Below are 144,179 nucleotides of genomic sequence, written 5' to 3' on the forward strand. Positions count from 1 at the left end.
TGAATTCCTCTCAATTGATAAATTGGAGACTGTAGGAGATCAGTGACATCAAACATCATTTGTTCAAGACGAGTGAGTAAATGTCATTGACCCCGGACCTGATACAAAGTCTAACAGCACCATACTTCATTTGAGAGCTTCAGTGGAGGAAATAATTAAGATACAATGCATTGGCTGTGTGTTGTAGAATCATTTGTAATATGCAATAGCACAGCAACACCTATGAAACATCTTAAGCAAGCTCATAAACATCTATCAAATTATAGGAGGAGGAATTAAATGGGATACTGACATAAAACGGTCCAGCGGCTGGATGTTAATCCTGTGTTAGGGTTAATGACTCACACTGAGTGGAGGAGGAAATGTCTGAATAATAAAAAAAAAAAATATTGGTCTTTGTTAATTTTCATGATTGGAGAAGAGGAACATAAGGAGATTACACTCATTTAATCTGCTTAGTCATGCAATTCAATGTTTAAGAGACTGCAGGACAACAGTGAATCATTAAAAGCCAAATCACGCTGTCATTACATTCCTCCAGCTCTTGTCTTATCATCATGTCAGTGTTTGAAATCTCTAGTCATAGTTTTCTTGTAATTTAGTGGAAAGAAGGTGAGACATTCATGATCATTGTGTAAATTATGTATAAAATGAAATGAGATCAGAATGAGAGTCCAAACAGCTAATAAAAACATCCTAATAATCCACACGACTCCTATGTTTTTAAGAAGCAAATCCATCAAGATGTTTTTAACTTCAAATTGTTCCTTGCTAAAATAGAAGACATATGCATGGATCAAGCACCGTTTACACACAAAATACTACACAAATATACTGGTGGAATTTGATGTTTGACGACAACAGGTAATGGACTTCTTCACTGGAGGAATCCATTGTCACGGTTGGTAAACCGTGATCTCTGGGTTTTGCACTTTTTGGGTTAAGTCTGTGTGTTATGCATCAGGACTGATTAGTTTGTGGGCGTCTCCGTTAATTGTCATCAGCAACAGCTGTCACTCATTACTCATCCCTATATATATTGGCTTGTCTAGCGTCTTGTGTTCGTGAGCATTGTTTCATGTTTGGGACCTATGCTTTGCATTCTTGTTAGTTTTTGCGTTGGATGTCTGTGTCTCCCAGGAACCCCGTCCACTCTACGCAACCCACCACCAAGCAACACCACTTCCCTTCGGCTCGCTTCCCTGCAGTTCCTGTGTCACCCTCTCCTGCTGCCAACTCACCTCCACCTTCCGGATTCATCATTCATCACCACCATCTTGGACTGTGCATTCCTCCCAGCGTTATTTGTGTCTCAGTATTGTATTGTTTCATTGTCATGCATTATTAATGCATCAGACCTAGTCCCACAGAGTCATAAACAACAGCATGAGATCAGTGGTTTGGGAATGAGATCCCAACAGTGCTTTGAGTAAAAAAAAAACAATCAAAACTGTCATCAGAAATTTGACAAATGGACATGATTTGAGTAATCTTGTGTATTTCCTATTACATAAAAGGACTGGAGCGCTTCAGTCATTTTGTTTTTTTGTAGGCAAACCCAGAAGTAACTTTTGCATCACCCTGCTTCCCTCAGCAAAACTTCATTAAATCTCATTAATCTTGCACTTGCTTCCTGCCACTCCTCCACCCAGTCGTTACAGAACGCTCTCACCAAACATGGAAGCAGCGAGCACCAATTCACTATCTGAATTCATTCACCACAGCGTCAACTGCATGGATCAGCAGCAGGAGCGCATCATGAACACCGGATGCGCGATCCAAGTGCTGGTGACACAGGTGTCCGAGCTCTCCCAGCAGATTCATCAATTCACCTCTCCCACTATGCCCACCGCACTGCCTGCACCGCCCATCCCCTGGGAGACCTCCCAGGGCTACTTCTGGCCAGAGCCGCGACTTCCGGCGCCAGAGAGTTACTCCGGTCAGCCAAACTTTTGCAAGACTTTGCTTAACAAATGTTCCATGCATTTTGCATTGCAGCCCCGCACCTTCGCCACAGAGGAGTCCAAGGTTGCATTTGCTCTTACTCTACTCTCTGGCAGGGCCGCCTTATGGGGGACGGTGGTGTGGCGTCTACGATCACGAACCATTGCAGGTGGTTAGAGCTTGGCTTTCCCGGAGGGAGAGAGAGTGGCGGAGGTCCCAAGGACTTTGTTTATTGCGGTGGCTGAGCATTTCATCCATTCATGCCCGGTAAAAGAGCCAGCCCGGTAGTAAGTTTGAGGCTACTATCGGGTGGGATCTCCGCTGGGAAGTCCTCAACCACATCATCGACTCTCCTTCTGGTGAAACTGTGGTGGGAAAATCACACTCACGACTGTCACGCCCTTCTGGACTCTGGGGCCGAAGGTAATTTCATTGACTCTTTCCTTGCACGTCAGTTGAACCTTCCTGTCCTTCCTGTGTCTCATCCCATCCAGGTCACCGCACTCAATGGCCAGGAACTGCCACACATCACCCACTACACTGAACCCATCACTCTGCTCACCTCAGGCAACCACAGTGAAACCACATCCTTTTACCTCATGGACTCCCCTGTAGCTCCCGTTGTTTTAGGTCACCCCTGTTTAATCAAACATAATCCACGAGTGGATTGGGGTTCCAACACAGTCACCTTGTGGAGTGAAAATTATCATGAGTCTTGTCTGGTTTCTGCTTGTCCTGTTGTGCCTGTTTCTGTCTTTCAGAAAGAGACCATGGTGTTATCAAACATGCCCGCAGAGTACTTGGACCTGGAGGAGTTGTTCAGTAGGTCCCGTGCTGCTTCTCTTCCTCCGCATCGTCCCTACGACTGTGCTATAGATTTAGTGCCAGGTAAGTGACCGCCTAAAGGCAAGCTTTACTCTATTTCTATTCGGGAGAGGAAAGCCATAGAGAAATACATTTTCTGATTCCTTGGCATCAAGGTTCATCTGCCCTTCCTCTTCTCCAGCGGGGGCGGGATTCTTTTTTGTGGGTAAGAAGGATGGTTCTCTGCGACCTTGAATTGTCTATCGAGAGCTGAACAACATCACGATAAAGAACACCTATCTGTTACCATTGATGTCTTCAGCTTTCGAGAGGTTACAGGGAGCATCCGTATTCACAAAATTGGATTTACGTAACGCTTATCATTTTTGGTCTGCATCAGGAAGGGGGATGATTGGAAAACCGCCTTTAACACCCCTAAAGGGCACTTTGAATATTTGGGCTCTCCAACTCACCTTGGGTTTTCCAAGCACTTGTTAATGACATGTTGAGAGACATGGTAGATCAGTGTATATATGTTTACCTGGATGACCTACTGATTTTTTTTTTTTTTTCTTCATCTCTCCAGGAACATGTTCAACACGTCAGATGAATGCTCCAGAGATTACTCGAGAATGGGCTTTTTGTCAAGGCGGAGAAATGCATATTTCATTCACAGTCTGTCCCCTTCCAAGGGTATATCATCTCGTCCGAGGGAATGCGTATGGGTCCTGACAAAGTCTAGGCTTTGATAGATTGGCCAGCTCCAGATTCCCATAAGGCCCTCAGCGGTTTCTGGGGTTCGCCAATTTCTATCGAGGTTTCATTCGTAATTTCAGCCAACTAGTCTCACCTCTGACGGCCTTGACCTCCCCCAGTACTCCGTTCAGGTGGTCAGATGCAGCCGTAACTGCATTTACCAACCTCAAGAGCCGCTTCCTTTTGGCTCCCATCCTTGTAGCCCCTGATCCCACATGGCAGTTCGTGGTGGAGGTCGATGCATCAGAGGTGGGGGCAGGAGCCATTTTTTCCCAACGTGCTGCCTCGGACGATAAGATGCATCCCTGCGCGTTTTTCTATCATCGGTTATCTCCTGCTGAACTCCATTATGACATTGGTAACAGAGAATTGTTGGCTGTCAAATTAGCTTTAGAGGAGTGGTGTCACTGGTTGGCAGGTTCAGGGGTACCTTTCATTGTTTGGACAGATCACAAGAATTTAGAGTACATTAGAACTGCCAAAAGACTCAATTCCATGCAGGCTCGGTGGGCACTTTTTCGGTCGTTCTGATTTCACTCTGAAGGTTAAGACGGCCTTAGAAGGGGTAACGCCTCCACCCGGTTGCCCACCAAATCGTTTATTTGTGCCGGAAGAGTTATGGTCCGAAGTTATTCAGTGGGGTCACTGCTCTAATGTTGCTTGTCATCCAGGGATAAGCCGAACTAAGGGGTTAGTTAAACAATGATTCTGGTGGCCACTTATGGCTCGTGATGTCCACGGTTTTGTTTTGTTTTGCTCAGTTTGCGCCAGTGGTAAGTCATCTGACCGGCCTCCTGATGGGTTTCTTCAACCGCTGTCTGTCCCTTCGAGACCCTGGTCACATATCGCACTAGATTTTGCTACCACCCTCCCACCGTCGTTTTGGTCGTAGTGGCCCGGTTCTCGAAGGCGGCACATTTCATTCCCTTGCCCAAATTACCTACAGCCAAGGAGACATCGGTCACTGTCCTAGATCACGTCTTTCGGTTACATGGCCTCCCGGTAGACGTGGTTTCTGACAGGGGATCCCAATTCCTATCCAAATTTTGGAAGGAATTTTGTAAATTGCTAGGAGCAACGGTTAGTCTGTCTTTGGGTTATCATCCCCAGAGTAACGGGCAGTCTGAGCGAGCCAACCAAGATTTAGAGAGAACGTTGCGATGTTTGGTCTCCAAGAATCCTTCTTCCTGGAGCCAACAACTCTCCATGGGGGAGTACGCTCACAATTCATTACCAGTGTCAGCCACTGGCCTCTCTCCGTTTCAGTGCAGCTTAGGTTACCAGCCACCGATAATTATTCTTTTTTTTTTTTTTTTTTTTTTCTAGTCTGAAGTCGCGGTCCCCTCCACTCACGCATTTGTCCAAGACTCTGCTCCGGGTGAGGATGCACACTAAGGCCAAGGCCGATCGTGACCGGTCAAAGCCTCCCATTTAGGTCGTAGGTCAAAAAGTGTGGCTTTATATGAACAATATTCCTCTCCGTACCATTTCTAACGAAGTAGCTCCCAAATTCTTTGGCCCGTTTACTGTCACCAAGATCATTAGTCGAGTGACCGTCCGCCTCAAACTACCTCCCAGCATACAGGAGAATACATCCTGCCTTCCATGTGTCCAAAATTAAACCCGTGTTTTATTCGCATATTAATCCGCCTACTCCGGTTCCCCCGCTGCGTTTCGTAGATGGGGAACTAACCTATTCGGTTAATCGTATTCTGTTACTACACAGAGCCGTTGTTAACTGAGAAGATGGGCCAATAAACGCTGAAAATTAACGTGATTTGCGCATCTTCTCTATTAACAGCTCTGTGTAGTAACAGCTGCTCTATGTGAAATCACGCACCTGATGGAATTAACCGCTGATTAGAAAACCGGCTTTACTGACTAGATGCGCATAACGATCGGCCGATCGTGATCGGAGCAACCCTATTTGTGACCTATGCTTTGCTTTTTTTGTTTGTTTCTGCGTTGGATGTCTGTCTCCCCGGAACCCTGTCCACTCTACGCAACCCACCACCAAGCAACACCACTTACCTTCGGCTCGCTTCCCCGCAGTTCCTGTGTCACCCTCACCTCCGCCTTTCGGATTCGTCATTCATCACCACCATCTTGGACTGTGCATTCCTTCCAGCATTATTGGTGTCTCAGTATTGTATAGTTTCATTGTCTTCATTAAATCTCATTAATCTCACACTTGCTTCCTGCCACTCCTTCACCCAGTCGTTACATCCATATAGTATAATGGATTATGGATGGGTATTTTCAGAGGTGTCAAGTAACGAAGTACAAATACTTCGTTACTGTACTTAAGTAGAAATTTGGGGTATCTATACTTTACTTGAGTAATTATTTTTCAGCCGACTTTTTACTTCTACTCCTTACATTTTCACGCAAGTATCTGTACTTTCTACTCCTTACATTTAAAAAATAGCTTCGTTACTGCTGTTTTATTTCGGCTTGTTTTCATTCTGGCTTGTCATAATTGAGAAAAAAAAATATCCAGATAAATCGCGCCATCCGGATGGAGTGAATTTGATTGTGGTTGGATGAGAAGTATAAACATATACCATTCCGACACCCACCCTATTGGTCTGTAGGCGATCCATCCATCGCACCTGCACATGACACAAATCACATCACACTCCAGCAAGGACATAGCCGGTTTTGGGTTCGTTTATCAAAAATTATATTTCTTAAAAGTAGGGTGGAACTGGCTTCCGATCGCCTCAGAGTCAGTCCCCTTAAATTTCATATGAAACCGGCGTCAGACCGCGGTCTCCTCTCTGTCTTTCAGCGCGCTTTGCAATCCGAGCTCAGTGATCAGCCGTGAAACAGTGATTCAATGCGAGCTCAAACAGAGACAGAGGACACAATGTGTGTGTTTCTCGATAGATTGTTATAATATCCGTATCTGTGCAGTTCTTTGTCATAAAGGTCACGAGTGAGCAGTCGGTTTCTCATGATGAGAATCTCATCTAGTATAAAGTTTTCGCTTGTCACCGCGCGCTCATCACAGCCGTTTCCTCCAGCGAAAATCTTGCCCTTAACACATATGAACGAACGCATACTTTAATTACTCTTATTTAAATATACTTAATACACTACTGTGCAAAAGTCTTAGGCACGTTAGTATTTTCACTTAAAAGAATGGTGTTCGTCATGATGGTGTGTCAGTATTAAATATCAGTTTATATTTCCAAACATCCATTTTGCCGTCGTCAAACTGCTTGTGCATTCAAAATCGCACTAGATTATTATTAAAATTAATGGCAAACTGATTTTTCCTAAGGACACACTACAGCAAAATATATAAATAACTGACTTAAAACACTCTTTTTGGGGTGAAAATACTATATTTTCTTTTCCATAAAACTTTTGCACAGTACTGTATTTTAAAAACGACATTGTTGCTACTTTATAAAGAATGAGCATACAGTCATACACAGAACTGATTAAAGACAGTGACAGACAGCACTCATCTTAACTAAATATCAGAGTGAGTGACAGAGATACAGTATAAACATTATGTGTGCTTTTGTATTAAATAATGACCCAGATTGTGAAATACATTTATTAGCCTTATTAAGGGAAGCACAACTTGGGAAATGAGAGCATCCAAGGTGAAAGCTATGGATTTATTTTAAATATTTATAATATTCTCTAATGTTATCCATAGTTTTTTTAGGTTATTTTTTTTTAGGTATCGTTTAAGGCACCGTTTAGGCACCGGTACTGTTTTAAAAGTATCAAAAAAGGCACTGGACCCTTCTTAAAAGTTATTATTTCTCACTGGCTCATTTACCAAATGGGGGCTTTCTCTTCATCCTCCACAAATTAAGCTGTAGCTAGTTCGGTAGCGAGACGTTTTAATAAATTATCGTTTGCGAATGACGACGCGATTGACAATTTTGTGATAACTAGGCTTTACCAACTTTGTAACCGCGAACACTGGACATAGCAGACATATGTACCGAATACAGGAAGCTATCGATCAAGAAGGTATCAGGATTATGAGTTATTTTTAGTTTTTGATTAACAATGTGGATTAATCATTCATTTTGACAGCACTATAATATTTATTGTAAATAGTCAACCACACAAGAGTAATTGTTTCTTAGCCTGCACCAATGTTCTTGTCCATTCCCCTCGCAGATTCATGCAGCTAAGCTTGGATGTACATTTACATTCCATTAAAGCTTATTGATGACATGCCTCTGAAGTTTGACTTTTTGCACCATAACAATAGTTATTGGCAACTAGTCATCATATCTCTAGCTCTTTAATGTATTTGCATTGTACTAAAGTGCTTTCATTTTCAGTGGGCATATATGCGGCTGAAAAAAGGTAGCCTAGCCCTAGTGCATCACAAATTTTTCAACATGAACATTTTAATATAACATTATAGTCATTATGGCCTTTAGAAAATTTTTTTTTTTTTTTTTTGAGAGGTGGGGTAGTGCACAATAGGCCCCTCTGGCACGGCCCAAGCTTTTGTTCTTAATGGCATTTTTTCTTACATTACTTTTACTTTTATACTTTAAGTAGTTTTTTAAACCAGTACTTTTACACTTTTACTTGAGTAACAAGCTTGAGTTGATACTTCAACTTCTACAAAAGTCTTTTTAAACCCTAGTATCTATACTTCTACTTGAGTAATGAATGCCAATACTTTTGACACCACTGGGTATTTTGGTCAGAAGTGACTGTTTAAATCAAACATCTTAATGATGGATGTGATTTCTGATGGCACCCATTCACTGCAGAAGATTTATTGGTGAGCAACTGATGTTATATAAAATTTCAATAAATCTTTCGTAATAAAAAAAAAAAAACTCATCCTCATCTTGGAAGGCCTGAAGTTCATTTTTAGCAAATGTTATTTTTTGGGTGAACTACTCATTTAACTAAAGTTAACACATGTATGTAACCAAAAAAACATCGGTGTTATTGCAGTGGCACAAATGGCGCGCACACACAAAAATATAACTAGAAAATGACAAAGAAAAACAGCCACGCTTGAGTTTGCAGTCCTCTTAAAGTGCAATAATGCTGCTCACAATAGCACCTTCATTGACCACAATGCTTTATTTGTATTTGCAATATAGCTGCCATCTCTCAAAATAATCAATGTTCACAGCGTACAATTGTATTGATATTTAGACTATGTTGCGTCATATAAAAGCCATGGCATGTTAGGAATGACAATCTTAGAGGCAGTGAAATGATTTATTGATTGAGGTGCAAATGCATCTGTTTTACAGCAGAACAAACAACTCATTAAAAATGTTTAGAAAAGTTGTGCTTAAAAATTTAAGAATAAAACCAGTTGCAATGTGTTAGCAACTTGCTTGATCTCTTGCTACCTGACAAGCATCTCAGCATATGTACAGACAATAATACAGACACATAATAAAGACAATTAAAAATGTCTGTTACAAAAACTTAAAAGAATAAAAAACTGAAATCTCTCACGAGCAGATGAGAAAATATGTCCTCCGTAATCATGACATCCAATAATAATCTCAATACATTGCTTTTTAAGTATTACATAAGCACAGCTCTTCAGGTTGTGTGTGCACTAGCAATAACACAGGGAGTCTAATTTCAGGTGAACAGTTCACATAAACCATTATCATATTCAGACTGAGCAGTGATACTGGAGCACATCACTCCAGAGATCAGGAAAGTGCACTGGGATTATAATTTAATGAATTGTTTAATGTGAGTGGCGGAACAGAGTTCAGTAATATTACACGTATCGCTTGCCAATTAGACTCTGTCACATGGCAATGACTTCTGTTACAGTGACTGAATGATATTCATATTTAAAACTTACAAAATAAAATAAAACAAACATTAGCTAACTCAAAAACATAATTAGCTAACTGTGGCTGCTAGCTGAGTTGTTACCAACATAGTTCAATACTTTGGTTTCCTGAAAACATTTTATGATGGATTGATGCAGCTCATTGGACTTCAATTGGACTAATGAATATCATCAGCCATTCACTGCTATTATAAAGTTTGGGAGGGCCAGGACATTTTTTAATATAACTCCAATTGTATTAGTTTGAAAGAAGTCATATTCACCTGGGATGGCCTGAGGGTGAGTAAATTATGGGGTAATTTTCACTTTTGGGTGAAATTTTCGATTGAGAATGAGGAGTTACGTCACAATGTTTTCACTCTATGGTGCGTTTTGGGAAGGCATCGCCATATTAGTAGGATAAACTATTGTTGGATACTTCGACAGTGAGACCAAGAGAAAGAGCAACATAGAGTGAGAGCAACTTAATATTGGTTTGCTTATTCGTGATATGTCACAGTTTCTTGGGAAGAAATGGAAAAGGAGAGCATGAAAGGAAAGGGGCTCAAGCAGCATTTAGAGAAACTGCTTAACATCAACAACATTGACCTGCATGACCTGACAGCTACAGAATGGATGAAAGACCCAGAAGCACTACCACCTCTCTTATGGATTAGGATAATGATACTGAAAGTTCAATTTTGGGCTCATTTTTGGGGTCTGTTTTTCTGCACATAGCATGCTTTATTAGTAAGGTGTGTATAGAATGTGGTCTTTTAATATCACTGTCTCTGTGCATTATGCATATTCTTTTTGAGAGGAAAACATTTTGCATTCATATTTTGGGATTATATGCTTATCTGCACATGATATACATTATAGTTTTGTCTTTATCACTTTAAGCCACATTAAGCATTATTCATGTTCAGCATTTCAGACAGTCTCTGTTCAAGTTCTGCTAATTCACAAGATGACTGCGAGTGTGCGGATACACAAAGAAGTTTCCCAGAACTCAACGCGGCGTGACGTCATATTCATTTTCTGTTGGTAGTGAGCATTTTGCGTGCCATTTATGAGCCCAGACATGTTTTTTTCCCACTGTCCAATTGAATGAATGGAGAGACAGGCCTTCAAGGGAAGTCATGGCCTAATGGTTAGAGCGTTGGACTCCCAATCGAAGTATTGTGAGTACGAGTCTCGGGCCGGCAGGAATTGTGGGTGGGGGTAGTGCACGAACAGCTCTCTCTCCACCTTCAGTATCACGACTTAGGTGCCTTTGAGCAAGGCATTGAACCCCCATCTGCTCCCCGGGCGCTGCAGCATAAATGGCTGCCCACTGCTCCGGGTGTGTGTTCACAGTGTGTGTGTGTGTGTTCACTGATCTGTGTGTGTGCATTTCGGATGGGTTAAATGGAGAGCACGAATTCTGAGTATGGGTCACCATACTTGGCTGAATGTCACTTTCACTTCACTCTATTGTGGTGACAGAAGTATACAGTTGTATACAGAAGTATACAGTTGTTGGTCGCGGTTTACCCGGGACTATATATATATTTTAAGTTTCACTAATATGAGAGTTTAATCAACAGCAAACCAAAGATTTTAAGACACTTGTGCTATAATCCTTGATTAGATTTACAGGAAAACTGATTCAGTAGTTGCCTAGGAGCATAAAAAAATGCAGTGCACTCATAAATTAAAAATAGTCAGGCAGTGTGGTGTGCCTGATCGGGGCCTGAATGAATCTGCGGCAGTACAGTGGTCACGTGGTACAAGTCTTAAGCTGCGTTCACCCCATCTTGTAATTACTGTAATTCTGAGATGACAACAAGTGACATTCCACTCGGAGCTGAATTATGTCTTTCTATGGCAATACTATCAACACCAAACCCTTCACATGCTTCAGAACTCGTGATGACAACTTGCTCGGAATGTTCTGAGAGTTACAAATTGGACCATGTGAGAGTTTTATCACCTGAGTTGTCAGAATAGTATAGTTTCAGGAAACTATTACTAGTTGGTTAGTTTCTCAAGTGATGCATCATACAATGGTAGTTAATCAGAGAGATTTTTACCTTCACTTTATTGAATATTTCTATATTTATTTATTTGAATATATGTTGACTATATTGCTACATTTCGGCATCAACATCTTGATCCTTTTTGCAGTTATATGCTCAATTTCCATCTGATACTCGAATGTCCTGTTAAAACTCATAATGGGATGGACATGCTCTATTAAATCTGATTGTACTCGCAAAGTTTCCCGTCAAAAAACAAACAGTGAATCTAGCAGTGAAGAAGGTGCACGTTGATGTGAAACATTTAGGGCAGTTTGGGATATTGTGGGAGTGAGATGAATAAATGTTTGTGCGTTCCCTTTCGATACTTCACTCATACTGCGTATGGGGGGAAAAGCTCCTTTTTTACCTCAATACTGAAGCCTTTTTTCAATAACGCAGTGCAACTGCACTGCCATTGGTTTAATCTGTACTTTTAAACTGTACTGTAACTTTTTTGAAACCAATGACAGTGCTGCGTAGCTGCACGAGTCTGTGGCGATGCATCGGGCCAAAGCCCGCCAAAATGGGTGGTGCAAATGGCTATATAACCAGGCAAATCGTTAGAGAAAATCAGATCTTACTCCTTCAGTGACGACTTCACTTCGCTGGATCCTTACTGAACGTCTGGAACGAACTCTCACTGTCGAAGAGGCACAGCAGCGGACCAGCTGAGATCGCCTGATTGCCTGCAGCGCCAGCGCTCTTGCAAACAGCCGCTCTCTAGCACCGTTCCCGAGCTGCCCGCTTCCCACTTCTGGCCACTTCTCAGCGGATCTCCTGCCACTATCCGGCGATTCTAAAAGAGCAATTTCCAGCGGTTTTCACTGCTCTTTTCACTTCGTTTTCACAGCTGTGGCACATGCAGAAATCCTCTGCATGAAGATGACGGCCACGGTGAGTGTGTCTTTTGCCTGGGAAAACCCCATGCTGAGGCGATGCTCACTGAGACTTCTTGCTGCTTTTGTGAAAGCATGAGTCTCACCTCTCTTCTTCCTCCTGCAAGCCGGCCAGGAAAAGACAGCGCGGTAGAGGGGCTCAGCGCATGTATTTGTTTGAGCTCACACCGGCCCAGCACCCGCGTGCCTCACCCTCTCTTATGAGAGAGCCGTCCCCCGTCCTCTTCTCATGCCCAGAGCAGCGTCCCTCGGCTGAAGCGAGTGACCTCGTCTCTTTTGGCGGAGCAGAGGACGACCACTATGATCCCTCAGGTCATCAGATGAGTCAGGGAAGACAAGCACAGAGTCCTCCCAGTGGCCCCACTCTGGAGGAGCCAAGTTTGGTCCTCGGAGCTATTTAGGTTTTCCATAGAAGCCCCATGGCTGATCCCCCTGAGGCGGGACCTTCTCTCTCAGGCCAACAGGACAATCTGGCTTCCACAGCCGGAACTCTGGGCTCTGCACACCTATGGTCCCTCGATGGGAGCCTTCCCGGGGATGTGCTACACACCACTGCTCAGGCGAGAGCCCCTTCTACAACCTCCCTTTGATCCGCTGAGGTCAGCTGATCTTCGACCCCTAATACTCAAAACTACACTGCTACTGCGATCTGCAGGCCCTCTTGGTGAGCCCTGCATGCCTTGAGTTTGGGCCCAATGACTCGAAGGTCATTTAAAAACCCAGGCATGGCTACGTCCCTAAAGTGCTCTCGACCCCATTCAGAGCACAGGTCATTTCCCTCTCGGCCGTTCCGGCTGCACCAAGAGGTCTTCGGTCTCAAAGCAGCACCTCTCGCATTTGATAGTTGATGCTATCACTCTGTGTTAATCCTCTATGGGCCTTGAGTGCCCCATAGGAGTAAGAGCCCACTCCACTAGAGGGATGGCCTCTTCTTGGGCCTGGTCTAGTGGTGTCTCTATCAAGGACATCTGTGAGGCGGCCGACTGGTCCTCGCCGTCCACTTTTCTCAGTTTCTATAACCTGGACATCCCGACCTTGCATGCTTGGGTCCTTTTGGTATGAAGACAACAGCCTCTATCAGACTCCGTCATCATGCTACCTCCAGGGAGCTAGCTCCCTGTTAGCAGTGTAGTGTAAAGGTTTCAACGCCCTCTCACTTGTCCCCTTGACCCCAAGGTATCCAAGGTAAGTCTTGTCATTTCCTACCGTGGCACGGCACAGTTGAATTCGTTCCCCATATGCAGTATGAGTGAAGTAGAGTAAGGGAACGTACTCGGTTATGAACGTAACCTCGGTACCCTGAGATATGGAATGAGTACTGCGTTATATGCCATGCCACGAGGCTGCAGCTTCAGTGTCGTTGCTTCAGTCGTATGACCTGATTTCCTCTGGCGATTTGCCTGCTTATATAGCCATTCGCCCTCCTCTTTTTGGCGGGCTTTGGTGCACTGCATTGCCACAGGTTCGCACAGCTATGCAGTGCTGTCATTGGTTTAAAAAAGTTTACAGATTAAACCAATGGCAGTGCAGTTGCACTGCGTTATTGAAAAAAGGCTATAGTATCGAGGAAAAAAGGAGCTTTTCCCCCCATATGCAGTACTCATTCAGTATCTCAAGGAACTGAGGTTACGTTCATAACCGAGTACATTCTGTAGATTTATTTCATCTGAGGTGAGGTGTGCGCATGTATATTAATAGGTAACGATCTCTCTCCTGAGATCATTACAAAAAGGCACTCGCATAAATATACATGACAGTTCACTAAACACATAAAGCAGACCTCTATTCTGACATTTACCGTATTTTTCGGACTATAAGTCGCACCTGAGTATAAGTCGCATCAGTCCCAAAATAGGTCATGATGAGGAAAAAACATATACAAGTCGCACTGGACTATAAGTCGTATTTATTTAGAACCAAGAACCAAGAGAAAACATTACCATCTACAGCCACGAGAAGGCGCTCTATGTTCTCAGCGTAGGCTACAGGAGCACTGAGCAGCATAGAGCACCCTCTCGCGGCTGTAGACGGTAATGTTTTCTCTTGGTTCACTCTCTTAGTTCTTGCACTTGGATACTTGCACCTGGATACTCAGGAGACAACAGTGTCAGTGGATAGCTTGAGGTGAAATCAGATGTGTTACAAAATAAAGGGGAAGTAGCAAGCTAAACATCACTTGTGAGCAGAGTAACTTTTCTTTTTTTGCCCAATTTAAGATCAAGCTGTAATTTTATCAAATTATCCAAAAAGTGTGAAATATGTTAATGTTTATATATGATACATATAATGCTAGCTAAAAATTTAAACTTAGTAAAACAAAAGAGTCTGAAAATTTATTCCAAATGTCAAACTGTCCTTTTCATTCCAGCAATGTCATTATACATAACATATAATTAGCTTGAAATGACAGTCTGGTGAGACACAGTAAATGGACTAATTAAGTTATTTTCTAAAAGTCTACAGGGTCAAAGGTGCATATAGGCTAGTTAAAGGGGATATTAGAAAACCCATTTTCCACAGGTTGGTATGATTCTTTAGGGTGTTCATGAAACATCTGCAACATACTTTGGTTAAAATTCCTTAATGAATTCCTTACCTTGTCAAAAACAGCTCTGTTCACAGCGAGCCGCTTCGGTACATGTCTCTAAATGATAATGGGCTACAGCTCACCCCTTTCTTCCTTTTTATGTGTATTCAGTGGCGCTTTACCATAAAAACAAAACTAATCCATTTGGTCCTCAATGGCTCTTATGTGGGTAGAAAATGAAGACTCTTACGCCTGTCTTGGATTTGTTCACTGAATTTGATGCAATGCATTATTGGACCGCAATCTCTTTAAAGTCTGCCTGCTGCCTTGAAAACGTGGTGAAAACGTGGCGTTTTAAGCCTTTTGACTAGGCTTTGGAAACGTGCATTAAATGCTTTTCAGTCCTCACTAAGTTTTGCAAAAGAGCAATAGTATGCAGTATTTAAATGCTGTCGTACATAAAACATATTTACAAACACTATTTCCCACAGTGAAGGTGAAACCCATCAGAAGCAGGACTCGGGCACAGGTCTCTGTCTGCCAAGTGAAGTGCTGCTGTATCTGATTCTCTGTAGTGTTGCATAGGAGGATTTATCTACCGCTGGTCCTTTATGGGGGGCCGGCACCAAGGGACCGTTTCTTTGGAGAGACAGTGTCCTTTTCAAAGTCATATCTAGCCTGCTCTGAATACTGGATGAGCTGTGGGCGCGTTTTATATCAGCTGTGCTCAAACAAATCTGGTTTTCTCTGCCGTTAATCACTTTACTGGTGCACTTGTGAGCGGTGCCAGTCTTCCTCACCTCAGTACCCTTTCCATTTAGAGCCCCATTAGATAGAGACAGTTTGGCGAAGCTCTTGCTGGAAAGCGTTTTCACATGACCCACCTCCTTATCCTGCAGTCTGGCGGTGCCATCTTTGCTCCTGCTTTCCCCTGTGGCCATCTGAGTCTGACTGGGATGAGTCCTGCTTGTCGTAGCCACCTTGTTTCGTAGCTGTTTTAAAGTGGAGTCTCTTTCATGAGATGCACTGTTGCTAGTTCCATTGGAAAGCACAGTAGGGGAACTTTGAAGCAACTTATTGGCCTGAGTTCTTTCATGCTCCTGTCTGCTTTTTGAACTGTTTTTGGCCATTGAGCCATTGGACGTGATGCCGTTAAGGTTCGCTGTTGGTCTGCTCTGGCCTTCGGGCAGTCTGGGTGAATCCAGACCTTGATAACTACTTTGCTCCACACTGCTGCCACAGCTAGGGGAACTCAAAGAATTGTCCTTGCAAAGCTGGGCTTTGACCTGTGAAGGACTAGCCACGATACTTACTATGGGCTCCTTGGTACATCGAGGCCGCCGGCCAGACTCAAGGTACTCCACCAGCTCATCATTTCCGATTTGTGGAGCGATGCTGGAGGGCTTTCTGCGGTCCTTAGAAGCAAATGACCAACGCAGTGGAAGAACTTTGCCTGGGCCTGTCTTGGATTTGGAGTGGTAGCGCATACTCATACTGTGGCCCCGGATGCTTCGTACAAATGGTGTCAGCTCAACTTCATCTAAAACCAGAAAACTGAGGACTAGTAATGCATATTTAATGCGTGCATCCCAAAATAAACTGTTTGTAGAGAAATGTTTTACACGTTATTTTTTATTAAATTAATTTAAATGTCTCAGCTTTCAAATTAATTTTATTTCACATTTTATTTGCTACATTTAAACAATAAATGTTGTTTGTTTTAAACAATATAAAATTGTAAATATATTATTAAATATATGTACTATATCATAAATGTGTAACATTTTATGTTAACACTTGTACAATTAATTCCCATTAGTTAACTTTAAAGCATTAACTAACATCAAATAATGAACAATACATTTTTTTTACAGTATTTCCTAATCTTTGTTAATGTAAGTTAATAAAAATGAAGTTTTCCATTAAATGCACAAAACCACTCAAGTCAAAATGACTTAAAATCATTTGAAACCCAGAAGACTAATTTGCTGCTGGCTCCCTCAAGATTTTTCTATAGGCTTTTTTTATAGTTTTTTTCAGTTAATGAGTAAAGCAAGGTCTGTGGTTAATATAAATTAATGATACTTGGATGTTTTTCTTAAGGGAATCTTGAGGCAACCCATGACAAATTGGTCTTCTGGGTTTTGACCTCAAAACTCTATAGAAGTAGTGGTTATACAGCAAGAATATGCTGACCTCTATCTTTAGTTTGAGGCTCATGGATGATAGGAATGTGTGGTGTCTGGGGCTCAGGAGCTGGAGATGAGTTGGGCAGCTTGCTTCTTGAATTTGAAATTTGTTTGTCTGTGTTCAGTTGCATGAGCCAGTGGTCTGATGTAGAGGAGCTGGAGGAACCTGTGGGTAAAAAGTAGCTTACTTAGTCAACTTTGCTCCACTCATGCAAGTCAAAATGCGGTAGCACTTTATTTTACAGTCCTGTTCCCCATGTACATACTATGTACTTATTATAGTAATAACAATTACTATGTAATAACTAGGTACTAACCTACCCCTAAACCTAACCCTACCCCATGTAGTTACCTTGTATTACCAGAACTTTCTTAGATAAATACACTGTAAGTACAATATAAGTACATGTAAGTACACGTACTGTAAAATAAGGTGCAACCCAAAATGCTGCTGGGTTTTTCTGATAACAGACCGAAATGCACATGTAGTTGAATGCTAGCTATTTGGAAATAAGTAAACATACTTATTTCATGCTTTATGATGAAACATTTTGTGCTAAAGTGCATGAAAATAACAGGGACTGGTTCTCACTTTGCTCTAACCTTTGAATCTGGGAGACTTTTCTTCATTTAAAACTCATGAAGATGAGATGGAATGGATCCAGCAAGAATAACCGTATGCATACAAATGATCACAAGATGCTGGCAGGCAGCTGGTGCAACAACCTCACAAAACAGACCTTGAGAAAATTGCAGCAAATGAAATAATGTCTCGTACGAGTTGAAAGAAGAAGTGATGCCCTGAGACATGACCTTTCAGAGTTGCATGTTTATCTAACCTTCATTATTAAAGGTGCAGTATGCAATATTTGAAAATCACTCTTTGACCACAGTGTCAGATCGAATCCCAAAACAAACTTGCAGCCAATCAGCAGTAAGGGGCGTGTCTATTAATGATAGGGAGAAAGAGTGCTCAGTGAGTGCACAGGACAGATATTAGGAGATCGACTATAGATAGCTAGAGATTGCACATTAAAAGAAAAAAAAAGGAAAAAAACATTCAAAAGAAGGGTTACAATCAGGCAACAGGGAGGACCCGGGTTAATATTGGGACAGCTTTCCAGTGGTGGAAAAAGTGAAGGAGCATGTTTGTTTTGGTGATTTCCGTTATTAACATAGATGGACAAAATTCACTTAGTGCACCTTTTATGTGACTGCCACATGTTTTAAGATTGCTTTTTTTTTTGTCTTTTAAGCTCACCATGGCTGCACTTTTTACATCACATATAGTAAACCAGTAAAATTTTGAAATATTACAATTTAAACTGTTTTCTAATATGAGACCTGTTGTTTTTGTATGTCTGAGTCTGGCCCAGAGAACATGCTGTCCCCCTTTTTATGGCTCACTTTAGGGGGTTAGTTTGCCCAAGAAAATGAAAACTCTTTCATGTCATCTCAAAAAGATATGACTTTCTGCAGGACACATAACAAGATACTTTGAAGAAGGCAACATCATCTAAACATCACTGGACTCCAATGACTTTCTTTGTGAGGACTGAGACACTGAAATGTTTCAAAATATATTTTTTTGTGTTCCACAGAAGAAAGTCATGCAGGTTTGAATAAATGATGACAGAATTTCTCTATTTTTGGTCATTTTTTATGCAAGGATGCATAGAATAGAGCAAAAGAGTAAAGGCATTACATGTATAAAAAGATTGCATTCAATTCATTTTAAGAATCCTGAAAAACTAGTGTGGTTAGTATGGTTTCTCCAAAGTATTTAGTAGAACAACACAGTTTTCAACATTGATAATAAGAAATTATTCTTGAACAGCAAATCAACATATTAGAATGATATCTGAAGGATCATGAGACATTGAAGACTGGAGGAATCATGCTGCAAGTAAAAAAAACCATTAACCTATGTGTGGATAAATGTGTCAAAGCACATATCCAACTTCAAAATGAAATAATTAAACGTTTTTGACTTCATGCATAAATACTCTGAGGTGCGTTATCTGGATGTGAATTATGTGACTTTGCTCTAATCACAACAGCGAACACTGAAGGTAATGGTTTAACTCAACTCTCGGGTTCATGTTTGTGGAAACGGTTTTATCTTGAACTGTTGCTTGAAGCTGCTCACTACAGTTCAAAGAGTTTAACTCAGATTTCACAGAACTCGTTTCTACTGTGTGTCTGAGAGAGCTGCTGATAACAGATCCATTTGATTACTACCACACTGGAGAAACCTAAGCACCTTAATTACAGCACCTTTTGATAATATCATTATTAATTATAACAAAAGATTCATATATCATAGAGTCATATATCTTCAAAAAAAAAAGTTTACTGCATTTTAACAGTAAAATGCACAACTTGAAACATTTAAAAAAAAAATCACCATGTCCAAAAATATAGCAGAATATGCAAATAAATTATTGCGCCTTGCTTCAATATGGAAAATATAAATATATCAAAAAACTATTTTGCATTAAAGACATGACTAATGCTATACAAATTTAGTTTTCGAATCTATTCAAAGAAACCTGAATAATGTATCACTTTCCACAAAAATATTAAGCAGCAAAAACTGTTTTCGACATAAAATCAAATCATCATTTCAGACTGATTTCTGAAGGATCATGTGACACTAAAGACTGGAGTCATGATGCTCAAGATTCAACTTTATCATCACAGGAATAAATTACATTTTATATTCAAATAGAAAACAGATATTTTAGATTTGTGAGCATAAGAGATTTCATTCGAAAATATAAAAAAATCTTACAAACCCCAAATTTTTGAATGGTAGTGTTTGTTTCCACTGGTGTGGAAGAAACACTGTAAGACGTGTGTAAAGTTTGCATGTACAAAGCTGCTTTAAAAGTGGTCTACAATTCACACACAACTCAAAGCTACAAAGAAAGTGTGCATAATGCATTGAAATCTGATTTAATCTAGCAAAATGACATTTAAGCACAGAATGGACCAGCACTACAGGCAGATTTTAAAGAGCTCAGACAGACACCACTGCATTCATCTCACATCTATTCACTGGCACACAGCGGTTTTACCTCTCATTTACATAAAGTCGAAAATTGCTCGACTTTTTGATGTGTGGACCTGCTGCTCACCTCACATAGAGAATGAATTGAAAACGCCAGCTCAGTTTGCTTCAGTGGACACATACAGTCATCATAATAACTTCTTTAGACAATAAAACTCCACTCTTTTGACTTGTGATATGAGTGTGTAGATTTGATTTGTTGAAGTCTTATATAATGTAACTTCAGCGGAGAGGGAAAAGGAAGGCAGAGACACTGGAACAGAGAAGCCATGTCTGTGCCTTGTCCTTCCTGGAAATGTTTTGTTCTTGTCCCGGCACCAAGGTCATGTCGTGGCTACACAGTGACCAGGCAGACTTTGGACTAGTGCTGAATACATACAATTGCATTTCTGTGTTTATATTTCGATGTGGTTCTCTAAGAGAAGTAGAAGAGAGCTGTGTGGAAAAGCTCTTGGAGCCACCCAGAGGTTGGATGTGACTTTGCAATTTGAGAATGCACACTAGCATTCAAAAGATTGGGGTTGGTGATATTTTTTTTAGTGTTTTTGATGTCTCTTATGCTCACCAAGGCAACATTCATTTACAGTAAAACATTAATGCCCTATTGCCTACTTTGTTTGCATAAAATACATAGCAAATAAAGTTACTCTACTAACTATTTGCATGTTCTGAGGAGTGGAATTTTAAAAAAAATATATAGTGAAGTAACATGTAAAAATAAAAGCAGTCAATATTGCATTTTGTTTGGTGAACATACTAACAAACTTAATAGCAGATTTTCAAAGTTGAATCTTAAATGTCTTAGTATAAAGTTTATGAAATGACCACACACCTGACAGGCTGAAATGATCCACTAAACAAAACTACATAAGCAGATTCTTGTAAACTTTAGTATGATTTCTGTTTGTTTGCCCTTAGCAGTGTGTGTATACATTAAGGCAGGGATGCAGAGATGAGCATTCACCTTGTAGAGAGCAGCTAGCAGACCAGGATGGGATGGCATCTCGTCTCTGATAGAAGAGGATATAAGCTCCACGTGTGCACACTTCCCCCTCAGGCACCGGCTCAACACTGCTGTCATCGTAGGCATACCACTGACCGTCCACCGAGTTCCTGCAGTACGCTGCTCAAACAGACACTCATTATGTTCACAGTGCTCTAGATTTCATGCTCAAGTATGTAGAAGTATAATTTCACTGGGTTCAAGAATGATTAACATAACACTATTGTTCTCATGCATGCATACAAAAAGTATTTACACTGCAAATATATATATATATATATATAACATGTAATTAAGTTCAGCATTTTTGTCTTGCTTTCAATGAAAATATCTGAACAAGATACATTTTACACAGAAAATTGTCATACGATTAAATTGCATAAGGTGATATTAATGTAATTATTTGGCAAATAATTCTCACATAAAGTATTTAATATTTTGGCTTGTATTTTGAAGTATTAGATCATTCAGCTTCATCAAAATTTCCTTTCCTGACAGCCATTTGGTCAGTTCAGTCCATTCTGTCCATCATCTGGAATATCTACCTCTTTCCTCCTGGGTGAACATAATGAGCTGCCTCGTGTTGCTTGGCCATCACCTTTTAACTGTGTGCTTCGGTTGCCAGTGGACTGAAGTGACCAGAGCATTGCCTTGCACAATCTGATGCAAGCTTCACGTTTGAAATAGCTGCTCGGGACTCTGAGAAATATTTGGCTTCATTATTTCACTGAAATGTGAATCCACTCTGGATCTAGAAGGGATGGCGTATTTCTGAAGGATTTTGAATGTTCTTTCCTTATTATAATCCCATAAATTTGGAGATCCTACCATGTGCAACACTACAAATCATCCTTATCGTACAGGATGCATGTGATCAGTACAGGGGCTCAAACGGATGGTTCTAAGGACGCATAATACTGTATATCAGCACCATTACAGATTTCATTGATATTAGTGATATGAATTTATAAGTATCAGTTGAGATTTGATATTTATTGTACATGCTCTGTTTTACATTTAGATTAATTTTGCAACCTTCTAATGCTCATTTAAAATTGATTTTTAAAAACATTAATAATTTAAGGGCACTGTTAAATAATTAATTTTAGTTGAAAAAAAAATTCAAGCAATTTTTGTTTTATTTGTAACATTTTTGATTATTTTACATTTATTTTAGACAATAGTATAGAATATGAAAATTATTATTGCCTATTTTTTTATCAAGCAAAATTTAAATATCAGTCCATCCCTAATTTTTGTTGCTCAGATGTTTTTTTTTTCTTTTCTTGAGATTTAGTAAGAATTATTATTTATCTTTTAGTTTAATATAATTTTTTCTAATCTGTTTCTCCTAAAAGGCACAAATTAAATCTTGTGAAAATATTTGCATTTACTTATATGCTTTTGGAAGATGCTTTTATCAAAAATAACCTCTACTGCATTACAGATACAGGTAATAATGTTACAAATAATGTTCAGTTTCCTGTACAGGCCAATCATTTTCCTTCATAAGACCTCAGTGTGTCATCAGGAGTCATTGGGTATTCATTTCATCATGCCATATGCTTTTTTGACTCTCAATGTGTAGGGAGCCATTGCTTTGCATCTTATGAATCACCAAGAACCACGGATTCAGCTAAAAATCTTCTTTATTATTCTACTGAAGGAAAAAGTCACCTACATCTTGGTTGGCCTGAGAGTGAGTAAATTAACAGTTTACATTTTTGGGTGAACTATCCCTTTAAGCTACAGGAAGGCTGTTCATAATTTCTAATTTCTCCTTCGCTCACACACCTGTGTAATGTCCTCCATGCATGCCTCCATGATGGTTACACACAGCGTACAGGTCGTACAGGAAGTTCAGCGTCTGTCTGCTGGCTTCAGGCCGGTGATGGGCCTGGTGTTTCCAGCCGGGCGGTGGTCGGGCACAGTTGCTCCTCTTGACCATGTGGCGGCCCATGTCGAGGCCAGTGAGGGGGAATTGTACCAGCGTGGAGAGCTTGTTTCGGTGCTCTCCCACCTGCCGGAAGCGTTTGAGGTGAAGGATGAGGATGTCTGGGAGGGTCCACAAGCTCATCTGCACCATGCCCTGCTGCAACTGCTTACAGTGAGGACACTTCCATGCATCGTCAGGGGCCAGCTAAGTAAACATGGTTGAAAAATTAGGATATACAACTCAAGGAAACTTTATATGAGTGCTTTTCGGTCTAAATAAATGGTCCTGAAAGATTTGAATTGATCACATTGCATTCTTTTTGAACAGCTGGCATTAATTAAATAAAAGGAAATAAACAGAAAAAGAGCTTCATGACTTTCAAAAAGAGAAAAAGTTGGAATGTTTTTTTTTTTTTTGGAATATAAAATATCTAAATGATGACATAATCCACATAGGCATTTATACTACGATTAAAAAAGTCGAATATATTATAATTTATAATAACTCTATTTATATATTGTGTTTTAAAGTGTCATTTATTTTTGTGATGACATGATCCTTCAGAAATCATCCTAATATGCTTATATGGTGCTCAGGAAACATTATCTTATTATGTTCATCACAAACAGTTGTGCTGCTTCATATTTTTGTGAAAAAAAAATTCACATTTCAAAACTTCAAACTTTTTTCACAGTAGTGTTCGTATATTCAAACTTTCTATGTGAAGATGTGACAGGTGTGATGTCAATGGCTTGGCAAACAAATGAGAGCAAATCAAATCTGAAAGCATTATTTTCAGTGAATAATGACTTCATCTTTAGTCAGTTTTTCACACAAAGCTATTGTGTGTTTGTGTGCACAATTTTAAAGGTGCCATATGCAAAAATTGAGGTAAAAATATCCATAACATGACCTACACGCATCAAAAGAATGATAAGAAATAAGGGCGATGATGTCATTAAAAAAATGTCAAGTTATAGTGCTGCAGAGATATCAACCTTAATTAGCATTAGCATTACTAGCCCCGGCCCGACAGGTGTCGTAATACCAGTTTCGGCCATGGGAGGCGGTATGCGGGCAACATAACCACCAGCCAACCTGCAATACACGAATAACTCGCACGACTTGTGGGCCTGAACTTGAACCTGATGTCAATCATGTGGAAAGTACAGCACAGTACTTCATTTCAGTCCAGGGAAGAGAGCGTCACCCGCTACAGGGAAACAACCGCGCTCGGAAACACAAATCAAATCCGATAAGAAAAGGAGCCGAACCAGAGTAAACATCGGCACTGCTTTTAATCGCTCACAAATCCTTCTGCAGCGTCGTGAGCAGAGCGGCAAGAGCGATTTTTGACGCTCTAGACGCCGGCGGTGTGAACGCACAGTTAGGCTTCGGCTATGGCTGTAGTGTTGTTGTGAAAGTAGGGGCGGAGCATAGAGACTATGCCATTTCTCGTTTGTTACTCTAGAGTAGACCAATTCACTTTATTGAGGCATACTGCCCCCATCTGGTATGGAATGTGGAGTATGACTTGATTTTTTTTGCCAAACATTACAGAAGGCACCTTTAATGTTTATATTTCAAAAAATGAATAGGAGTGGAAATATAATTATGTAATTTAAAGTCAAGGTTAGTATTATAACTTTAATATTACAAAAACTTAGAGTATAAGTGTTTGTATACAAATCAGCAAATTTCCAACTTTTTTTTTCCTTGACAAAATTTGCCATGTCCCGTTCCTGATATACATCCAAAATAATCAATACTGAACTGGAATCTAAACAAAATCGATTCGAAGGTTTTGAAGGATGATTGAGTCCGTCTGTGAAATTTGTCAAAACCCAGCCCTATTATATAGCAGTCGGCTCGACGCCTTTTGGCGGGTTGAAGCACCATTTACACAAACGTGAACAAATCAGGCTTCAGTATCATAGAAAACAGGAGTGTACCCCACAAGGGTACAACACAATGCTCATTCCCCTTATCTTAGGGAGCCGAGGTTACAAAAGTAACCAGAGAGATTTGTCCTCTTTCAAATAGAAACGCCTGCTTCACTTGATCAACTGTCACAGAATGAAAGGGGAACATCACAATCATCACAATATTGTATTTCAGAAAATTTCCAGGCCTCAGCTGTTACACGTTTATATGAAAAAATTTAAATTCATTGAAAATCTTTACACACTTAATTTTATGAACAACAAGGAGAAAAATGCTTGTTTTTCTTGAAATGTCACATCATTTTTGTAAAATGCAAAAGGAAAAGGTAATTAAGGCCAAAGCCAATTCTGAAGGAATACGTAAAATAACTAAAGCAAATTAATAAAATTTAGTTCTATAAGCTACAAAAAAATAAAAAAGCTCCTAATTGCTAAATATTTTCATTAATTTCTATCATTTACTTGACTAAAAACTCATAAAATTAAATTTAAAATGTAAAATTTAAATTATTATTAAAATAATGTATTATTAATTATAAAAATGTATCATTAATTATAAAAATGTATTATTATTATAAAAATATATGATTAAAACAATTCAAATTATAATACAATAATATCTTATAATTGACTATAATAAAAACCTTAACCTCAGTAATAAAGGTATCTTATAAATTAGGATACTATTAATATTGTTTAATTTATAATAATACATATCTTAAAATTAATTAACACACATTTCAAAATGTACAATTTACAGAATATAAAAAAGTTATTTTGATATTTCTTATAACTACACATTTTCACTGCAATGTTTTACTATCCAATGGTATTTTTTTATTATATAACATTATATAAATGCAATATCGCCCTCGCACACAGTTTAAGCTGCGTTGTGATTTCCTGTGGCATTCAGCTGCTAATATTCAGCACTACATGTGATTTTGTGTGAGTTACTTGTTCTTCTTTAGTGTAGAGCTCAAAGCACTCATCCAGGGTGCAGCTGTGCTGTTGAACGTGGTGTTGTTGTTGAGCACGAACACTTTCCGAGTCCTTCACCACCTCCTCTTGGATGTTACCAAACAGGCTGCACACAGACACACAGCAACACCAGCTCATTGAACCATCATGCTTGTATTGTTGTCTTGATGTGCTTTAAACTCAAGTGTGGATGGAATGTTCTGTATTTCCACACATAGTCTAGAGGAAGTGAAAGATTGCATTACCAGTCTTTGATTCTGTGCTCCCACTCAACAATGATCTTCACATGCGGCGGCCCACCTGAGCCACACAGCTTCAGAGCTCTGAGGAGATAAAGACCAAAGGGATTGTGTTAAAAGAGCTTCTCACACATACACAGATATACACACAGACATGCACATTTAGAGGTGAATAAAAAATACTCAACACCCAATGCATTCTCAGGAAAAGTAAGAAAGCCACAGCATGACCTATGGTATATTTGATAGTTCATAACTAACCAAGCAAACATAATAAAATAAATAAAAGTTGTGTATATAATATATATTAAAATATGCCGTGTAATGCTATATACTTGCAAATTACATTTGTTACCTGGTGTTTCTTTGTAAGCATTTGTGAGATTTATTTACAAATTTGGGGTTGTTTCAAAGTATATTATACACTATTTGTTTGTTTTTTTCAGTGTAGCATCAGAACATGATCATGTCGGCTTCACGTCAGGGTCCTTATCATCCTGTCAGGGTTTATTCTGTTACAACAACCGGCACAGTGTATATTATCCACTTATTACATGGCTACTTGTATAACTATATAACTATATATAACTATATATAACTATATATATATATATATATATATATATATATATATATATATATATATATATAGTTAATTTAAATAGCTCTCTAAAAGCAAAGCTTCTGCAAAGAAAAACAGTTCCTAGCCAATGGCTTTGCATAAAGTGCTGAGATGATGGACGTGTAAGGCATAATGTACAGGCGTATGACTAATTACACAGCTTTTAACCACAGAAATAATGATGAGGACATGAAATGTTATTTCAGAAGAAAGTTCTTTTACATTTACAGTTTTAGCTGTTTATTATCTTAGATCCATTACAGTGTTCTGACAACAAGACTGTTAATAATACAGTCCCCCAGTCTCATTTTACAGTAAATACAGTCGATAATTGAGGCACAAAATGAGTTTGAATGGAAGCACCCGTCCTAAATACCTGGATAAAGGGTGTGTTAATGACAATGTCACTAATGCAACGGTTGTTCTAAAAAAAACACGGAATGTTGATTCCAGTCAGAATCGAGTATTCCAGAGTGTTGTGTTATTAAGAATATTTAAGAATAAGACGTATTAAGAACAAACCACAATTACTACAAAATGGTGATTTGAAATTTCAAATCTGACATATTACAAAACTTAAGGATGATACTCTCCAACCCTGATCAACCTGTAGCTGCGGCACATCTAGAATATGAACAAGAGAATCATGACGAGAGTGTCAGCAGGAAGATGTGCAAGAAGACGTTAGGATGATTAGGAGATTAGTGTTGTCATGCAGCTGACAACATTTGAAAGTTTGGGGGTTTGAGGACTTCATTTAACCCTGAGTGATTTCAGAGGCTCCTCAAGGGCTGGAGAAATTGTATGAAGGTGATAAATGTTGGCGGCTACTCAGAGGTTTATTCTGATGTTTAGGATAAAATATATAAATAATCATAAAATCAGTAGCTGTCTCTACCTGTAAATACATTATGAATTATTGATGGTTGCTAACTTTGAATAATGAATAAAGTTATATTGTATGTTTGCTTAATTTATAAAAAGTTTAATTAAAAATGGAACTGTTTAATTTAGAGCCTGTTTGGTTGGAAAACATCCTCTGAACTTGATTGCTTTTACTGGCTCCTTATCAAAGATTTATATATAAACCGTATACTCTGTTCTGATCCACACACACACACACACACACACACAATACTACCTGTCCACTGCAGGGTGATAAAGCGGCCGTCCGTCTTGGGGATTTAAGTAGCTATAAGCTGCAGATCCCCCAACAACACGAATCTTGAACAACACCCTGATATTCTGAAATGAAAAACATATGGAGATGTTAGTAGAAAAAAGCCAAAGAAGCATAAGACACTGAGCAGTTACAATTCCACCAATACTTCAGTACTGGTAATGCGATGTTGTTAACTAGAAAAGTCATATGAAATGATATGAGAGGGTGTTTCTTTCAATTATAATTAAAACTGACAACACTAACCAACAATACAATTATAACAGTGATGCTTACATTAGCAAACATTTGCATTTAGTCATTTAGTACATGCCTTTATCCAAAGCGACTTACAAATGAGGACAACAGAAGCAATCAAAACTAACAAAAGAGCAAAAATACGTAAGTGCAAATGACAAGTCTCGGTTAGCCTAAAGCAGTGCACGTAGCAAGGTCATTTTTTATATATATAAACAAACACCACATACATGCATACATACAGTCAAACCAAAATGTATTCAGACACCTTCAACATTTCACACATGATCACAGTTTATTCGCTATAGTTTTGGAAATGTTAATAAAATATGAGAAGAACTCTGAGTTAAACTGTGCCAGAACAAATTCATCTTGATAATGTCAGATGACACTTAAGCAAAACATGGTCAGCTCAAAGTGTTTGGATCATTTTTGTTCCCAAATTTGTATACATTTTACTGGTAGTCCACTATATGAGGAATTTTTGGTATAATATGTCATAGTTTACTTTATTTTGTTATCCTCACTTACACAAACTAACTATTGTGTCCTGAACCCACTAGTAAATAAGTATAAAAAATTATATCTGGTGGCTGAATATTTTTGGGTTTGACACATATATATACATATATATATATATACATATATACAATTTAAAACACTGTTTTCATATCTAATTTATTTCTATGATGCACAGCTGAATTTTCAGCAGCCATTGCTTACTCTTCAATGTCACATGATCCTTCAGAAAACATACTTTTGTGCCAAATACACTTTTCTTTTTATTATCAATGCTGAAAATAGCCATGCCGATATATATATTTGTGGAAATCATGAAACAGGATTCTTTGATGAATAGGAAGTTCAAAAGGTCATTTTTTAAAATCTTTTGTAACAATGTAAACATTGTTATACTGTCACTTTTAATAAATTTAAGTCAACCTCGACGCATAGAAAAAATTATCTTTCCAAATCTTACTGACCCCAAACAGTGGCGCATATCTGGATATCTGTTCGCAGGCCCCCTGTAGTACCTTGATGGACCCACAGGGGTCCACAGACGCCTACTGAAAGGTCCTTTATGGAAACGGACACTGTTTTATTCTGGCTGGTGTGTCTAAAACACACAGCAGGGGGAACCAATCAACTGCTGAAAAGCAACAGGGATGACTACAAGAATGTAAGAGGAAGGAGGAAGATGTTTTAGAGGAAATGATGGAATCTTGTGAGAGACTTTACTTTGAAACCTAAAGATCTTGAATTGTGATTGTGGGCTGTTTTGTATGTTCTTGTATCCGTAGCTTGTGTTTACAGCTAAACTCTCCACTCTCCATCAGCTACATGACCTATGGCTATTAAAAGCTCTGTCAAGTATGCAGTTGATCTTACATGTGCCTGAGATCCATTGATCATTAGATAGTAGAGTTTACTGAGGATGCTCTGCTGTAGCTGGTCCCACGACACTGACCTGTCCTCTCTCATCAGAAATGGAGGACCGAACCTGCAGATAAATCAGATTTCAGATTAGTTGGATTTTTATGATTTGTATATTTATTTGTATATTGTTTTATGCACTGTGTTTCAACGACGGTCTATATAAAACAAACTTTATTATTATTATTATTTAAATACATGTGATACGGGGCTAGTTTCACAATTTTAACTTCAGTGAATCTTGTGGGATAGGTTTATTTTTAACAGACAAGTTTCTATATAGACATATACCTTAACATTTTGATGACAAAAAGCTATTGAACATTTCCATTATTGCCTAAGAAAAAACTGTTCATTGAAGACATGTTAAGGAAAACATTTAATAGAATTTCATATTATTTTAGTTTCATTGAGATTCTATAATAGTTTTAATAGTAGTAGTTTTTATTTTTATTTAATTTTCAATTTAAGTTTTAGTAATTTAAATACATTTTTGCATTTGTTATAGTTTTTTTTTAAATATATCTGTACAGATTTTTATTAATTTTAACTTTAGTTTTTAGTACATCAAGTTAAACTAAATACAAATGAAAAATGTTGCGTGAAATAATGTGATTTTTAATTTTTTTTTTATTATAGGTTATTATGTTCCAGTTAACATTTATTTTTTAGTATTTCAGTTTTAGTTAACTACAGTAACCTTGTACTGAGTAAACCTCAACCAACGTAAAAAATGCTACAGTTCAGCTAAATCTGACATGGTCCCTCCCACATTAAAACATCTAAACTACATAAAACAGCTTTGCAATATTAGCTTCAAAGTATTTAGATACATGTTATGGAACTCCTCTTATTATCGACAAGGATTAAAAAACAACAATCAGTTTTAAATAATAGGAAACGGGTCTTGCACAATCTCTCATTCCACCATGTGGTTCTTGGCCTAAAAAAGATTAAAGATACACTACTGCAAAGACCTACTGCTTAGTCACTACCAGAAATCACATGAGATTCATATGTAAACATTAGGTCACATTTTGATAATTTACTGCCTGTGTCTGGACACTATGTTCCAGTGTCCTCAACAGTGCCCTTGAAATCCTCCCCACCCTTTTCAGTTTAGTGTTTTTTTGTTTTTTGTGGCAGGAAACTAGTGATTAAGTTTCCAGATTTCTGCTACAGGACCTGAACAGCAATGATAAAGGAGACAAAACAAACAAAAGTGAGCTGAGGGAAAGCAAGCCTTTCAGAATGTGATAAACACATAATTGTGCTGGGGTTTCGCCTTAGCCAAAAACAACGTTGGAGATTTCTCTGACAGGACGCAGAGAGAGAACTGAGATCTGAACAAACATGCTCTGATCCTCCTAACGTCACAGCTCGCCCGAGGAGGTTTCACCAAATTATACAGCAATAAAGTGTCTGTCCGTCCATCTAACTATGCTTGACACCACACAGTTTAAACGTATTCTGGACATATAAAAAAATGTATAGAAAATGGCCATAAAACAGCATTTGCAACTTTCACTTCAGGTCAAATTCACCTTTTACTGCATCTTATTGCAATAGTCTCAAATGAATAGTCCTTCTTCAAATCCATTGTTATTAAATGACTAAATAGCTATTTTGCTCTTGGTGAACATTATTGAACCACTTTTGACCTAAGTTAAGTCAGCTGGAAAGGAAAGTAGGATAGAAATCACTTATTGATTAAAGATTACAGAGACTATTTCTTTTTTCCCCAGATATTCTTTGGAATAACATACACTAAAAAATCATGCACAATAAGACCAAAAATGTGTTCAATCAATTTAATAGCGTAAATCTAGATTTTATGTTCACTTTAAAGATAGACATGCTGAAATTGCTACTATAAGCCTACGACTAGCAACAAACAAAATCAATGTGGAAACAGCTGAGAAACTGTTTGCTGATTTTTCCACTATGTTTGATGTTGCACACTCTACACATCAAAAGAATGTTTTCCTGCAATATACCTGCTCCAGTGATGATCCTAAAATGACAGCGATTTCCTCTGGGATAGAAAACTCCACAGGGAACCTGATAGTCTTTCTATAACCCTTTTTTTTAATGTGTTAACTCTGCAGTGCTTTCTGTGTACTTTAAACTTTATTTCCAGACCCAGAGGGATCCATAGTACAATACAAAAACACATACATAGAAGAAAAAAAAAAAAAAAATGCATCAACTAGAAAAAATAGAGCATCCATCCTAATGATAATACTACCTAAAAAGTTATTTTAATATTATTTATATACTATTATAGTATTTATCAGTGATGCGCGGGTTGATCCGAAATGAGCGGGTACCTGCGGTCATCCAAAAATATTTTTAATTATATTCAGGTCGCGGTCGGTCGGGTCGTTTTAAATAAAGATGACAATTAAACCTTTGCAATTTATATAGTACTAGACACAATTTTGAAATACATAGGCCTACACAGGCATGAATAGAGAGACCACCTGTCCCGCTTTACATTGTACAGCAATTTTACCGTTTGTCCCGCCTCACGCAAACTGAGCATCTGTCCCACTTTTTCATTCGACCCTGCCTAATAAATACACGGATACGTCCATAGGCGTAGTGTTAACTTATGTCCAATAGTTCAGAGGAGAGCAATAAAAGCGTTAGTCGATAGGCAGAGTCAAAAGTCAATCAGACAGTTGACTGGTGCGCGAACGCCTCCTCAGCATCGTCAACAATTTCAAATTGGAGAACACTCAGGTTAAGCAGTCATGGCCAGTGTGGCCACGAAAAAGAGAAGATTTAGTTTTAATAGCGAATGAACCGCAACATACTCTTGGTTAAGACCTGTAGATGGCAAAGCAGAGAGAGGTTTTTGCATTCTAGTTTTTTTTAAATTATTTTATGCAAAAGCAGTTTTTCTGTGGGACATGGTGGAGAATACGACGTGAAGCGACATGGTCCATGTGAGTACCACAGATAAACAGCACATCATCAAGAAACATGAAAATCAGTTCAATCGTTTTTCAATAAACCAAATGACCCACAGGCTGACAAAGTTTGGGCAACAGTTACATTTGGGGAGGGAAAGACAAGAATTGAGATTCGGCTTTAAGTGTCGAATAAACTTTAAAAGGCGATGATTTTATTGAAGAAATATGAGCACTGCATGTTTCAAAGTCCGCTGCTGTGCTGCTTTGTTTAGTCAGAGAAACTGCTATATTTCTGCTGCTCCGTAAGCGCCATCTGCTGGCAGAGAATTAATTAGCATTTTCAATAAGTCTGTCTGCTCCTCTTGTCCAGACCAATGCGAACATCCATGTTTTTATGCCGCAAATGTACATTTGTGAACTGGCAAATCAATAAGAAGATAATATTTAATACCAAATTAATATAGTTATATGGTATTTAATTAATATAATAATTGTTTAAATGAGTGCAATATTTGATACTTTTGATTTAATTTCTTACATTTTCTTTGAATCTGAATTCTTTATGCTCTATGTTGAGTATGGTTTCACTAATAAGAAACATACATTTGAAAAGTATTAATTTAAGGTACATTTACAACAGATAAAAATAATTTAATTTGATAAAATTAAAGTTTTTAATTTGAGCTTAATCACGAGTTAACTTATGCTGATCATGCGATTAATCACAATTAAATAGTTTAATCGATTGACAGCCCTAATTTTGTTCACCAAAAAAACAACAACAAAAAAACTGTCCAAAAAAAGTGCAGCATTTTTTTAGGGTACCTCACTGCCTGCTGTCCTGCTCCGGCTGCATTACACACCAACAGCAAGATCTTCACCATCCCATCGGCCTGGTTCAGGAACTCTGAGGACAGCGCTCCGGACGCTGCCAGTCTGTGACCCTCTGGCCCAAACGAGGTGTACGGAGAGGACGGAAGACTATGATGGAACCCTGGGATGAGAGGGAGAGCCAAGAAGTGGTAGAGGTCACCTCCTAAATTGCCTAATCTTTTGTCATATTTATTGTCTGTGGCTCCATATAGCAGAATAATGTAAAAATGTAATTGTATGACAAAACAAGATGCCATATGCATGGATAAAGAGAGGAAGAGAGTGACAGAGAGAGAGAGAGAGAGACAGATGGAGACATGCAAATAGAGTACAGCAGACTGAACAGAGTGGGTGTATAATTTGATGCAAGCCTTCACACACATACATACATGCTAAAGGGACGTCAAGCTTTCAGATGTTGTCTTCCAAATAAAGTTCGACTTGACAAGAAATTTAAGTCCTTGCAAAGCAATTTTAAATATGTGTTCTGAGTATGTCAAACCACAATAAATAAAGCAAAGTAAATAAGTAAATAAGCAGGTAAATAAAATAAGGTTTCAAAAATCTCTCAAACGCTGGGGGAGTGTCCGCTGTCTAGGCTAAAACCACATCCACTCGCGGGAAATCTGCTGTCTTTTTTCACCTGCCTAATAGCACTACATCCTGAATGGATGCTCCCTCTTGCAGATTAATTAAAACAGGGAGACCAAGCTTTTTTGTAAATTATCGCAACCAGGTAATATGCATTTATGTGATGAAGGCATTGCTAACTAGTAAACCGTAGGCTGTAGTAACCAACAGTGATGACAGGAACTTGTGATTGAGCGGTGAACCACTGATGCTAGTGAGCTCTAGTTATTAGACGTGTTCATCTTGAAGCAGCGCTGCATAGACTGATCGTTGTATGACATCTGTGAGACCGATTCGAAAGCGTAAGGAGCATCTGCTCTCTATAGCTCTTACTGTACTTAGATGTCACACAGCGATTGGTCTGCGCAGAGATGCTTCAAGTTAAACACACCTCTTTGTAGTGTAAGGAGAGAGGCCATGCTCAGTGCCTCTAGTGCGTCACCAAGACATGATTTCAGGCCCTGCCAAAAAATCCTAAACACCAAAATGGTGAAAAACAATTTAACGGTGTAACTCCACAATTCAGTCCTGCAAAGTTCACAGTCTTTGTAACGTGTTTCAGCAACACATTACTAACATTTCTAATGTTTTTAGAAACAATTCTCTGAATCGCCTTTACACAGACTTTAAGTACCCAGAACAAACTAACCAAAACGAGCCAAAGACTGGCATTTTATTTATTTTTCGAAAGTCACCCAGTTCAATTTATCAGGGACTGATAAGTCTCATATTTTCAAGGTGACATCATTAAAAGCATAAGTGTGTTATTTCTGCACCTTGAACATCAACCAGCAGAACTGGAACTTTAAAAGGTTTTTAAAGATGCTCCCCACTGGACAAAAAAAAAATTGTCCTGCCTCAGACTCATGCAATTGGTTAAAGGGTTAGTTCACCCAATAATTAAAATTATGTCATTAATAACACACCCTCATGTCGTTCCAAACCCGTGAGACCTCCGTTTATCTTCGGAACACAGTTTAAGATATTTTAGATTTAGTCCCTCCATTGAAGCTGTGTGTATGGTATACAGTATTGTTCAAAATAATAGCAGTACAATGTGACTAACCAGAATAATCAAGGTTTTTAGTATATTTTTTATTGCTACGTGGCAAACAAGTTACCAGTAGGTTCAGTAGATTGTCAGAAAACAAACAAGACCCAGCATTCATGATATGCACGCTCTTAAGGCTGTGCAATTGGGCAATTAGTTGAAAGGGGTGTGTTCAAAAAAATAGCAGTGTCTACCTTTGACTGTACAAACTCAAAACTATTTTGTACAAACATTTTTTTTTTCTGGGATTTAGCAATCCTGTGAATCACTAAACTAATATTTAGTTGTATGACCACAGTTTTTTAAAACTGCTTGACATCTGTGTGGCATGGAGTCAACCAACTTGTGGCACCTCTCAGCTGTTATTCCACTCCATGATTCTTTAACAAAATTCCACAATTCATTCACATTTCTTGGTTTTGCTTCAGAAACAGCATTTTTGATTTCACCCCACAAGTTCTCAATTGGATTAAGGTCTGGAGATTGGGCTGGCCACTCCATAACATTAATTTTGTTGGTTTGGAACCAAGACTTTGCCCGTTTACTAGTGTGTTTTGGGTCATTGTCTTGTTGAAACAACCATTTCAAGGGCATGTCCTCTTCAGCATAGGGCAACATGACCTCTTCAAGTATTTTAACATATGCAAACTGATCCATGATCCCTGGTATGCGATAAATAGGCCCAACACCATAGTAGGAGAAACATGCCCATATCATGATGCTTGCACCTCCATGCTTCACTGTCTTCACTGTGTACTGTGGCTTGAATTCAGAGTTTGGGGGTCGTCTCACAAACTGCCTGTGGCCCTTGGACCCAAAAAGAAAAATTTTACTCTCATCAGTCCACAAAATGTTCCTCCATTTCTCTTTAGGCCAGTTGATGTGTTCTTTGGCAAATTGTAACCTCTTCTGCGCATGCCTTTTTTTTTAACAGAGGGACTTTGCGGGGGATTCTTGAAAATAGATTAGCTTCACACAGACGTCTTCTAACTGTCACAGTACTTACAGGTAACTCCAGACTGTCTTTGATCATCCTGGAGGTGATCATTGGCTGAGCCTTTGCCATTCTGGTTATTCTTCTATCCATTTTGATGGTTGTCTTCCGTTTTCTTCCACGTCTCTCTGGTTTTGCTCTCCATTTTAAGGCATTGGAGATCATTTTAGCTGAACAGCCTATCATTTTTTGCACCTCTTTATAGGTTTTCCCCTCTCTAATCAACTTTTTAATCAAAGTACGCTGTTCTTCTGAACAATGTCTTGAACGCCCATTTTCCTCAGCTTTCAAATGCATGTTCAACAAGTGTTGGCTTCATCCTTAAATAGGGGCCACCTGATTCACACCTGTTTCTTCACAAAATTGATGACCTCAGTGATTGAATGCCACACTGCTATTTTTTTGAACACACCCCTTTCAACAAATTCAACTAATTGCCCAATTGCACAGCCTTAAGAGCGTGCATATCATGAATGCTGGGTCTCGTTTGTTTTCTGAGAATCTACTGAACCTACTGGTAACTTGTTTGCCACGTAGCAATAAAAAAATATACGAAAAACCTTGATTATTCTGGTTAGTCACATTGTACTGCTATTATTTTGAACAATACTGTACTGTCCATGTCCAGAAAGGTAATAAAAACATCATCAAAGTAGTCCATGTGACATCAGAGGGTCAGTTAGAAGTGTAGTGCAGTGTAGTGATATCTTGTTTGCGAACTAATCATTCGCTTTAACCGGTTCTTCTTGAAAACTGATGCAACCGGTTCTTGACTCGTGAACGAGTCATTATCTGGCTCGGCTCGGTGTTAATCCCTCTCTTCACAGCAGTTCAGTCAGTGTACTGTTTGAGTAAATGAATTTCTCCGGGATATTGGTTTGTTTGAACTCAGAGGGAGTGTCAGCCACATAAAAAAAAGTTAACAGCTTAAGATATTTGTGGATTAATGCGTATTGGAGACGCGAACAGGTTAAAACGATTCAGTTTGATTTGGTGAACTGTTTCAAGAAGATCCGGTTACTTTGAATGATTCGTTCGCAAACCGGATATGACAAACTGCTTTGTTTTGAATTGTTGTCTTACAACAGACACGGAAGAGAAGACAATGCTGAATAAAGTCATAGTTTTTGCTATTTTTGTACAAAAAATTTTTTTCGATGCTTCAAAAAATTCTAACTGACCCTCTGATGTCACATGGACAACTTTGATGATGTTTTTCTTACCTTTCTGGACATGGACAGTATACCGTACACACAGTTTCAATGGAGGGACTAAGAGCTCTCGGACTAAATCTAAAATATCTTAAACTGTGTTCTGAAGATGAACGGAGGTCTTACTGGTTTGGAACGACATGAGAGTGAGCTATTAATGACATCAGTTTTATTTTTGGGTGAACTATCCCTTTAAGCCAATGTTGTTCTGTTGGGTCAGTCTGGAAGTGCAAAAAGAAGCATAATGACTAGTTAACTTAACGTTTTCTTGGCAAATTAAACCGAGACTGTTTAAAAACAGTTTTAATCATTTAAATTTAAAGCACTACAAAACCAAAGCATTTACTTATAAAAAGTACCCAAATCTACCATGTATTTGTGTACCACAATGTTGGATATGTACCATGTCTGTGACACTAAAGACTGGAGTCATGATGCTGGAAATGTAGTTCTGCATCACAGGTGTAAATTACATTTTTAAACATTCAAATAAAAAACATTTACTTTAAATTGAAATAATATTTCCAAGTATTACTGTTTTTACTGCATTTTGATCAAATAAATGCAGCCTTAGTTCACATATCGCGTCTTTTGCGCGCACATTTTGGTTATTTCCAATGTAGGCGCGTGGTATGCGCGCTCATAATGGAAGCGACGCGGTTGTTTTTTCCAGGCGCGTCCGCACCGCATCGAGTTAAAAACATCTCAACTTTTCAGAGAGCCGCAAGCGCACTGCGGGTCATGTGAAAAGAACTAACCAATCAGCTTCATCCTTTCCCGTAACAATGTTGACAGCTCAGCTAAGATGAAGGAACTGCTGTTCATAGTTGTATATGGATTGCCATTTTGAAATAAATTTAGTAGCAGAGCTACTGCAAGCGATTTTTAGAGCTGCAAATCCATTTATCCTTTGCTGAAATTTCCGCGTCTTCATGGAGAGAGCACGTCATGGTTGCTTAGCAAAGGCAGATGCCACAGGGGTGCAACTGTCCGAGCGCTTCAGGGAAAGAAGGAGAAAACGGCGCACCTAGTGTTTTCCACGCGTTTTTAGGCGCGATATGTGAACGGCCCCTAAGTGAGCACAAAAGATGTATAAAAAGTGACTTATCAAAAGCATTAAAAAATCTTACTGCAAATCAACTTCATACTTTAAAAACAGTATTGTTTATTTATAAGTCAATTAATTGGAAGCATCAAACTGGCTGCAAAATAGCAAACAAAAACATTATATCTTACTTTTTTTTTTGTGAAGTGCCATTCAGCCAAGTGACCCATACTCAGAATTTGTGCTCTGCATTTAACCCATCCGAAATGCACACACACAGAGCAGTGAACACACACACACTGTGAGCACACACCCGGAGCAGTGGGCAGCCATTTATGCTGCGGCGCCCGGGGAGCAGTTGCGGAGCGGCGTGATTTTGCCTGGAGCTATGAGCAGATTTTTTTAAACTCGGAGCATTAAGGTTTTCTGTTTCTGAAATAACTACCCCCTCGGCTTCACCACAGTGGAGAGAGACGTTCCACAAACAAGAAAACTAAGCGAGTTAAGCAGTCATTTAAAGGGAGACTCCACCCCAAAATGAAACTTTAGTCATTAATCACTTACCCCCGTGTTGTTCCAAGCCCCTAAAAGCTTTGTTCGTCATCGGAAAAACGATTAAAGATATTTTGGATGAAAACCAGGAGGATTGAGACTGTACCATAGACTGCCAAGTAAGCTACGCTTTCATGGTCATGAAAAGTATGAAAAAGAGCGTGGGCAGTTTGAGTGATATGTAAATTGTGTTCTGAAGATGAACAAATCTTTTACGGGTTTGGAACAACATGGGGGGTAAGTGATCAATGACAAAATGTTCATTTTGGGGTGGAGTATCCCTTTAATATGGACTTGGGCTAATTGTAGTGTTCCAATAAACCTTGTTAAAACTATTCAGGGTTTCCCATACATTCATTAATTTGTGGCGGCCCACCACAGTATCAACGCTGACCACCACGGATTTATTTCAGATTTTAAAACTATTTAATATGGGTACAATTGTATTTTATTGTAGAGCTGCACGCTGCTTGCTCCCTCCCTCTCACAAACTGACAACGGAGGCACGCACGACCAGCCCCTCCTCCTGAATCAAAACATTGAGTGTGTGTGTGTGTGTGTCGATCTCCAGGTCCAGGTTTGTGTGTGTGAGCAAAATTTGCAACAAGAAGTCTGTGGAGCAGTCATAGCATAGAAAGTGTAGCAATGGCATAGCAATGTAGCAATAGCAATGTCTTTAAAGGGATAGTTCACCCAAAAATGAAAATTCTATCATCGTTTACTCACCCTCAAGTTGTTTCAAACCTGTATGAGTTTCTTTGTTCTGCTGAACACAAAGGAAGATATTTGGAAGAATGTTTGTAACCAAACAGATCTCGGTCCCCATTGACTACCATAGCATATATTTTTTCCTACTATGGAAGTCAATGGGGGACCGAGATCTGTTTGATTCTGTCATTCTTCCAAATATCTCCAAATATAACCAAATTATCAAGTTATCTGACACTAACTGTTGGCAATGGAAATGTGTACTTGTCACTAAAAATATGATATATATATATATATATATATATATATATATATATATATATATATATATATATATATATATATATATATATATATGATATATATATATGATATATTTAACTTAACCCCCCGGTCACCAGTCCCTAAACACCACACGACCACAAATAGAATCGAATTCTGTGGGAAACACTGCTATTTTTCTAGTATTATGCATTTATTTTTAGATTCAGATAATCAGCTCGTTACAGGTGAGCGCTGTGCATGAACTGTGTCCCAATTGACATGGTCCCTATACAGTGTTCTCTGCTCCCTACTCCTTGAGCAGGGAAAATCGGTTGAAGTTTACCTCACTTCGGAACATTCATTCACGTATTTGGGCTACGCAACGTCTTCACGGATGTACAAGAAAAAAAGAAGCTTGATATACAAAGGTTTATTGTTAGCAAACATTCCTACACTGCTGAGAGCTGTGATGCTACATTGTGCATCACAATGTGTAAATATATGCTGCACACTCTCCTCTCAATAATAAAATAAACATACAACAAACATGACAGCAGTGCGAAAACAGCAATTAAGAAAGCATCAGATCACTGTGTGATGGATACGTCTGCACAAGCTCTGCAATCGGCACTCCAGTAAGTCATGTCACATTATAGCACCTTACACAATAGACTTATTTATAGCACCTTGTGCAATAGACTGCTTTGAAGCAAGCAGCTTTATAATATCAAACGTGAAAAAACTGTGTCAATGTCGGTTTCATTTAGAATTACACCTTGATTTTTTTATATAAAGCAGCTCTGTATGTACAGTTGTGGTCAAAATTATACATACAGTTTGCAGTATCTGTATTATTTTACCAAAATAAGAGAGATCATACAAAATGCATGTTATTTTTTATTTAATACTGACCTGAATAAGATATTTCACATAAAAGATATTTAAACATAATCCACAAGAGAAAATATTTGAATTTATAAAACTTCAACCATTCAAAAGTTTATATTCTTGACTCTTAATATTGTGATGATCCACAGCCATTTTTTCCCCATTATGTTTAATTCAGACCAAATTGTGCAGAGAAAATGTTCTCGCTCATCACTACAGCTTCCGTTTCTTTTAACCCTCTGGAGTTGATTAACGCGTATACACGTTATGAGTCATTTTCTCCTGATAACCCCGAAAAGAGCTTAAATTACACTTTCAGTTTTGATTGTACAGATAAGAGCAATACATCAATCGAATCTGTAAAGGGTCTACTTTTTTTGTATATAGACATAATAACAACAGAACTTTGTGCACTTATAAAATAAAGATAACAAACAATGTGTCCTATCTGCAGCCTTTGTCTGCGCTGATCTTCATTTACAAACACATCTTTAAAATGAACTGTAACTCCGTGAATACTCAACTAAGAAACATGAGACATGAGACTTGTTATAGCACTTGTATATCATTGCTCTTTTTGTTGCTTTTGATTGCTTCCACTGTTCTTATTTGTTAAGTCGCTTTGGATAAAAGCGTCTGCTAAATTACTAAATGTAATGAATAAATGTAAATATGATAGAACCATCACTTCTACCACAAAAGACTACTTTGTAAATAATCTTCTTGACTTGTCTCAATTTCTCAGCAAGTCCAATAGCTCAGAAAAACCTGATGTTGTATCAGAAACTATGGTCTCTTTTTTTAGCACTTTAGATTTGGTTGCTCCTTTGCGCTTAAAGAAGATTAAGGAAAACAGTCTGACACTGCGGTATATCGAGCACGCTCACGTCCTAAAGAGAACAGCATTGAAAATGGAGCACAGCTGGAAAACTAGAGGTGTTTCCTATTGCATGGAGGGAAAGTACTTCCACCTTTAGAATCATCTAAACCAACAACAACCTATTCCATCTAAGCTACTAAAAGAAGTACTTCCAGAAGTCATGTATCCTCTTCTGAATATTCATTGTCACTAGGATATGTCCCCAAAACTTCCAAACTGTCTGTTATTAAGCCTCTTATAAAAAAAGAAAAAAAGACTTGATCCTAGAGACTTAATTATGGACCAATCTCAAATCTCTCTTTTCTGTCAATGATACTAGAGAAGACAGTATCCTCAGAACTATGTTCCTTCCTAGAGAAAAATGGTATCTGTGAGGATTTCGAGTCAGGATTTAGACTGTATAATAATATTGAGACTGCTCCCATCAGAGTTACACATGACCTTCTCTTATCATTCGATCATGGTTATTTCTCTCTATTAGTGCTACTGTATCTTAGGACTGCATTCGACACTACTGACCAAAACATTTTGTGAAATGGCTAGAGAATTATGTTGGCATTAGCGGAATTGCATTGGCTTGGTTCAAATCATTCTTATCTGACTGTGATCAGATAATGTTAACGAATTGTTGACCAATTCATTGCAGTGAATGATCAGGTAGCAAATTGATCACAAGTGCAGTATCCCACAAGACTCATTATCGACACACTACTTTCCTGTGTAATACTGTAAAGTTGCTTTGACACAATCTGTATTGTATAAAGCGCTATATAAATAAAAGAGACTTGACTTGACTTAAATATTATGGCCTATGTTCAGGCTGACCATCAGGGCACACTGGACCAAAAACAAAATCACTGTGGAACTTATACTATAATTTAATCCATCCTAAATCTATACCCCCAATTTCAGTCAGAAACACAACTGTTACATTTAGATATTGGTGATAAAAAAAAAAAAACTAAAAAAAAAACTTAAAAGGTGCCTAAAATCCTCAAAAACAGCCTCGACAGTTGGCTACTTTTACCTGAGATTCGTGCAGATCCACCCCTAATGTAAAGGGGTGGAGCTTGGAAGGCATAGATGATGTCACTCTCTGCAATGCTGGTCAAGTCATCTTCATCAAAGAACGAGCGCTGGAATCCTGTTGTGTAGATCTCTGTCAGTATTACCTAGAAGAACAGATAATTCAACATTTAAATTATTGCAATTATTGGAGTTATATTATCATTAAAGATTAAGATAAAACTTAATACTTATATTTAAAATATATCCAACATTTGATGTATAAATCAATTTACAATTAATGATATCAATCATTTCTATTACATTTAAGATATTAAATAATAACTAACAATAAAATAATATTCTGATAAAGCATATAATTGCATCTAAATTACAAACAAGTACCATGGTATTAATCTGAGTACCATGCAAATACCATAGCACATCATCTTTCGGTATCATGGCATATATAATAGTCCGACACTATTACCACTTGACACAATAACTGTGGCAATGCAGGAGGGAAGGTGGTTTGGTCAGGTGATATTTTTGTGCAGGCATGAGGTCTGTCTGTGTGATGCTGTGGCACCTGTCACCTGATCAGGAGAGATCTTGCCCTCGTCTGCCACCATCCGGCGCAGACATGCCAAAGAGCCAAAGAGAGGCACAGCGAGCCCAACTCTCAGATACCGCTGTCCTTTACTGCTAAACACCAAAGTCACACACACTGGTCTGCAGAGAGAGAAGAAAATGCATACTTTATGATCTAGAAGGAACTTTACATTTAAAACATTACTGATAGCAATAAAGGGCATCTAGAAATCTCAAACAATTTCTGTAAAGGGCTACAAAAGCTAGTGGGTGGGTGTGGCTTCAGCAGGTTGGTGTGGCTAAAGAAGGAATCTGACTGGTCACTAAGTTACACATTTAATCACTGTTGGCATGTGCATACTGTATATTTTGACCGTGAAATATACAGTAACATTCGAAAGTTTGGGGTCTGTAAGATTTAATATGCTGATCTGCTGCTCAAAAAACATTTTTTATTATTATGAATGTTCAAAATAATTGTGCTGTAATTTTGTGGAAACCATGATTCTTTTTTTCTTGACACAAAAGAACAGCATTTATTTGAAATATAAATATTTTGTAAGAATATGAATGTCTTCCCTGTTACTTTTGATTAATTAAAGCCTTTTTGCTGAATAAAAGTACTTATAAAAAAATGAAATAATAATAAATAAAAAAATGTATATATATTACTGACCCCAAATGTTTGAACTCTATATAGCTCTTCCTAAAGCGATGCCATCTTCTCCAAAAATGATCTACTACTGTACCATTATTTATACTGTCATCTAGTTTTCCTCCACTATTATAACCCTGGTGATATATGACCTAAAGCCTGAAAACGCCCTAAGACATAAACTACTGTGAATAAGGGTGGTGTTGTGGTAAATACTAAAGGATTTGCCGGAAGAAATAAGGCAATCGGTCATGTAAAAAGTGCCACACCTCAAATAGGTTACTTTCCTTTTAACTGGTTGTATGTTCTGCCCTGAAGGAATAGTTCAACCAAAAAGGAAGACTGTATCATCATGAAACCTGTATGACTGCTTTTATTTCTTGGAACACAAAAAGATAAATATACAGTAGAATGTCCAAGCTGAAGCTAATTTTCAGTGTAAAAGCCTTTAGTTTCAGTCTGTTCCTTACACAAAGTTATTATATGGCTTTAGACGACTTGGAATGTAGTGCAGAAGTCTTGGTTAATTATTCAGATTTTGGGTAAATTTGTAGATTTCAAACTCCCTTTAAGACCTGTATAAAATTTCATACTGGTATTATCCCTCCTAAACAGCATATCCGGTATAACCATATATCATTGCAAAGCTGGTTCATATAAACATATTCAGAAATATTTTATCTAACATTATGGCCTGTGGGACAACAGTTTCACATTTGTGAACATGAGGGTGGTCCTTTCCTCAAAAAAAGGATTTCCCTGGCAATCCATCTGCTGTTGCTGGTTTGAATGCTTCATTGTTTTTGAGTACAGAGAGGCAAAACTGTTAGAATACAACCACAACAAGGAAAACAATAATGAATCAATGACTTCAAAAGGCTTTCGTTTGGTACAATTGTACTCACTTCGTCTGTCTTAGAGGTATGGGGAGGGAAATGCACAGAAAAGGATCAAACGTGTTGCTCTGCTTAAGACAATGTGGGCATGTCAGAGATGACCTGAAAAAAAAAGGACAAAAAAGATGGTTAAACAACGACCATAGTAGTAGACACATATATACATATATATCAGGGGCATTTCCTCTGAGTAGGCAAGGGAGGCAGTGTCTCCTCAAAATTAAACAATGCCAAAATTAAAAAATATAACGTTAAAAAATGTATAAATCAATAATTTTTCTAAAGAAACAACAGCAACACCAGCAGGCGAAGTTACAGCGGGAGTCCGCGTCTCTCTCGCCTCCCCTAAGCCCACTGAGTTGGCATTAATGGGAAAACTCATTTAAAAAAAGTTCTGTGGGAGTTTTTAGTGAGTAATCAGCTTGGTGAAATTTAAAGGGGTCATTCGATCCAATTTCAAGTTTTCCTTTCTCTTTGGAGTGTTACAAGCTTGTTTATGAAAAGATAAGATACCTAAAAAGTTCCAAAGACTAAAGTCTCAAACCCAAAGAGATATTCTTTATAAAAGTTAACTCGTCCACACCCTCCTAAAATTATATTTATTTGACTCTCAAAGCCGTGATTCCCATTCACTTTCATTATATGAGTGACAGACTGCAATGAATTCAATTTAAAAATCTTTGTTTGTGTTCTACAGAAGAAACAAAGTCACCTACATCTTGGATGCCCTGGGGGTATGCAGATTAACATCAAAAAAAAATATTTTTGGGTGAACTATCCCTTTAACCAAGAACATCTGACTGGGACAGGAATTTATTTTTATTTTTTTTATTTTTTTGGAAAAGGACTAACCCTAACCCTCACAGGAAACTTTGTGCACTTTACTTTCCCAAAAAAAAAAAAAAAAAAAAATCATTCTGTATGGTGTATAAGCGTTTTGAAAAATGGGGACATGGGTTATGTCCTCATAAGTCACTCTCTCATTGTAATACCTGTGTCATACCCCTGTCATTATACAGAGTTGTGTCCTGATATGTCACAAAAGCAAAAGCACACACACACACACAAACGTTATATAATAAACTCACACAAACAATCAAGCTATTAGCCATTGTATTGCTTGAATAAGCCTCAAGGGATGTTCAGAGGAAGTGATGTCATAGGGAAGAGGAAGCACACAATGTCTCTTGGGAAGAATTATTGTTGTAGATATGGAAACAGATCCTCACAACATTACGATTGCAGTTTTTTGCATCATCATTACCACTCATATACAGAATAATTTCAAACTCACTACATATACTTGTTCAGAACCTGTATGGCTTTGATGATGATATCATATATCTATCTCTGTCTGTCTATCTATGTACAGTATCTGTCTATTTTTAATTAAGGGTGTACTCACACTAGGCACGGTTGCCATGAACCGGGCCCGAGTACGATTGTCCCCCCTCCCCACTCCCCCTCTGGCCTGCACTCACATATAGGGTTTCAGCATTCGTGCTGGAGCACGCTTACGTCATTATGGTGCGACGGTTTCGGGATAAACAGGAAGAGCGGCGCTCTATGAACACAATGGAGTGCATCGCTCTGTTTTCTTTGTGGATAATTTTGTGTTGTTTGGTCCACAGCCTGTTGTTAAACAGATGTGTCGCCTTAGTGGCGCGAACATTTTCACGTAATCGTGCTGCTCGTATGAGGATGTTTGCAAGATACCAGCTGAAGTGCAGCAAGGACTTTGCAGTTTTTATTTTTTTTATGCGTTTTGCACCTCTGCCGTAGACCAAAGCGACCCTTTCCCTGCCATGTTGGTTTTGGAGCGTCGCAAAACCGTGATGCAAAGCGTCCTTTTCCGTGCCCCGGCACGGTTATCGCTCACACTGCATGCGAACCGCGCCCGAGTCCAACTGAACCGTGCCCTGGCCCACCTCTTCCAAGCGGGCCAGGGCCGGCTAATCGAGCCGTGCCCGGGCACGATTCGGAGCACTCACACTTGTCAAACGAACCGCGCTTTGGTGGTCAAACGCACTCGGGCACGGTTCAAACTGGCAGTGTGGGTACACCCTAAGGTAAATTTAGCTTTACAGTTTATCTAAAGTTAAATCTATTCTTCTTAGAGTACTCATAAATACTAATGCTTTTTTAATTTAAACAATTAATCTTCTCCAAGCTGGCACTTGCCAGGTCAGTGAGGTGGATACACAGAGACATATCGTTTAAGAGTGTTACAGAAAGCCCTTTTCAGGTCCAGCAGCTGTCAGAGTCTTATGTGAAGACTTCAGCATTTTAACTCTGAGCTCTTTAGGCTGCAGTTCACGCACATAAATCTGACACGGATAAAGTAGCACAGTAAAGATTACATTCATATGAATGCATTAGTGAGAGTGATTGCGCTTTATAAAATAAAAGTTTATTATTATTATATCATTAAGATGAGGTGGGAGAGGGACACTGGGAGGGAACACAGGAGGACTTGAGCTGGGTGGAACCAGCGGAGATGCAGGAGAACTGGGAATAACCTCCCCATACCAGTCTATTACTTCCATTTGAAAAATGCACCAGCTAGACGTCAAAAAGCTGGGTGTAAGGGTGAAACTACAATCAGGCGCAACTACGTGGGAAAAACAAAACTTTGTAAGTCTACTATTCTGTCACAAGTTTGTGTGCAAAAGCAAAGTGCAAAACGAATGTGTATAAACAAATAGTTCTTTTAATTATCCACAGGAGAGAATGGGCACAACCAAACACAAATCCAAACTATAACAGACAAAGCAGCACTGAAAAAACATAGAACTTAAGTACTAGAAACTTAATTGGGAGAATTGAAACTAATGGAGCTAATGAATTAAAAACCATGAAAACAAACTAGGCAGGAGAAAGGAAACACAGGAAACTAAACTAAAACAGATCATACATGCGAAAAATACTTGGTACAATCTGACTTTATGTACAGTATGAAATATTTTGCAGACAATGGATAAATTTGAATTGTATAATTGTACAGCAACTTTTTCTTTAGTCTAGAACTTTTCAATATACTGTACAGTACATTATAATTTTTTTACCTTTATGTCAGTGAACCCAGTATCAAGACCTGGAAGAGAACCAATTAAGGGGTTTATACATCTTTTTATTTTTAATAAGTAAATAGTAGTATTGAGGAAATGATATAAGATTTTAAATATTCTTTTTTTAGACGTATTCATTTAAACATTATGCGATTTAGATAGCATTATGCAACTGCAAAGTTTGTCACATAACCTCATCACATTGTATGCTTAATTTAATAAATGCCATTAATAAATGCGTATCATTATGGAAATATAAAGTGTTATATTTAGTATTTTTAGCTGAAATTTGTGTCAAAAATGTATTTTTTTGTATTGAAAATTAGGAGTTATAATTAGTGCAAATATACCCTTCTGAAATAATGTGTCTCCCTCATATAGTTCAATATTTGCTTGCAACTTGACAACAGAAGGAGTTAGCTAAATATTTGGAAGGCGTTGCTATTAATTACATTCACGCCATGATCTGCATTAGTATGAAGGCCAATTGAGTCGGACTCATTTAAATTCCACACAGGTCCTGTCGCTGTATACAGCGCAATGAATCTGTGGCTTTTTTTAAACTTCACTCCTCCTATGCTGCAGATGAAGTACTTTCAGACATTTCTTCCACAAACTCTCAGAACCCAAAGGCGTACCTCTGGGCTTCGGATAAAGGGACTATGAGATGATATGTATCACCTAACTAGCATCAGAGAGAGTCGGTTTGGCCTGAACTTCCTTGTAATTAAATCTCTTGTACTGTGGATCACATTATGCAATGGTGTCCACACATTCAAGCTTTTTATTCTTTCATTTTTGCTTTTTTAAAAATAGATTTTCCCCATAGAAAATGGTAAAAGTCTGTTTAAGAGAGTTTGTTTAAAAGAGTTCATGGGAATGGGCGGGTGCTAAAACGTCCTTTTGCTGCAATTTACTTACACAATTATTGGTGGGAATTTATTTGCAGAATCATGGGCAATGTACTGTAGTTCTTTCACCATTAATAAGGCTGCTGAACATGTTTTAAAAAACAAGGTGAAGACTTCAACAGAAGCATATATCATCGATTAACAACCTTATGGTGCACAGCAGAGTAAGTAAACACTAAGGTACGAGCAGTGGTGTAATGTAACGAAGTAAAAATACTTTGTTACAGTACTTAAGTATTTTCTGGGCATATTTTATTTTATTTCAGACAGCTTTAACTTTTACTCCACTACATTTCCTAATTAAAAAGTATACTTTTACTCTGATACATCTCCCCTAAGTATATTCATTACTTACTACAAAATAGTCAGAGGTCAGAAGAAATTCTAAATTCCAGGCATTCTAAATTGTAGACGGCAAAATTCTCATGTATGCTTTTTATATTTATATAATTTAATATAGTTAACTTAATCTATATCACGCAAAGAGTGCATTTTTGACAGTACAGCAAAAACATGAGTTACTTCCTTCAGGAGCAGATGGCTAGTATGCTGTAATTTTCAAGACTACTGATTATAGTTCTCATGAATGAGAGGTTCAGTCTGCGTCACACATTTAATCAGTGTTTCATGTCAATGTTGAGTGTTCAGACTTGCTGATGTCTGGACTGCAGACCAGGTGTTTGCACAGAACTTTTTTGTCAGCAGTTGGGTAATGATAAACTTTAATTTTCAACTGTTGTCAGTGATTCATCATAAAATGTATGTAAAATGAACAAATTAACCAGCTAGCAGCAGATGGAGGGTGGGAAAAAAGAAGGATAAAGTAATGTAATGATGTCTTAGAATGACAGTAAGATCTTAGGTAACAGCTTATCGAGGCAGAATGAGTGACAAACTCTTCAGACGCATGTCAGTCAAGAACTGCAGTGAAAGCATGGAGCAAAAGTGCATCTGCTGAAACTGCTTGCAAATGTTTTACTCACTGGAGCGAGAAAGAAGATTTAAAGTGAACATGCGTATGAGGATGAGGTAGTTGATCTGAACTGTCTAGGTTTTAGAATTTGATTCATACACTTACAATATAAAGGGTGTAAAAAAACTAATTTCATGGTGATGTGTTTGTATTTTTAAATGTTAAAATACTTTCTCTTATCTCAGTTAAAAGGATATTTCACATAAAAATGTGAAGTCTGTTCTGCTGAACACAAAGGAAAATATTTTGAAGAAACAGTTGATGGTAACCAGTCAGTTTACAGTAAGGAAAAAAGTTTTTCATATTACTGTCAACTGTTTGGTTACCAACATTCTTCAAAATATTTTTGTTCAACATAAAATCATTCAGGTTTAGGGCGAGTAAATGATAACAATCAATATGTGGAAGCAATATTAAACTGTACTGTTTCACTTCATCAAAAGTAACAATGTTTCAAGCAATGGTGTGGGTGGGACTACCTGTTTGCTGTCCAATTTAAGACTAAAAGTCCATTTGGGGACACTAATGACACAGAAATTGCACATGTGACCTTTTAATTTATGTGTAAAACCTTTCGAAACTAAAAATACTATTGGCATAATTTGCCTGCTGTATATGTGATGTATAAAAATTAAGACTTCAGTCATATCAGTTACCAAATTTTTTTTTCAACATACATGTAAGGTTGGCCACCATGTATAGGTTACAGCTAAATAACTCACAAATACAGTTCAGTCAAGATAGGCTGTATCTTTTCAAATATACAAATTTTTATGTTCTAATTAGGGGTTTAACGATACGCGTATTCGTATTGAACCGTTCGGTATGAGGCTTTCGGTTCGGTACGCGGTACGCACTATGTACCGAACAGTTCGTTGGACTAATTAATTATATTTGGAAAAAACAATTGTGAGATATAATGATATGCATTCAACAAGGTAGCCCAATAACCCAAACGACGTAACAGGCAACGCCTCTGACACTCCCGAAGAAGAAAAAAACACCAACTTATATGATTATGTTAGGCTACTCAGTCAGGCGCTCGCTCACTCAGTACGCGCTGAAGGCTCGTTTCAAAAATGGCCAATGCGTTTAACAGACCAGAAATAGAAAATCCTCCAATAACCAACAGGTCTGGTGTTTGGGTGCACTTTACCAATTGATCGGGGCATCCAAACACACACGGAAATCAAAATGGACTAGTACTGTATAAGTTTTAAGAACATGCTTAATGTAATTGAGCCCCGTTACAATATTCCTTCACGAGCCCATTTCAGCCAGACCGTAATTCCTGCTTTGTTCCAAAAAACAGAAGCCCTATAGAGAACCAATTGAGTAAAAACACACTCAATATAAAGAGTTATAGAGTTCCATATAAAAAGTTACATCTTTGTATTTTTTTTCATAATTACTACAACAATATAACATTTTCACTTTTTTTTTTATAAGGAGCTGTTTTTGTTTATACAGTATGCTGCTAAGAAAAAAACCATAGAATTTGGGTAAAGAATACCTCTATCATTGTTCAATGTATAAAATAAAAAAAACATACTTTGTTAGTTTTAATTAATAAAACATTTTTTAAAAATCAAGGAAATTTATCTGCCAATTTTTTCTTTTTGCTGTTTCTAAAATGTACCGAACCGTACCGAACCGAACCGAACCGTGACACCAGTGAATCGTATCGAACCGAACCGTGAATTTTGTGAACCGTTACACCCCTAGTTCTAATATATAGACTTAAGGTACTAACTAACTTATATGCAACCTTTAGGGCTAAATAGGGTACAGAGGTGTAACTTTTTAAAAAGAATCACCCCAGTGACTGTATTTGTACCTTTTTTTTCTGAGAGTAAAACATAATAACATTACTTTGTGCATTTAAAAGTGAAATATGTTGTTGCTCAATATATTGCATAGTACAACTTCAATATATTGCATAGTACAAAATCCCATAGTTCAGCAGTAGAGCATAGCGCTAGCAACACCAATGTAATGGGTTTGATGCCCAAAGAATGCATGAACTGTACCTTGAATGCAATGTTAGTCAAATTGGATAAAAGCGTCTGCCAAATGTATAGCTGCAAAACTGCCATTTGAGTGGCACTTGGCATTTTGTTGTTAAAGATTTAGAAATCAAAGCTGTATTTATGTTTATTAACATATTGGGTCAAATTCTGCTTCAACATATGATCCTACAGTACATGGTGTCCTATATAGGTTTGGATTTTCGATTAAGTACAGCCTGAGTTGTCTATACACTCAGTCTGAAGGTGAGGTTGGTTTTAGTAAAAATCAACTGGAGGTATTTGTCTCAGAACTTTAAATGGACCACTAAATCAAAGACTTTGCTTCTTTGATGGAGACTTCAAATGGAGATCCCTTGTGGAGAACCAAACCATCTGGCCTGATTGGGGTTGCTTGATGGTGGTGGTTTGCTTGGATCTTCTGACTGAGTAAAGCTTGCTACAGTTGGACTTATGCTGCCTTCTAAGATCTATTGGCTTTATCAATATTCGTTAACACAGATGATTAACTGGACTGGGTGGAAAAGAGGGGACCGTATCCCAGGAGTTAACATAGACTGATTCATCTCATATCATAGCAAGTGGAGTGTCAGATTTGGAAAGTTGGTGCTGGGAAGAAATTTTTTTTTTTTTGTCAATTGCTGGTCGTAAGTCATCATTCTCTCACCAGATTCACTACTGGTGCTAAAAAGAATGATTTTCAGTGCTATTCAAAGCTGGTTTAAGCTAGCTAATGGACCAACACTACTAAGTTAATTGATAAAAAGTGACAGAAAATACATTAATAATGTGTGTGTCTGTGATATGAATAATTATTTATATATATATATATATATATATATATATATATATATATATATATATATATATATATATATATATATATATATATATATATATATATATATATGTGTATATAATTTTATTTATTTTTTTCACAATATTACAGTTTACTGTATTTTGATCAAATAAATGCAGATGGCTAGCATAAAATACTTTTTTCAAAAACATTTAAAGATCTTACAGTGGCCAAATTTTGTGTGTAGTGTGTTCAAAATACACTTACTTATATTGTGCCTGGAAGTGCTCTTGTACAAAGCTGTGATGTACACCAGGCTGTGTCTGTGGTGGGGTCCGGGTATCAGAGACGAGCTTTCCATCACCTCCTTCTTGACCCTGCAACAAAAAGGTCATGCAGACATTTAGATAGATGGGAGGACACTTTAGAGGAAGTGTTAATGAGAATGACCTGGTTTCTGTCTCACACAGCAGCCCAATACACTCTCATTCTTATCCCTTGTTTGAAGTTTTATACTGGCAGTAGTGAACTTGACAACAGCTAACAGAAAGACACGAGGATAAAACCCACAGGGAGAGCTGATACACACTTCTCAAGGTCAAAAAACAAGAAAGATGATAGAGACCGTATGCCTACTACAGCTTAGGATTTAATGTCAGACAAAGAGAGTGAAAGAGGAAGGTGTATTAACTACTACTGATTGAAAAGTTTCAACCGGTTTCATCATGAGATGAAAGCAGAGTGATGGCCACCGAGACCTAAATTAATTAACAATGCTACACACCTTCTATCATCTGTTTTAGAGTATGATAATCTAATATAACCAAGATCTGAGAACTTTTAACCACAGTCAGACAACAATTTGATGTGTTTTTCATACACCCTTTGCAATGCTGACTACAAAAAACAATAACTCTTAATTTAAACTTTTATTCTCCTATATTGGACAATCTAATAAATATATATATTTAATTACACAATGTGGTGATTGTTCTAATTAATTGCAAATTCACACATCAATTGGATATTACAAAAAGTGGCTTTAGAGAGAATTTTCTTTATTTGATTTAGAAGTGATTACTTTAAGATTTATTCAAATATATTTACAGACCGTTTATTGCAGCTCAGAGGTAGCATGAATGCATTTACACTGAAATTATAGTAGCATTATTATAATAACTATACTCTGTCTAAAATACAACACAATATTAACTTATTTATAGTACTATTGCATAAAATCAATAACATTGCTTTTCAGGACAAAAACAGCACTCGTTGCTTCTGTCACATGGTTTATAGTGTATCATATGCTATAAATAAGAGACATAAAACTGAATTCTATAGCTACATCAAACAGCTGTTGCCCTACCGTGTTCGTCATCTGTGTGAAATGTAAGATGATCTACATAGATTTAATATTGTATGTTAGATTTCTTACATTTATATTTACATTCTGTCTTATTCTACTTAGTTTTTATGGCCATATAGGTTTAGCTTTTTAATGATTTAATATACAGTGTATAGAAGTAGGTCAAGGCTATGTCAAACTTAAATCTGTAAATATTCCTTTAAAAGCAGCTTAAGCACAATACTTTGAAGCATATTGTCCTTATCAAAGCTTTGCAGTTCGATTCAGTCGGTTAGCTCTTTTCAAAAGAGTCTGGCAAAGCTTTGTGCTTGAGAAAGACCCTCCCCATGATTCCTTGCTGTCAGCTGAATCACGTCTGCCCCCTCACTGACAATCTGAAAGCCTTGCAAATATATGGTTCGAAAGTTGTTTTACATGCAAGAAAGACACCGCAAAATACTGACTAGAAAGTCAATTTTTACTTTAGTGTATAATGGAAACTTGGAGAGAGTTTATTCACCTCCTTTATTTGCCTCAAGAATGTGCTGTCTTTATCGTCTCCCTTTTCTACATTTCTTAAATAGCCACTCTTGTTTTTAATACCGCTGTTTTTCACTCTTTCACTGTTTTTTAAACACTCTAGTCTACTTAATACTCCTTAAATAATAATTAGAGGCTTGGGTTTTGTACAGAACGGTACTCCAGAGCACAAAGAGGAACAAATCCTCTTTTCTCTTTCTAGAGGCTTGAGATTCAGTGGTGTCACTGGCGTAACTGCACAACTTAAGAGTCTAGTGGTTTTTAGAGTAAAAAAAAAGAGCAGTGTTGGGAAGTAACTAAATAAAAATTTAGCTACACTCTAAAAAACAAATAGCACAAATATATTTTCTGTATTTAATCCCATTTTATTCACTTTGCTGCTGAACTTAGATGGTCAAATTCAACCATACCAATAAGCAAGAATGACTTTAGATAAACGTTTTTGCTTTGTTTACTGCTGAAGAATATTTTACTTTCTTCTCTTGCATCCTATTCTTCATGTAATCTAGAATGTCAGAACAGCTGAAAGGTTTGTTTGAGCTGTGCCCTCTTCTCTACAGACGTGAATTAACATTTCCTTCAGCTTGAGGCTTATTCCTTTCACTTTAGGTGTGAAAGGGCTATTACATTTGCCAAAAATACAAACAAGCATGCCAAGCCCAGATGAGAAAAAGTACTGCAAAAGTAATGTACTGCATTACTTTTCTATAACTAGCCAATTAGTTACTTAGTTTTTGTTGTTTAAATTGGCTTGATTCATGCCAATTTAAATTCAATGATTCATCCTAGTGAAATGGCTCATCCTTAATGCATAATTCATTCATTTTAGTGATTCAGTTCTTCCTAAATTATCAGATTCATTCTATTCTGATTAATTCTATTCTGATTAATTCTGGTGAATCACATCAGCCTAAATGATGTGATTAATTTTAGTCTCATTGATTCTAGTGAATCAGTTTGTCATATAATAAATGATTTGTCATGTATTCATATAATAATTAATCCATTCAAAAACATGTATTTATTTATTTAGGATTCAAATTGAAGATTCTAATTGAATTCTGTATTTTATCTTGTGGTAGCTTTTTTGTTGTTAATATCTTGTATTGTAGTGAGATACTTTTTCAAACAAATAGTTTGATTTTAGTTTACCTCCTTTGAAACTGTAGCTTGCCAAGCTACAAGCTACTCATAAATCACAAGTTAAATCATTATCATTTTTCTGCAGGATGTACAGCAGAGGGTCTCTAATGGAATTTTAATTAATCCCGATTTTGCAAATAATAAATTAGTAGTGCATTGGGAATTTTGCAGCATCAAATTTATGGCTGATGTCTAAGAAGAAGTTTTTTTTTCCCCTAGTAGCCCTGTGATCTACTCTGAGAGCCAATACTAAGTTAAGTCCCACAGGCAACACCGTGAAATGCAGTTCTGTACAGATACACATTCCATTGTTATCTGTGTAGAGCAAAAAGGAGGAAAATACTTCAGGCTATTATTCAACAAGTGGTCTTATCTCTTCACTAAATTCTTCTCCCTGTCCCAGCCAGGTTAATGAGTGTGAAGGACTCAGAAGATAAATGCTCCCATACCCTTAGTAGGGAATGTGTCTTAGTAACTCAACTACCATACCATTCTGCTCCAAAGAGAGAACCTACAGTCCAAGGACGCATGTGTGAATTGATTTAACTGAACTACAACAATTACATGATTAAATTAATTACAAATGATCACAAAATATTACTGATCTTTTACAGATTATTAATGTTACACGGCAGTGTTAAATGAATAATAAAAAAATCACAATAATCCATAAATTATCCACTCTAGTCCATCAATTAAGGTGTTACAAAATGAAAAGCTGTGTTGGTGTTTGTAAGAAATAAATCCTTCACTAAAGGGTTAGTTCACCGAAAAATGAAAATGATGTCATTAGTAATTCAGCCTCATGTTGTTCATAACTCGTAAGACCTCAGTTCAGTTTTTATTACCTTTCTGGACATGGACAGTGAACCGTACACACAGTTTCAATGGAGGGACTGAGAGCTCTCGGACTAAATCTAAAATATCTTAAACTGTGTCCTGCAGATGAATGGAGGTCTCACAGGTTTGGAACGACATGAGGGTAAGTTATTAACGACATAATTTTCATTTTTTCGGTGAACTAACCCTTTATGGTGTTTTCATTTTAAACTATCACTTCTACCAGTCCATAATCCATAATAACACTTCCTCCTGTAAAAAATTTAAAATAATGAAATAAAATAAAAATAGTCATTTTCTTGTTGTCCTGTCACATCAATATCCAACAACATATTTGTTTAGAACTGTTTTGGACTATTTTGGATTTATAAACGGTGCTTGATCTGTGAATATTTCTCTCCTGATTCAGACAAGATGACTTTTTCATTGAAGAAAACAAATGTTTTGAATTGAGGAGTCACATTTAAGCCAGAAACAATGGTTTGAAGTTAAATACTTCTTCATGATGAATTTATTACAAACATGCAGCTGTTCACTTCACAAGAGTTGTGTGGATTAATGTGATGGTTTTTTCAGCTGTTTGGACTCTCGTTCTGACGGCCCCCATTCACTGCAGGGGATTCATTGGTGAGCAAGTGATGTAACGCTACATTTCTCCAAATCTGTTCTGATGAAGAAACCATCTTGGATAGCCTGAAGGTGATAACATTTTCAGTAAATCTGTTTGCATTTAACAAATTAAAAGTTTGCTACATGACCAAATATAAATATAACATCTTTAAAAAGTTTTTTTTTTTTTTCTTAACTTTTACATTTATGGACTCTGACATAGTGTGTAAATCAGTGTGCATTTGAACAAACCTACCACTGAGGTTGCTCTGTGAGTTTATTAAACATACCTGAGAATAATCAGTGCAGACAAACACACTGTGATTAAATTAAAAGGACATTACCTATAAATTAAAAGCCTGGCTGATCTTAATCTTGTCAGTACTGTAGATTTTGTTTATGCTTCAGGCAGAATGAGACAGACATCAAAGTGCTTGTTGACCCCACAATGTGATCCTTGTTTTAAATGGAGGTTGTTGTGGATGAATGAACTGGTCCAATCAAAGGAGGAGAACCAAAGCCGCTTGAAACGTGGTCAAATGTACCCAGTGCCAAAGGTGTTGTTTGAAAATGGCTGGTTGGGCAGCACTTTAATATCCTGCATCTGGAGCCTTTAAGTGTGTGTGTTTACTGACAGCTTCATATTTAACTGTGGCCTGAACAGGGGTCACTTCTCCTGACACCTTAACACTAGATACGTGAGGAGTCATTGTATACCTAAAACCACCAGCAGGTAAAACTTACCCATGCATGTGACTACTGTTTTGACATGGCTAAAGAACATATTATGTTACTGTATTATGCCACTGTATTCACAAAGCAATGTCTAGTCATGAAATTATTATTTTCAGATATCAACTATGTTTTCATCCTGTTGTTGTTTTAGTCGGGTGCATGGGTAAATTTTACCCACTGGTGGTTTCAGGTATGCAAACCACCAGTGACTCCTGGGAGTAATAATGGGGGATTGTAAATAACACAATTGTAGTAAAAGTCAATTAAATGAGAGACTTGGATATTTTATTTGAAATCAGTTACATTTGAAAAACAGCCAATAATAGGGCCTTATGATTTTTTTTTCTGGTTTTCTGATTTAATACAAATGTATTATTAAAAAATGGTGTTAATCAAATAAAGTAATGAAAGATTAACAATTGAATTAATCTTTTATCTTATTTTTTAACTGTGATTCAGAGTTGTTCGTATTGCAAAAATCATAAAGCCCTACTACGTTATTGACAATAGCCAATAGCCTCTTTTTTGTTTACAAAGTTTCACAGCAAATTCTTCAGTTTTCATTTTAGATTCTCTTCAGCAGAATTGGAATAAGTGATATGGAGTACATTCATGGTGCTGTTATGGTGTTTTAGGAGTTTGACAGCCCCATGAAAATTGGCATACATGTTAATATTTGGTTGAAATTTTTCTATAAAGTTGAGTTGCTAACTGAAGTAAGGGCAGTTCTGCAATCAATAGCATATACAGTACAGATCTCATTTTGATTAAAGCACTGCAACATTGAAAATTAATAGGAGAAATTATATTTTAAATGAGCAAATAGGTGAAGCGGACACCTATTTGATTTAATCTGATCATTTGTTCTCACAGTTTGTACTTTCTATCCTCTGTCAGTGTAATTCTGGCTGAGCTTCCTACATCAGCCTGTGTGAGACATTTTCAGTGGTATTTATGTCCAGCCTTTCATCCTTCTGCTGTCTTAAGTGTCAGCAGGCATAACTGTCAAATATATGTAGAAGAAACTGCACTTTGCTGGGAATATATGTTTAAAAACTATCTGAAAAGTCTAGTCAGGCAATACATGCTGTCACAGCAATGGCATTACGATGAATAATTCACTACCCTGATCAGACAGATGGATGCGTACCTTGTGAAGCGATAGTTTCAGTGCATCTGTTGTAGTGGCCGCAACACAGCATGGCCCAGATAAGCAAAAAGAGCCTTTTACAACACTTAAACACTGAAACACGCACATGCTCGCACACCGGAAGCATTAATAAATAATGGAAATCCTAGTTCTTAGAGAAAGACTACCTACTGGGCTCTTAACTATAAATACCCCCCTTTTAAAAGACCTACAGGAGATCTCACTCACAGACTCTAAAGTCGCAATAGAAAGCTTGTAAAATAGTAGTCTATCAACTCTACAAGGAGTAACTAGTAACATGGAGTAAATTACTGCAGTGTTGCCAAAAACTGCTTGGAGAATGAAGATAGCACAAATACACATTACAAGCTAAGCATTTGACAACTATAACTACAAAAAGTTAGGTTTGGTTTTAAATTCTAAAAGCAACGTATTGGTTATACTGTTGCATGATAGCAAATGTAATATTAATTTTTAATTTAATATTGATACTGATTTTTAATAAAAAAATAAAATAAAATAAAAAATAGTAAAGATTTGAAAACATTTATTTTCTTGTTGCTACCAGCCAGAACTGTGCAGATAAAAATAGTTTTAGAAAATTGTTTTAACTAATGCATGATAGCTTCTTTCTTATGTATTTTTTTATTATTATTATTTATTATTATTGTAATATACCATTATTGGTTAATATTAAATATTTAATTGTATATGCTCATTCCACCTATTGCAACTTTTGATAACATACTTTTGTTTTTATGAAAGTTATCTATAAAAACACTTATTTGGTAACACTGTGGAATGCAATATAATTTTTAAAAATCATTTTTCACACTTATAATAAGATGCACTTGTAATTCCATGAGGAAGTAGAATAATGAATGAGTTCATCTAGGTGCATAGTTCTGTTTGCATTCCTTCCTTATTAGACAATTAAGCATTAACCATGAAAATATATTGTGGTAAAACAGGGCAGGTATTTAATTAGAAATAATTATGTCCATTTAGTCTGTCAGAGACAGTCATTAAATTATGTATCTTCACTGTGAAACCGAACAGTGTAATTAATTAAATGAAATTAGTTAAAGCTGCAGTAGGGAACTTTTGACGCTCTAGCGGTTAATAAACAGAACTGCTTGCATCTTGCGGAAGAACATCGTAGCCGGAACTACTTCTCTCTGTTTATGTCTATGAAGAATCACAAAGGTACTGGGTTACTCCGCCGCGGTAACCCCGAAGCAATCTAAAATAGTCTGAATATAAACACTTATTATAGGTGCACCCTAGTGATTCAGGACAAGCTAAAAACACAGTTTGGAAAATGGATTCATGGTGTACTCGCTTATTATATACATTTTTCTACATTTTGAACACAAACAAAGTTACGGACCGCAGCTCTGATTGGTTGTTTTTTACCGGGAGCGGATGACTTTCTGCAAATGGCAATAGGAGCACTGGGAGGAGCCAGAGGAGCTTGATTTTTTCACTGATTATCTGTCTCATATTCTACTGTCAGGACATAATGACAGGTTTAACAAATATGTAAAAAAATATATATATATTTACAAAAGTTACCTACTGCAGCTTTAATTTAGCTCAAATAATAATGAAAGTTCACTGGACTTAACTGAAATAAGTTCTGTAAACTCAAAATGATGTTGTAGTAAGGTATTAAGGTTTTTACACAAGATAGTACTTAAGTTAGTGCTTAAATGTTGTGTTATGTTAGGATTAACATAGGTTTTTGTTATGTTGGTTTTGTAGTGTTACCGCTGTGGTGAAGAGTAGAGCCTGTGGTTAGGTTGAGGATGGACAGCGAAACTTGACTATTTACATGCAAGTACTGTTAGTCTTTTTGGTAACTATATTAGTACATGACAGTGTGCTACTGCTAACTAGCACTTATCTATAAAGATCTGAATGAATGTGCTGTTAATGAAAACAAGTTGTATATAATTATCATTATGATGAGTGGGGTGGGGTCATTGAAGTGAGGCATAAGCCCTATTCGGACGGGATTAGTTTTACAGGGGGTCGTTAGAGAAATCTGCGTTTCACAGACGTACTTGGTGATTTTAATCCCGTCCGAATCTGCCACGTCTGTGTTTTTCTCACACTCTGTGATAATTCCAGAGCAAATTACCTACAGTTTTTCAGCAAACTCAGTGATCCTCTGAGAAAACTAATCCCGTCCGAATGCGAATGTCTGTGATTGCCGGTGATATTTTATTTCACAACGCGTTTCTTTGTGAGTTTTGGCCAACGGGAATTACCGTAAACGCTCTTACCGCGCGGATGTTTGATATATTTGCTTAGCGGCAAAGAAATAATAATAAAAAAAAAATAAAAAAATAAAATCAAGAGCAAGATTGCGTAAACTGTTAATACCGGCTATTGTAATATCAGCATCAGGTAAGATTACTCACGTTCATTTATGTACTCAGTTGCATAATGTTTTAATTACATTTAATAAAAAAAAAATTGAAAAAGAAAAAAGAAAAACAAGTTAAACTGAAGGAACCACACATTAACATGGTTTTGTTTACTAGCCATTTAGTATTTATTGTGTAATAATACTAAGGCAATCATTCTGAATGAATTAAATGCACGCATACAGAGCGCGTGATCTCTGTGACGCCCAGATGCACAAATCAGACCCTCCCAACTCTGTAATAAACACGGAGAGGCTAGTCCCGTCCGAATTGGTACATGAAAATCACAGACGTCAGGTGGTAAGAATCGAAACTCAAACGTAGTTTAGAAAACTAGTCCCGTCCGAATAGTGTTTTAGCCTCTATTTTTAAGCTTTGGATATTTGCCTTGCTGTTAGCATTGCTCAGTCAGAATGTAAGCAAGGGAGCGATGGAAAAACTAGTGTTAGAGAAGATGTGCTGACTCAACAGAGTCAGTGTTATACTAATTCAGCAGTGTTTTCATGTGCATCAGTCCAGTGTAATTACAAGATCTAAACACCATTTAAACCATAGTCTTCTTGCCTGAAGCATGATGCAGTATCACTCCACACAGTTCAAGACTTCAACGTTCAAAGAGAGAAAGGTCTTTATATTGACTATTGAAAGGTGTTTTGTATAATGTTGTGCACTCTTATGTACTGTACGTACAGTATGCTGGAATCGTCTTACAGCTACATTTCAGGACAACATAAGTCTTGGATATCTCATAGAATTGATCATAAATATGTTTTTTGTTGATGTTGGTCAAATTTCATTAGAAACAGACTACAGTATTCTCACTTGATTTTATTATTTCATTAAATTCAGATCTGTGACATTTCTAATAAGGAAATTAATCAAATCGGCCTTACAAATGTAAAACAAAACAAACAAACAAACAAACAAAAAAAACATTAGAAAATCACTTCCAGCGGGCATATACTTCTGCTTAAAACAAAATGTAATTTCTGACCCTGGTTGACACCCATAACTTTTATAACAAAATTTTAAGAAAAGAAAAACTGGCCTCTTGGTATTAGCCAGAATTTTAATAAATCCCAGTATTATTCTAATCTTGTGTAACCAGACTTTTGAATTCAAATTCTGTGTTTTCTTATAAAAAAAAAAAACATATCTAATTAGTTAATCATAAGACTTTAGCAATTTCATTTATCTTTTCAATTCCTTTACAACATTGCACTTATTTATTTGTTTGCTGTCAAAAATTCTGCACATAGTTGATTTTTAATACATATTTCTAATGATTAATTGTTCATAATCCAAGTTAAACCAAACTTTTATTTTGTTGATTTGTAGCAAAGATTTGTAACAATTGAATGAATCTTTCAATCAAATGTAAGATAATTTCAGTCAATTTCTGTTGAGAAATGAGCCCCGTATCCTAGAGCGATCCTGTGCCTGTATGTTTGTTTGGTTTGTGTTGAGATGAAATGCTTCAAATTAATATTTCATCTCATTAGTGTGACTGATCAATAACATTGTGCAAACAGACAATCTCCTTATCTGTTTAGGAAGAGGAAGTGAAGCTCTGCTAAGCAATAGCTAAGAATAAAAAGAGTCCAATAAGGACATGCACAAAAAAAGTGTCTTTTTCAAAGTTCTCTCTTGCTCTATGTCTTTCTCTAGAGGTGGGCAACAATTCATCCAGCAATGCTGTGAGACTCTGGCTTCCTACCTTGTGCTGGTTTCTATGGAGATGCCAGTAGGCAAATACACAAAGAGACGGAGAGAGACGGAGATAAAGAGTGAAGGGGAAAGAAAATCTAGTCCTCCATGGAGAAGAGCTCTTGGCAAGCTTTCAGAACTGGATGCAGAGAAGCATTTATTGCCTTTCAGACATCGACAGGGAGAACTGAGAGTATGCGAAAAGAATAATAATGAGGGGCACTTCATGAAGCGTATTTACCTCTGTGAGGCACCTGTGACAGAATGAAAGGGAAATGGGCTCTAATGAAAGGGGGGGTGAAATGCTCGTTTTCACTCAATATCCTGTTAATCTTGAGTACCTATAGAGTAGTACTGCATCCTTCATAACTCCAAAAAGTCTTTAGTTTTATTATATTCATAAGAGAAAGATAGTCTGTACCGATTTTTCCCGGAAAAACATGACCGGCTGGAGGCGTGACGTGTGGGCGGAGCTAAAGAATCAGGAGCGCCAGTAGGCTTTTGTGTTGAGAGCATGTGGAAACTGTGACATTACCGTGAGGGAAAAACCATCATCCAAAACAAACCATGACTAACAGTCAGATTCAGCCGTTTATTTATGATCCAGAATCAGATCGCGAGGCTGAAACTGAACGAGAGCAGCAGCAGCAACGACTCGCTCCGAGCGGGGCTCGAACCCGGGTCTCCGGCATGGGAGGGGACGCACTAACAAGGAGGCAGAGATATTTTAAGCAGTTTTACTCACCGCATGCGGTTCCAACACATGATCGTGACCCTTTTTCGTTGGGATTGCATCATCCTTAAGAAATAAACGATACACAAATCCGTCGTCAAACTGGGCCTTGTTTGTAAAACAAGCATCTTCGAAATGCAGGGAACAAACAAAAACACTTGCACAACTCCGTTGATGCTCTGTAAAAATAAACTCCATCCACTGGTCCCGTAATGCTGTTTTTTTTTGGTAATATGTGCAGGGTTGTCTTGCCCTGGCAACCAAAAACACACTTCTTTTGTGACTTTTCGCGACGCTCTCGCTCTGATCAGTGAATCGCTCTGATCAGTGAAATGTCTGTGCTGCTCAGCCTCGCTATACATGAGCGCGCGCTCTTCCGGCAGACGTGCCCTAGGACCCATATAAGGAAATTCCGCTCCATCTAACGTCACACAGAGCCATACTCGAAAAAAACTTTCCGAAACTTGTGACAAACCGGAAGGAGTATTTTGGGAACAAAAATACTCCTTCAAACGTACAACTTAATTTTTTAAACTTTGTCCATGTTTAGCATGGGAATCCAACTCTTTAACTGTGTAAAAAACTCAGTATGCATGAAATAGCATTTCACCCCCCCTTTAAAGGAAGGGCCTGATATTAATATATCACAATATCAATATCACTGGTCACAATTCTGAGAGCATTTCTTATTATTATTTTTATTAAAAAAAAGCAAAAAAAAAAAAAAAAGTCACTGCTATCTCGTGGCGTATTCGTAATTATTCGTACATATTTTAGAGGTGGCTAATTCGTATGATTTCTGCGATGGTTACATTTATGGGCGGTATTAGGTGTGGTCTTTCATACAAATTCCTATGAATTTGCCACCTCGTGAAATACGTACAATTTTTGAAGTGACGTAGTATGAATTTGTACGAATTAGCCACTTTGTTAAATTTGTACGAATTGCCATGAGATCAGGTTGGCTGGGTTAATAAGTTCGGACCGCTCATTTGCACACTGACATGGCTGTAAATCACTGTTTATGATTGACTAACCGTAATAATGTATAAGATTTGCATTTAAACTGAAAGCAGAACTCTATGTTCAATGTTAACTTTATTTATAAAGCACATTAATACAACAGATGTTGACCACAGTGTTGTACATGAGACAATTCAGCAAAATAATTTAATCACTTTCAAATTCTATATCACAATTCTATATTCAAATTCTATATCACAACTAACAGAACACAAACCTAAATAAAACCTAAGACTCATTGAGGCAATTGATAAAAACTTGTTTTACCCCTAACACAGCACTCATGCATGCTCAAACGCTACAGGAAAAATAGTAGAGGTTTAAACTCTTGAAGTGTAGATGTTTTGGTGATTGTTAAGGACTGTATAATTTGACTAGTCTTTGGAAGGTTGTGACCACCAGGGGGCATCGATTAGAATGCAGACGAGATGTAGGTATAAAGGTAATGTGGGTGGTTCTGAAATAGAGATACAGACATAAATCAGTAAAAATGTAAACTCTATATAAATAACAAAGAATTAGGGCTGTCACTTTTGTGAATAAAGCATTTTCGATTTTTTAGACATTAGTGTTCATTGAATCGATTGTAAAATCGATTTTCCATGACTAAAAAAAAAGACGTTTCCTTTTTTTAACGGCAAATAAGGGACGAACTTAAAGAGAGCGCTGGAAACGCACAAGTCAGCAATATTTCTTATTTATTGGCATTAGAGCTGTAATCGGGCATTGAAAGTTAATTTTGATTGACAGCTTTTTAAAAGCCTGAGCCCGTTTGCAGCCCGACATTCAAATGTGCGCACACACACATCTCTTTTATCTTTTGTCAAGAATGAGTCATTTATACATATAACATAATTTTTTCATAACTAACGTAGACTAGGCCACTTGGAAGTTGGAATAAAGATGGGAGTCACACTGAAGGCATCAAGGGCTATTTGACCAAGAAGGAGAGTGATGGGGTGCTGCTCCAGATGACCTGGCCTCCACAGTCACCGGACCTGAACCCAATCCAGATGGTTTAGGGGTGAGCTGGACCGCAGACAGAAGGCAAAAGGAGACTTGTTGGCACAATTGCTAAGCATCTCTTGGGGAACTCCTTCAAGACTGTTGGAAGACCATTTCAGGTGACTACCTCTTGAAGCTCATCAAGAGAATGCCAAGAGTGTGCAAAGCAGTAATCAAAGCAAAAGGTGGCTACTTTGAAGAACCTACAATATGACATATTTTCAGTTGTTTCATACTTTTTTGTTATGTATATAATTCCATATATAATTCTACATGTGTTAATTCATAGTTTTGATGCCTTCAGTGTTAATCTACAATTTTCATAGTCATGAAAATAAAGAAAACTCTTTGAATGAGAAGGAGTGTCCAAACTTTTGGTCTGTACTGTATATATATATATATATATATATATATATATATATATATATATATATATATATATATATACATATACATATATATATATATACATGTGTATATATATATATATATATATATATATATATATATATATATATATATATATATATATATATATATATATATATATATATGATCTGACATATACATTTATACATATACGGTTTACATAATATAATATTATTCGGATAATGCTAACGTAATCTGGTGTTGCTCTCCAAACTGATGGAAAAACACTTGAGCCACTAGCAGAACATCTCTAGCAGTGTGCTGCCAAGTTTAAAGGCTCACCTCACACTCTTAAAAAAGCAGCGTCATAGAAGAACCATTTTTGGTTCCCCAAAGATCCTTTCAGTAAACAGTTCTTTAAAGAAACTAACTAAAACTATTTTTGCAATGGGAAGATTCCACGGATGTTAGAGGTTTTCATGGAACCATTGATCCCAATAAAGAACCTTTATTTTAAGTGCAGACAGTAGTGCTCACACTGCTGCTTCTCTGCTCAGGTAGGTTGGATTGCACTATTTCCATACTATCACCGTGGATAGTTTTAGAAATTCCTTGATATGCCGGACATCCAACACCGAGCCCTTTGTCTCACAGATGTACAGCAGCAGGTGGTTTTCACCACACCAGAAGTCCTCCAGCAGCTTTCTCTACTCTGACTCATCTCCATTACTGATGCGGATACTACAAATACTGTATGAGTTCACAGAAAACATCTACAGGTGGTACGAACTAGTGTTACATTGCAAAACTCTCAGTGTCATGGCCTCAAAAACTCCTGCAGAGACAATAGTCTCGCCTTCTTGATTAGAAACAAACTTCTTCAGACATATACAAGTTTGCAGTTATGCAAGAGAACACAACTTTTGAATTCAATTATATGTTATATTATTTTATTTTACATTTTGTTTTGTTTTGTTATGTGTAATGATTCAAACAAATCTCCATATTCATCGGGAAGAAGGAGGCGGGAACCGGCGCACAATCAAAAACACTTTAATATTCAAAGTAAATACAAAACAGCGCGTCAGCCCCTCACGGCGACTGACGCGCACAAATAAAAGCCAAAACATAAAATAATATCCCAGGCCTGGTCCTCTCTCGTCCTTCACGGTCGTCGCTCCAGTTTTATATCCTTCCATCTCCTACGTGGGACTCGATACTAGCGGTGGGGCTCAGGTGTAGCTCATCTCCAATCACTACACCTGCCGTCACTCCTCGTTCCCACGCCTCTCGGCCCCGCCCCACTCGCCACATACCCCCATCGCCCCTCGCAGGCCGGGGGGTACTCCCGAGACTGCGCTCTACTCCCCCCCCCCCCCCTTTCCTCCGGGGGAGACCGCTCACGGGGACCTGCGGGAACCTGGGGGTAGGACAGACGAGGCGAGAGAAAAGGAGATGGAAGGAGGAGCGACAGGGACGAGAGAGGGGAGAGAGGAAAAAAAAAATTAAAAATCCGGTTCCCAGACGCACTGCTGCTCGGCCCTCCACCAGCTGGGTTGATCTCCTCCGCGGTGCCCGGCGGTGGCACTGGACGGCCCTCGGCGGACGGCACGACACTCCTCCGCCGCCCGGTGGACGGCGACGGCTCCTCCGATTTTGGGCAGCGGCAGGAGTCCCCCGTTCCCTGCCCCTCCGGATTCCGTCACGGAGGCGGCAGGCTCCGGCCCCCTGGCGAACGGCGCCGACTCCTCCGCTCCCTCACGGACGGCAGCCGCCCCTCCTTGTCGTGGGCGGTCGGCAGCGAGCTCGCCCGTCCCCGGCAACTCGCTCCAGCCCACCGCCTCGAGCGTCCATGGCGGCACACACCTCGCCAGCTCGAGGGCACCGCGGATTCACCACAGCGGCGAGGGATCTTCAGCAGCGCGTCCCTCCTTCTCCCGGGCTTCGGCACCACTGTAATGATTCAAACAAATCTCCATATTCATCGGGAAGAAGGAGGCGGGAACCGGCGCACAATCAAAAACACTTTAATATTCAAAGTAAATACAAAACAGCGCGTCAGCCCCTCACGGCGACTGACGCGCACAAATAAAAGCCAAAACATAAAATAATATCCCAGGCCTGGTCCTCTCTCGTCCTTCACGGTCGTCGCTCCAGTTTTATATCCTTCCATCTCCTACGTGGGACTCGATACTAGCGGTGGGGCTCAGGTGTAGCTCATCTCCAATCACTACACCTGGCCTCACTCCTCGTTCCCACGCCTCTCGGCCCCGCCCCACTCGCCACATAATGTTATTCCCAAGACCCTACATAGGAAGAGCTGTTTAGAAAGTGGATGGGTGTAATTATTTTATTTTTTTACAGCCATCGTTTATCAATGGATGGCACTATCAACTGAGTTAGTATGAAAACAGTCTGACAAGGTAAAAAGAATGTGTAAAGCTGAAAGAATTTTGGACCCAATCATGATTACATCACGGTAAATTAACTAATGTGGGTTTTGCACCTCTCTATATCGCTGTCCTCCAGTCCATATGTCCAGAACAAGCACCTCTTTCATCGACTTGTTCACAAAAGCTTCCTTTCATTCTGTTGAGAGATGGCTTCACACCAGTTCTGTTTCCAGAGTGATCCCCAGTGAAGGGAATGCCAAAAATAAGTGGCTCAGAGGTCAATGAGTGTGTTTGAGAGAAATGGAAAGAGAGACAGTAAAATAGATACATGTAGATCTAATCTTTTATTTACAGACATGCTGACATAATGTATGTCTTTAAAAGTCAGTCTGAAAATGTCTGCTGGACCCTTGCTGTGTCTTCACACCAATGTTGTTTTCGTCAACGATGACGATAACAAAATGATTTCGTTGACGCACCTTTTTTTTATGACGATAACGCGACGATGACTAGCTAAAAATGGCTCTAATGTGACTAAAACATGACGAGACTTTTTCGAGTTTTCGTTGACGAGACGAGACGGAACGAAAATTATTATAAGTCTGACGTTCACAATGCATGTCATTTCTGCCTGTTTTGGAGAAGCACCCGGCTGCAGCCTGCAGATCGAGGCGGGGCTTCACCTGGTGCGGGGATGCACATACTTTTAAATGCGCACTTGAGCAGCGCAGCACACTGTGACTCCATGTTGCTTTGAGCACATTCTGCACCCGCGATGTGCATACGCGCTTTGTGCGCTCTGTTTTGAAGCGTTTCATATTATCATGGGTTTGAGCACTGAAAGATTATTAAATGCCTCTATTTTATACCTAGCCTACACAATACATTTAAAATGAGCATAATTTAATTGTATATTATTTGTGTGTAGTGTAGGCTATATAAATACATACACTTCTTAGCTCTTGACATTCATATATAAAATTGTGATATTTGCTGCAGGGTGAGGGCTTCGATAACTCTCTTTTTTGACCATACATGTGTTTGCATCCCTGAATGTTTGTGTCACTTTTATTAGACAGGGTTGTATGATGTTTGTGTTTACAAATAATATGCATCTTGTTGTTGCACTGGCAGACAAGTTGAAGCACAAGTTGTAGAGAATAAGTATGTGTTCCTCAATAGCTTATATTTTTGGCATGTTGTTCATTGCACTTTAGCAATTTCTCAAATAAAGCCACAATTGCCAAAGTAAGAATGTTTCTATTCCTGGCTTTTTGTTTTTTACTAAAATTGACTAAAACTTGACTAAAACCTTTTTGCGTTTTCGTCGACTAAAACTTAACTAAAACTATCAAGTTTATAAGTGACTAAAATGTGACTAAAACTAAAAAGCATTTTCGTCCAAAAGACTAAGACTAAAACTAAAAGGGCTGCCAAAAACAACACTGCTTCACACTGACTAGGGCTGTCAAAATGGCTGAAAAACGAAATTCAAATTTGCAATTAAATATGAATTCGCCTTTGGCTTCTCTTCTGAGGCCACAAGAGGGTGCATTGGGCAAAATATTAATAATGCACGTTTATTCAAAGCATAAGAAAATATGACTGTGAAAAAAGTGCATACTATTTTAAATAATGTTTATAAACCAATTATAAGTAAGTAGCTTAAAGAACTATAAACAAAACAGTATCATGTGTGCATGCATAGTTTAATACAAAGGGGTGAAAGCCAATCACACAGAGTAAATTTTTCATTTAAACATGAGATGCAGTGGGATGGGGAAAACTCACCATAAAGTCTCAAGATATGTTTTTTTTTTATTTTTTCATATATAGAACCCACCTTAATTTTCCATGGCTTTCTAAACATGCAGCTCTTTTGTGCGAGACGCGAGTGTAATGCTGATAGAAGATATCCCTCTCTAGAAATGCGTGAAATGGCGTTATTTCGTTTATTTTCTTACGTATTACGTTTCTGAAGCTTGGTGCTGACCCAACAAAGGCGATCTGATTTGCTGACACCTGCGTTGGCACTTGAAAATTTGAAAAGATTTAAACTTCTGCCGCGAGCAACGGATTGTATGCGATGCGACAGACCTACAATTTATTTTGCCAACACTTGACATCACTCCATTCAAAGTTAACGATTGGTGTTGATGCTGACACCCCGTGTGGATGTTGCGTTACTGTGGTAAACGTGGGTGGAAAATGAAAGATTTTGAGGCCATGAATTAAGAATTTATTCCTACAATTTATTTTACAATTAACAATTAATTTGTTCCACATTTTAGTTAAATCATGGGTCACATTAGAGAACAAATGAATGAAACGTGGCCTGTGGCCTCAATCTCGTAAGTCATAGAAATGACCATCGATACTTTTAATCAATTAAATTTCTTATCGAAAATGAATTGATTGTTGATTAATCATGGACATCCCTAGTGTGAATGGAACAGCACTGGACAATAGTGCGAAAAAGAGCCGCTCTGCTGTACAAATGTGTGTCTGCCATGTGTTGCGTGTTGACTCCAGTTGCACGTTCATACAAACAGTATCAGAGACACTACTGTAAGTTGCTGTGTAAATGGGACATTTTAAGACTCAAACCCATAAGTAAATGCGGTTGTCGATCACAAAAATTATCGCATGTTCTTACAGTGTAATGCCACAGGCCTTTATGTGGGTGCCTGGAACATATCTTAAAAGAAAAAAGAACTGGCTTTTAATGATGGATCAAGTTCAGTCACAAAGGGCACCAAAAGAGAGTAGATGAAAGTACTGCTCAGAGATAATAAGCTGGGCTCTAGCCACAGGCGTAGCCAGAGGAGCTGAACTGCTTCATGGCACAAACACACACATACACAAAGATCATCTGTTAGAAACAGTACAGCACTGCGCTACCAGACTCAAACTCTCACATGTTGGTTCATCACTAAGCAGAGGTTTAAATTTGAGTCACTAAACAAATGATTAATTACTGAACAAAACCAACGACATCAAATCACTTCTGATAACTATTTAAGTGCTGTTGAGTTCAAAAAGAGACAATCAGCATGGTGCCAGTGGCAAAAAAATGTTTTTGTGCTAAAAGTCATCTAATTAGTAAAAGCCTATGGGATGCCACACTTCTAAGTGTTAAAGGTATAGTTCACCCAAAAATGAAAATTAGCCCATGATTTACTCAGCCTCAGGGCGTCCAAGGCGAATCTGACATTCCTCTTTCAGACAGTTATATTTAAAATCGTCTTGGCTTATTTCAAGCTGTATAATGGCAGTGAATGGTGCCCCTGTTTTTAAAGCGGATAAAAGTGCATCCATCCATCATAAAATTACTCCACACGGCTCCAGGGCATTAATTAAGGCCTTCTGATGCGAAATGATGCATAAGTGTAAGAAAAATATAGATTTTTAAAGTTGATGAAGTGTAATCTCCAGCTTCCAGTCGCTCAAGCAGGCGTGTTTACGACAAGGCATTTGAGCGTATGACGTAGTCGCAGCGGAAGGCGAAATGTAAGCTCTGTGGAGAGAGTGACGAACGCAGAAGCACAGAGGAGAAAGCAAAAATGTCAGAGGATTTAGATATAAGGCAAGGGGAGAATGAGGATTTTTGCCTAGTCATATTTATTTGAACCAGAGTACACCGACCAGGAACTCGGCGAGATGGAGGAGGCTGCAGCGGCACAAACTACAGATGTAGTTCATGTGGTTTCCCTGTGCTGTAAACAAAACTTGGTTCTCGCGAGACTACACTCTTCACCCCGGAGCTTATGTTGTACCTTCCGCTACACCTATGTTATCATCTTTTTCCTACAGAAGGCCTTTATTAATACCCCAGAGCCATGTGGACTTTGTTTGGCAGCAAAACAGGGGCACCATTCACTGCCATTATACAGTTTGAAAGAGCCAGAACAATTTTTTATATGACTCTGATTGGATTCGTCTGAAAGAGGAATGTCAGATAAGCCTAATATGAGGCAGCATTAGAGGTTACAGAAATTGAATATGCCCAAACTGTGTATGTGAGCAACACACAGTAGTGGTGTTTCATATAGTTCAGAGAATGAGTGAGTGATTCACCAATAGAGGGTCATCTTGTTGGTTCCTGAATGTATCAGTGCTTTTGAATCAATCGTTTGAGTGAATGATTCAATGACTCACTCAAACTGAACAAATCTTTTGAGTAAATTATTTAAATGAATCACTCATAAATACAGTCACTTGTCGCCAACTACTGACTCAAAGATGCAATTTGCTTTGGATTTAAAGGGGTCATATGATGCTGCTAAAAAGAACAATACGTTGTGTATTTGGTGTAATGAAATGTGTTTATACATTTTAAGGTAAAAAAAAAAACACATTATTTTCAACATACTGTACATTATTGTTTCTCCTCTATGCCCCGCCTTTTTTAACGCATCGATTTTTACAAAGCTCATCGGTCTGAAAAGCAAGGTGCTCTGATTGGCCAGCTATCCAGTGCTTTGTGATTGGCCAATACCTCAAGCATGTGACGGAAATGTTACGCCCCTTAACATGTTGTGATGCCCTGACCGGCTGGAGCGATGAGACATAAACATAAAACCCATTATAAACATGATTTCTAGTCATGTCCACTTTTGGAAAGCCAAACAAAGTAGTTTTGCTTTCACAGTGAAACACAGTGTCTATACGACATGGCGGCGGCAGCAACAACAATACTACAATGAGAATAAAAGATACCGTATTTTCCGGACTAAAAGTCGCACTTTTTTCATAGTTTGGCTGGTCATGCGACTTATAGTCAGGTGCGACTTATTTATCAAAATTAATTTGACATGAACCTCTTGGTGCTTAGTTCTAAATAAATGCGACTTATAATCCAGTGCGACTTATATATGTTTTTTTCCTCGTCATGAAGTATTTTTGGACTGATGCGACTTATACTCATATACTTATAGTCCGAAAAATAAGGTACACCTTCATTCTTTGCGTGAACATTTGGGCGGCGTTATGCAAATCTTCCCACATCATAACGTAGACATATTGGGGCGTGTGGGCTTGTCTCAACTTTGATAAAGAATATCTCTTTGGATTTGAGGCTTTAGACTTTGCAACTTTACAGATCTTCTTCATGCACCAAGAGCTTGTGACACTCCAAAGAGAAAGAAAAAACTGAAATTGCATCATATGACCCCTTTAATTAAATATAAATAAGTTCAATAAATAATTCATATAAATAATTCATATCTAAATATGAATAAGCTTTTAAAATTATTAACATTGCATGTTTTCCTTTAGGCTCATAGTGCACCACATAAATTAGAAAACTACATAAGTTCAAATAATTCACTTTTTTCTTTTTTTTTTTTTTGCTATGTATTGTGCTATTATGTTTTCTATTTATTTAGTTTTGTCCAAATGATTGTTTTGGTAGACAACAACTCTGTACTTTACAATGGTGATTAGCTTTTTTTTAAATCTGTTTGAATAAATTTGTTGGCAAAAGATCTCATCTGACCTCAGAAGAAGCCATCACTAATCAAAGCTCTTGTAAAGTTAAGTGAATTTCAGCTGTTTACACTTGTGAATTTAAAAATAGCATAGGCTTTCTTCAGACAAGAAGAGCTCTGATAGTTGGCATGAAAGCAGATTTTTAGAGATGTTCAGCCTTCTATAGCTAGAGCACTGCATGGAGAAAAATATACCTTTGTCCCCCAGTTGTTTGAAACTGCCTGACAAAAAGTTTCTAAATAAGGCAGCGGCTTTATTAAAGAAAACATTCTTCTTCATTATTGAGGCTCTGCTGTGTTTAATCTCTAGTGGATATACGGTGCAGTAATAATGGCTAATATATGAAAACCTTCTTGCCCAAACTTTTCTCCTTGAGTGGCAATAATTGCGGACGATTCTGCAACTTGCTGCCATAGTGATGTGGCTATATTTGAGGTCCAGAATTAGTGGAAACCTTTGTACACATGTACACCTGCGAAACGCTATGGGTTTCAAATCAATTTCAGCCCCAATCCCCATGAATCTCGCTTTGTCAAGATCACAGCCACTGTGAAAAGCTATTCATCTGGGCAATTCCAAGGTTATGCACAAGAAGACCACTGTAGTTCAATGCATGCTATGGGGCTTGGCATACATCTCCATATTTCATAAACAGATGTGTTGTTTACGGGAGGCAGGGGTGTGTACAGTAGACAAGACTCACTGACCTTGCCAAGTTACTGTGATGGTGAAGGTGATAGCTGTTTATTTCAGCTAAGACTGTTGGCTAAAGTCAAGCCCTACCTGCCACGTAAGGAGTTTGAAAGTGTAACTCATGCTTTTATAACATCTAGACTAAACTACTATAACACTTTATAAGTCGCTCTGGATCTTTATAAGTCATCTCTTCAACACTTACAGTTAGTCCAAAATGCAGCAGCTCGGCTTTTGACTGGGACTAAAAAGTATGAGCACATCACCCCTGTCCTAGCATCACTACACTGGCTTCCTGTGCGCTTCAGGATTGACTTCAAGATTTTATTGTTTGTTTTTAAGATTTTAAGTGCGTATTTATTAGAGCTTTTACATGTCCATGCTCCCGTTAAAGCATTGAGGTCATCCAATCAGGTGCTCCTCAATGTTCCAAGAACTAGGTTAAAAAATAAAGGTGACCGAGCTTTTTCAGTGGTGGCACCTAATTTGTGGAATAGTTTACCTGTACACACAAGAACTGCTCAGACTGTTGGAATTTTTAAGTCATTTCTTAAGACACACTTGTATTCCTTGGCTTTTATATTGAGCTGAGCTGTGACATTGTGATGTTTTTACTGTATTTGTCTTATTTGTGTGTGACTCTCTATTTTTCTTTTTTGGACATTGTTAAGCACTTTGGTCAACCATGGTTGTTTTTAAATGTGCCATGTAATTAAATTGAACTGAACTGGACTGTTTGGTCATATCAGGGTTTAGAAAAGCTGTTGGTAACTCATACTAGTCCTCATATTGCAGCTATTTTAGGTGATGATTTGTGGTTTGGGGTATAATAATATATCATAACATGAGGAAAAAATCAAATTTTGAGCCAAATGCTGAGATTGAATATTTCATCATTTCTGTTTCACGCCCCGGGTGGGTTCTGAGACATGCACGCTCTTACCTTGCCACTTGATTTGCTTCTGTTATTCCCATTGGGGAGGGCTGAAGATGAGTTGACGTCCTCATGGAGGCAGTCCAGAAGCCAGAGCAGGAATTCAAGAGCGTCATGCTGGGAATTCCCCCGGAACTGTGCACCATATTTAGATACCATCATCTGGACAAGAAACCAGATAAAGGTCACACAAGTAGTAGTACTATCAGATTGTCTATAAATATAGACAACACAAAAAGTTACTAAACATGATCCTGTTTGTTCCCTCCACATATGCGATCCTGAGTTATCTAATGAATCTCTAGGAAAACAAATCCTCAAGTGGTTAAATGATGGCCACAGTGGATCTGACTCAGAACAAACTGTTTGTCAGATACTGAGATGTGATGGAGAGCAGATGGAGGATGTAAATTGCATTCTGTTATACAGTGAATGATGCTCATCACTGCTGATCATGACAACAACTGTGCAAATGAACAAATGAAGAATCCTCCTCAGATCTGCGATCACAGAGTTCTTATGAAATGCATTGGCACCCCTCTCCCCCTTTTAAATACTTTTATTCAAAAGTGACAAATGTACAATAAAAAAGTCTATTTCAAATAAATGTTGTTATTTTGAACATATATTCTTATCAAGTAATCCTTAAAATATGACATGGTTTCCACAAAAATATTAAGCAGAACAACTGTTCATCAACTTTGACAATAATAATAATTGTTTCTTGAACAGGAAATCAGCGTACTAGAATGATTTCTGAAGAATCATGTGACACTGGAGTAATAGATGCTGAATATTCAGCTTTGCGTCACAGGAATAGATTTTACAATATATCAAGTAGAAATTTGTTATTTTGAATTGAAATAATATTTTACAATATTACTGTTGATTGTTGTATCTTGCTGACCAAAAGACTAATTTCAACATGACTTGAAGGTGACATCATTTAAAGTAGTCTTGAATAGCAGGTGTATTTTAAAACATAACTTTAATGCTGAGTGACATAAAGATTAATTACAGAGGCATTAACCGTAGGAACTCAATCAGCTGGGAGCAAATTGCAGATAATAATATAAAGCCGTAGGCCTATAGAATGAGATAACTTAAGGATCTTAACATTAGTCATATAGTGAGAAAGTGGGTCATATGGTCACATCGTTTAAAACCATCCTCAAAAGAAAGCCTTCAAAGTTTTGGAATGGTATCCTCCACTAAATGCCTCGTCCTCAAAGGAGTTATTCAGAGGAACAACAATTTATTCAAAGCACATTCTAATTAAAAGAATGTGACAGAGAAACTGCTATATACCCTTCAAAGAGGTCAAAAGGTCACAAGACACGTTGTGAGAAGGAAAATGTTGCCCAATGTTTCATTTATAACATATGGTCAACAGTCACTGGAGAATATTTTAATTCTGGCCCTGTAAAATGTCTTTGGTGTGTGTGAAAGCTTTGAGAAATGTAGGCCTTAACTTATCTGTGATGGTATTAAAGAGAAGATTCCTGTCAGTTTTATACGAAAAGAAAAGCTTCCTTTTCATCAATGAGTTCTCAGGCTGAAGAGTGGTTTTGTGCAGAAACGGATGAACTAGTATTAGTATGGAAGCAGGTCCTTTAAGGAGACTTATAAAACAGAAAAACTACTGTTTTTTAGATGTTATCATACTCTTTTGATTTCCCTCCAGCCACATTCTAACAAAAATGTTTTGTATTGCATATATAGAGAAATACCCCAGTGTTTGTATATATTTCAGGACAGAAGAAATAAAAGCACCCAGAACCATCATACATTAATTAAAAAATTTAAAATAGTATTAGAGAAATTAGACAGTTAACATATCAAAGTTTTGAAATTATTTGGCAGTGCAATTTTCTTTCCATTTCATATTAAAACATGAATTTCCATTGAAGTTGTTAGTGATGACTGAATTTTGAAGACAATGCATGCACAATCATTTCTAACTGATGAGCTTAATTTCACTATTTTATTTTGTTATTTTATTCTATTTTTAAACACTTCCTGGTTTTCCACAACAACTTTCTGTGGCTACTTCTTTGCAGGTTGTACATACAATTTGGATGTTCTTATCTCAGACAGCATTTTATTACAGATTTCTATATGCCATTCCTTACAAGATGAGGCATCACTGTTTGGTTCCCTGCAAGAGAAAGGATGTATATTTTTAAACGCATACAGTTTCATCAACTTTTAGGAGTACACTGTGAAGTCAGAGCCACAATACATGATCTAAAAATGTTTATCTCTCGTTATTTTCATTTTCAATACTGACACAGCAGACTTGACTTAATGTAGACCCAGATCAACCATTAACTCTGGTACATTCCCCTCTGAGTTGGATAAGATAGACATCAGTCAGGAACTATACACAACATGACCTTGTGATCTGTGAAATACCAGCCTGTCATCCATCACCCGCATACCATCTCTACCAGCAAACTCCTTTACCCTTTCACAGCTCATTGGTTTGAGTTCCAGCTCACAAGTTACACAAGAAACCAGTCACTACTTATAATGCTTTCACTGTGTGATTCAGGTCCTTTTAAGTCTAATTAGAAAAAGATTGCACTTCATTAAAGCCGATATTAAGCAAATTAAGTTAAGCACAGTGGGAGGCTTAAATGATAGGGTAGAGCTCTTGATTGTTTATAGATGGCTCCCCATATCTGCGGTTAGGCACTTACTAACTCTCGCAGACGTTTGAGAAGCAGAGAGAGTTTATTTATGTCATCTCTAGACAAGATACGCTGGGCTCTGTCAACAGGAAAAAGCAAATCATGTCTCAGACAGCCTTGTGTGAATTTATGACACACAAACCATGAGACTCAGAATCAGATGAGACTGTTAAAGTCATGTTGTGTTGTTTTTAAGACACCCACAATACAACACAAATGATCTTTCAATTAGATTCATCCATAAATGTGTTGTTTTTGAGTTGGCACAGGCACAGCCTTATATTTTGCCTTGAGTGATCTTGTAATTCTCCAATCGTCTAGTCGGCCCAGACCGGGGACCTTGAAGGCAATCATTTCAGACTTCTGCTAGTAGGGTGTGAATAGAACTGGGTCTCTGTTTCATCAGAGGATCAGGTCTACTGTACCTTAGGCTACACTCCCACCTCTTCTCGATGATGCTTTTCCACTGAAATCTTTTCTGGATTTCTCCCACCTTCTAGTCTCTTTAGCTACTCCTTCCTCAGGATAAATGGCTTAACCCTGTGTGCAGCTTGAAGAAGCGGATGATATCATAATAGATTGTTTTTTTCTTAGTATAAAGATCATTTTAAGGATCTAAAGAACCTTTTTCCACTATAAAGAATCTTTTGGGGAATGTAAAGATTCCATGGTTGTTAAAGGTCCTTACTGGAACCATCCATGCCATTAAAGAACCTTTCTCTTTTAGGGGTGTTGCTGAATGAATTTCCTGGCATAATTGACTATATCTTTTATGTAGACAACAAACGCTGGACTAATATTCTGTGGACAATGTAACTGTCATCGTGAAACATTCATACTAGTAAACCTTTAGCTTTTTGCCATCTGCCCTCTCTGTCTTGAGCACTGTAGCAGCAAGCTCTTTAGTCATCATTTCTCTAGTAAATGTATAACGCTAGAAGTAGATTTCTGAGAAAGCAGAGTGTTACATAAGACCTGCGTTCCAGGTCGCACTCGTCTTTGAGGTGCATCTTATCTGAGAGTGCACTAGTTTTTAAGTTTACTCTGGTGATAATGTTAGCTGTGGAAAGTTTCTCATCCTGATCTGTTTTTTATTTAATTTTATTTTTTTGCTCAGAAGAGATCGTCCTGTGGGAAAGCATTGCTGGTCAAAGCAAACTGAGAAAGTGCCATGAGCTGATTTGAAGTTATTTGTAAAGCTGACACCACTAGAGGTTTTTTTTTTTTTTTTTCTGTCAACATCAAGATGTGTGTATTTTAGGTGCTGTACAGTCACCATCTCCAAGTTTTTCACCATTTGAATCACACTTCATTTTAATAGTCTATCTGGCATGGCATTAGCTACTTTTTAAAAGTACATATTCTCAATAAACAGAGTACTTTTGGCATTAAAAAAATGCATGCATAATCATTTTGCATGCTCTTTGAAGACCTTAACCCCTTTGCGTGCAAACATCGCTGACGGCCCCAGTTTATTATTGTTTCACTTTCACAGCACATTAAACATCACTGTCTTACTTCATCTGGACAAACTGTGCATCAATGGAAAGTTTAAAGACTCAAGCTTCGATATTTGACCAATATTTTGATAAAACATTGTTGCAGTGACAGATATTTAGTGATTTATGTCAGGAGTGCAAGATAATAAATCCGTATTATGCCACATTTTGAATAGAAATTCATAACTCACTCATATTCAGTCACGTCAAGAGCGGTTTATTTGTGTTCACATAGACTCACTGAACAGCGTCAAAAAGGATTTACAGACCAAAGATGCATATCTGCGGAGATATATGGATATATTTACTGATGTTTACTTCATATTTCTTCAGACAGAATCGTCATTTCTATTCATTTTCCACGGATTTACGCGATTAGATGATAAACAGCCTCTCCCAGCGATCTCTGTGTGCGTGCAGTAGTCACAGCTCGTGCGGTGTGTGACTCAGACTCTGATTGGGTCTTTCAAACGTCAATCTTAGAGTTTCATATCTGGACACCGCCCCATCGTGTCACATGCTTCCTGCACACTTCCTGGTAGTTATCTGGCCAAAACAACACTGAAACACCTCTGTACACACAAAATATCCGAATAATAAACCCGCGATTACGATAGTAAAGCTTGGTATGAGAATTTCTTGAGATCTGGGGCGTTTTTATAAAAAAAAATCGAAAATGTACATCGGAAATGCTAACTTGTGCAGCGATGAAAAAGGCTACAAATAACATATTTTTACAACAGTAAACGACCAAATTCCACCCCTGATCGCTAAAGGAAGTTATTATAAACACTCGATCGGGGTTTAAAGTGAGTTTTGAGTAAAAGTGTATTAATAATTTCATAAATTGTCAGATGTAGCTTGATGCTAACGTTAGCACCAATGCTTCTAATAGCAGGTGCTTTTCTTCTTCATAATGCATTTTTGTCTCAATAATTCACGTAAGGTCGTAAGAAAATGTTTTGTTGTATTTTTATAGTAAGACTTTTGATTAATAAGGGCTAAATGCAAAGAGAGACTGAAGTGAGATCGCTGCTTTGTTGCTTTGTAAAGCCTGAAAAACCACAATCAAGGCTAATAAAGGTGGAATAAAAACAAAAGAATAATGATAAAAGAATAATGCGGATAATGTGTCATACTTGGCGGAGGTGTGAAAGAACCGTTTGGTGAGAACAATACAATCATGATTCGGGCAGTTTTCAACAGTGAAAAATACACAAAGAGCACAGGAAAGTTTACATGTGAGATCTTATAGAGATGACAAGGGCCATAAATCAATCTGATTAGCCTTCTCTAAAAACACACATGACATGGCCTTAGAAAATATTTCATAAAATTCACAGTTTTACAGATTCGATTATGAAATTTTTTATGAAGTCTTGGAAGACTTGTGGCCTTAGCTACACTGTGTTTTCAAACTCATTTCCTACATCAACATTTTTTTAAATACATTTAAAACATATGTTTTTAATATTTTTATTTTTGGTTTTATGTTTGAGCTTATATATCTCTATTATCATAACAGTCTGAGTGATTCTGATTCCTGAACAGTAAACTTTAAAGTGTCAGCTTTGTGAACAAAGGTTGGTTATGTATCTAGTGAGAAAGAATCATGAGCAGAAACCTTTTTATTTTGGGTATGTAATTTCGGTCTCCATGCCAAAAAAGGGGGGTTACTAGTAAGGGGTTAAGAAGTTCTTCTAATGTATCATGCTGTAAAGCCTTATGGAACCCACAAGATCCTGTTCCTGAACTTTATGGACTCCTCTCTCGACCCCATAATAACGTTAAGAGCATTCCTTAAGAGTTCCTTAAAATGTTATATTTGAGGAACCTTTATGGCATGCGTAGATGATCGTGTACCTGCAGGATAAAAGAGTCAGTGACGAAATAGTAAAGGTATAATTTACTTGAGTCTATACCTTAAACTCAGCCGAGAGTTGAGGAGTGTATTGAAAAGTCCAGAGCGCTCGGACCAAAGACGCGAGCCGTTCCGTGACCTCTCCTTTCTCCTGCGGATCGTTCTCGTTCTTTATGAATCCGTTCATTGCCCTGTGACACAGGTCCAGTTTATATCGCTCCAGACACAGGTATTCAGCGAGCAGGTCCGTGTTGCTCAAGCACTGCACGACGGCGTTCATGAAGCAGGTGTTCCCGAGGTTCTTCAGACCCAGCACGCCTGGCGTTTTATCCCCGTACAGCGAGAACAGTCGCTCTTTCGCGGAGGAACGGCAGGGAAGCGAGGAACTTTTCTTCACCTGGCTGCTGTCCTCTTGTTTCACATGTTCCGAGTTTCCAGCGCAAGGTGCGCTTTCTCCAAACCCACCGTCATCCTCCTCAGCGTCCGAGCGCTCGGTTGTTTCTCCGTCGCTAGCCAAGCTCCCGAAACTTTTCAAGATCTTCCTCAGCAAACTTTCCACAGGTTTAAACGATTTCCTCCGGAACAGCTTCCCTGTGCGTTTCGTAGAGTCCTTTTTCGCTTTCTTGTCGCGTTTATCCATACTTCTCGATTGTTTACTAACCCGTTCAAGCACACAGGGTGTTATTATCCTCAACTGACGCTGCGTCGGTGTTTAGCATCGCGGGCGGACAGTAACGGTTTCACACGCATCTTACGCTCGCCTTGAAGGAATGATTGACAGGTAGCGCGGAAAGCACTCATGTGACGTAATAACGGCAGGCGGTTAGGAACGGACTACAGAATGGTGGACATTTAAACGACAGTCAGCACGAGCGCTCATGGAACTTCACATTGGCGGGAAGCTGCGAGCGATGGAATGATTGACAGGCAGAGCTGTCAGTACGGCAAGCCTACTGCTCAGCGTAACAAATTATACAGTGACTTTCAGGGGCTCGACTATTTTAAAGGAGTTTTAGTTTTTTAAAGTTATTTTTAAAGTAGGGCCTAGATGTTTAAATAACTAGCAATCTAGCTGTCTGTCGAGAATACTGTAACAATGTGGAGCCCCCTGCTGTTTAAATGTCAGAGGTGTCAAGTCAGGCTATGTTGAATGCTCCTCATGGAGCTCCAGTGACCAGCCATTGACCTGATTTAATGCGTAGACCACAGACAAAAGTTTTCAAAATTTGAAGGAAAAAAAAAATGAGGATGTTGTTATCACCTCTGATTATTTATTACCGCTCCATCACCTCCATGATGTTGGCACTTTGTCCCGTTGCCATATGTCTTTAGATGGCCTTTGAGTAACCCCGCACCTTCACTGGTTTATCATCAGCTCTTGTGGAGTTGTCTCTGTCACATCAGTGTGGTTTCCCGGTTATCTCTTCACTGCCACAGAGACAGAATTTTGTCACAAAACCAAACCCCCTTTAGGTTTTCCAATTTCTCCAGCATTCAAACTGCCAAAGCACTGATGCGGTTTTAAACTCATTCTGTCCTGTTTACATCAGAGGAGACGAATGTCTAGGATAATGGCCAACATTATCTTATTTTTAGATTTCCGTTTCTTTGTGATTTACTGAGATCTTATATGCAAAATAAGTTCAAAGTACTTAACATGCAGCGCTTAAAGACTTTTTGTGTGGATAAATGTCTATCGGTTGGCAGCAGTCTCTTTCAGTGTGGCATCCCTTTGCAAAAGAGCACATTCAAAGATATTATTATCTTCGGAGGTACATTTACTGGCTTGGCTCCCTTCCTTTCTTTTAGTTGCATCTATGTGATCAAAGATACAGAACAATGCAGAAAAGCATGACATAACCACTAACCAGACTTTTTGCATGTGGACTGGAAAATGAGTAGAGAAGGTAAAAGTCTGGTTTTAATTTACCAGAGTAATTCTGTCTAGTCTGGTTTGCAGAGCAGCATCATGGTTCTCTACATTGTTTATTAAACATCTATCATTAACTTCAGCTGTTTTGAGAGGATCAGGAGAGACCTTGGGGCTAAATAATCAACATAATGATGGGGTCTGCTGAATCCAAAAACAATCATTATCTCTAAACAGCCATGATAACATGCTGTTAACACAGCACTGCAAATACAACTCTATTAGCTGTGCAGACCAAACAGATTTACACCAAATACTGATAAAGAGGGAGCTTTACTTATACTGAAAGGAATAATCCCTTAAAAATAGGCAAATTCTTTCTTTCTTTTATGAAAATTACTCATCACACTGAGGGAAATTCAACGTGAATCCTACTTTGCAGAAACAACAATAAGAAAAAATGAATCCATGCTATGAGTATCAGATAAAAAGTCTGTGTGTCTACCAACATTTCCTTTTAGGAAACAATATGCATCTTTAGGTACAAAGATGTAAGGTACTGCCCCAGTGACAGTGTGTGTGTGTGTGTGTTTTAATAGTACTGTAGGTGCGTATCTAACGTTTCTGATTATATGGGCTCTAAGGCTTGATGTGAGTTGTTTGACTTGCTCTTGGTGTTGCAGACTGAAGCTTTGGTCTCTCTTACGGTTATGCATTCATTGGTTCTGGGAAAGATGGCTGTTGTCCAATACTGTGAATGTTTACCATCAGTATTTTTCAGTATATTTCACTGGTAAAATATGCTAGACTGCAATCTAATCTTCTTTTCCAGACTGAAAGATATAAACACTTCTAAAATCTCACCGCACAGATTTTTATGTCATGATACCATATCACTAATTTCAGATCACGGATATCACAGTCATTGAACCTTTTGCAGTTTATTAGATGATTATGGCTGTCTCTATGCTGCCAAATCCTTTGTCAATGCAATCTGATCAGACTCTAAGTCCAGGTAAACTCTGGGTCTACATGTTTGGCTGAACATTGGAAGACGGGGGAAGTGCTTCAGAAACCTGTTTGAATACAGTCATTATTTTTGAAGCTCGTTCACTTACAGAACCTTTCATTTGATCAAAATAGAACTAAAAATAGTGATATATGAGGTGCACATCAATGTGGGTTAGCTTAGGGCGCCCTCTCGTGGTAAATAAAGGTAGCTTAAGCAAGAAGGAGACATATGTTTTGGTTGAATGATTGCTCTGTTGTTGATAACACTAATAGAGTGCACCTGAAGTGTAAGTAAAATGGCATCAGTCTCTCTTCCCTTGGTGGCCTTAAAAGCCCTTGTAAAATGAAATCGGAAGGCATCCTGCCCTGTCAGGTCCTCATTGTTGGTTCCTCCCATGCAGTGAAAATAACTCGAAAATTACTCAATACAAGAAGAAAACTGGGACTGAACTACACATATTTCATGAATATACTTGGTGTTTAGCACAATCCTTTTTTCAAGTACCAGTGTTGTCATTTGTAATGTTAATGTACTAAAAAAGGAAATCTTAAAAAATAAAAGATATATGTGTGTGTGTGTGTGTGTGAACTGAATTGAATTGAAATTTATTTGACTAGTTTATAAAATTGTACAAAATACAAGTATTCCATACACTCCAAAACTGTCGAGGATAAAAACACAATAAAGCACTTGGCTTGTTTCCATTGCGGCCCTCGATGTTAATATGACGGTTATGTGTACGTGCAGAATAGACAGAACAACAGTATCTCCTAATCATAATTAATCACATCTATAAAAATCAAATTTTTATCAATATAGTAGAGATAATTCACCAAAAATACAAATCACAACTGACAATAAACATCCCACTAAATGACACAAATTACAATAAAATCACCACAAAACACACTAACTAACCTCACCAAACAGCAATCTTTTTACCTTTCTTTTAAAACTCAAAAAATCTTTTACTCCCTTTATTGAAACTGGTAATTTATTCAATGCTATAGCACTAGTATATAAAAAAAAGAAACTTTTCCCCACCAAACTCTTAAATTTACATGGACAAATATTAAAATCTCTACCCCTAGTTTTATATGAATGCTGCTGACTCACCTTATCAAAATAATTTTCTAAATAACTTGGAACCACATTATTGACAATTCTGTGTCAGACCCATTTTTTAAAATATCACCCTTTTTTCCACAGTCAATATCCGCAACTCCTTAAAACTTCCACCATGTAAATGCGCCCTAGAATGTACTTTTAAAATTATTTTAATTTTAATTTTTTTGAGCCTTTTGCAATTTATTCTTCATAACTTGGGAACAACTACACTGTAAACCCTGATAAGTTCACAGAACTCAAAAAATATTTTGTAACAGATTACACAAAAACATTTAAGTGATGTTTTTAAATGTTTTAAGTTTACATAAACTTAAAAAATTTAATTCCAGTTGCCTTAAATTATCTCAGAGTTATCTTAAATAATTATATTTCTGAACTTATAATTAGGGAGTAATTCACTCATAATTTTATCTATTTTTCAACTCCTATAATGTGGGAAATACACTCAAATTTAGGCTTTTGCTGTCCATCCTCAGTCTAACCACAGGCTCTACTCTTCACCACAACGGTAACACTACAAATCCAACATAAACCTTTGTAAAATCTAATATGACATAACATTTATGTATTAACTTATGTCCCTCTATGTTAATCTTGTGTAAAAACACACAAAATAACACTTAATTTCTAAATTTATGTTCCTTGTTTACTGATGCAAAGCATGCTGGTAACTAGAAAACACAATCATTTTAAGTTCACCTCACTACAACAAATTTTTTAGTTAACAGAACTTATTTAAATTAAGTCCAACAAACTTTCGTTATTATTTGAGTGCAATTAACTAATTTCATTTGATTAATTTCACTGTTCGGTTTTACAGTGTATTATCCCAAATGAGGAAGCATAATCAAGGCACCTGTGTAACGTAGGGGTGAATGGAGTGGCAGGAAGCAAGTGCGAGTTAACAAGGTTTAATGAGAACAATGATACAGGACAAAAACAAGAGACAAAGATGACACTGAAGGGAAAACACAGTCCAGGATGGTGCAGGTGAGTGAAGATGGCGGAGATGAGTTGGCAGCAGGAGAGGGTGACACAGAACTGCGGGGAAGCGAGCCGAAGGTAAGTGATGTTGCTGTTGGTGATGTGCGTTGAGTGGACGGGGTTCTGGAGAGACACGGACATCCAACGCAGAAACACACAAGAAAGCAAACATAAGTCGAAGTACATAAAACAACGCTCTCACAAACACAAGACGCTAGACAGGCCAATATATAGGGACGAGTAATGAGTGACAGCTGTTGCTGATGACATTAGCGGAGACGCCAAACCCATTCTCACTCCAAAGGCGTCAAAAACCGAAGCATGGTCAAGCGCGCCCCTAGCGTCACTTTTATGACGCCAAATGTGCCTCTCGGCGTCGCAATATCGACGCACTACGACCTTCATTGCTTTCAGTGGGAAACTTTTGGCGTCAGACATTCGACGCTTATTGCTATGAAATCACGTTCAAAAGTCTCATTCAGCACACATCGCGATACTTGGCACTTGCCACCAGTTTACAAGTGGCACAGGTTGGGTGAGTAATCGTAAATACGCTCTTTTAATGCCTTTTATAAAATGTATTCTGTCTTCTTTATTGATCAGACTAGCGCCATATGTTTAATCAATGTATTATATCGGTCATCCGATATGATTGAGTTTCATTGCGTTTAAATAAACGAACACAGCTGCTAATTAGTGTGATTAAACTCTGTCAGGTGACGTGCCATAGACCTTGTATCCGTTTTATATTAATTTCAGGTTCAATGATGTAAGTTGTATTTGTAGTAAAAACATGGTAACGACACTTACAATAGTAATAAATGAAATGAATAAAACACAGTATACGGGACATTTACCATGTTTTACCACAGTAACTGTAGTTTTACTATGGGATATTAATAATCAATACAACAATACAATAATCACTAAACTAGCTATGTTTGTATCACTGTAATGTTAGTGTTTTTATGTGCTTTTATATGACATATCACAGTAATCATATGTACTGTACCATGCTTTGAATACCTTTTAATGTAAAAAAAACTATAATAATAATAAAAAAAATATTTTTCCATCTTGCAGTTCATTCATATCAGTTTATATCTAAATATTTTGCTCACAGATCATTATTAACATTCTGTATATAATTCAATTTTATTTTCTCTCCCCCTTTTTTTTAATTTTTATTATTTTTAACTGAAAAGACGTAAAGGCAGTCAGCCCAGTGGTGTTTCTGGAGAGGGATTCCTTCAGAAATGGAGAAGACAGAAAGCTGTGGAGGCAGATATTTGCAGCAGTAAGTCTGTGATCGTTTGTCCCTTTTATCAAACATTCCTGCTGTTATAATTGTACAGCATTTGTTGTTTCTTAAACTGTTGCACTGTCCAAATACCCGCACTTGCCATCTTTGCACTTGACCACTTGATTACTTATTTGACGTCTTTCCTGTATTTGGCCTAGTGTTCTAGTGAGCCTGATGACCACAAGTGTGTGTTGAACTTTTCATGACCTGATGACTGTGTTTCCCAATCCTATTCCTGGAGAACCCCAGCACTGCACGGTTTTGGTGTCTCTCTTATCTGACAACACACTTTTGAGGTATTGGAGTCTTCACTGATGACCTGATGAGTTGAATCAGGTGTGTTTGATCAGGGAGACATCTCAAATGTGCAGTGTTGGGCTTCTCCAGGACCAAGATTGGGAGCCACTGCCTTATGGGACACTTATGTGTTTACAGAGATTTTTAATATCTAATTATCAATATTTCACATACTGTACATTGGACAGCTTTTTGTGACCTCGGCAAAAAGTCTTAATTTATGAATTTATTCCAAAACATGATGGGATACACTAAGCATTGTAGAGCGCTCCGGAACAGTATTGGAGAGGTTTAGTGTGTGTTAAGGACGCTGTGCTTTGGCATTATTAATACCTATAGTTTCTGGGGCTATATAAGTTGAAAGAGGTTCAGAGGACAAAAAAAGTTTGTGAATTTTAATGTTTTAAAGACAAAAGCATTGAAATACATGGTTAAATAACTTACAGAGTGGTAATTCACACAAAAAATTATGTTGCAATGTTGAAATGCTTCTTTTATTTTTGTAAATCCAGCCACTTGACTAATGCCTGATCTCTGTGTGAATATCCAAAAAACTGGAAGACTTTCTGAGTGTGTATTAGTGGCAGGCAGTTTTAGAACGTAGGAGTCTTAGCTTAAGAGCGATTCGGGATCGATCTGAGAGCAACTCTGAGTAAGGAAAAGACAAAAACTTTCATCTTAGTGAGGAGGCGGGGTTGACCCCGTTGCTATGAATGACACAATCTTTTGAAGACTGTGATTGGTTGGTTGCACAAGAAGGAAAAAAAAGTGATTTTAAGTATAGGGTCTATTCTAATTCTCACTTTGAATTTACATGCGTAATTTATCCTATTTGACCGTTCTCTCTCTCTCTCTCTCTCTCTCTCTCTCTCTCTCTCTCACTCACACACACACACACACGTTTGTTTTTGTGAAAAGTGGGGACATCTCATAGGCGTAATGGTTTTTATACTGTACAAACTGTATATTCTATCGCCCTTCACCAGCCCTAGCCCTAACCCTCACAGGAAACTTTGTGCATTTTTACTTTCTCAAAAAAACCTCATTCTGTATGATTTATAAGCGTTTTGAAAAATGGGGACATGGGTTATAAGTCAGCCTCTCCTTGTAATACCTGTGTCATACCCATGTCATTATACAAAGTTGTGTCCTGATATGTCACAAAAACATGCCCACACACACAATATGTGTGTATATAAATCATTTTTTATTTACCATGCTTTTAATTTCCTATAAGGTATTTGATTGGCTTAGAATGATAAAAATTGTTTCACTCTTTCCAATTACAGTGATTGAAGTTGCGGTTTGAATGTTGGTTTTAATGTATCAAACATGGGATCAAAACCAAGAAGGACGAGAAAGCCAAACAGTGTTTACTGTTAGCCCAGTTAGTGGATGAACACAAGGCCATTCTTAAAGGAAAATTCGGGCCGGGTGTCACAACAAGGGACAAGAAGCAGACATGGGAGCGTATAGCACAAACTATTAACGGTTCATTCCCCTGCTTGTGCGCACCTATAAGCCTCCTATATTCATAAATGCAGTTTTTTGAGGGAATGTCCAGTGGAAACGAAATGAACTGCGACACATTAACAGGGTGTCCGCGGGGTTTTAAAAAGTATTAAAAAGTGATAAATCAAAATGGTCAAATTTAAGGCCATTAAAAGTGTTAAATGTGGTCTCAGAGGCAGGGGCGATTCTAGGATTTTTTCAACTGGGGGGCACAAGAGGGGCCACGATTAATACAGAGGGGCCAATCTTGTGTTGTTTGAACTGTATATCCAAATCATTTCAAGAGTTCAGTAACCTTTAAAATCAGTAATAAACAGTGATATCCCATTATATTTTAATAGCAGTTATTCACTGCTCTAAATAAAAAAAAAAATCAAATACAATTTGTATTAACTTTTCACTTTACAAAAGTGAAAGAAAAACTGTAATAAATAAAATAATCCAATGTATGAATAGTGTACAACTCACAAATAATAATAATATAATTTATTTATAATAGCCTTATATAATATATATATATAATAGCCTTATTTATATAAATGCAGAATAACATTAATAATTCATAGAAATAAATACACAATTAATTAATTAATATAACTAATATAAATTTAATATAATTTCATTATGTTTTTGTTTACTATCCACATCCCATTCAATTTGCATAGCAGCAGTTGCAGTAAATTTGCATTGATGAATAAACAAAATCAACTTATGTCAAGGCTAATTAATCTTGAGCATATTGATTTTAAAATATCATATATCCATACTTTGGGCCCTATTTTAACGATCTGAAACGCAAGTGTCAAAGCGCGAAACGCAAGTAAGTTTGTGGGCGGGTCTCGGCGCTGTTGCTATTTTCCCGGCGGGATAAATGGCTCTTGCGCCCGGCGCAAATCTAAAGTGGGTTGGTCTGAAGCAGCTTCATTATTCATAGGTGTGGTTTGGGCGTAACGTGAAATAAACCAATCAGAGCGTCATCCAACATTCCCTTTAAAAGCAGGTGCGCAAGTTCCATTATGGATTGCTATTATTATGGCGTATTTACCAGGCGCACGCCAGGAGCGGTTCACAGCCGAGGAGACTGATGTTCTTGTAAGAGCAGTGAAAGACAGAGAAGTTGTGTTGTATGGGGATGGGAGAATAATTAGCCTGAATAATTTGTAAGCTAGATTTATGCCTATTTTGTTCACATCTTCGTGGCACACCACAATGATTTCCGTCATCTCATGTGTTAATATTTTTTTAGTGTAACAATTTATGATTTGCAAAAATAACTGTTGCATCTGTGTAGATTACACGAGCAAAGTGTATGCGCGTTGTGCACGCTATACATTATGGTCAAGCATGCGCCCTTAAAATAGCATAATGAACAACGCGCAACGCGCCACTGACTTTAGACTAGGTTTTTTCTGGTCAGTGGCGCAATTGTTTAATGGAACATCAAAATAGCACCAGGGATTGTTTGCGCCGGAACACGCCTCCTTTTTTGCGCTGAACCGCCCAGGGAGCGCAAGTTCATTCACTAGTTTAGCGACGTGCCTCTGTGGAGGGAAAAGCACGCTTTGCGCGGGTGCAAAATAGGAATGACACATGCGTCGGTGTACAAAGTCAATTGCGCTGGGTGCAAGATAGGGCCCTTTGTTAGAAAGCTACTTGTTCAAAAAGGTAGCTTTAATTTAACATGTAAAATATGTGGATCCTATAAAACAGTTTAGAATAGCTTAATTAGTCCAGTGTTATTTTAGTATTAGTTATTTATTTTGCTATTTAATCATGCATTAAATAATTATGTATGATTTTTTTGAGAATGTTTCTGGGTGTCATCAAATGACGTTTTGTCAATAACTTCTGTGAAGGGAGGGAGAGAGAGCTAGAGAGAGAGCTTTCCAGGGTGCAGACAGCAATCGCGGAGCACCATGGTGATTTAGAACGCCAACTGAATTTATTAGGAATCTACAAATAGCGCAAATAGACTAAAGGTGTAGAAAAATAAAGACCTATATGTGTATTTTGGACTTTTTTTTCACCACAAGTCTGAAAGAAGACATGTTACTGAAGACAAACAGCCCAAAATCTCAAAATTGACCAGTAAAAAAAACGATGTTTTTGCATGTGTCTCACCCATATAGACTTAAAAAAAAAAGTCTCAAGTGTGGAGCGTTAGATAAACATTACACGATTTGTTTTGTCACCTCACTTGAGTGAAAAAAGTCGCTAATCGACTGCATGATTCAATAATGACTTTATTAGAATTGCTATTATAGTTTTTTTTAAACCATTGCTTTAAATTGCGTTGTTGCCTATATCGGCGCGTTCGGCCGAAAAAAAAAAAAGTAAATCGTAACGCAGTCAACCCCTTTTACATTCAGCATCAGAGGAGCATAGTAAATATAATGATTAGCATCTTGGTCTGCTCTAGGAGATAACATCGTCATCGAACCTGGTCTGCCTAACACCGAAAGACGTTAACGTTAGTACCAAACACTTCTTGCACTGCAACAACTCGATAATCGAAAAACATACGCTATTTAAAATAGGTGGTTTTTTCGTTGGAAAACAGCAGCTCGCTGTTCTTGGTCCTCGTTGAGAAGCATCGCGACGCAATCATGAGTTATTTACTAAACTGAAAGATTATAATTTGAATTTGTGAGTGACAGACAAGTAGAAGGGTGGGGGCACACTGGGGGGCCAATCAGTTTTCAGGAGGGGCCAGTGCCCCCATGGCCCCTCCCCTGGCTACGCCACTGCTCAGAGGTATTATTATTTTCCAAATTAGGTATTATTTTTTCCAAACTATCAGGTGTCTTATTCTGATTGAAATTCTATCTGCGTTCGTGTTAGTTCGTTTATATGGGCTTTAGCATATCTGGGCACATAATCAAAGATCTTCCGTCTCCGTCTCAACGTATGTTTGATGCTGACGTCATATTCAGTGGTCGTTCGGCATCATCTCAGAACACTGTGCGCTCAACAGAAGTGGCTGGCTTACGTTTTATTTTAGACTTGCTTCAAGGCATATCTTCAACGACTGGACAACCATCGTCGTCTTCATGGACAAATGCAAGTTTTCTAATAGCTGGGTTAACGACCGGTAGTACCGAGGTCCCATTCAAACCCGGTTCTTGACGCATACAGCGCTATGATTTCCGCGAAGCAGAAAACGAGTACGGAATCTCAAAATCCAGTCATGTAAATGAAACTTACATTTTAATATGGAAAGTCATGGTATTTGTGAAAGCATAAATTAATCAAATCAAATCTCCATATGGACCAGTATCTGTAAATGTTAAGCCGCAAAGGTTGCTTGAAATATCAATCCGTGTTCTGCGCGTCTCTGTGTGAATTAATGAATGGCAGAGACGTGCTGGTTTATTTACTACATAGACTGAAGCGCATGACGCTTGCATTAATTTCAGCATCTGTTGTCTTCTCCTGTCAAAATAATGGAGTTCATTTAGAATTATTCATATTCATTTTCGAAAAAGCAGAAGACATACCGGTTTCTCCGGTAGTGGGCGGAGCTAATGCGCAAATAGCAATTTCAAAATGACAAATATGCATTCATTAGGCCTAAAAGAAAATTTTTACATAAGGGCATTGTGCTAGAAATATTACTATTATTTAGTAAAACGTATGTGATACTGCTACCACTGTTGCAAAAAAATAAAAAACTTTATTTTAAAAAAATAATAAATCTCAATATTTCTTCCATGTTTTAATTTTAATAGCAAATCCCCTTTATTTACCAAACATAAAATGTGTTTAAATTTGATAAATTAAAAGACAAATTAAATTTGGGTGAAACTTGTTTACTGTTTTTCATAATTATATAACTTGTAGAAAAACTTTAAACACAATTCTAAATAAGTATAAAGAATGGCATTGGTTTTATTTTTAATGCTAAAAAGTTATTTTTTTTTTTTTATTAGCAAATTTTTGTGTTTTGCTTTGGTACCGAAATTGATACAGAGAACCGTGGATTTTCACTGGTATCGGTACCGAATACTGAAATATTGGTACCGTGACAACACTAACAGGCAGGCTTATTGTTCGGTCTATCCATTTTCTCCACTGCACATTTTATGGTATTTCTTTTATTTTTATTTACTAAGTGAAATAAATGTGCAATATGCTGTCAACATCAGTCTCTAAATCTATTATTTTTTGTATGTTATATATGTCAAAATCTGTGTAAATAATAGAAAGGTCGCTGATTAACACTTGCAATTCAGTGTCGTGATGGTTTTAAAAAATATTCTGAAGGTAGTGAAAAAGGTATTAAAAAGTAGTAAATTTAACTTAAGGATTGCAGTATATACCCTGATTAAGATGTTCTGAAAGTGCTGTAATTGTTTGTGTGATCACTCTGCTTACAGAAGGTTGTGACAGACCCAAATCATCACTATTGCATTGTTGCATTTTCCCAGTTGCCAAATATTGTAATGTAGTGATTAATTTATATATTAAATTAGAAATTATTATATAATCTATACTGTCTTATTAACTCACTGTCATCCATTGTATGCAACACATTTCTTCTGCCTCTTCATCTTTCTGCCCTTTTCTCCTCTGCTAATGAAACTCTTAAGCCTCTTAAAAGTCCTCGTCTGTGCTCCTAACAATTTTGACCTTAAGACCTCTTTTAAGGGTTAAGATGCTTTCTGAATTACTTTTTTCTTTACTAGGATTTTTTCTTTAATTTTAAGAGTAAACGCCCACATTTCTAAGAATTTTCTTAGAATTTTGTCACTAGGAGCTACTTTTTGCATTAAGATTCTTTATGAATACGGGCCCTGGGATTTTATAGAAAAACATTAAGGTAAAATTCAATGTCTTCACTATCTTCCATAGCTGAGATTGATGAAAATGTAAGAGCAAATTCAAAATCACCAACTTGGCAAGGTAAGCTTAATACATTCCGAGACTTATATGAATTTAATGTAGTATCATTTTTATTCTCCTAATTTGTAGTAGTTTATATTATTATTATTAAATCAATTAATTATCTGGCTTGATCTGATTTAAATATTCAAAATCACCCTCCTTGAACGGTAAGTGTGATATTAACTAAATATGAGTGAATAAATGTACTAAGCAGGTTTAGCCAGTCTATTGTCTTTTAGTCCTTTATTTTTTAGAGTCTAAAGCAGACAATGGCCATTGCACATGAAATCACTCCAATCTGAGCAGTAAATACAAAACAAGATAAAGACCCAAACACATCAGATCAGCATACCAAGAATGCTCAGACTGGGTTTTGCAAAGTCACACGTGCTTTTCCAAAATGTTTTGGGTATAAGAACCTACCTGACACAATAACTCAAAACAGAATTCATCTTCTCTCTTAGTATATTGATATACTGATAAATTGATTAAGTGCTTTATACTAACTACTAACCAGCAAGTTATGCAGTTTGCAGTCCTTTAATGCTCTTTCACATCCAGTGTTTTACTTGAGATATTTATGTTTTTCCCGGTGGGTGCAGGGAAACCGTTCATGTGCTGGACCCAAAGTAGATTAATATCAAGAGTGCTTTTTAAAACAGCATGCAACATATCAATGCAGTGTGTGCATGTCGAAAGATTAAATCCGATCTGAAGCTTGTGACATATAAGTGCACACATCTACCCAAACACTTTATTTAGCGTTCATGTAAACAGATTTGTCAATCAGAATTAATTCATTCCGATGGAAGCAAAAAGTTTCCACAACTAGGCCTATTTAACTAGGATTCACCCAACAGAACTTTTCTCATCTCACCATGCTCTTCCCCGGTGTACATTGCTGCGGCCTCAAACCCGGAAGTAGGAAAGAATCGAAATTTGGGAAGCAGCAGAGATTGTCTTACTATTGGGAGATGAGAGAGTCTGTATGACTTACTATTGAAGAAAGCGTAACGGTCAGCTTAGATCACATGTGCCTTAATAACCAATCATATTACAGCCGACACTCATAACACTCATTACATATGACACTCATTCGCTGTTTACGGATACCATAGGAATAACTGAGAAGTGTTGTAAGCTGAATCCCAGCTGTCACACAAAGTCTGTTTATTATAGAGTGCAACGTGCCTGTGGCCATGTCCTCGAAGCAGAACATGACCCATCCACGAGGGTTAGTTCAGTGAGAGCATGACCCCACCACTGAACGCAGTGTCTCCCATGGGTGCTCAGGTCTAGGAGTACAATAAAACATATATTTGGGTGCAGAGATAATATTTGGCATGAAATCAGTCATCAGTAAGAAACAATGTGAACTACACAAGTCTGAATAATGAGGATTTCAGACAGAATTCTGGAGACAGACGTCTAGTGGTCAAAAGGTGGTAAAACTATCAATCATTAAATCATATAACCTCATGTTTTGGTAACCATCATTCTTCAAAAATTATTAATTTGTGTTTCACAGACATACAGGTTAGGAACTGCATGTGGGCCAGAAATTCATGACAGAATTTAAATTTTGGGGTGAGATGCCCGTAAGAATATTTATGTCATTCCAACCTTTATGACTCCCTCCAATGGAACACATTCACAAAAAAAAAAAATAATAAAATGTTTTATATATAGACAGATGTTATGATCCAGATGGGGATCGAACTCAGGTGTGTGGTGTGTATAACCTTGGCACTAACCACTGCTCCACTGAAGCAATCTAACCCAGATGCAGAGGAAATAACCAAGAGGCTCAGAGTCTGACTCCTAAAGTTCTTTACTCAAAACAAAAAAACTCTGTCCTTAAATGTCAGACAAGAGAGAAGTCCAAAGCAACACTCAACAGAAGACAGCTAAATTCTCTAACCAAAAATCCTCGGCAGCATCACACTCAAAAAGACTTTAGGACTGAACAAGAACAATAGTCAGTAAGGCATTTAAATAGGGTGTGCAATTAGCAAAGAATCAATACAGGTGTGCTACAAGTCTCTAATAAAGAGGTGATCTGGGGCTGAAAGTACGCCATCCAGTGGTGAAACCAGGGAAACTCAGGCAGAACATTACAGATAGATACAGGCTCTTTTTTTTAAGTGCCATATCTGTCACATGTGCTTAGCAACTAACAATTACTTGTTCTAGTCTACCATAAATGTAACAATCAAACAGGTTTGTAAACACATGAGGGTGAGTAAATGATGATGATGATTTTACATTTTTGGGTGAACTATCTCTTAATATCTCCTGCTACCAAGTTAATAATGTCAACATACTGTACTGTACTGTGCTGTGCAGTCGCCCGGATCCAGTACATATCCAGACCAGATGGTGGATCAGCACCTAGAAAGGACCTCTACTGCCCTGAAAGACAGCGGAGACCAGGACAACTAGAGCCCCAGATACAGATCCCCTGTAAAGACCTTGTCTCAGAGGACCACCAGGACAAGACCACAGGAAACAGATGATTCTTCTGCACAATCTGACTTTGCTGCAGCCTGGAATTGAACTACTGGTTTCGTCTGGTCAGAGGAGAACTGGCCCCCCCAACTGAGTCTGGTTTCTCCCAAGGTTTTTTTCTCCATTCTGTCACCGATGGAGTTTCGGTTCCTTGCCGCTGTCGCCTCTGGCTTGCTTAGTTGGGGTCACTTCATCTACAGCGATATCATTGACTTGATTGCAAATGAATGCACAGACACTATTTAAACTGAACAGAGATGACATAACTGAATTCAATGATAAACTGCCTTTAACTATCATTTTGCATTATTGAGACACTGTTTTCCTAATGAATGTTGTTCAGTTGCTTTGACGCAATGTATTTTGTTTAAAGTGCTATATAAATAAAGGTGACTTGGCTTGACTTGACTGTGCTTGATCTTTTTCCAGTTGAGGCAGAGGAATTGGGCATCATGTTACTGGGTGCTCGAGGGTCTGGAAAAAGTTCATCTGAATTATTGTTGTGCTGTTTTAATTTAGTACATTAATTGTGGACGTATAGGTAATAATTCTTTCTTGTCAATGAATAACCTGCTGTATATATAATGTAAACATGTAACTCACCACAGAAGTTTATTTAAACTGAAAATAGCACTATGTTCCCATGATACTGTTATGGACATTTTTTTAACCCTGCTATGGTTATTGGGGGTCAATATTACACTGTCCGTGATACGCGGCTCTCTCTCTCTCCGCACCGAACACAGCGCGAGTGACCAGTTTACTCTGTTCAGCTTCCCGCGTCTTGTGTTTGGATGCTTTAATGTTTAAATCGACAAGCGGTAAGGCATAAAAACATGTGAAAAAGATTTCGTGACGATGCGCAGCAGTGGCCCGACAACTGTCCTGAGCATATTTTTAGGCTGGCCTCAGCCAGTCGGTTATATAAAATAACAAGGTGAAAGTTATCATAGCTTGCTTAGTATAGACCCAGCTCCCAACCCAACTTTGAGAATAGATTAACGGCGATATTTTTTTTTATCGCCCGATAAGAGTCTCGCGTTAACGCAGAACGTTAACGCCGATAACGGCCCACCACTAAAGAATATATATAGATAGATAGATTTACATCTCAGTTTTACATCTGCCAGGTTTTGACAAAGTCTGAAGCAAATCCGGTAAAAATGAGAGGATGATTAAAAATCTTTGTCTATGTCATTGGCTTCACACAATGAACAAACTGCTGAAGTTTGATCAAAATCTGCCAATGTATGCCAAAGTTATAGCACACTTCCTTTTTTTTCATTTTTAACCATGGCCCAAACCAATCAAGATATTAAAAATCCCTTAGCATTTTTGAATCTTGATTGTCTTGAGATAATTCTAACTGAGTTTGGAGAGAGACTTTCTGTTCAGCTTTGATGGCTGACAATTTTTTGACGAGTTTTGGAGCATACCCCTCAAAGTCCTTACAAAACCTTTGGTGTGTAATCAAAATGATAAGATAAACATGAAATTATACTTTCTTCACTTAAAATTGATTTTGTCCTGTAAATAATTTACTCTAAGAGACATTATTTGCAGTAATAAAAACTTCAAAAAAATGAAAGCATCTTTATTGCAATCACTGAAGTAAACAGCACAGTACACAGTAATTTCATTGGAATACTAATAATATGATGTTACAGGTAACAAATGTCAGTACGGACTACAACTAGGCAAACATAAAGTAGACTTTTTTTTATTTTTATTATGAACCCAATACACCCCAATTCCCCACCCCTCCACACACACATACACTAAAAAACTATGGAATGTTAAAGGAAACTAATGGTACATGTAATATATGTATAAAATAACTACAAATCTGCCATAATTCGAATGAAATCTTTTCATAAAAAGGCCTTTAGAAAGTGGTAAGAACAATAAAACTTATTGGCAGTAAACTCCAGGCTTTATAGGACACTGTGGTTTCACAGTTTATTTAAATATTCAAGCTAGCGATTAAACTTACAGATATTTCTCCAAGCTCTCTATAGCTTGCTCTTTTGTGTAGGTTCTCCATTCATTTGGAATCTTACCACAACCATTGAACGTTTTGTTATAATACTTTTCCAAATCAGCCTGGAATCGACACACAAACCACTTCCAGTATGGCAGCTCTGAGAGATCAGGCGTGATGGACCAGTTCTCAAACTCTGGACCTGCTGTTCTGTACTCCTTCCATAAAACTGTGTCCTCTGTTTGACTATCTGGGTAAAAGTAACCATCACTTGCCACTGAAGATGTGCAGAATGACAAGCAGAGATTATTTGTTCCTTTGTAAATCATCCCTCTCATCCCACAGTTACGATGGAAGGGAGCAATATGATCCCCAAGATGGTCTTCCATTGTGTTGACACAGACAACTTTACAGAAGGGACACTGGACCCAGCAGCACTGGCAGAAATGTTTAATCAAAAACTCATCTGGTGGTTCCCTGAACATTACCATTTTAATATCAGAGGGCATTGTTAAGTCTCTGTTCAACTCTGCTATTATGGGAGGAAGTTCTCTTTTCACAACCTCCACTAGAAGTTCAAAATCAGTGATGTCCTGACAGCAGTTGCCAGTGAGATGATCTTTACTGTATTCAAGCTCGTCTTTCAGACAGTCTGAGAAGATCTCCAGCCACATATTGGCATCTCCTGTTTTGTTCATGACTTTAGCTGTTGCCGTTTCAGCAGCTGTGATGACACATTGTCCCTTGTGCTTGATTTTCTCTTTAATCATTGCAAGAGCTGAGGAGTTCTGCCCTGTTATATAAGATTTCACTTCAGCTTTGATGAAATCTTCAAAGTGGTCCCTTGGAAAATGTATGTACTTTATAAACTTTGCAAAGTCCTCCTCCTCTGCGAGTGCTTTCAGAATGTGTTTCTCCAGGTTTGACCTGTTTCCTTTGAAAGCTGGAATATTTGTCCGCATCTCTCCTGCTAGATCATTTGCAGTCTTGTTGTAGGCACTCTGGAGAATGGGGGTTTTCAGCTCACTACAAATCAAGGCTCCAAATACTGTCACAGATTTGGCACCTTTGCAGAATCCCTGGAACACGCTGTAGTATTCTGGTTTCTTTCTCTCTAAATAAATCAAGGGATCATTGGTGTTTCTGAACTCCTGATGGAGCTTGGCAAACCTCTCACCTGCCCACTGACAAGCACTGATTGTCAGGTCAACTGTGAACTCTTTCTTGAATTCATATTGTGCGTTTATGCACTTGTGGTTTCCGACATTCATTTTTACAAGCTTAGCAATTTCTTGAATGTAGCTTTTGTTGTATCCCATCTTTGCAACTGGTTTTGACGACACCTGATTCACAGTTTTATGAAAAATACTTTTCAACAGTTTTTGTATTGACTCTTGTTCTTCTGGTGGAAGGCCAAAGGTTTTGCTCATCCAGGATTTTCTGATGGGATTTACATATGTGGTAAAATCGGTGATTTGATATAGGAGTTCATATTTATTTAATCTGTCACGCACAAGTGCTTTTTCATGAATTTCAGATATTATTGTAATTATGTCACTTTCTATGTTAGGATCATCAAAAGGTTTAGCATCCCCTGTCAACCGAGAGACCCATGTTTCCCACACAGAATCAAACTGTGCCTTCAACTCTTTCTCATCTAGACCTTTTTGTTTAAGTCTTAATGCAAGTTCTTTGCTTTTTTCAAGGAGTTTTCGCTCATGCAGAGTTTTCTCTCCAACCAGTTTAATGAGAGCTTCCCTTTGATAGATGATGTTCTCTAGTTTTACTTTTGCATCCCTCACAAGCTCCCAATGCAAGTGCTTGATTTTTTCTTGAAATTTCAATTCCCACTGAATCAACGTATCCCTTTCTTTGTGTTCTTCAAAGTAATGTCTCATGGATGTTTTTACCTCTTCATTGGTCTCTGCCATCTCCTTTTCCAAGTCTCGACTCTCAACTTTGTGAAGCTGCCTGTTGTTGATTCTGTTGTGCAATTTGTCTTCAATCTCCAGCATGGCACTTCTGAGACTCCAGGTCCATTTTGTGTACTCCTCTTCTAATTTTCTGTATGTTGCAATCTCCAAAGTATTCTTGAAGCTGAAAACAAAGTTTTCATTCAGAAGAGCATTCCAGAGGTCTCCAATACGATCTTTGAATTGAGACAGTGTCAAACCTTTATATTGTGAGGCACGGGAAAGAATAGTGCTCTTAAGCTCCTGCACATTTTCACTGTAACATGGATTGGGTGGTGCCATGGGTGGGCTGCCTTCCCAGAGCTGGGCAAAGTACCTCACATCAGTCTTTATATTAAATTCAATGACGTCACTAAAACATTCTGCGCCACAGACTTCTTCTTTAGCAGCTAGTTGAGTCATCTCATCTAGTTTTTCCTGCAAGTGTTTTTTCCCTACCATGTTCTTCTCGCCCGCTGTGATGTCTCCAACGTTCTGATGTACAAACATGCAGCTGGGGTTCAGTTGTACCTTTTTCATCCTCAGGAAGGCTTGAACAACAATTTGAAGGATGTCTTGCATCTCAGCTGGATTCTCACCAAAAATGTTGATCAATGTCATGTTTCCAAGACCGACCACAAATGTTGCCATTTCATTATCATGATGTCTTGATGACCTGCAAGGTAACTCTAGAGCATGAAGACCCTCAGTGTCTACAACAAGAATGTAGTCGAAATTTAACTGTTTTTTTAGTTCCTCAGACACCTTGACCAGCTGCATGAAGGCTCCTTTGGTGCATCTACCAGCACTGACTGCAAACTGCAATCCAAACATGGCATTCAGCATGGTAGATTTTCCAGTGCTCTGGATTCCCAAAATTGACAACACAAATACTTTCGGGTCACCCAGCATTTTAATAAGTTCACCTAGAACCGCCTGAACCCAAATGAGAGGCACATGAGCTGCATCACCATCCATCAGCTCCAGTGGGTATCCGGAGATCATGAGCTCTGCAGCAAACTGTGGAAGTGGCCTGACATCTAGTTTACATCCAGATCCTTTATTTTTCTTGTTCGCAGAAATATTTGATTCATATATCTGGCCAATCTCTCTTAGTATGTGCTCCAAGCCAAATGTGGCTGCATTCAGCTTTTCTGATAGCTTTTCTAGATGTATCTGTTCTATTGTCAGTTGCTCAGATTTATCATGTTCCTTTTTCAAATCCAGCACTTTTGACCATTTTTCATAATACTCATGATGAAGCTTGCATAGATCTTTCGAAGTGTACTCATCTAGGAGAATCCCCAGCCATTTAAGGAAATACATCTTCTCATCCGCATTTATGGTATTTAGTTTTTCAATAAACATCTTCGAGAATTCACTGAGGCCAAATTCTTTCTGCTGCTCACGGATTTTGTGCATTTCTGTTTGTTTCTGGCTATTATGCATTTCAATGTTATCTCCTTGAGGTCGATGTAGTTCTTTGCTCTTTAGACACCAGTCATGCCATAGTTTTCCCTGACAAGGCAGAAATGTTTCTTTGATTTTGGACATTTCTTTTGTCTTCAGTAGTCTTATCATCTGCTCTGCTGCCTCTTTTCCTCTTCTGCAGTAGTCATCTTTCTCATCCACTATGATTTCTGAATCTTCACCCATACTCTCAAGCTTGAAAACTGACAGTGATTTCGAGAGGCACTCATTGATGATTCCTCTAAGTTCCTCTGATATATCTGATCTACTTCTCTTATTCAAGCCAATTGTATATTTACCTTCCTGTACCTTGGAAACCACTGAGTCTTCTTCAGTCAGAAGGCAAATGAGAGGCTTTGTGCTGTTGTAGAGAGTTTCTATTATTGTCATACTTTTGTCACTCTCTTCAAGATTTGGCAGAAGCACTACATTTATTGAGGACTCTTTAGTCAGAATTTGCAGCTGTGTCTCATTATCTTGTGCATCGCCATGAAGATTACAGAAGGCAATACAATCTGGGAATTTATCAGTTTTCTCTCCGGACGGGCAGTACCAGGCGATCTCAACCACACCATCCATCAGCAGACGGGATTTGGTGCTTCCACGGCAGTGTCTGTGAAAGAACGTGTCATGCCGTTCATTGATCAAGTTGTTCATTAATTCAGACTTGGAAGAAGAAACGGCTGAAAACCTGAAAAAGGCAATCATAGGTGTCTCAGCCTTGTAGATTGTCTGGTTTTTAATGATGTTTTCATTGTGTGACTTCCAGCTTTTCTTAAATTGTCTGAAAGTCCACAATGGAAATTCAATCTCTTGGGTAAACGGATTGGGTACAAGCAGAGGAAGAGCATACTGACATTGTGAAAGTTTTGTTACCATAAGTTGACGAAGGAAACTATCTGCACAGTGAAACACTGCCATCTGAATGTCCATTGGGTGAATGGGCTGTATTTTGCCTCCAACAGGTGCAGGTCTCTTGAAAATTTTTTCGAATGCATTACCCCCAACCATATCAGAAACCATGGTTCCTTTCTGTTTAAGTGCCTCACTTTTGTCTTCTATTGGAATATATCTTGTTTTGTAATCTGCCATCAGAAGTCCTTGTATGTAAGTTTGAACCAAATTCTTCTCATTACAAGGTTCATGCCGTTGTATTGATGGAGCTACCTGCAGAAAGTATCTTGGCCTCAGTTTGTAAGAGCTTTCATCACTGAGTTTGAGTCTACTCAAGAGCTTATTGATGTTTTCCAAACTGATTTGATCCTTGTCTTCATATTGGGTTGGTTCTTTTTCCAGTCCTCCTTTCATGACATCTTTACTCTGCTGAATTATTAAAAAGCAGTTTAATTTTCTTGAGTAAATGTAATTTATATTTGAAATATATTTGATATTTTTAATATAAGACACTGATAAAAGGAATGTTAAGAATTCAATGCACATTAGGCTTTATTAACAGCATTGGCAAACTTTTAAAAGCACACAAAAAAGGTGCATTGGTAAACCATTACTTAAATGTAAGGTGTAAATAGGTGGGAATGGGAATACTTTTCTAAGTGGATAAACTATTGAATAAATATGTAAAGCAAGTTTTTTGAAGCCATTTTTTGTCAATTCTGAAATGTATTTGAAATATATATATATATATATATATATATATATATATATATATATATATATATATATATATAAATTCTGTATGGGCAGAAGATGAGAAAAGTTCATATTCTCTGTTTTTATCTGAACTCCATAAGATGAGGCATGTTACACCCAAGGCCCTTGAAACATCTTGGTTATGGATGTAACTATCGTTCCCTGAAGGAGGGGAACGGAAACGTTACGAATGGGATCTCGCCCGAGAGCCAAATCACATTCGAGTGGTACAAAACGAGCCAATGGTACACATAGTACCTTGGTCTGCGGGATTTGCATCGCGAGCTCCGCCCCGCAGAGCGGATATATATGGAGCAACGCTAGCAACTCGCATTCAGGTTTTTGCTGAGGATACATACGTAACCAAGACGTTCCCTTTCAGTCGGTCACGTTCGACGTTACGAATGGGGTCCCGTACAAAACGCCACATGGCTGTCTTCCAGCGACCCGTGTGAATAATAGCACCCTGTCGTGAGGCCAGCACGAGTGAGGGCCTATAGCTCACACAGAATACACTGGGTAGCATATTCCAGCTGGACATTTGCTAGCAGGCTGCCTGCCCGTGGGAGGAGTTACAGAAGGCAGGTATCTACCAAGGTGGTGATACATAAGAAGGGGCGAGTACCCGGGAGGACACGGGCTCTACATGGAGATTATAAAATCTCGCGAATGTGTTAGGTGTCGCCCAGCCGGCAAGTTCACCACCTGATCCCTAAAACGAGTGGTGGGAACTTTGGGCACGTATCCAGGCCGGGGTCTCAAGATAATGTGAGAGTTAGCCGGCCCAAAATCCAGGCACGCTTCGTCAACTGAAAATGCCTGCAGGTCCCCGACCCTCTTCAACGAAGCCAAAGCCGCCAGGAGCACAGTTTTCAAAGATAAAAACTTTAGCTCTACTGAGAGCAAGGGTTTGAAGGGAGCTCTCTGCAGTGCTGATAGAACCACTGTGAGGTCCCAAGAGGGGACATGCTGAGGGCGAGGCAGATTGCGCCTCCTTGCTCCTCTCAGGTACCTGATGATCAGGTCGTGCCTCCCAAGAGACTTACCTTCAACAGGGTCATGGTGAGCCGAAATGGTGGCCACATTGGTGTGGTGACATTTCCAGGGGTCCTCACGCCGTGAAGAACACCAAGTGATGAAGAGGTTCCAATTCAAACCATAGGCATGTCTGGTGGACATGGCTCTAGCTGAAGTGATGGTAGCAAGGTACCTAAACCTTCCGTGACCCGTCCAGAACCCACACATGTAGGTTCCACAGATCGGGACGTGGGTGCCAGAGGGTGACCCGTCTCTGAGAAAGAAGGTCCTTCCTCAGAGGAATTTGCCAGGGAGGGGCTGTCGCGAGGAGTACAAGTTCGGGGAACCAGGTCCTGCCGGGCCAAAAAGGCGCAACCATAAGGACCTGCTCCTCGTTCTCCCTGATCTTGCACAATGTCTGTGCAAGAAGGCTCACTGGGGGAAATGCATACTTGCGCAGGCCCAGCGGCCAGCTGTGTGCCAGGGCGTCCGTGCCGAGGGTGCCCTCGGTCAGGGAGTAAAACAACTGGCAGTGGGAATTTTCTGGATAGGCAAACAGGTCTACCTGAGCGTCTCCGAAGTGTTCCCAAATCAGCTGAACTGACTGGGGGTGGAGTCTCCATTCCCCGGGGCGAGACTGCTGCCGTGAGAGCTCGTCGGCTGCACGATTGAGCCTGCCCGGAATGTGAATGGCACGAAGCGACCTCAGATGCTTGTGACTCCACAGGAGGAGATGGCGAGCGAATTGCCAACCCTGGCGGTTGATGTACGCTACGGTTGCAGTGTTGTCCATACGGACCAGAATGTGCTTGTCCTTCAGCAGGGCCCTGAAGCGGTGCAGAGTAAGACGTACTGCTAGCAATTCGAGGCAATTGACATGCCACTGAAGTCGGGGTCCTGACCAGGAGCCTGACGCAGCATGCCCATTGCACATGGCAAGCCCTTCTGTGGCCATCTCCTCGCTGCGGCCAGGGTGAAGGCTGCTGCTGTGGCCGAGCGGGAGTGGAAGAGGCCGCTAGGAGCAACGAGCAGGCTGAGACGGCAGGGTGGAAGCAGCAGAGGGCCGCCGGGGCAGGATGTGTCTGATGGCCTCAGACTGCTTCTGGGCGGCAGAGAACTGCTGGGCAAAGCTCTCTACCGCTTCACCGAAGAGGCCATCCTAGGAGACCGGGGAGTTGAGGAGCGGCCGTCAGCTCGGGATCGGACTCGGACAACGATGGCACTCCCGAGGGAGGCAACGCAGCCAAACCCTCATCTCCCGAGGACTCAAGCCCGCCTTGTGATGCGGCGATCGACATACGGTCCTCTTCGCGAGCCCTGAATGAGATTTCAGGAGCCTGAGAGGGTCCAGCAAACTCATCTGGAAACTCAACCGGCTGCGGCGTATGTGAGGGGGGTGTGGCCCAAGGAGGTTCGCTCACCGGGGAAGCCCACACAGTAACCCTCAGATCATCTTAGCCACCAGCTGAAGTAGCCCTCTTACGAGAAGAAGAGCTAGAACGGGGTGTGGCAGAGGGCACTCTATACCTTTTAAGGTAATCAGTCTCGATCTCAACGCCAAAATGGTCATGTTCCCGCAATGAGAACATGAGCCATCCACGAACGCAGTCTCAGCGTACTGGAAGCCCAGACACGTGACACAACGATCGTGACCGTCACAAGGAGTGATGTATCGACCGCACCCAGAAACACACGGGCGAAATGACATCTTTAAAAAGACGCAAATCAGCCCGTATCTCTTTTGTGAAAGAAATTTGCTCTTTCAGAAGTGTTGAAGCGCTCAGGGGAACGTGGGAGCTGTCGCAGGAAACCCAGACGAACCGCTGAATCGCGCCGTCACAACAACACCAGCTCTTGCTTGTAACACTCCGGTGATTGCAGCAAGCGATGTGCTCGGCTCCGAAGCGAAAGCTTGAATGCGAGTTGCTCGCGTTGCTCCTTATATACCTGCTCTGCGGGGCGGAGCTCGTGATGCAAATCCCGCAGACCAAGGTACTTTGTGTACCATTGGCTCGTTTTGTACCACTCAAAGGTAATTGGGCTCTCGGGTGATATCCCATCAGAACGTCGAACGTGACCGACTGAAAGGGAACATGGAGTTGCAACATGCTGGTCTCGCCGCCGTGTGGTCAAGTTATTCATGGAGATCTCAAGTCTGCGCTGTCAATCTGTTTAAATTGGCAGGATATACAGCAGTTTCACTTTGTTTGCAGCAATTTCTAGTAAATTTTGACACATTGTGCATTACTGTGCTGACGACAGTAGCATTTACAGTAGTATTTTATTCTGGGGACTAATAAAGAGGCAGCATTAATATGCTCTTATACTCCTTGGCAGTCAAATGTAACTGACCACCTTAAGTGTGACTTTCTATCAATCAAATAAATGTACTATTTTAGTTTAGTAATATTTATTTAATTTTATGAGGATATTTTGGATATCAAATAAAATGTGCAATAATTATGATGCATGAAAGGCCATATAAAATATTATATTTTCTAATACATTTATTACATGTATTACAATTAGTGTAGCATTTAAGGTTAAAATAGAAAGACATTTTTAAATTCAAGTGCAAAAAATGGTAAATTAGAGATATTTAAGGACTGGGAAGATAACATTAATATGTAAGGCCATGATATTTATTAATTCATAATCATAATTGATTACTTTTTTAGGGTTTTGCATTTGAATATATATTTAGACATTAACAAACAATGGTAAGTTATGATTTTTTTATGTAAAATTTAAAAAGGTTTATCACATACTATTGTTATTTTGTGATATTCACAAACAGAACAATTGAATATTCATATATGCAAGCAAATAGGTAATTTAATTTAAACAATAATGCGCTTCATAAAACGCCACTTCTGGTTAGATTTCTGAGAGGTTAACAAATGCTTTAATATATAAAAAAAAATGCAGTAATTTCTTTAGTTTATCAGCATGTGTCCTTGAAAAACACTGAAATGAATGGCCTTTAATGCTGGAACTATTGGCTGTTCCATGACAGTTTACTTCCACATTCCTCAGTTCCTATGGAAGTTTATGGGAGTGCCGCAACTCTGGTTTTCAATGGCTCTGATCACACCTAAGAACTTTCTCTTAATTTATTGTCACTGTCAGGAACACTTTAATCGCATTTCATTAATTTATTGTTGGTTTTAATATTTGTATTGTGTGATAACCATTTAATTAAACAATAATCTATTCGAGGCATGCTATATTGTGAACACAGCATTGCTTGAAGGGGTTGAGGGAACTCCGTTTCACAGTACAGCATGGCGTCTCCTACCTTCTTGCTTATATATATTATGATTATGACTGATATAAAGATTACCGTACCTTACAATCATGTTGTAGCTGAAGATCATTGCCTAAAAATATAAATAAATTAATTCATCTTCATCATGCAGCATTTAACCTTTATTCTTCCATAAACTTAAAAAAAAAAAAAAAAAATTTGCGTCTTTAAAGAGCTTATGAAGTTTTGTAACCTGGACTTTCAGGAGAGGGACAGAAACCTCTTAGTGTCCTTTCAAGGGAACTTCGAACTGTGTCCTCTAGGGGTCGCTATTGGGAACACCTCGTAGTGACCCATGTCTGAAGCATACATTGAAAAAACGCCAACAAGTATGGCCAGCGACAGCCACTGACGTCACTACCAGTGAGACTATAGAATAAATAGGCGCCGAGAGAACACATCATATCTTCACCGACTGTTCTGTTTGAAGCATGCATTTGAACGTGATAAGAGTGACCTTTCTCTGTTTATCATGGTGACCACTATCAAAGAGTTTAGACTGTGTGTGCATCTGTGTCATCATTATTTGATACACGATGACACACAGAATCTTTGCGTTTTTTGTTTGGGTTAAGAGCATGCATGCAATGTCCTTGAGTGAGCAGTCTGCATGCACTGTGAGCATTTTTCGATGAAAAATCTCCACTCTCGTTTGTCTTTCTTTTCGAGGAAGGAGGGGCAGCCATCCTAGAAGCCTTTGGGGGATGATGTTTCTTTAACACTTTCCGATACATAGGCTAGTGCTCTATTGGGTTCGGCCCAGGAAGAGTAAGAGATGTCCGAGGATGACGAAGAAGCTGAGGCTGAGCCTTCTCAATCCTCTTGCCCTGTGTATGAAGAGCTGTTGGAGGTTATGGATCGGGCCACAGCAAAGTGGGACTTGCAATGGAAGCATGCTAGCAGGGTGACACCGCATGGTCATCTCGACAAACGTTATCTTTCTGACCATAGCCCTCCAGCTCAGGTGAGGCTTTCATTTTTGCCTGATATCCATACAGAGATCTAAAAAGAATGGAAGAGGCTATTTTGCATATGAGTTTTGCATATGCAGCCGGTCAGGCTTTTGCTTCAAACGATGGCGTTGCTTCAAACATATCATGCTGATCTGCTGAAAAACCTGGATAAAGGTTAGAGACTTTCCCCTGATCAGGTAGCTTAGCTGCGCCGTACAACAGATTTCTCTCTCCGTGCTACCAAGCAGGCCATGGCAGCCATGGTGGTAACGGAGAGACATCTGTGGGTGAACCTGGCAGATATCAGGAAGAAAGAGAGGGGCTTTCTTCTCAATGCTCCGGTTTCACCTTCCAAACTTTTCGGTACCTCCGTTGAGACAGTAGTTCTGAAAATTTGAAAACTTCAGGGAGGTGAAGGCGCACTCAGCTTAATTCCAGGAAGGTCCAGGTTTCAGCCCAAACAACATAGGGGTCCTGGTCCGTCTCAGTCTGAGGATCAAAGACAGGCACAGAATGCTAGTATCATGACTCGCGCTCCTCCCCTTCCTGCGGGTAGGGGTAGGAGGAATCGTGGGTCAAAGGAAGGTAGGCAAGACCTAAGGGACATGATTCAGACAAGGCGTCAGCATTCTCGTCCGAATCGAAGTAATACTTGAGTATTGACTCATTCCCTTTGGGGGTTTTACATCTGCCCATATCTTCCCCTTCCTAATTCACCTATAACCACCAGCTCCACCTGACTGAAGTTAGGTGGGAGCTTCTTGCATGATAGTCTCCTATGCTGGACCTATGATGTTTTGGTTGGTTTCATAATGACCACCTTACTCATGGTCCCGACTAAAAGGAGTTGCCCATTGAGCAGAGCTCTAGTGCAGGAACCAGGGTCGGTGAGTATAATCCATCGCTCAAGGGATGACTCCTTTTAGCCAGGACCATCAGTATGTATTAATTTGCTGGTGGTCATTTGTGTACTAATTCTACTGTGAGATTGTGTTGCAGTGTTCTAATAGCCTTGGTTCTGGCTTCATACTGCCTGGACCTTGTGGCCAGGTCACAGGCTTCTGCAGGAGCCTTCTTGACCATCAGGCCCCCAACAAGGTACGGCACTGCAAGAATTTCCTGGATGTCTGGCCAGATCACCCTGAGGGGCCACTTGGTCATCTGGATATGCCTTCTTGCTTGAGCGGGAAAGTATAGGTGGTATTTCCGAGAATTTTCTTGTGTATGCTGTCTCTGTGTGTTTTCTGTAATCCACATGGTTGTAAGTGTGCACACTGAACATTTTCCGCACTTTCTAAAAATCCACATAAGTGGTATGTGGAGGGTTCCCCATAGCAACCCCTAGAGGACGCAGTGTGCCGTTCCCTACTTAGGGAACCTTGGTTACAATTGTAACCTGAGACAGTTTCATTATAAATATCTTAAATTATGTTTTGTAACTGAACCAAAGTCTTATGGTTTTTCATTAATGTTGATGTAATTATTATTAATCGTTATCAACTCTTACCATTAGAATTGATACTTTTAACATGCTAAATATTCTTAGCGTAGGTCTTATCAACAAATAAAAAAAATTGCACTTACTTTTTTTCTTCCCTCCAGGTTTCTGCCCACAAATCTTAGTTATCCTGTCTGTATGTTCAGCCATATCTGTTTACAAGAAAAACAGTACTATTTATAAAAACTATTACTGTTTATAGTTTAGTCATGTTTGTTCAGCACTTTGTTCAAAACATTGACGCTAGTTTATACATCCTGGTAGGTAAAAAAAGAAATATTATCATACGTAAATTAACAGTATTTAAATTACTAAATACTGTAAAATAATTCTCATTGTTAGTTGTGTTACCAGTTAATTTAGTTAACTTCATCTAGGAGAATTGGCATACCTTGATCAGGGAAATACTGATTGCTTAAAGAAAGGGACAAAGTCAAATAAGCAGAATTACAGAGAAGAAACAGTTATAGGCAAGTTCCAAGACAACTAATGAACATAAGTACAATCTTGACACAGTTAATGATTTATCATGGGAATTAGAAAGAAATGAGTATGTCAAGCCAAAGAGGTTTCATGGCCCAAGTCAAATGGTGGATGGGTCATTCCTGTTACACAGTGACTTTTATGTCTCGATTTTTTAAATCATATTTTCTTTAAAATATGTAACATATTTATAAGATATTGCTTAAACTTTATATTTAGGTATTTTTTTTATCACTTAAACAGAATAATAGAAATTATAAATACTTTATTGATATTTGCATTGTCCATGTCCTCAACTTCCACAAGAAATATAAACCATGAAATTATTAAAAAAAACTCTAAATATGTTTTAATTATGTCATAGACTAGGCTAAACTCCCTCTAATCATACTTTATCTTTTTTCAATTACTGTGTCCCTAAAGTCCTTTTCCACCTTGTTAGTACATACTTTCATTTAAATATCATTGATACCATTTTCAAGAAGTGACATAATTTATTTTCCCCAATGGAATTTAACTGTACAAACTGAGGTAAGCTTCAACTCTCCCTCCTAACTGTTTTTATTTTTGAAATGTTATCCTGCTTGTCCCACCCTTAAAATTCCACCCTGTTAGGCTATATTATGGAGAATGTTTGTCCTATAAAATAAAAAATGTAAAAACAAATCTGACATAATTGTAAGTTCTGTTAATATAGGTTAGCTACCCACATAGCAAATGTCTTCTGGCCCAGATCCGGGCCAAACAATCACTTTTCCTTTGGTCCAAGTGACGCAAAGAATGACGGCCCTGAAGTGGCCCAGAACTGGATTAAAGTCAAAGGCCACACAAGGGCCATAACCGGCATGAATCTCAGCCAGTTAATCACCCTTAACTGGTCCTGAACTGGACCAAAAGAAGTTTTATTATTGGGGCCAGTTCTCAGCCTTAAACGGTTTGTTCACCCAAAAATGAAAATGATGTCATTAATGACTCACCCTCAAGTCATTCTCATGTTTAGTCCATGTTTAGACCTTCCCATACCTACCTATTGTTATTAGCTTGCTGAGGACTGTCGTTTTAATTGTAATCGTTAGCATCGTATCACTTGCCAAAAAACACTTTTTGTTTACATTAACATAAAAAAAATGATGGCCAGATTTTAAAGGAGTGTGTTGCAACGTTATCTACATTGCACAAGTTCAAATAGAGTTTTGACAAAAAAAGGTTTTATAAAAAGATAAATACATATTTCAGCCCTGTTGTCACTCCCAGCAGGTGAGAACAGTTGAGAACTGCACATATCTATAGAGGCCATTTTCTCCCTTTTGAGCTTTTTTGAGTGCCTACCTTCAAATGGCCACAACTTCTACAAATATTATCTACACTTTCAGAATATGCGAATAACTCAAAATGCCCCAGAACCGACTTGTGTCCCTACTTTCCGTGAGTGGTCACATATTCTATTCATCAATAATTGTTTTGTTATTGTTCATAAAATAAAAAAAAATAAATAGATGGCATAAGGAACATATACTATCCAAGAAAATCTAATTATTGTTTATCATTTACATTATTAACATGTTGTGATAACTATCTATATGTCCCTAACAGAGTGGAATATTTTCCTGGCCAGTGCCTGAACAATCTACCCCTAATAATAATAATTTTTTGAGTCCTCGAGCTTGACCAATATCCATTCCTAATAGTTAAATATGTCAATATTTTGGTAGAATGCAAAAAACATAAAAAATCATCAAATATTTTTTCTAACATTTAGGAAGCCAAAATGTTACCGCATACCAGGAATGACATGGATAGTGATCACAAAGTTAGCCTGCTGGAGAAATAAAATAACAAATATTTAGACATAAAACACTATAGGCCAGCCTTCATTACAAACACACAGAAATCAAAACAGACAACTTAATTTAAACATCAAATGGAAAATAAATAAATCTCTTTATGTCATGATTCTGCCCTCGTGTCCTTGATTTGACATGACAGGCCCGTGTTTTGTGTACAAGCACATGGCCTTGTCTTTGGGCCATGTGCTTGTTGTCTCGTTTCCTTGCCCTGCCCCCCTTGTTATCCTAGTTTTGTCATTATTGCTTTACCTGTGTCACCTGTTATGTTATGATTAGTTTCCCTATTTCTATCCCCTTGTGTTCACTGTCCTGGGCGGTTCATTGTTACACATTGTTGCACTTTGAAGAAGACGTTGTGAGTTCTGTGATAGTTTCCCTGTAGTAAGTGTTCTTGTGTGAAGAGTCTTTTGTTAACTGTTAGTTCCTAGTCTTGTTAAGTCCTTTTGTCTCTGCCCTAGTCGTTGTTTTCCCCCTTGTGGGTTTTGTTTTCCCCCTTTTTGTCCTCAATAAACCCTGTGTGTTGTGCATCCTGTTTTATATATAAAACCTATACACTTGAGCCACTCAACACTGTAATTCAACCACAATGCAGTAAAAACACAGGACACCAAGGAACCAGTTACACTCTAAAACATCAAGAGTACAAAAAAGACACTCACTAACACACACACAATCACAAAACACACACAATTACAACACAACACATGCACACAAATTAACTGATATATCAGTAACAATATAGCAAAACTAAGCCAGAAGACTCAAATAAGAGGCTGAAATCAAATCAGTGAATTTCTCGCGCACTAAAAAAAAAATACAAAATAAGAAATAAATGTTTTGTGTAGCAAAATTTTTTTTTCTCTGTGTTCGGGTTTGACTGCAGTAAAAGTAATTAAAAAAATATAAAAAACCTTACAAAAAGTAGTCTTTGATAATATCTATCTACATTAATATTATATATATTAATATATGTATATATAATATTAATATATATATTAATATATATTGAAACTTAAAACAAATGATTATTTAGCTTTACCTTAAAACAACAAGAGAATTTATATGCCTTTTATATAGAGCCATATGAATCTAGTGGTTAAACCATGTAATTGCAGATTTTCTTTTACTCACACCAGATGGCAGTAATCTTCCTTCATAAACTGGACTGTAAAGCTGTTGACTGTTTCTCAAACCGAGGGCTGCATCTTCAAGCTGCCTACGTCATCAAGCCTGGCTTCATTCAGTTAACTGAGCTTTACATTCGCGAGTCATTAACATATTACAACAATTTACGCTTAACTAAGTATGATGTTCGAATTAATAACGGTTTATAAATTAATATTCTTATATAAGGTCTTCTTTATGACGTATGAAGTCTATACATGCTACCTCCGGAGGAAGCAGCCTTCAGTTTGAGAAACGGACAGTATGTCTAAAAAATATTAGAACATTTAAGTGTTGAGAAAGCGGAAGTAAATGACAGCAGGGTAACCCCCCATAAGATAGAAAGCGTTACCGAACAGCGAAATAAAATTACGCACTTAAGTTTCCACGACTTTTCAGAATTTAAGAGGAAATACATATCAAAGTAATCTATTGTGCTATGTATTTTTTTTATTTTATGAAAATGTAAAAAAAAAAAAACTTTCCTAGATTTATGTTAATCTTTCCAGAAATATGCTATAGCCTATTATTTTGTTCTTGTATGTACTAGAACTCACCTTACAACTTCAGATTTCTCCACAAAGTGAATTTAGATCTTCCTGCCTCACTGTATTTTCTCACGGTCTTGAAACCACACCCACAGGTAAAAATGAAAGTAAATAACGGAACTACAGCATAATCCGGAACTAAATCTAATATTTTGTTTTAGCAATTGCGCCTTATGTATGTATGTATGTATGTATGTATGTATTTATTTGTTTATTTATTATTGTTGTTATTATACTATTAATAATATTATTTAACTGTTAAAAGTAAAAGAAAACTACTATACTGAATATATAGCCTACTGTATGACTATATATATCTATTATGTACCAGTATGACCTTGTGAGATGTTTTGTTCTTACATTAGGCCTACTTAATGTCTCTATTTAAATATCAGACTTGTCCTAAAATGAATGTATTAGTTTAGTAAATACAAATCCAAAAACCTGAAAGGGATGCAAATAAGGGCACATCTAATATGTGCACTGTTGTTCTAAGGGATGGGTACATGTGTTTCAAATACTATTTTGTAATTTGTATTTGATAGGGTTGATGAAAATGGCTTTGTATTTTGTATCAAAATACTTCAGTGTTTTGTATTTTTGTAGTTTTAAAATACTGTAAAATACTTCTTAAGAAGTCTACATGATGACATCTTAAAATAGTGTGCCTCTGATCGGTGCCAATAGGCTAGTTTGCCCAAACTAGTTGAGATCAGAACAGTAAATTGATGCATATGACAGAAAGTGGTGAAGGTAAGAAATGTGTAGGCCAGGGATAGGCAACTCCGGTCCTGGAGGGACACTATCCTGCAGAGTTTAGCTTCAGCCCTCATAAAAACTCACCTGCATGTATCTATCTAGTAATCCTGAAAACACTGATTGCCTTGTTCAGGTGTGTTTAATTAGGGTTGGAGCTAAACTCTGCAGGACAATGGCCCTCCAGGATCAAAGTTGCCTATCCCTGGTGTACGCTGTCAGCTTCCCGCCAATTTTTTTCATTGTTGTTGTTGCATAAATTTCTATAGTTTTTTACAGTTCATTTTAAGTTTTGGTGTTCGTTTTAGTAGCCTAAGCTAAATAGTTTACCAATTTACATAATGTTCTTGAAAACTATTAAACACAGCAGCAGCCCCACAATTAACGTTAGCTTGCTACTTTTAGCATATGTTAAGTTCATAGAATGTACACAATTCTCTGAGAGACTTGTTGTGCTTAAAGGCATCAGTAGCTGAAGAGACCTCTGCAGTGTAGTCAATACACACACACGCTCATTCAATACACACACACACACACACACACACACACAAACTTACTTTCTCATCCACATTAACACACAAGTTTGACTGTTTCTATTAGAACTATATGATGTTTTGGAATACCTGCTCTGTAGTATTCTCTTTTGGATTTCTTGAAACTATGCCTCATATTCTCAAAACGGTAAAACACAAATCCATAATTTTTAACTCAATTCCCCAGACGTCCTATATTTAGATCATAATGAAGGTCTCCAGTCAAAACAACTCAATCTTGCTGAAAAACCAAACTTTGCTCTCAGATATGACACACAAACAGTCACAAACACACACACTTCAACACAGTTTTACACACTGATGAGATCAATTTAAAACAATACTACAAAAAACGGTAATAAGTGTGGTACTCCCCAGCTGTTGTATTTCTTAATTTAACGTACTGTAGAGTACAGTACAATTCAATACAGCAAACAACATCAAAAATAATTATTCTGCCCCCCAGTATCCTGTTTTTGGTCTGGAGCAGGCCAAAGAACCTCTTCTAAATGACAGGATATCCTGGCCTTGGCCAGGCAGCGGGGGGAAAAACCTCTGGCTTGCCTGATGTCCTTGAGTCATTGTTCACAAACAACAGGAAAATGCTTAGTCATATTGTCAATATAACGCTGCAGTCTGTTAGTATTACCTGCTGTAAACTGACAACAGTTTGCATCACAGTTACTGTATTGAAATACAGAAGGCTGCACTTCTCATGTTTGCCATTAATCCTTTTTAAAAGTACAAATGTACACATTACTGTATGTGGGATATTGATTGAAAAAGACTGGATATTATTCACAGTTACACGTTTACTAGTGGTCTGATGTTACAGCAGCTTAAAGATGATTTCAAGCAGTTCTGTGAGCCTAGAGGTCATTCTACTGAAGTCATTATCCTACAGAGAAGAAAGAGACAAATGTAGAATTCAGTCAATAAAAAAGACCATGTATATGGAATTGTTTAGACAATTCCTCCCGTCATTACTAACATTTGCAATCCCAAGTGAAACTCACCCTTTTGGCGGTGCAGTGGTGGAAAACGTATTCAATATCAGAGACAAACTCTCGCACTGTTTGATAATCATTATTCTGCAAGTTCAGCTTCACTCTGCCCAGCATCATGGGACCACAGATGTTCTCACTGAATCCTGGACCCTAGACACCAGCAGTGTATCCGTCACATACTGTACATAAACACCACACATAAGAGCTGTAAATATTGACCAAGAGCCAGATGAAGGTTTACTTTGGCACAGGGGTCGCTCATGCTCTCGTGTAGCAGGTGTAACAGCAGGTACTGGCAGTGCTATTGTCTGTACAATAAAAGAAATGTCATTTTGGACCCCATTGTCTTTCATTGTTCGGACTTCACAAAGTTTTGCAGAAACTTTACCAGTGTGTACTGAGAGATTGGACTGCTCAAAACATCCTGTTGGGTCTTTTGACCCGAACTTTCCCTCTTCATCATCACACAAAACGTGCAGCTCCACTGGCTCCTGTGCACACAAAAACACAGTATTACACAAAGTCATACGTCTAGTCTGTCTAATCCAGCATGATTTCTCTCTCTCTCTCTCTCTCTCACCCAGGTGAGTCTTCAGGTACCGCTGGTAGGTGACAGTGTGAATGAAAAGCTCGTGGACACTCATCACAACACACAAGATCTCCCTCAGAGTCACAGATGAAACACACGTCATCATTTAGCTGGGACAAGAGTTCATGCAGAAATAAAACTTAACTGTTATGAAGCACAGTGTAGAAATAATTTCAGACGTCAGTAGTTGTGATGAGTTACGGTGGTTTTGTTCATGCTTTGGCATGACTGTAAATGTGAGTGGCAATGTCCTACTTGGTTCTGATACGGTTCTTCGCAGATCTCACAGTCACAGTTGGCTGTATGCGGTTGCAAAATGCTTTTCTGAAAGTATGTGAAAACCCATCAGGATTGTGTACTGCAAAACATTTGATCAGACCCTGCCAGGCCAACAGACAGCAGTTTTTCATCCATTGTAAATTGTTTACAATTTAGCATTTTCTTTTACCGTTATAAGCTTCCCAAGAGGTATTCCATGGGACACAATGTCTTTCTTCCATGTTCCATCTGTTTTGCTCAGTTTGGTGAAATCCTCAGGCGTCAGCCAGTGGCTCTCTGTTCTTATGCATCTCCCACAATACCCTGAGATAAAGACAACACTGAGTGCAAGAGTCTTGTACCGATGCAGTCAAGCAGTGCATTTACATTCATCGTCATTATGTAAGAGAAAAATATATAATCTAAAACTATATGGCACTCTGTTATAAAAGCATTCCCACACCTTTGGAAAATCGATATTTGTGTAGAACGCCAGAATCAGATCCACAGGAAACAGGAAGGACTGGACCTTCAAACATGTTCATGTCAACAGCGTCATCTTCATCTTCATCTTCATCTTGCTTGTCTTCGATCTTATCAGGTGATTCTACAACTAATACACAAATATTCACTAAGCAGAACATAAAGTCTTTCTTATTTTGAATAACTGTTGTAATGATCTTATTTAAAGGAATAAAACTAGTCTCCATTTACTCAAGGGTATCTGAAAGGGTATCTCCTCTTCAAATCGTATCTACAATGATCGAAGAGCTGCCAAACCTTTGCATCCTGAACCTTAAGCTTATATTGAAGAGAAATCAATCCTATGAACAGAAAAGGAACAGTGTTAGAAAAATAAATATATTTATATTATCTGCATAGTGTCCATTTTTATTTCAGGTAACTGTTTTCAATCAGCAAGGCCATATTAACAAAATAATAATAATAATAACAACTAAAAAACTAAATGAAATTATAATTGCACTTGAGTGTACATTAGTTAAAACTGTTACTGAAACCGGTCTCAATCACCTCTATGAGTTTCTGGAGTGGAATCCCTTTGCAAAGGATGCTGGTCTTCCACTTTTTGTGCTTCTCCTTCATCCCAAACCTCTCAAACTCAGGGGGTGTGAACCACTGGCTCTCACTGGAAATGCACTTCTGCTCTAAAGACAGAAAAAACATTTATTCATCCACTATTGTTTTTGAGCACCTAGATGTTCTGGATGCTCCAGAATTACAATCTCCAGACATTCACAAACATGCAGCTCTCCATAAGCATTACTCAATTCTTTAACATGTAGAAATGTTTCTTCTGCACCTACTGTCACAATATTTCTTCAAATACAGGACCCCCTCTTTAAAGCCACATGTAACAGGAAGTTGGGATTTATTTTGAGGCTTTTTTTTTTGTCCTGTGGATGATTTTGAAATAAGTCAAATCAATATCAGGTCGGTGAAGAAGAGATAAACTTCTCAGTAACATATTAGGAAGAGTAACGTGCATTTATTGTAATTTCAAAAATGTATTGCTGTTTTGACATTATATTTATAAAAGAAAAAAAGACTCACTGGGGCAGTTTTGTCTCTTAGCTTGGTTCTTCTTAGGTTTAGAATGGGAGGACGAACCCGTCTGTTGTCTCTTTGTACAACTTTGTTTCTTCATCCTCCTTTTATTAATCCCTTGACATTGTTTATCTCTAGTGCTGTTTTGACTCAACCGATCAGATTCTGGACTGCTCTGAAAGAGTAACTTCTTGAAGGAGGTTGTGGATCATCTGTAGTTGAACAGCATGTGGACGGGTTCCGCCATGTTGAGCAGTCTGTGGTGGAATATCTCCCCTCCCACACTCCCACACAGAAACGAAACTGAAAGCTGCTTCCTGCCACGTTGTTTTTGCATCGGAGTGAAAACAAAGCTATGACAATTTTAGAAAACATTCACAAAAGGATATAATTCTTTGCCTCTAAAAACCTCTTTTACTGTTTTTCTGTATCACACACAGGCAAGCATGTATACACAACATTCCTTAGAATCTTGCCACTTTTTCATTTCAGATGTGGTAAAAAATGTTCATGAGCTCATGATGTCTAATGCATTCATTAGTGTTTAACAACTTGAGCATTTTCCAGTATTACCATTACCATCTATAAATTGTACAAAACAAGAAAAAAAAAGTTTTTCATGTGATATGGTGGAAGTTATGCTTGACAAATGTTGTCAATCATGATTAAAAACTAATTATACATTTTTTTAAATCAAAGTAGACCTTGTCAACATCTGAATATGGATCAGAGATGTCTATATATATAGAGAGAGAGAGATTTTGGTTTTTAAAATCTTTATTATACATTTTAATTCTTTCACTTATTATCTCATTTTAGAATATCACCAAATAGTAAATTATAATTTTCAACTTTACAGAGTACTTCTCCATTTGTCCAAATCATTTCAAAATCCAGTAGATTTTCCAGTTAAAAGTTTTTATTAAGGTTATTATAATGGCTGTACATATACAATACACCCCCATACACCCCCCCCCCTCCCCCCTTTATTTCAGACTGTAAACTGTAAGCGTTAGATCTGTATTTTTTCCTTTTTTTGATTAAGGAAAACGCTATACTTTATTATTATTATTAAATTATTATTATTATTAGGCAAATTACAGGCAAATAATATTGTTTTTAAAAAATAACGTTATTAACCGGTATTTCTTCCTCCCGAACCGGTTTCGTAACGGTAATAATATCAGAGGAACGCAGAACAGAAACGTTAAAATATCGATTCTGCTCGGAGTGAACCGATTGAATTTTTTTTTCAATCGGTTCACTCCGAGCAGAATCGATATTTTAACGTTTCTGTTCTGCGTTCCTCTAATATTATTACCGTTCCGAAAACGAACGTATGTATAGGGCTTATATGTGGATATGAAGAAGCAATACAGGAGACCTATATTTCCTGTATATGCACATATATGCACCTCAATTTTGCCTATATGTGCATATACACTGCATATAGGTTTCATATATATCAGTTTTTTTTATAAAACTGTGTTGCCCTCTTCAGGTAAAAGCCAAATATTAATTAAACAGGGAAGCTTTATTTCACACTAACACTCCATTCATTGACTTACTTTATTAAAAGTGGAACAAAATTTGTGAATTCATAATCTCAGTATATTCATTGATTGAAAACAAAATAATGTGATGCATGGCACATCATTTACGAAGGGTAATTTTTCCATTATCTTTGGGTACCTTCAAAATATTCATCTGAAAAGAAAAAGAAACCAATTTAGAAAAGCACAATGAAAATATGATGAATTATGATTTTTTTAAAGACTAAAAGACTACCATTAAGTCACAGAACTGACAAGGTATTGTTTTATTTTTGGGCAAAATGCATTCAAGTAAGACACATTAGCATCAACTCTTCCTGTTCTCACCTCAATCAGAGTGTTGAGGGTTATGCCTTGGCATAATATACTTGTTTTCCAGGACTTGTATGATCCTTTTCCACCAATTTCCTCAAATATATAAGGTGAGATCATTACTTTGCCACGTTTAATGCAGTCCCTCTTTCCTGAGAATAAAGGTGTAGCATTACATCACTTGCTCAACAATGGATCCTCTGCAGTGAATGGGTGCCGTCAGAATGAAAGCATCTTAAATGATGATTTGAGCTTTTCACTTAATATAATAACACTGATGGACTGAAGTGGTGTGGATTACTTGTGCGTTATTGTGAAGTTTTTATCAACTGTTTGGACTCTCATGACATAAAAAGATAGCAAAAAAAAAAAAAGAGGCTATTTTGAAACACCTATGTCAATATTAAACTAAAGAGCATAAATGCAGGACTCTTAATTGCTATAATCTTAAAGTGCCTTGAGACAGAAGTTATGCTGCTTTGAGATATTTAAACATTGAGGGTTACTTACTCTCATACAATGCATCTCTGTCCAAAAAGGCCTGTTCATCCCCACATGTGACAGGAAGAAATCTCTTGTGTTTATCCATGTTCCAGAGATCCTCTTAGGGAGAAGAGAGTAAAACACATTTAAAAGTTGTTTAACATGTTTCATTTTTTTTCTAAATATAATGGTCGGAATGCACATAAAGGATCAAGCAAATGTTTTTTCACACCAAAAGGAGTTTGTCCAAAAATGAATAGAAACCTGCTTTACAGTGCACGGACGGATGGGAAAACGGCAATTCTGTTCTGGAGTCTGGAGAGCTCGGAAGATCTGGAGAATCTTTCGAAATACAAAACAGAATGGTTTCAGAACTTAATGTAACTATTTAGACAGACAGACAAAAGGACAGGCTGGTCAATCCATTATCTGACTTACCTCTCTTAATGCGTACATCTGTCATCCTCTGGCTGCTGATGCTTGATGATGATGGTCCAGCTTGGTCACTCACAGAGTTGCTCTCTGTCTTTCTCTTTTTAACCTCTCTTTCTTGTCCTGTGCCTAGATCCTCGACTCTTTCTCTTATTAGTTTCGTTGGCTGACCCTCAAGAGCTGAGGAATTAAAAAAACTAGAATTAGAAAATAAATCAGCAGTGCCAAAGACCTCAGTGTACTATTAAAACAAAACCCCTTTCAGATGGTGACATGATTTCTTACAGTTCTTCAGAGCTGCGGTGATTTCAGAGAGTTGAGAGTAACGCTGTAATATGTGCTCCTGGGCCACACATTCCCAGAACTTTCTAACATTCTTCTTTCCACTTTTTTCAATGTACTCCAATGCACTGTACACATCATTATCTTCACCAGTGTTCTCAAGCTTTTGCTTCAATTATACAAAAAAAGGCAAAAATTGTAAATCTTTTTGCTTCTATATTGACATTATTTGTCAGAATGTTAAGATCATGCTTACATAAAGCTCATCTGTAATGAGTCTATTGTCCTTCAGATGTCGGAGGAGCATCAGTGGCTTTTCTATTGTTGACATCTTTACCTTGTTTTGACAGAAAAAATCAAACAACTCTTCATCTGTGAAAAATCCAAAGTCCTTTGGGTTGTCGATTTTAAAGTCGTTTCTTCTGCTAAAAAAAAGAACAGATTTAGAATTACTGAATTTGATATGTTTATCTATGAATTCAGCAGTTTAATTATATTTATTGGATACAGCAAGCAGCCAGCCTTCAGTGACTCACTGTGATGCAATCAAAACCCTGTCGCATTCTACATAAATATTATTTTTTTAATAGTTTAACAGACACTATATGGGTGACTTCCAGTCCTTAAAGTGTGTTGCAGCAAATAGAAATATTGTGCAGTTGGAGTGAGACAAATATCCTCACGTGTTTAAGCAAAAAAGGATGCAATAAAGGAAACTATTGCTATTATTGTTTTTTGTTAAAAATGTTTAGTTTTGTGTCTGAAATGGCTTTGACCAAACATATACTCGTCTGCTCGTGTCAGCTGTTGAATTCACTGGATAATTTGACAGTCAAATTACTTCTTTTACATTTTTGAATGACATTATTATATGAATTACATATAATGCAATGATCTGATAAATTACAAGTATTCTTTTATAATAAATTCATTTTTACATAATTTTATGTAAAATGTTTTATAGAAAAATAAAAAATTGTTATTTATTTTTACCGTACAGTAATTACCCAGTTAAAAGCATGCTACTCACTGTTATGCAGAAACAAAACTGAAAGTTACTTCCTGGATATTGCTATTTAGAAATTTGAATAATAAAAAGCGACAAAAGAAAGAAAACAACAGATCAGAAAAAAATGGAATTACAAATAACTGCATAAATGTACTGACCTTGCAGTGTCCATGACTTTCTGCCTGTTTTTCTGGTTCGCTTTCTCTCTAACAGTCAGTTACTGTATGTACACACACTGTCTAACACACAGTCAGCTATGTATGTACGCATACTGTCTGACTCCTTTCCTTTTACACTTCAACTAACCACACCTTTCACCAGATCTGCTTTCACCTGATCAGCATATGACGAAACGGTGATCTAGTCATGTGGAAATCATGTATATGAAGTCATTCTTCTTATACTATGATATATATATATATATATATATTTGTTGTTTTTGATTGCTTCCACTGTCTTCATCTGTAAGTTGCTTTGGATAAAAGCGTCTGCTAAATGAATAAATGTAAATGTAATGTAACTATATATATATATATATATATATATATATATATATATATATATATATATATAAACAAAACATACACTAATCATATTGGTTTAATAATAATGAATGTCTAAATGTAAAAAACAAACAAACAAAAAAATTACTGCACACATTGTTTAGATAAAAGAATCGGTTTATTTAAAAAAAGCAACTAATAAAAAAAGCAGTAGCATATTCAGTATGTAAGGAACAAAAAAAAATCAGTTAGATTCAGTTCTTAAAAAGTTACAACAACAACAACAATATAAAAATAGGATGGCAAAAAAACAAAAAGGTTATGACTCTTGTCTTTGGTACAGGACTGGACAGCTCAAAACATCCTGTTGGGTCTTTTGACCGGAACTTTTCATCTTTTTCATCACACAAAACGTGCAGCTCCACTGGCTCCTATACACACAAAACACACAGTATTACTCAAAGTCATACGTCTAGTCTGTCTAATCCAGCATGATTTCTCTCTCTCTCTCTCTCTCTCTCACCCAGGTGAGTCTTCAGGTACAGCTGGTAGGTGACAGTGTGAATGAAAAGCTCGTGGACAATCGTCACAACACACGAGATCTCCCTCAGAGTCACAGATGAAACACACGTCATCATTCTGTTGGGACAAGAGTTCACAGAGGACGTTTAGTGGTCATGTTGGTCTGCTGATGTGGCTGTGATTGTAAGAGATGATGTCTTACTAGGTATTGATCCAAGTCTTTACAGTTCTCACAATCACAATTTAGCGTATGCATTTCCAAAACATTTTTCTGAAAAACATGAGAACGAAGTGTCAAATTACTTAAAAGAGTTTAAAATGTAAAATAAAACGAGAATTAAACTTCAAATTTTCAAGTCAGTAAAGTCGATCACTAAATAACAGTACCACTTTGAGGAACACATAGCATGTACAATGTCTAACCATGTAATACTAATCTATGCCTACACAGAAGAAAGCCATTTGTTAGCCGAGTTGACTGAAGGTAGAATGTATCTCTTTTTTTTTTTACATCATTTTCTATTTGTACCTTTATAAGTTTTCCCAGATGTACCCCACTGGATAAAATGTCTTTTCTCCATGCTCCTTCTGGTTTGTTGTCTCTGATGAAATCCTCCGGTGTCTGCCAGAAGTCTTCTGTTCTTATGCATCTCCCACAGTGCCCTGGAATAACAACACTGAAGCTCTGTAACATAATAACCTGAGTTAAAGAAACTCTTTTAGCTCTGCATTAAACCAAGATGTATTTGAGCACACAAGTCACACATAAACGTCACTGCAGTAGATATTAAATATCAAAGTGGCACTTGCAAGTAAAAGCTGCCAGAGCTTCACTTGTCTTCATTGATGCTCAGCTGGTGTTTTGGTGATTTTTTTTGGTGGCATACTTTGTTTAAAGTATAAGTGTGCTAACATTCTTTAGAAGAAATGACACTTTGTTTGATATTTTGTACCTGCAATGACTTCAAGGCATTTTTATATGTGCATAAAATGTGTGCAAATATTATAAATGTAAAACATATTTAACCAACACATAATGCATAATAATATATTTGTAGCAATTTTTTAAATGTCCTCTCACAGACCTGTGGCAAAGCGGTATTTGTGTAGGACGCCAGAGCCAGAACCACAGGTAACAGGTAGGGTTGGACCTTCAAACACGCTCATGTCAATGATATCTTCATCATTCTCTTCAACAACTCCTCCATTGTTATTATCGTTCCTGCCATTTGATTCTACAACAAATGCAGGAATAGTGAAATAGAAAACTGCTGATATTAATGAGCGTATTGTCTGGTTATGGCTCACTATTATACTGACCAGAGCAGGAGGGCAAGAGCGTACTCTGACACTGTTAACATTAAGAGATGCGTGTCAGTGACGGGAAATAGGAAACGCTCCCACAACCCTGTTTATCTGAGATCCTGTGTCCTAAACATCTGAGCTAAATCTCTGTCTGAATTATTATGATTTTGTTAATGTAAAGTCATCATAAGAGGATCTAACCTTTCTTTTTCTGAGTCTTACAGCAACAGGTGAGGATTCAGGAGTATCAATCTGTGCAACAGACAGAGATTGAGTGAATATACGAGAACATAATAAAATTATCATTATTTTACTAAATATATGTCATTTTTGTGCTAGTTGGTTACAAAAACAGTCAAACCCGTTTATTCTTAACCCGGCTTGGTTTAAAGGATGACAGAAGTCCAGCCTATGGATGGAAGATGTGTTCAGTTTATCATCACTGATAGATGTTATCGTTTACTCAAATTAACATTCAAATATTAAAATGTACAAATAATGGAATCATAAAATCATATTCTGTTAAATACCAACATTATTAATTTGAGCATTAATTGAATGCTAGATATAATCACTCTTGATTGTGGATTATTTAAATTATTTATGCACCTCTATGAGTTTCTGGAGAGGAATATTATCACTGACGATGCTGGTCTTCCATTTTTTGCATCTCTCCTTTCCTCCGAACCTCTCAAATTCGTTGGGCTTGAACCACTGGCCTTCGCTGAAGATGCACTTCTCCACTGAAAACAGATAAATCATTATTTTAGCAATGCAACAGTAAGCGTTTTTGAACATGCCTGGATGCTCCAGAAATGTTTTCAAGGCATTCTTCAACAAGTGACTCTTCACATGGATATTAAACTTTACTGCATCTCTTAATTGTTTGCACCTACTGCCATTATATTTCTCCACATGCAGGACGCCGTCTTTATCTCCACATGTGACAGGAACTTCAGATTTGTTTCCAAATGTTTCTCTGGAATACAGGGTGGAGTCTGAAACAAACATCACAAATATTGATTTTCACTATTATACAGATATTCCAGTTCCATTAAACCATTTTTTTTCTTTTTTGCCATTCAAATTTAAACTGAGCTTCAAATCAAACACACTTTGGTACCTTCGGCTTTTCTCTTCTTGTTTGTACAGATGGAAGATGGCTTTATCTGTTTACAGTTACGTTTCCTTTTTTCCCCTTGTTTTCCGTCCTTTGGGCTGTTGTTCTCACTCTCACTGCCAGATCCTGTGCTGCTCTCAGATTCAGAGTCAGATTCTGATTTTGAATCAGATTCGGAGTCAGATTCTGATTTTGAATCAGATTCGGAGTCAGATTCTGATTTTGAATCAGATTCGGAGTCAGATTCTGATTTTGAATCAGATTCGGAGTCAGATGTTTTGTCTACGTCTATCTCTCCATCCATGTCCTGTGGTTCTCTGAAAAAAAAACAAAAAACAACCTTTGCACTTTTAAACATGATCATGTGAACTTGCTTTTTGTTCATGTAATGATGAATCAAATTATGTTACAAAGATGAGCATGACATGCGACATGAAACATGAACTTGTCTATAAATAGTAGTTTACCGATAAATTAAAATAATTACTTTATAATGAAATAAATTCAGTTTAAGGGAAAATATGAATATTGACTAATGGTCATTGTAAAAAGCACTGATTTTAACATTAAAATGTATAATACAACAAATGTACATATAGTTACAAATTGAACCTAGACTGGACTATTGTAATGCACTTCTAGGTGTTTGTCCTGCTTCGTCAATAAACAAGCTACAGGTAGTCCAAAATACAACAGCTAGAGTCCTTACCAGGTCAAGAAAATATGATCATATTACCCCAATTTTACAGTCTCTGCACTGGCTACCTATTAAGTTCCGTATCAGTTACAAATTATCATTACTTACCTATAGGGCTCTGAATGATTTAGCTCCTGAGTATCTAACTAGCCTTCTACCAGGCTACAACCCATCACGCACCCTAAGGTCACAAAACGCTGGACTTTTGGTAGTTCCTAGGATAGCAAAGTCCACCAAAGGAGGTAGCTTTCTCACATTTGGCTCCCAAACTCTGGAATAGCCTTCCTGATAATGTTTGGGGTTCAGACACACTCTCTCTGTTTAAATCTAGATTAAAAACGCATCTTTTTCACCAAGCATTCGAATAATGTATCTCTTAAATTGTGAGTGTAGTTGCATCTGATCAAATGTGCATTCTTATTCTTTAGCTTGCTAAACTACTTAATTTTACTTTGCTGGAACAGCAGCTACGCTAATGATGTCTCTATTTGTTTCTATGTTTTGCCACGGCTAGGATTTACTCAAGCTACAGTCTGGATCCAGAACACCTGAGGAGAGATGATGCTGATCCTCAGAGGACCCCAGAGGATGCTAACCCCGAATCAACAACATAACTAACAAATATTGCTACATATTACTGCATCATATAATAATTGCTGTTAATAGTGTTCACCGTCTCTTTGATTACGTTTAATTGATTTTTTCCATACATTTCTGTCATATGCACATAAACTGACAGTCACCACTTATAAGCTACTACTAAATTTTGTAAATAATTAAAGTTGCTTTGCAATGATTTGTATCGTAAAATGCGGCATACAAATAAACTTTAATTGAATTGAATTGAATTGAATACACTCCATACATTATAATGAGATTGAAATCGAATGAATATTCAAAGTTTCTCCAGAGCCCGTCTACGGAGAGCCTTCCCACTCCCTATTCATAAGTCCTATTGTACCGAGTTTTGGTTGCAGTTCCACCAGAGTTCCACTGGGGGCAATCGCCATGATTGCAAAATGAATGGGAATCTATGGGGCTAGACGGCTAAATTTGTCCCTTTCACCCGATTGCCGTTGAGAAATCTCAGATCTGATTGTAGGTTTTGCAAGTTCAACATGGGTTAAAGGTCGAAAGTTGAATGAACGAGTACTTATCTCCTTTCGATTTCTTACAGGTTAAGTTGTTGTTGCCCATAACACACTAGCATTCTGCTAATGAAGTTTTTCTTTTCAACGCAGCAACTTTTTTTTTGGTTGCTGGCACTTTTATCTGCCTATTGGCTATTGTTATGTATGTACCTACTGTGAAATTTACACAGAAAATAAATTGAATTTGAGTACTTGTTGTGTTATTCTTGTGTTAAGAAATACCGGAAACCTATGGTATAGTATTGCCACCAAAAACACAAATGTCACGCTCAATAGTGCTAAATATCAACAAAAATTTAAAAATGAAAAAAAATGCCTCGCAGGTGTGCAATGATAAATTATTCTAATAGCTGACAGCCTACGACCATTAATAGCTGATAGCTAATAAGGCCTGACAGCCAGTTGATGGATAACTGATGGCCAGCTACGCCGCCAAACATCCAACGACCATAGTGTGTGTATTTTCGGCAGGGTCTTTCAAAACAACAAAACAAAAACTCTTCTAGCACATATTTACCTGTGTCAGCTGTGATGTCGATGCCTCGAGAGAAAAGAAAATGCAGAGTACCAAAGCTCCAGAGCTATTAAATAATACATTTTTCAACGGCTCTGGAAAGCACCATAGACATTCTCTGAAATTTTAAAAGACTTTTTAAAGCAAATAAGTGACTCAAAAAATCTAACACCCAGCAGTGTGTAATTTCTTTGCATCTCCTTTCGAATGCAGCATTTAAATTACTAGACAAAAAATTATTTCCTGAGAAAAGTGGATTTTGAGGGGTATACCACCATTGACCTCCATTCATTCTGCACTCGTCCTGTGAGCGCCCTCATATGGAATCAGAGTGGAACTGCAACCAGTTCAGAAACCGGAAGTGTAGTGAGAGTGAAACTTCTCGCCATATTAGACATTCTCTGGTTTCTCTTTTACTGAAACAAAACTAAAAGTTGCTTCCTGGACTGTTGTTTTGAAATCTGCGTGACAGATGGATAGAAACCACAGACCAGAAAGTAACAAAGTGATTTTCTCCGAGCCTCTTTCTACATTTATATTCCCAGCTATGACAATATTCAGCATGCAATCCTTGACGGAGCTGAGAAATATCATGTGATTTTCTCATCGTTTCCCGAAGTTAGGTCCGTATAACTGTTTTCGAGTACAAAAAGTAAATTACTGAAGTGGTAATCTTTTCAATTTAGTCGTGTTGTTTTTCTTGTTTCATGTGTCACAGCAATGATCAATCTACAGGTTATTTAGTGCTTTAACACATCCTAAAGTTTGAATTTTCATATTTTTTCAGTATAAAATTAAATCGAGTTTAAATGTCAGGAGTTCCTGTCGGGACGAAAGAAACAGTTGTTACTTTTGTCCCACTACAGTCACAAAAAGTATTTATTTTGTTCCAGTGCATGCTATATTGTGACTTTTTGCATCTTGCATTATTTCTTACAAATGTTTATGTCATATTATACCAAAAAAAACATGTCTGAGTGAGGTTCAGAAAGACAGACAGAGGTCTGGTTTTATCCAGATGTTTAGAGGAACATCTCTCTCTGGGCAGCTGCTACGTCACATTTATATTTATATCTTAGCCTTTACACCTCCACCTATGAATTTGCAGTGTTTCCAGATGTTTTAATGCACATTTTCAATTTATGCATAAAACCAACTGGATGGAAACATAAATAGGCCTACTGTTACATTATGTTTAGAGTTTTTTTTTTAATTATGCTAATGTAATTACATTTTTATATTGTACATTCTGTTTAATTTTTTTTTTTTATAAAAATACATTGAAATTGACAATAAAAAAAAATACAGTCAGGTTTTGAGACATCGGATGAAGCTTAAATTTAAAATGAAAATATGAAAATGTAATTTAATCATTTTTTTTGCAAATATAAAGGACAAAATATGTTTGCAATTACATATTAACAAGGTCACAATCAGGTATACTTAAGAAAAATAAGAGTAAAATAAAAAAATCTAGCTTATAATGTTGTGTTACTTTCGTCCCAACCGATGGGGTCGAAAGTAACAATGTGCAACTAATGTTCAAAGTGAAATTATACTGAAGTCTTTCTACATTTCTACAAAATACCACCTGGTGTTGTTAGACCACACTTCTGTGTAACTGGCCACAGCAGAAATATATCTCTGTATACAACATTATCTTTTAAAATGATGTTTTTCTGAAAAAAATGGTACTTTCACCCCTGCTCTCCCCCTACTAATTAATGAATATACTTACCCTGCTGTGTTCATGACTTGCTTCCTGTTTTTCCTAGTTTCTTCTCTCTCTTATGTAGTTTATTACGTACACACAGACACAGCGTGATCTCCTTTCCTTTAACACACTCCACCCTAACCACACCTTGCACCATGTGTGTCTACAAAATGCGTCATTGAGAAACTATTCCACTTGATCACTTAAAGATAAATAATTAAAATAAGAGAAACACTTACTTGCATGTCATTCAGAATTTAATTTGGGAATGCTGTTTACATTACAAATCATTTTCTGAATTTGAATGACTTATATTGGAGGTAGGACACAGAAACACTAGAAACTAAAATGAGAGAAAAACCAACTCTAGTAAAACTCCTCCCCTTCATTATGCAAGAGTGCACACATGCAGGGACTCTGAGATACACACTCACACAGAAATGAAACTGAAATTTAAACTGAAATTGTCTGCTCTATTTTCATCTTGTAGTTAAAAAAAAAAAACTGTAAATGATTAAGTGATAAGCCATTTATGTTTTGGGCTTTTGTAGCGAGAGTGCATGTGAATCCTAGTTTGGGGAAGATAGATAGACAAAGACAGTGAATTAAAACATTTAATTTCATTTTGGTATCACTCACTTAACTATATAAATAATAAAATGTAATGGTGACCCTATTCAAACCAATCCACTTAACATAAGCATTAGTTCAACACCGATCCTTCATAGTCTAATAAAAACACACAATAAACTTTTTATGGTGAATGACCACATAAATCTTACTAATGAGTGCAAAACATCCTCAAGGAAGTATGGTGGTTTCATTCAGACACACCCGGCTGGTTTTTTTCCTTTTCTATTCCACACGCAGGTATTTTCAGGTATTTTCCCAGGACTCTTTTAAGGAGATGTTTGATTCACCTTTGGTAAAACTGATTTTAAAATTGTGCTTCGATGTTGATTCATAACCCACAGAATACAATCACTGTGAGGCTGAAAATACAATTATGGTTTATGTTTTGTGGCTTATGGACTAATAACTTGTGCATTGGTACTGTGTATACAAAATACTGTGTATACCGGTATAGCATTGCCGTCAATAGTATTTGTTCTCATATTATTGTAGGTAGTAATTTTTGGGTGAACTATACTTTAAGGGAAACCCATGTGTAAACATTTTGTTAAGTTTACTCACCTGACCACGTGTCACCCAGTGGTGGAACCAGCCTGCACCCCTTCCATCTGATCGGCCACCCCAATCATCAAGATGCTAATCTTTCATTTTGTTTGATTAATCGTACTGAAAGAAGCATTTATTTTAGCCTCGAACTCAAGGATGCGATGTGTCATGTGTTCTGCATCGGCAAAGTAAGACATGTTCCTGGATCAACATCTTTTGATGATCCTGGATCAACACTATTGTCCAAAACTACAGACTTAACCCAATCCCTACCCCTAAACCTAATCCTACCCATAATTTATTCCTAAAATCAGTGTGAAATGATAGCCGATAGCTTATACAAGGGTATACAGATATTTCCTGAAAGGTTATATCTCAATTCTGATTGGTTGATAGGAATATTGTTCCAGGATCAACAAAGACGTTGATCCAGGAACATGTTGTGCTTTATCTTGTTCATTTTCTTACAGAGTGAAAAAGATCACAGAGAAGAAAGGACACAGACGGACAACGAGCTGACAAGACATGACAGAGAAGGTCACTTCTGATAATAGGAAACAAAGTCTCAGCATTCAAATTATTCAAGCTTTATCATATTTCAAATGATAAATTCGGTTGGTGTGACAGTTCACATGCGTGCTCCCGCTATGCCTCAGTAATTAGCATGAAATAAACAGAGTGCACATCAGATTCATGTTGAAACATAGTCTACAACTTAATTTATAGTGTCTCATGAATTCACACTCAACCGCGGAAAGCCTGCAGCTTGAAACACGGTCACATAACCAAAAGCCATTCGGTGTGCATAAACGAGTGTGAAAAATGTACACTATAGAGAACAGAAAAGATAGAAAATAAAAATTCATAAAAATTCATCATCTAAACTTAAAGAAATCTGAAAAAAATCGACTTAGCCGTTTTCAGCATAATAATAATAATACATGTTTTTTTGAGCAGAAAATCAGATTATTAGAATGATTTCTGAAGGATCATGTGACTGCAAAAAAAAAAAAAAAAAAAAAAAAAGATCTGCTCCAACCATAGGTTAATGAGATGATAGAAGTAAGAGAATAAGTTATAACATTTAAAGTTATGGTAGGAACGTATAGCTGATGTGGGATAATGTGAAGTAATCAGCAATCTTGTTATTTATCGATGCGTTTATTATGCCAGGCTGGAGTTATACACTGATTTTCTGTCAGGATCTATGGACCCCCTGAATTAGCCTTGGCCACCCCTTGTTTAAAACTCTAGTTCCTCCAGTGGTGTCACCTGTCATCTAAGTATATCTACATACCTGGTGAAGCACTCAAAGAATATTTTACTTCACAACATTTACATAACAAAATACAAAAAAGGCTACAGAACAAAAATAACTACACAAGGCAATTTGATTATGTCAGTAAAGAAGATCTAATAATAATACCGATACCTTTATCTAAAAATTTGGAGTATATATTTTTTATGTTTATTATTAACAGTAGTGATAGTTTTGGTTTTCTATATTGTTTTACGTAACCAATCCATTTTCCAAATCACTGACTGCAAAATTAAACATATTATACATCTTATACATTATTGTAATGAACTCTTATATTGAAAAATAACCAGATCTCAATTGTATCTTTAAAAAACTTGTTATCCGATACAGAAAATTTTCTTGAACTCTTCCTCGAAAATTTTCTTCAGCCTGGCCCCCATTTGGCCAAAAACATTGTCCTTTAGAGAGCAAGAGAACAAAAAAATCTGTCAAAAAAATATAATGTCCAAAAGTAAATAATCTCAACAATAATCATCAATAATTTCCAAGATATGAGTCCACGTATAAGACATTGGAAAACAACAAAACAAGGTCTTAATCTGTTTTTTGGCGATGTTTTATTATGTAACGTGTTTGAGTGAATCTTACCCTATTGAACGTTCTGCAGTTGCTGAAAAGGAGCTGAAAGTCTGAGACGAATGCTCCCATCGTCTGATACTCTCCACTTTCCAATTTCTGCTTTATTCTGTCCAGCCACATCGGCTGAGATATGAACTCAGAGTATCTAGGCACCTGTGAGTCATTTTAATTATTATTTTTTTTATTTAATATCTTTCATTATTTTTATTCTATGTATAAACTATTTGAAATGAAACGAAGGAATTAAAAGAGACAAAATAAAGAGACAATCTCACTGTTTGCCGTGGATCCTTAACAAACACTTTCTGGATGTCCTCTCTGTACACACATAAGAGGAGGTAGTGGCAGTGCTAAAGATGACAAACAACACACTTATCCACAATTAGGCCCATAAATAATAGTTCTGTTTCTACACCTGCTGACTTAAAGCATCAAAAGCTCTTACAAAATGTGAGCACCTCAAATGTTTGTGGTTCTCTTCTATATTAAGGTGCTGAGTTTTTGTGTGTGTTTAAATGTGTTTACCAATCTGTACTGAGACACTGGGGCATTGAGAGCCTCTTGTTCAGACATGTTTCTGGAGTCAAGCCATTGTTGACTGGTTCTTAACACGCAAAAGGTACAAATCCATTCCCTACAAGCAAACACACACATGTACAGAATGAATGTATGACACACACACTTGCTGATTTAATGATTTTCTCTCTCTCTCTCTCACCCAGGTGATTCTTCAGGTACCGCTGGTAGGTGACAGTGTGAATGAAAAGCTCGTGGACACTCATCACAACACACGAGATCTCCCTCAGAGTCACAGATGAAACACACGTCATCATTGTTCTGTGCCATCTAGTCATGACAATATTATAACATTTTATCATCATCACAGAAATAATCAAATGGATTTTGCTGATTTGATATACTGTAGGAATCTAATCACACCATATCGAAGTCATAATTTAAAAAAAAGAAAGAAAGAATTCAAATTTTCCATGAAGACAATTAAGCTAATTTTAGGCAGAGCCAATCAGCCAAATATGCTCATCACGGGCCACGCAAATTATGCAAGACCCCCCCTCCCCCTTGTGTCAAAGTGGTACACTATCATGTACTTATATTGTACTTACAGTGTATTTATCTAAGAAAGTTCTGGTAACACAAGGTAACTACATGGGGTAGGGTTAGGTTTAGGGGTAGGTTCAGGGTTAGTACCTAGTTATTACATAGTTATTGTAATTACTATAATAAGTACATAGTATGTACTTGGGGAACAGGACTGTAAAATAAAGTGCTACCGAAGACGCTGTGCCAGTGTAACAACAGCGTCAGTGTCGTGAGCACCTCAAAATACCTGAATAATTCTATATAGCTACCTTATTGATGGAACTGTTAAAAAAAAAAAACCGCATATCAGCTTATTTAGATATTTATTGAAATATTCATATTAGCGTCCAGTTAAATCTGACAGCACTGTGTTTGCTGCATGAAAATTCTGTCTGATTTTCACATCTGAACAAAACCAGCAGATGGGCTGAATAAAAATGTTTACTATAGTTACCCCTCTACACAAAGCAGCATTGCAAGCACAACTTTCTTTGTCAACTTGCTATTTGTTACACAGAAGAGAGTCAAAATAGTTTTTAATTTTAGAATTTAGTATATCAACAGTATTTAATTTAAATGTTTTCATTTACATGTATTGTGGCGAGTGGGGCGGGGCCGAGAGGCGTGGGAACGAGGAGTGAGGCCAGGTGTAGTGATTGAAGATGAGCTGCACCTGCGCCCCACCGCCAGTATCGAGTCCCATGTAGGAGATGGAAGGATATAAAACTGGAGCGACGACCATGAAGGACAAGAGAGGACCAGGCCTGGGACATTATTTTATGTGTTTGCTTTTTATTTATGCGCACCAGTCGTCCGTGAGGGGCTGGTGCGCCGTTTTGTATTTATTTTTTAATTATTAAAGTGATTTTTGATTGTGCGCCGGTTCCCGCCTCCTTCTTGCCGATGAGTACAAAGGTTTTATTGTTACATGTATATTTACATTTTAATCTGGACTAAACCATGACAGTCTAGAAAAGAGATATGTATATGATAATAATAATAATAATAATTATAATAATATGATGATTATTATTATAAATTTATTTTCTATTGCGATTTTCAAAACCCATTGGTAGGTGTTTTCTAAAGCATTAATCTTACATTTTCATTAGGGGTGTCGTGATATACTGGTATTGACGATAACCGCGTTATACAAAGCAACAATTATAAATGGTTTTAATTATAATTGAATCTTTATTATTATAGTTCAAGTGTTAGAGTGTCAAATGTACAGTATGACAATTTTCTAAAACTTTATGTGACGAGTGGGGCGGGGCCGAGAGATGTGGGAACTAGCTAGGCCGGTAGAGTGATTGGGAAATCCGCGACACCTGCGCCCCACCGCCGGTCTCGAGTCCCACAGAGGGGATGAAAGGATATAAAACTGGAGCGACGATAGTGAAGGACGAGAGAGGGCCAGGCCTGGGCTTTATTTTATGTTTTGGTTTTTTATTTGCGAGCATCAGTCATCTGTGAGGGGCTGATGCGCTGTTCTGTATATTTGTGATTATTAAAGTTTCATTTTGATTGTGCGCCGGTTCCCGCCTCCTTCTTCCGGATGATTGGGAAGTTTATTTTTACAGTGGTGCCGAAGCCCGGGAGAAGGAGGGACGCGCTGCTGAAGATCCCTCGCCGCTGTGGTGAATCCGCGGTGCCATCGAGCAGGCGAGGAGTGTGCCGCCATGGACGCTCGAGGCGGTGGGCTGGAGCGAGTTGCCGGCCGCACACGATATGGAGGGGCGGCTGCCGTCCGTGAGGGAGAGGAGGAGTCGGCGCCGTTTGCCAGGGGGCCGGAGCCTGCTGCCTCCATGAAGGAATCCGGAGGGGCAGGGAACGGGGGACTCCTGCCGGCAGCCCAAAACTGGAGGAGCCGTCGCTGTCCACCGGGTGGCGGAGGATTGTCGTGCCGTCCGCCGAGGGCCGTCCAGTGCCACCGCCAGGCACCGCGGAGGAGATCACCCAGCCGGTGGAGGGCTGAGCAGCAGTGCGTCTGGGAACCGGATTTTATTTTATTTTTTTCCTCTCTCCCCTCTGTCGCTCCTCCTTCCATCTCCTTTGCTCTCGCCTCGTCTGTCCTACCCCCAGGTTCCCGCAGGTCCCCGTGAGCGGTCCCCCCGGAAGGAGAGGGGGGGGGGGGGTAGAGCGCAGTCTCGGGAGTACCCCCCGGCCTGCGAGGGGCGATGGGGGTATGTGGCGAGTGGGGCGGGGCCGAGAGACGTGGGAACAAGGAGGGAGGCCGGCGGAATGATTGGGAAATCAGTGACACCTGCGCCCCACCGCCGGTCTCGAGTCCCACGTAGGAGATGGAAGGATATAAAACTGGAGCGACGACCGTGAAGGACGAGAGAGGACCAGGCCTGGGCCATATTTTATGTTTTGCTTTTTATTTTGTGCGCACCAGTCGTCCGTGAGGGGCTGGTGCGCTGTTTTGTATATTTGTGATTATTAAAGTTTCATTTTGGATTGTCCGCCGGTTCCCGCCTCCTTCTTCCGGATGATTATGGAGTTTACATTTTTACTCTTTACTATAAGGTGTCCAAGATTTTTATTTTATTTTAATGTGACCATTATTTTCATGACCATTAAACAGGAGTTTCACCATTCTGCGGTAAACACAAGACTCATTCCCTTATCTCAACGAATGTGTTCATCACTGATTACAAATCCAATCTGTCCCCTTATCCTGGATACACACCAAAAGATAATTGGGCTGATTTTGGGTTGATTTCCCCCCTTCCGACAAATATCAATTATCTTGATGGTTCTACAGATTATCTTATCCGATTGCAAATCGTAAATGTTCAATATGTTTAATATCTGAAATCCTGATGTGTGGAGGGAACTCCGAGGACAAATACATGCACCCTCTGGAGATTATCACGTGAAATGAAATGATATCCAATCAGAAAGTGAATGATCACATTCTTAAAGAGTGATGTAAGATCTGATAAAAATTATTTAAAGTTTATTTAATAAACAATTTCAAAGAGAATAAGATCTCTTTTCCAAGAGAGAACTGAGAACAACAATTATATATATATATATATATATATATATATATATATATATATATAAAAAACATATCTGCGTGATTTTGTGACCATTGCTCACATCTAGCTCACTCTGTAACTTGTACAGACCATGTCCCTGCCGTCTCCACGACTTCACCCAAACCCTTTTATTTTTTTTCCCTTAAATTTTCTGTGAAAATCATTCCAAGCACTATCATTGCAATTTCTTCCTGCATATCGTCCAGAATGCTTATTCTGAAGTCTCACAAGATTTTGCGAGATTTCCTGTGTTCACGGTTGAGTCTGGTTGAAAATCTGTTCGTGTGTGGTGTGCTGTCTTTGTCACATTGTGGCACACCACACACTATAGGAGCAAAACGGTTAAATATATTTTATCCTCATGTTTGTGGTCTATCACATTTTGAAAATCTTATAAAATATTTTGGTGTATACCCGGCTTTACACAGCAGGTGCACGTAATTGATTCTTATCCTGATTATTTCCTCATAGGAATGAGGCCCGATCTGAGAATATGTGTTTTAGGGTTGCGCTGATCTGATATTCAGTACCGGTTTCACTCCAATTCTGCCATTTTCTGCATCACAAATCTGATATTGTGTGATGTATACTAGGGCTGCACGATGTACGAATCCACTATAGTCACATGGCAGGATGTGCGATGTAGGCTGTCATAGTTGATCCGTTATTCATTAACTGTACGGGCCATTTGAGAGAGATAGAGAGAGAGCGCGCTGCACGTGAGAAAGAGAGAGAGAGAGAGGGTGTGCAAGAGAGAGAGAGCGAGAGAGAGAGGGCGCACGCAATAGAGAGAGAGAGAGAGAGCGCGAGAGAGAGAGCGAGAGAGAACACGCGGCATGCTCACCGTCTTAAAACAACATGAGCGCTGTCTTGCTCTCTCCCTCGCGCATATTAATCCATTGACACGATGGTGTCGATGTTTAAATCGTTGTTTAAATAAAAAATTGATTAGATTTCATATCGCAATTTATATCGCAGAAAAATTAAATATCGCAATGTCATTTTTTCCCAATATCGTGCAGCCCTAAGGTATACTATTTTGTGTTATTGTAAAGCCTCACAAAAGGCACAAAAAAGCACTTTTTCAAGTACTGAAATGTCACCTTATCGAACGGCTCTTAATTGTAGTACACGATCGTTTATTGATGTTAACATAGCTGCGTTCCAGACAGACAACTTGGATATAATAACTATAATACAATACGATATTGTATTATATTATAGTGTATAATATTATACTTTACATAATAATATACTTTATATACAGTATATATATAGAGAAAGAGACATTATTTCCAGGTCCAATACATATTTGGTTTTCTTACTGGAGTGCTATTTCTAAATCACGTTCCTTTCTACCAGATGTCTGTTAGATCATGAGAGCACTATGAATTGCTCTTCATGCACACAGTAGCTGAAATCTAAAACTGTTAAAAGAAAAGGCTCAATAAACTATCACACATATATAATACACTAAACATCTAAATGTACCCGTCACTAGTGGGGCAGGGCCGAGAACCATGGGAGCAGAACGAGGCCGGTGAAGTGATTGGGAAATGAGCGACACCTGCTCCACTCACCGGTCCCGAGTCCCACGGAGGAGATTGGAAGTATACAAAAGAGGAGTGACGACATTTACATTTATTCACTTAGCTGACACTTTTATCCAAAGCGACTTACAATTGCTATATATGTCAGAGGTCGCACGCCTCTGGAGCAACTAGGGGTTAAGTGTCTTGCTCAGAGACAAATTGGTGTCTCACAGTGGATTCGAACCCGGGTCTCTCACACCAAAGGCATGTGTCTTATCCACTGGGCTAACATCACCCCCAGTGACGACAGTGAAGGACAAGAGAGGACCCGGCCTGGGCTTTATTTTTTTGTTTGATTTTTATTTGTGCATGACAGTCATCCGCGAGGGGCTGTCTTATCAATTTGGGGACGCACCTGCCCATGACAAAAGTGGAAGCACAGATACCTTACCTCCACCCCCGCCCCAACTGCGCACTTCTTCAGGTTGGCCATTAGCCCCGCCTGTCTCAGCACTCCGAGGACAGCCATCAAATGCTCCATATCCCACTGCCAATCCCCACTGTGGATGGTGATATCATCCAAGTAGGCAGCGACATGGGCAGCATGGGGCCTGCATAACTCTATTCATGGGACGCTGAAATGTGGCTGGGGCCCGGAACAAGCCGAAAGGAAGCATCACAAATTGGTGTAAGCCAAATGGCGTGGTGAAGGCTGTTTTTTCTTTTGTTAAGTCCAATGTAGAATAAAAACGAGCCGTACCTAACCAATCAAGCAGCTCGTCAACCCGGGGCATTGGATAAGTATCAAATTTCAACACTGCATTCACCCTACGATAAGTCACGCAAAACCGCACCAAGCGTCCGTTTTAGGAACCAAAACTATCGGGCTCGCCCAGTCACTGTGGGACTCCTCGATTACTCCTATCCCCAGCATTGCCTCAAATTCTGTAAGAACCACCTTTTTTTTGTGTTCAGGCAATCTGTACGGAAGTCTGCGCACGACCACGTGTTTGGTGTCAGTATGGTGCTGAATGAGATTAGTACGACCAGACAGGGGTGAAAACACATCTGCAAACTCTGATTGTACACGTGTGATGTCAGTGAGCTGCGAGGGCAAGAGGTGACCCCCCCTCCCCGGACAGACAGACGAGGCGAGAAAAACGGAGATGGAATGATGAGGATCGACAGAGACGAGAGAATGGAGAGAGGAGAAAAAAAGAAAATAATAATTGTTCCGGTTCCCAGACGCACTGCCGCTCGGCCCTCCACCAGCTGGGTGATCTCCTCCGCGGTGCCTGGTGGTGACACTGGATGGCACTCGGTGGACGGCATGACACTCCTCCGCCGCCCGGTGGTCGGCGACGGCTCCTCCGCGTTTCGGCAGCCGCCAGGAGTCCCCCGTTCCCTGCTCCTCCCCATTCAGGCGGATGTAAGCAGGCTCCGGCCCCCTGGCGAACGGTGCCGACTCCTCCGCTCCCTCACGGATGGCAGCCGTCCCTCCACATCGTGGGAGGCTGGCAGCGAGTTCGTCCGTCCCCGGCAAATCAATCCAGCCAGTCACTACTTGTTTTTCATCAATGTTTTTTACAGCAATACGAAGAGCAATGTATAACATTTTACCAGATTTAGCCCTACACTTATTCACTTTAATTTGTTCCCCACTGAATGTTTTTCTCTAAATATTTACATTTTATAAAATTATTGTGCACACATGACTCTACTCTAGAGTAGCCTTTGCTTCTGTACTATTCACTAAACCTAGTTTATAGTAGTATTTTTTATCATAGATTATGTTTATATATTTATTAATTTGTTGTTTTTCTTTACAATGAAGTTGTCTTTATGTGTTAGATTGTGTTTAACACACAAAAGAGTGATGATCAGGTCAAAACATTAAAGTATAGTAATTCTACAGTGATTGTAAACAAAATTTATTTAAAAAACTGCGCTGGTATCAGATTAGAATCCATTTTGGCCGATACTCAGATTTCTATCGGAGTATCGGATCAGGATCAGTTCTAAAAAAGTGTTATCAAACCAGCCCTAATGTGCTTTTTTCCCACTTACACATTTGTGGACCATATCAGATCTATGCCACATAACAGGAAAAAACGGAATTAGGTCACTTGAACCATGCAGTGTGAATGCGGCCAACATGTTTTAGAGTCTAATCACTATAATACAGTATTTTTTCCGCTGTATTCCTTTTTTATTTTAATCTGAATAAAGTGCTTCAAATATTACTACGATCCATTAATACTTAAATGAGTTCAAATGATTATAAGAAAAATAAATTATCTTTTTTCACATTACAACAATGAGAATAATATATATTTTTTTTTTTTGTGGCAAATGGTAAATTGGTGAATTTAGTTAATTGTCAAACTAATGTCACAATGCAAAAAAAAAGTAATCTAAATAATCTTAGCTTTTAAGCTAAAAATTATATATATATATATATATATATATATATATATATATATATATATATATATATATATATATATATATACAGTCAGGTCCATAAATATTGGGACATCGACACAATTCTAATCTTTTTGGCTCTATACACCACCACAATGGATTTGAAATGAAACAAACAAGATGTGCTTTAACTGCAGACATTCAGCTTTAATTTGAGGGTATTTACATCCAAACCAGGTGAACGGTGTAGGAATTACTACAGTTTGTATATGTACATCCCACTTTTTAAGGGACCAAAAGTAATGGGACAGATTAACAATCATAAATCAAACTTTCATTTTTTAATACTTGGTTGCAAATCCTTTGCAGTCAATTACAGCCTGAAGTCTGGAGATCAATTAGACATCAGCGTACGCTGGGTTTCATCCCCGGTGATGCTCTGCCAGGCCTCTACTGCAACTGTCTTCAGTTCCTGCTTGTTCTTGGGGCATTTTCCCTTCAGTTTTGTCTTCAGCAAGTGAAATGCATGCTCAATCGGATTAAGGTCAGGTGATTGACTTGGCCATTGCATAACATTCCACTTCTTTCCCTTAAAAATCTCTTTGGTTGCTTTCGCAGTATGCTTCGTGTCATTGTCCATCTGCACTGTGAAGCGCTGACCAATGATTTCTGAAGCATTTGGCTGAATATGAGCAGATAATATTGCCCGAAACACTTCAGAATTCATCCTAATGCTTTTGTCAGCAGCCACATCATCAATAAATACAAGATAACCAGTTCCATTGGCAGCCATACATGCCCACACCATAACACTACCACCACCATGCTTCACTGATGAGGTGGTATGCTTTGGATCATGAGCAGTTCCTTTCCTTCTCCATGCTCTTCTCTTTCCATCACTCTGGTACAAGTTGATCTTTGTCTCATCTGTCCATAGGATGTTGTTCCAGAACTGTGAAGGCTTATTTAGATGTTGTTTGGCAAACTCTAATCTGGCCTTCCTGTTTTAGAGACTCACCAATGGTTTACATCTTGTGGTGAACCCTCTGTATTCACATGGTGAAGTCTTCTCTTGATTGTTGACTTTGACACACACATACACCTACCTCTTGGAGAGTGTTCTTGATCTGGCCAACTGTTGTGAAGGGTTTCTTCACCAAGGAAATAATTATTCGATCATCCACCACAGTTGTTTTCCATGGTCTTCCGGGTAGTTTGGTGTTTGGAAAGCAACCAAAGAGATTTTTAAGGGAAAGAAGTGGAATGTTATGCAATGGCCAAGTCAATCACCTGACCTAAATCCGATTGAGCATGCATTTCACTTGCTGAAGACAAAACTGAAGGGAAAATGCCCCAAGAACAAGCAGGAACTGAAGACAGTTGCAGTAGAGGCCTGGCAGAGCATGACCAGGGATGAAACCCAGCGTACACTGATGTCTAATTGATCTCCAGACTTCAGGCTGTAATTGACTGCAAAGGATTTGCAACCAAGTATTAAAAAATGAAAGTTTGATTTATGATTGTTAATCTGTCCCATTACTTTTGGTCCCTTA

General features: G+C 38.1%; 6 protein-coding genes across 28 annotated transcripts in view; all 6 read right to left on the minus strand.

Annotated features, from left to right (window-relative positions):
* Window positions 1–8,567: 8,567 nt before the first annotated feature.
* On the minus strand, window positions 8,568–82,690 carry LOC127945971 (ubiquitin carboxyl-terminal hydrolase 43). Its single transcript, XM_052542192.1, has 15 exons — window positions 81,828–82,690; window positions 75,723–75,875; window positions 52,837–52,946; window positions 44,801–44,893; window positions 43,246–43,381; window positions 42,672–42,816; window positions 33,374–33,542; window positions 29,586–29,697; window positions 27,921–28,024; window positions 26,164–26,241; window positions 25,895–26,024; window positions 22,853–23,198; window positions 21,020–21,178; window positions 16,990–17,148; window positions 8,568–16,333 (listed from the first exon to the last, which is right to left on the minus strand). Exons 1-15 carry the CDS (start codon window positions 82,404–82,406, stop codon window positions 15,300–15,302), a joined length of 3,507 nt encoding a protein of 1,168 aa, XP_052398152.1. The 5' UTR covers window positions 82,407–82,690; the 3' UTR covers window positions 8,568–15,299.
* A 16,147-nt stretch (window positions 82,691–98,837) lies between these two features.
* Window positions 98,838–115,238, minus strand: LOC127946022 (interferon-induced very large GTPase 1). 11 transcript variants are annotated; one of them, XM_052542347.1, is made up of 6 exons: window positions 115,144–115,238; window positions 113,358–113,394; window positions 111,484–111,506; window positions 111,179–111,244; window positions 108,683–108,714; window positions 98,838–103,987 (listed from the first exon to the last, which is right to left on the minus strand). In XM_052542347.1, exons 4-6 carry the CDS (start codon window positions 111,240–111,242, stop codon window positions 99,254–99,256), a joined length of 4,830 nt encoding a protein of 1,609 aa, XP_052398307.1. In that variant the 5' UTR covers window positions 111,243–111,244; window positions 111,484–111,506; window positions 113,358–113,394; window positions 115,144–115,238; the 3' UTR covers window positions 98,838–99,253. The 11 variants fall into 11 exon arrangements, with proteins under 11 accessions (XP_052398307.1, XP_052398270.1, XP_052398276.1 ...); XM_052542310.1 differs by having other exon boundaries at window positions 98,838–103,990; XM_052542316.1 differs by having other exon boundaries at window positions 98,838–103,990; window positions 113,358–113,391; window positions 115,144–115,182.
* A 1,544-nt stretch (window positions 115,239–116,782) lies between these two features.
* LOC127946101 (nuclear body protein SP140-like protein) lies at window positions 116,783–131,705 on the minus strand. Of its 6 annotated transcripts, XM_052542423.1 has the most exons (16): window positions 131,465–131,603; window positions 127,601–127,681; window positions 127,368–127,510; window positions 127,141–127,242; window positions 126,854–126,987; window positions 126,606–126,653; window positions 126,446–126,496; window positions 126,260–126,290; window positions 126,025–126,174; window positions 125,469–125,602; window positions 125,142–125,210; window positions 124,941–125,056; window positions 117,819–117,921; window positions 117,672–117,731; window positions 117,440–117,580; window positions 116,783–117,321 (listed from the first exon to the last, which is right to left on the minus strand). In XM_052542423.1, exons 1-16 carry the CDS (start codon window positions 131,476–131,478, stop codon window positions 117,253–117,255), a joined length of 1,446 nt encoding a protein of 481 aa, XP_052398383.1. In that variant the 5' UTR covers window positions 131,479–131,603; the 3' UTR covers window positions 116,783–117,252. The 6 variants fall into 6 exon arrangements, 5 of the variants coding, with proteins under 5 accessions (XP_052398383.1, XP_052398378.1, XP_052398374.1 ...); XR_008151015.1 differs by having other exon boundaries at window positions 117,672–117,738; window positions 127,368–127,681; window positions 131,465–131,601; XM_052542418.1 differs by lacking the exon at window positions 131,465–131,603 and adding an exon at window positions 131,680–131,705 and having other exon boundaries at window positions 127,368–127,681.
* Window positions 119,009–120,125, minus strand: LOC127946152 (nuclear autoantigen Sp-100-like). The gene is made up of 3 exons (XM_052542492.1): window positions 119,850–120,125; window positions 119,310–119,443; window positions 119,009–119,101 (listed from the first exon to the last, which is right to left on the minus strand). The coding sequence occupies exons 1-3, from the start codon at window positions 119,941–119,943 to the stop codon at window positions 119,096–119,098; spliced, it is 234 nt and encodes a 77-aa protein (XP_052398452.1). The 5' UTR covers window positions 119,944–120,125; the 3' UTR covers window positions 119,009–119,095.
* On the minus strand, window positions 120,603–124,222 carry si:dkey-68o6.8 (nuclear autoantigen Sp-100). Of its 5 annotated transcripts, none has more exons than XM_052542472.1 (8): window positions 124,073–124,221; window positions 123,243–123,330; window positions 122,909–123,074; window positions 122,630–122,803; window positions 122,456–122,533; window positions 122,219–122,311; window positions 121,724–121,860; window positions 120,603–121,550 (listed from the first exon to the last, which is right to left on the minus strand). In XM_052542472.1, the coding sequence occupies exons 1-8, from the start codon at window positions 124,084–124,086 to the stop codon at window positions 121,497–121,499; spliced, it is 804 nt and encodes a 267-aa protein (XP_052398432.1). In that variant the 5' UTR covers window positions 124,087–124,221; the 3' UTR covers window positions 120,603–121,496. The 5 variants fall into 5 exon arrangements, with proteins under 5 accessions (XP_052398432.1, XP_052398408.1, XP_052398439.1 ...); XM_052542448.1 differs by having other exon boundaries at window positions 123,162–123,330; XM_052542479.1 differs by having other exon boundaries at window positions 123,243–123,327; window positions 124,073–124,211.
* Window positions 131,706–133,207: 1,502 nt separating the features above from the next.
* LOC127946074 (nuclear body protein SP140-like protein) overlaps window positions 133,208–144,179 on the minus strand; it is a 21,890-nt gene continuing 10,918 nt past the window's right edge. Inside the window, exons 12-16 of one of the 4 annotated variants that reach the window (XM_052542396.1) lie at window positions 135,238–135,365; window positions 135,045–135,153; window positions 134,795–134,869; window positions 134,529–134,672; window positions 133,208–134,365 (exon numbers count right to left, since the gene is read on the minus strand). In XM_052542396.1, the coding sequence (XP_052398356.1) occupies window positions 134,258–134,365; window positions 134,529–134,672; window positions 134,795–134,869; window positions 135,045–135,153; window positions 135,238–135,365 (564 nt within the window). In that variant the 3' untranslated portion in view covers window positions 133,208–134,257. Of the gene's footprint in view, window positions 134,366–134,528; window positions 134,673–134,794; window positions 134,870–135,044; window positions 135,154–135,237; window positions 135,366–144,179 lie in introns of those variants that run through there. The other 3 variants (XM_052542390.1, XM_052542401.1, XM_052542407.1) reach the window with 3 other exon arrangements.

This window comes from Carassius gibelio, chromosome A3 (genome assembly GCF_023724105.1).
Source record: "Carassius gibelio isolate Cgi1373 ecotype wild population from Czech Republic chromosome A3, carGib1.2-hapl.c, whole genome shotgun sequence".
NCBI classification, from domain to species: Eukaryota; Metazoa; Chordata; class Actinopteri; order Cypriniformes; family Cyprinidae; genus Carassius; species Carassius gibelio.

Excerpts from the sequence above, each read along its gene's own strand:
- LOC127945971 (XM_052542192.1), bottom strand. The coding sequence starts at position 82,406 with ATGGATAAACGCGACAAGAAAGCGAAAAAGGACTCTACGAAACGCACA. Across the intron at positions 42,817-43,245 it reads GCAAGATCTCTCCTGATCAG|GTAATACTGACAGAGATCTA; the intron begins GTGACAGGTGCC and ends CTGTTCTTCTAG. Across the intron at positions 26,242-27,920 it reads TATCACCCTGCAGTGGACAG|AGCTCTGAAGCTGTGTGGCT; the intron begins GTAGTATTGTGT and ends TTATCTCCTCAG.
- LOC127946022 (XM_052542310.1), bottom strand. The coding sequence starts at position 111,242 with ATGGCTGAACATACAGACAGGATAACTAAGATTTGTGGGCAGAAACCT. Across the intron at positions 108,715-111,178 it reads ACCTGGAGGGAAGAAAAAAA|GCAATGATCTTCAGCTACAA; the intron begins GTAAGTGCAATT and ends TTATATTTTTAG. Across the intron at positions 103,991-108,682 it reads AGCTACAACATGATTGTAAG|CAGAGTAAAGATGTCATGAA; the intron begins GTACGGTAATCT and ends TTAATAATTCAG.
- LOC127946152 (XM_052542492.1), bottom strand. The coding sequence starts at position 119,943 with ATGAAGAAACAAAGTTGTACAAAGAGACAACAGACGGGTTCGTCCTCC. Across the intron at positions 119,444-119,849 it reads TAAGAGACAAAACTGCCCCA|AGCAGAAGTGCATTTCCAGT; the intron begins GTGAGTCTTTTT and ends TTCTGTCTTTAG.
- si:dkey-68o6.8 (XM_052542448.1), bottom strand. Across the intron at positions 123,075-123,161 it reads TCATTACAGATGAGCTTTAT|CAAAAGCTTGAGAACACTGG; the intron begins GTAAGCATGATC and ends GTATAATTGAAG. Across the intron at positions 121,861-122,218 it reads CAGAGATGCATTGTATGAGA|GAAAGAGGGACTGCATTAAA; the intron begins GTAAGTAACCCT and ends CTTTATTCTCAG.
- LOC127946101 (XM_052542414.1), bottom strand. Across the intron at positions 126,988-127,140 it reads TGTGGAGAAATATAATGGCA|TGGAGAAGTGCATCTTCAGC; the intron begins GTAGGTGCAAAC and ends ATCTGTTTTCAG. Across the intron at positions 126,497-126,605 it reads GCCGGGTTAAGAATAAACGG|ATTGATACTCCTGAATCCTC; the intron begins GTTTGACTGTTT and ends TCTGTTGCACAG.